This window comes from Nelumbo nucifera, chromosome 5 (genome assembly GCF_055504915.1).
Source record: "Nelumbo nucifera cultivar China Antique chromosome 5, China Antique-T2T, whole genome shotgun sequence".
In the NCBI taxonomy this organism is placed as follows: Eukaryota; Viridiplantae; Streptophyta; class Magnoliopsida; order Proteales; family Nelumbonaceae; genus Nelumbo; species Nelumbo nucifera.
Genome location: NC_142653.1, coordinates 51,342,405 through 51,486,583, shown reverse-complemented (window position 1 = coordinate 51,486,583; position 144,179 = coordinate 51,342,405). Strand labels below are relative to the sequence as shown.

General features: G+C 37.1%; 6 protein-coding genes and 1 non-coding gene across 20 annotated transcripts; 5 read left to right on the top strand and 2 right to left on the bottom strand.

The window, feature by feature from the left end:
* The first annotated feature begins 23,926 nt into the window (after window positions 1–23,926).
* TRNAD-GUC (transfer RNA aspartic acid (anticodon GUC)) lies at window positions 23,927–23,998 on the top strand. The gene has a single exon. It is a non-coding gene; the product is annotated as a tRNA-Asp (tRNA).
* Window positions 23,999–40,896: 16,898 nt separating this feature from the next.
* Window positions 40,897–57,949, top strand: LOC104596690 (NAD(P)-linked oxidoreductase superfamily protein). Of its 4 annotated transcripts, none has more exons than XM_010257943.3 (11): window positions 40,897–41,011; window positions 41,277–41,539; window positions 42,041–42,132; window positions 42,242–42,282; window positions 42,445–42,609; window positions 42,698–42,720; window positions 42,828–42,899; window positions 50,107–50,274; window positions 51,664–51,746; window positions 56,903–56,965; window positions 57,475–57,949. In XM_010257943.3, exons 2-11 carry the CDS (start codon window positions 41,329–41,331, stop codon window positions 57,658–57,660), a joined length of 1,104 nt encoding a protein of 367 aa, XP_010256245.1. In that variant the 5' UTR covers window positions 40,897–41,011; window positions 41,277–41,328; the 3' UTR covers window positions 57,661–57,949. The 4 variants fall into 4 exon arrangements, with proteins under 4 accessions (XP_010256245.1, XP_010256244.1, XP_010256246.1 ...); XM_010257942.3 differs by having other exon boundaries at window positions 40,898–41,054; XM_010257944.2 differs by lacking the exon at window positions 40,897–41,011 and adding an exon at window positions 41,020–41,173.
* A 15,353-nt stretch (window positions 57,950–73,302) lies between these two features.
* Window positions 73,303–78,945, bottom strand: LOC104596689 (ATP-citrate synthase alpha chain protein 1-like). 11 transcript variants are annotated; one of them, XR_016075904.1, is made up of 7 exons: window positions 77,457–78,941; window positions 77,211–77,292; window positions 76,829–76,927; window positions 75,888–76,244; window positions 75,712–75,798; window positions 75,402–75,496; window positions 74,422–74,804 (listed from the first exon to the last, which is right to left on the bottom strand). XR_016075904.1 is itself a non-coding variant. In XM_088887041.1 (6 exons), exons 3-6 carry the CDS (start codon window positions 76,899–76,901, stop codon window positions 73,887–73,889), a joined length of 345 nt encoding a protein of 114 aa, XP_088743167.1. In that variant the 5' UTR covers window positions 76,902–76,927; window positions 77,211–77,292; window positions 77,457–78,937; the 3' UTR covers window positions 73,303–73,886. The 11 variants fall into 11 exon arrangements, 3 of the variants coding, with proteins under 3 accessions (XP_088743167.1, XP_088743168.1, XP_088743169.1); XR_016075905.1 differs by having other exon boundaries at window positions 75,716–75,798; XR_016075903.1 differs by having other exon boundaries at window positions 75,402–75,490; window positions 75,716–75,798.
* Window positions 78,946–79,799: 854 nt separating this feature from the next.
* Window positions 79,800–94,755, top strand: LOC104596867 (solute carrier family 40 member 2-like). The gene is made up of 8 exons (XM_088888260.1): window positions 79,800–79,903; window positions 80,531–80,685; window positions 80,949–81,234; window positions 81,436–82,296; window positions 82,541–82,712; window positions 83,524–83,661; window positions 83,909–84,019; window positions 94,553–94,755. The coding sequence occupies exons 1-8, from the start codon at window positions 79,800–79,802 to the stop codon at window positions 94,667–94,669; spliced, it is 1,944 nt and encodes a 647-aa protein (XP_088744386.1). The 3' UTR covers window positions 94,670–94,755.
* A 3,750-nt stretch (window positions 94,756–98,505) lies between these two features.
* Window positions 98,506–110,752, top strand: LOC104596865 (putative acetyltransferase At3g50280). Its single transcript, XM_010258191.2, has 3 exons — window positions 98,506–99,173; window positions 109,363–110,068; window positions 110,699–110,752. The coding sequence occupies exons 1-3, from the start codon at window positions 98,506–98,508 to the stop codon at window positions 110,750–110,752; spliced, it is 1,428 nt and encodes a 475-aa protein (XP_010256493.2).
* Window positions 110,753–114,358: 3,606 nt separating this feature from the next.
* On the top strand, window positions 114,359–126,936 carry LOC104596864 (uncharacterized). Its single transcript, XM_010258190.3, has 7 exons — window positions 114,359–114,426; window positions 117,371–117,857; window positions 117,945–118,094; window positions 119,238–119,312; window positions 119,416–119,463; window positions 119,552–119,988; window positions 120,915–126,936. Exons 2-7 carry the CDS (start codon window positions 117,374–117,376, stop codon window positions 121,536–121,538), a joined length of 1,818 nt encoding a protein of 605 aa, XP_010256492.2. The 5' UTR covers window positions 114,359–114,426; window positions 117,371–117,373; the 3' UTR covers window positions 121,539–126,936.
* A 141-nt stretch (window positions 126,937–127,077) lies between these two features.
* On the bottom strand, window positions 127,078–138,496 carry LOC104596688 (Glutamyl/glutaminyl-tRNA synthetase, class Ic). Its single transcript, XM_010257939.3, has 6 exons — window positions 138,104–138,496; window positions 132,088–132,184; window positions 131,805–131,958; window positions 130,162–131,276; window positions 127,885–128,352; window positions 127,078–127,511 (listed from the first exon to the last, which is right to left on the bottom strand). Exons 1-6 carry the CDS (start codon window positions 138,241–138,243, stop codon window positions 127,293–127,295), a joined length of 2,193 nt encoding a protein of 730 aa, XP_010256241.1. The 5' UTR covers window positions 138,244–138,496; the 3' UTR covers window positions 127,078–127,292.
* Window positions 138,497–144,179: the final 5,683 nt, after the last annotated feature.

The following is a 144,179-nucleotide window of genomic DNA, read 5'->3' as shown; positions in this document are numbered from 1 at the left end:
TTACTGAAATTGCAACTATCAAATCTGATAGCAATAACAATGAAACTACAAAAGGTAAAAACTCTAAACACACATGTATTTTTAGCATCATATATTCAATAACTTCATAATTTTAAAACTACCTAAATTAATTTAATAATTATTTTATATTTCATCTTATTTAGGTACACAACTAATCAAAGATGAAGGGAAAAGCAATGAAGGGAAATTAGTAATCGAATAATCAGCAGATCTACAAGCTCAGCAAATAAAATTCAAACCGCTCTTATGTACCAAATTAAAATCTCTTTCTCTCTCTTGATCTACCTGGAATGATACATATGACAATATAAACCAAATACAATTAATATCTGTCAAAATCTCGTATATTAAATTAAATTGCTCAATTAATTGTAATTATATCAATTAACACTAAGCAAAACCAAACAACACACTTCCGAAAGATAAAATAAAAAAATACAAACACACAAGCCCGTGCTCAGCACGGGTAACTCCGCTAGTATCTCATCTACCTTGGTGGATCTCTTCTTGATTAGGATGGCTTGTCTTTCACATGGTGATGACATTATTTCTTATGATTATAGTCAATGATAAGTTATTGATTGATGTTCTGATTTTTCTATTGTCGAAGATTTGCTTTTCACATAAATAGAATTTTCGTATACGTTAAGAAATGAGGAAAGCTAACAAATATTGTCAAATTCAATTAATTGAATTATTCACCCTAAGACTATCTACTTGGTGGGCTCATAAAGTGATAAAATATTAGAGGCTGTTTGACAAGTCTTTCTAAATAGATTTTTCAATAGCTCATTAGATGAAAAGATGCATTGAATTTGTGGAAACTTGACTTCAAAGATTTTGTGTTTGGTAAGTCTTTCAGTGTGGGTTTCAGACTGTTTAGAAACTCGGAAGTCTAAATTTCGGGCTTTTCCTGTTTGGCAATAGAAAGATCTATTGGGAAAAAGCTCCAGCTCATAAAAGACACCAATAACCCGAATTTAGACTTTTCTAAGAAGGTTCAAATGAAGCTTTTATAATTTTTTAGCACCCCTCGACTTCTTCGAATGTGTGGCATAATACACACATTTGGGAGAAAATGGGTTATATTATCACAAAAAAAGTTATTTAAATGTGTAAGTGGGACCTACCAATGGTACATGGAGCCCACCTTGGAAAATGTATGTGGGGCCCACATTAGGTATTATGTGGGGCCCACATTGAAAATGTATGTAGACCCCACGTACATGTCCACACATGGACCTCACATGCATGTCCACCAATAGTATGTGGGCCCTACATACATGTCCACACATGGACCCCACATACATGTGCACCAATGGTATTTGGAGCCCACCTTGAAAAATATATGTAGGCCCCACATACATGTCCACTAATGGTATGTCAAGCCCACCTTGTAAAATGTATGTGGGTCCTACATACATGTCCACCAATGGTATGTGGGGTCCACCTTGAAAAATGTATGTAGGCCCCACATACATGTCCACACATGGACCCCACATGCATGTTCACCAATTGTATGTCGGTCCACCTTGTAAAATGTATGTAGGCCCCACATGCATGTCCACCAATGGTATGTGGGGTCTACCTTGTAAAATGTATGTGGGCCCTACATATATGTCCACACATGGACCCCACATGCATAACCACCAATGGTATGTGGGGCCCACCTTGAAAATGTATATGGGCCCCATATACATGTCCACACTCCACACATGAACACCACATGCATGTCTATCAATGGTATGTCAGTCCACCTTGTAAAATGTATGTGGGCTCCACATACATGTCCAATAATGGTATATGGGGTCCACCATGTAGGCCCCACATACATGTTCTTACACGGACTCCACATGCATGTCCAACAATGGTATGTGGGGCCCACCTTGTAAAATATATGTGGGCCCCACATATATGTCCACACATGGACCCCACATGGATGCCGACTAATGGTATATGGGGCCCACCTTAAAAAATGTATGTAGTCCCACATACATATCCACACATGGATCCCACATGCATGTCCACCAATGTTATGTAGAGCCCACCTTGATAAATGTATGTGAGCCCCATATACATGTCCACACATGGACCTCACATGCATGCCTACCAATAGTATATCGGGCCCTCCTTGTAAAATGCATGTGGGCCCCACATACATATCCACTAATGGTATATGGGGTCAACCTTAGAAAATGTATGTGGATCCCACGTATTAAATGAAAGGTTCATTGGCCCACACACAAGACATTCATATATACGTAACACATATTTTCATCACATTAACAAACGGCTTTCTAGCTTTTATGGTCTTTCATGAGATCTATAAAAAAACATTTCAACCAAATAGTCTTTAGTCTTCTAAGATTTATTTGCAAAAGGTTACCTGTCTTTTAACTATGAGATCTTGTAATAGATCTTTTGAAAAAAGCTTGCTAAACAGGCACCAAAACTGTTTAGTTTATATAATCTACCGCTATTAAAAGTAGCTGAAAAGGTTATTTTTCAGCAGACCAAAAACGCATGTTGATTTTCAACTTTTTTGGTCTTTCTCACGCGATTATCTTTGGATCTTTGAGACTACACAATACTAAAATAGAAAAAGAATTTTTTTTTTGGTCTTTTAAGCTTCACATAGATCAAAAGATATGCCAAAAAGGTGCACCATACACTATCTTAATCATACTCTATTGAGTATGGAAGCAAATATACTCTCGGCATGGCTTTCACATGTATTCATGTCGTTAAGTTGTAACTTATGATGCAGGTTTTTTTTTTCTTTTTGAATAGTTATGCCACTTACATTAACACATTAAAGTGATGGTGAGATAACCTCACTTGAAACAATATTAGTATTCCTCTTATTTTTTTAGTTATTGCAATATTAAATACTAGCGGACCTGTGCAATCGATGCATAGGAAAATTTGAATGATTGAATAATTTTATTTGCTATTTAATTAATTGATAAATTAATAATCAAAATTTTTTGTTAATTAATTAAAAGTATTTAAAGTTATTGTTAATAATTAAAATTTTAATAATTGTATTTTTCATTTAATGTTAATTTATTGAAAATAATTATTATTAATTTAATATGAACAAATATTTTTTAATAAATTTAATTTTATTAATCATTTGTAATAAGTTCAACAACTGCTATTATTTTCATTATTTTTAAATGAAATTTTGATAGACTTTAAGTAAATAAAAATAATTTTATTAATTTCACTAATAATTAACAATTATATAGGAATGCCAACGGGGCAGGGCACCCCATTCCCGCCTTGTCCCCCAATGTCAGGTGGGTTCAGGGCAAGACATCCATCCCCGTTAGGAACAAGGAATCATTGAATTTCCCTGCCTCGTCCTCAATGTCGTGTGAGTTCAGGGCAAGGAACATACTCCTCATCAATGATTTGAAATCCTTGAATTTTCCCCACCTTATTCCCAATGTCAAGTGTGCTCAAGGCAAGGCACCCACTCTCCGTCCAAGGTTTTTAAAATCAGATCGGATAAAGAACTGTTCTAGGTACAGTTCTTGTGTCCGAACAGTCTGACTATCCAATTTGAACGAACAACTTGCTCTAACAAAAAAAATAAAAAAATTAGAAATACAAAGAAATGGCCAAATACTGTTATTTGGTTTGATGGTTCGATTGCCCAGGTTAGCGATTCGCTAACCAAATAAACGGTTTGATGGTTTGATGGTTCGATTGCCCAGGTCAGCGATTCCCCATTGTGTTCTCTCTCCCAGATCTAAGTACGTAATTATTTTTCCCTTGTTTCCCTGTGAATATGACCCATTCTCATCACTTTACTGCGTTAATAGTTGTTTGAGAATCAGAATAAAATTATAAATGTTTAAACTGGTGTTCCGAAGTGTTAAACGATGTGCTTCTAGACACACCAAGTTTTTGGCGTCATTGCTAGGGAAGCACGAAGAAAATATTTTAATTACCTTTTTCAGATCTGTTTCATTATTTTTTCTTTTTCATTTTATTACTTGATCCGTTATCTTAGTTTAGTTCTTATTTCTCATTGATTCTATTGGACGGAATAGCGAAAGGTGGGTACTGGAGCGTTGCGGGACTTTAGGACGGAAGAGAAAAGAAGAGAAATTGGATTGTGTTTCAAGTGTAGTCATTCCATTTTATTTTTAATTTTCTTATTTTTATTTTCAAACTCTTGTTTTTATAGAATAGTTATTTTTGAATTTTTAATTATTTTTTTTTCTAGACCCAATTTATTTATTTATTTTTTTAGTATTATTTTTCTTCGGCTTTGTTTCTAGATCATTTTTTCATTATTTTAATTTCTTGTTTGATTTTTTTTGTTTTATTGGGTTTGTGTTTTTCTTTTATTTTAGATTAAGAAAAAAACCAAAAAAAATTTGTTTATTTTATTTTATTTATTTCTTGCAGCATATTTTCCTTTTGTTTATTTTAGTGCCTCTAAGTATCCAAACCTAGGGGAAGATAAGTGCAAGGTGGATATAGTGGATGATCTTTTAGATGGCCTGCCTACCCTGTGGTTAGTCCAATCTGAACCCTGTCTATCAAAAGATGAATGTGAGTCGGGGAGTATAGATGGGAATAGTGCGTGAATGTGTCCGGCTGAAGACGTTAAACTTAGCGTTGGCTGAGAGGCAACCCATTAATTAATAAATACTATAATTATTGAAATTACAGTCAACCATCCAAACTGTCAACAGGAAAACATCAACACGATCACTAGGTAAATTTTGAAAAACAAACTATCTTCTTAATATATCTAAATTATGTCACACTAACAACTATGTTTAATTGCAGGTACAAAATATCCATCACTTGTTAGGATCCAACAGCAACTCAAAACTTCATTGTATTTGACAAGCAAGCTGAAAATATCATGGGAATGGCTATATCGGAATTAAAACAAATACTCTCTAAGGTATGTCTAGTGAAATTCTTTGTTCGAAGAATAACAATATTTTTACATCAACAACATCATTATAATAATATCTTCATATATACAACCAAAAATTTATTACAAGAGGATGAATATGAAGAGTTGTCACGTTTAATACAGTCTTGCTTATAGAAGTATCACATCTTACTAATTGAACCTCCTCGACAAACCATGCCTACAATTATCTCAATTTTTTATGTGAATTGGGCTCAAGAATCAACAAGGCTACTTACAGAAATTGCAACTATCAAATCTGATAGCAATAACAATGAAGCTACAAAAGGTAAAAACTCTAAACAAACATGTATTTTTAGCATCATATATATTCAATAACTTCATAATTTGAAATACTACCTAAATTAATTTAATAATTATTTTATATTTCATCTTATTCAGGTACACAGCTAATCAAAGATGAAGGAAAAAGCAATAAAGGAAAATTAGTAATCGAATAATCAGCAGATCCAAATTAAAATCTCTTTCTCTCTCTCAATCTACTTGTAATGATACATATGACAATATAAAACAAATACAATTAATATCTCTCAAAATCCCGTATATTAAATTAAATTGCTCAATTAATTGTAATTATATCAATTAACACTAAGCAAAATCAAACAACACACTTCCAAAAAATAAAAATAAAAAATACAAACACACAAGCCTGTGGTCAGCACGGGTAACTCCGCTAGTATCTCATCTACCTTGGTGGATCTCTTCTTGATTAGGATGGCTTCTTCTCACAAATCCTATTTTTGTCTTCACATGGTGATGACCTGATTTCTTGTGATTATAGTCAATGATAAGTTATTGATTGATGTTCTGATTTTTCTATTGTCCAAGATTTGCTTTTCACATAAATAGAATTTTCGTTTACGTTAAAAAATGAGGAAAGCTAGTAAATATTGTCAAATTCAATTAATTGAATTATTCACCCTAAGTCTATCTACTTGGTGGGCTCATAAAGTGATAAAATACTAGAGGCTGTTTGACAAGTCTTTCTAAATAGATTTTTCAATAGCTCAGTAGATGAAAAGATGCATTGAATTTCTGGAAACTTGACTTTAAAGATTTTGTGCTTGGTAAGTCTTTCAGTGTGGGTTTCAAACTGTTTAGAAACTCGGAAGTCTAAATTTTGGGCTTTTCTTGTTTAGCAATAGAAAGATCTATTGGGAAAAAGCTCAAGCTCATAAAAGACACCAATTGCCCGAATTTAGGCTTTTTCAAAAAGGTTCAAATGAAGCTTTTATTATCTTTTAGTCTCCCTTGACTTCTTTGAATGTGTGGCACGATACACACGTTTGGGAGAAAATGGGTTATATTTTCACAAAAAAGCTGTTTGAATGTGTAAGTGGGACATACCAATGGTACATGGAGCCCACCTTGGAAAATGTATGTGGGGCCCACGTTAGGTATATATATATATTTCATATCTTAAATATATTTTTTAATAGGGAAAGTGGGAAAACTCACATATTCCTTAGTCTAAAATATTTTATATCATAAATTTAATTTTTTAAAATACCACTATAATTATTCAAATTTTATGTTTAATATTTAAGTTTAAATCTTTTGAACAACCAATCAGACTAAAAATTGGTCAAAACCATTACAACCCAAGTTGGCTAGTTTTCGTTAATGGTTAGTTAGTTTTGGGTGACCAACTCTCCAACCTGACCAGGTTGATTTATTTTGCCAAATAACTTGCAACCAAACAAATTCAACCAGTGAATAGTCCTAATTTCAGCTAAATTAATAGTTTAATATCTAATAAATAACAATAGTTTAATCTCCAATAATTATTGAAAATCTATAGTGAAAATACATAATTATCGAAAATAAATTTATAATGAAAACACAATATAGAACTAATAAAAATACAACAATTACAAAAATACACTAAATACTAAAAATATATTAATTTAGTCAATAAATAGAGTAATCTCAAATAATATTTTAATCTCTAATAAATGTTAATCAATAAATTATAACAAAAATAATAATTACTAAAAATAAATTTATAAAAAATCTACAATAAATTCAATAAGTACAATAAATTAAATTTAAAAATTTAAATACTAGTATTTTAATCTCCAACAATTATTGCCATTTTTTTTATTAAATAGCATAAACAAAATAGATATATACATAATTATTGAATATATGTGTATCACAAAGAAACAATAAATAATTAGTGAAAATAAAATAAATATTAATTTTGGTATATATAAATATAAAATAAATAAAAATTTAGATTTTCAAAATATTATTAATAAATATTAATTTTTTTAAAGTTATTTTCTAGAATTGTTAATTGATATAACTGAAATTAGTTTATAATATTATTTTGTTATTTAAATAATATCATTATTTAAAATTTTAAAATATTAACTATTTCTGAATTTAATAATCCATAAAATTATAATTCATACTTTTATTACATAATTTCTTTATTAATTTTGTAAAATATTAAATTAGTATTAATTTGAATGTTATGCAAATTATTATAATTATTTTTGTACTTTTAAGAAAAATTTTAAATTTGTTACATAATTTTGTTATGTAATCATTTAGCTATTCTTAATATGTTGTTATTTAAGTTATTTAGTTATTAAAATATTTAAATAATATTTTGTTTTTTATGTTAAATTTTTATCATTTGAATAACATTTAAATTGAATAGTCTGTAAAATTATAATTTATATTGCTAGTACATAATTTCATGATAAATTTTGTAAAAATGTAAAATTATTAATAATATGAATATTATTAAATCTATTATAATTATTTTTTGGTGTTTCTAATAAATATTTTAAAGTTATTTTATAATTTTATTATAATATTTAAATAAGTACATAATTTCATGATAAATTTTGTAAAAATATAAAATTATTAATAATATGAATAATATTAAATCTATTATAATTATTTTTAGTGTTTTTAATAAATATTTTAAAGTTATTTTATAATTTCATTATAATATTTAAATAATTTTGAAATTTGTTAATTCAAACTTTCTTTAGATAGATAAAAAGTGGGGGGAGAGGATAAATAGGAATTAGAGATAATTTAGAAGAAAGTGGGGGATAATGGTTCCACTTGCAAAGTAGGGGAGAAGATAAATAGGAATTAGAGATAATTTAAGAGAAAGTGGTGGATAGTGGTGCCACTTGGGTAGACATTAGAAAATCAAATCTCTCTTCTTGATCTATTGGTTAGAGATAATTTAGCCTGTGTTGTTTCCTTATTGATAATAGGAAATTATGTGAAATTAAAAAAGTAAAAAATTCAAAAAAAAGACAGAAAATTAGGAATGGGGTGCCTCAGGGAAGACACATTTTAAGATATACACCTCGCCTAGGACCAAATTACAGCACTTTCATAATGTGTGCACCCAATTAACTTTGCTCTCAGCTTTTGTACCATTTGTAAGGTTCTATTATTTCTGCATAATGAAACGTTGTAAGTGATTAATGTTCATGGGCACATTTAAATGGTGTTTTATGGAGCACGGATGCTAGTAGGCATCAGACCTGTTCATGGGCCGGGCCGGGCTTTGACTCTTTATTAACAGAAAACTGTTAGGCCCGAGCCCGAGCCCGAGCCCGGCCCGACCTAATAAAAGAAATTCAAAATTTTCTAACATTTTCTATTTTAATTTAAATGTTTTTTTCCCCTATTTAAATGAACAATGGGTCTACAAGTGAATCAATGACCTCAAATCAAAAAATTTATTCAAATAGACATCACATAGGGTTTTTATTTAGGTTTTACTATAGGTCGGGCCGGATTTACTTAAGTTTAACTATAAATCGGGTCGGGCCGGGCTTTTTGGCACGAGGTTAAGCCCGCGGGCCAAAAATCCTATTCAAACCCGTCCGGGAGTCGGGCCGGGCCGGGCCGGCCCATCGGGCCACCCAGCCCATGAACAGGTCTAGTAGGCATGATGAATTAGTACCCTCAAAATCACCCACTCTTTGGCAGATATTATCATAGTTCTTGGATTCGATAAATGAAACAAGCATCGAACAAATCAATTATTAGTGAGATCCTTGATTCTAGAACAAGAGACTTGGATTGTGTCCAGAATTAGTGTTTATGTTCTATCGAATGAGCTAGTAACTAGTATGGTATAGCTATGGTTGCCCAAGACAAACAAATTAATCGGGTTCATGAACTGTTTGCTGAAAAGATACTCAATCTACCCCCAACCCCAACCTGAAAAAATAAATAAATAAATTAAGCAGGGGTCATCTGATGCTAGCAACCCTGATTAATTTGCACTATATATATATTCTGCAAGAGTAGTTTAAACGGGGTCATATGATGCTATACATATTTTTGTATGCCGGTAAGCTTGTTTTGCCAGTTGGGTCAAACTTGTTTAGAAAAGAAGAGAAAGAAATTTTAATGGTGTAGGTGCAGGTCTTATCTTATTTTCCATTTCTTTCTTAATTTTTATCAAAGAGCCCACTAGTCATAATAATCTACTAGCGGAGGGCCCTGCTTCGCAGGGGCTGGAATGGAATCGTTGATTTGTTGACCCGTTGATCGGGTCCTTAGCCAAAAATTATTGAATCGGTCAATGATCCATTGATCTAAGTAGTTGAACCATTGACCCGTAATCTGTTCAATGGTTTTTGGCTGTTTTTTATTTTTTTAATCGGTCATCCAGGCATCTGATTCCATTTTATCCTAATCTTGGTTCATAGCCAAAAATCGTTGAATCGGTTAATGACCCATTGACCCAGGTGGTCGAACCGTTGACCCGTTCAATGGTTTTTTGTTGTTTTTTAATTTTTTTAACTTTTATTATCAGAATGGGCCATCCGTTCAAACTGAACAGTTAAACCGTTGACTCGAAAATCGGTGGCCAGAACAGTTCTATTTTCAGGTTGTATAAGTCACACTCTCTAATGACATAACACATACGGTAATGCTTAATGGACCTCACACACTCAATATTTTGCATGTAATTTTTGTTGTGAGAATGGGTCGCCCATTTTTTTATTTTTTTAATTGGAAACTATCTAGGCAACCAGTTCCATTTTACCCCAATCCTGGTCCCTAGCCAAAAACCATTGAATTGTTCAACGACCCATTGACATGAATGGTTGAATCGTCAACCCATTTACCCATTCAATGGTTTTTGGCTGTTTTTTATTTTTTTAATTTTTCTTGCCAGAACGGGTCGTTCGTTCGAACCGGACGGTTGAATCATCGACCCAAAAACTGGTGGCCTAAATGGTTCTATTTTAGGGTCATATAAGTCACACGCTCGAATTACATAGCATGTATGATACTGCTCAATGGACCTCACACACTCAATTTTTTGCCTGTAATCTTTGTTGTCAAATCAAACTACCCAACCGTTTTGTTGTTAGAACGGGTCATTCATTTGAACCAAACGATCCAACCGTCGATCCAAAAACCGGTGGCCAGAATGGTTCCGTTTCCAGGTCGTATGAGTCACACGCTCAAATGACATCACACATATGATACTACTTAATGAACCTCACAAACTCAAATTTTTGCCTATAATTTTTGTTGTTAAAACGGACTGTCCGTTCAAACCGGTTGGTCGAACCGTTAACCCGAAAACCGGTGGCCATAATGGTTTCGTAATTTTTTACTTGTAATTTTTGTTGTCAGAACAGGCCATATGTTCAAACTAAACGGCCGAACCGTTGGTTGTCAGAACGTATTTAACATTTATCAATAATAGTAAGTAATTATACTATTTAATTAAATAATCATTAATGATAGTTTTAATAATATTATTTAGTTATTTTTAATATAATAGTAATTATTAAATTTATAAATAGGATTTATTAACAATATTCATTAAACTAATAATTACCAAAGTTAAATTAAATTATCAGTATTTATAAGTAATAGTCAGTAATTATAATGTTTTATTAAATAATCAATAACAATACTTTTAATTATTTTGAATATAACAATAATTACTATATTTATTAACAGTATTTATAGTTTTAATTTAAAGTAAGGTTTAAGTAAATATCTATTTATTAATAATATTTATAATAACAATAATTATTAATTATAATCACTAATTATATATTTATTAAATTACTGTAATAATCAGTAATTAATTACTGTAATTAGTAACTAAAGTAAAATTTAAGTAAATACCTATTTATTAACAATCTTTATAATAACAGTAATTATTAATTATAATAACTAATTATATATTTATTAAGTTACTGTAATAATCAGTAATTAATTAATAATCATTGTTATTAATTAATAATTAATTAGTAATTAATTACTGAAAATGGGTGCATGTTATTACACTATTAATTACTGTAATTAATTGATAATTAATTAGTAATTAATTACTAGAAATGGGTGCTCGCACGTGGGATCTACTCGCACGAGTACATTTCATTTCCAGAGAGCACCCATATCCTTTTAATATATATATGTATATAAAAGAAAGATTGTTCTTTGCTAACAAACATAAATATATAAAAAAAAGGAAAACCAAAGGCGTATTGTTGATCAATTGGTTCAATAATTTCATGCTTTAGTTGAAACAGGAGCTACTTGGAAGTAATATTTTGTAAAAAATGACAAATGAGTCTAAGCTGGCGGTTCTGACTGTTGCCTAATGGTTGAAATCTTTGGGCCCAGGCTTAGACTATAACCCTTATCATAGATGCAAAGCCCGATTTAGACCATGATCACCCTTAGATTATATATCCTCTATCTACAATAAAACAAGTTGGCAAAAGATGCTACACAAGACAAGGGGTAGCACATTCAACAAAGTCTCCAAAACAAATAGAAGCTAATCACTAGAAAGGATACAAAGGTTGAGAGAAACGACACCACTACCTGCTTGGATCCCCTCCCAATACACATGTCTGTAGCAAACTCTACCTTCTAGCTTCTCCTTCATCTGCAAGCAGCCTGAGATAATGTTCCTTATATTCCAAGCAGGAGGAATCAGACCTTTGAGATAGCTTATAACGAGCTTTGAATCCCCTTCGGTAATGATTGTACAATCCTTGAAGTTCGTGGCCAAATTGTGTACTTCCCACGCCGCCCGAGCCTCTGCAGAATGAATTACCTAACATATATCCTTTATGTTGGATTTTAATCTCTTAAGAGATTAAATCCAATGGGTTTTGATTGGTCAATTACATGAGAAATTGCACCTGCACACTTGATTGAAAAATCAGTTTTTCTCTTACAAAACCCAGTTTTAAACTTGTCCCACATTGGAAAATTACAAGTTTTGTTTTCAGTATTTCAATAGGAGCTGATTTACACTCCTTAGAATTAGTAGAGGAGAGTATGGGGATTCATACCGCACAACGCGGGTGCACGTGTGTGCGCGGCGCAATGAGGCACACTTTGTGTGGCTCGCAATGGGTGGCTTTGGTTTTGGTGCGTTGCTGACCATTGATCACCGTTGATGAGATCAACAGTCACGATTCGATCGAGTGTGATCAAGAGGCACAATTCAAAGTTAACAGTCACTAACTGTTAACTACTTTTTAAAACAGTCACAATGTTTGAAATTGTGACTGTTCAAGGTGCCTTCTCTAAACTAGCACCTACCTTTTCTTCATACCTCTTCACAAATTATTCAAGGAGCATGAATCAAACTCCAAAACACACAATTTCAAAATTCACTCTCTCTCTCTCTGTCTAGTCTGCTACAATCTCACAGAAGGTTTCTTTGAAGACTCTTCAACTTTGCTGGTTGCAGATTCTCGCCCAAGGCTATGTTGTATCCTGGAAACAAATTTGCCTGTAACCCAACAGCAAACTCAGTAAAACTGAGTGGAGACAAATAACGTTCTAAAGACAGTGTTTTCAAACGCACCTCAAAGCTTCTCCTCCAAAGTTACAGTGACCCCATTTTCTCCAACACTTTATAGTCTAAAACCTTACCGAAATGGTTTCTTGCAATAGCAGCAACAGAACAAGTACCATTCCTAGTGCAAGAAAAGTTGAAGTTAATTTTAATTTCACCCAGACTCGGGGGAATCATATTCATTTTCTTCATATCTCTGCTACTATTTGGCTGCTCATTATGAATCCAATACTCATCGAATTACTTAAAAACCCTATCTAGAATAATTTGAGGGGGTCCTCTTTATTGCTAACATTTTTTGATTCCTATTCTTCCATATGTTCCAAAGGATAAGAACAAATTTTTCCTTCAGCTGAGTCCGCTCAATCAGATCTTTTTTATAGATTTTAGTCCACCACTCCGTTATATCCAGATTAGCCCCATTTAAGCTAGAAACGTTAAGACTTAACATTTCCCAAATTAGTTTTGAGGATAAACAATCAAAGAAAATATGTTGGATGTCTTCAGTGGATCCACAGACCTACTATAATCACCATCGATATTAAGTCCTCTCCTTGTTAGGAAGCCCATTAATGGAAGTTTATTATTTAAGAGGAGGTACATGAACACCTATAACTTTGGAGGACTTTTTGTATTCCATATTTCTGAACTCCAATTCAGAGGGTTCATCCAAAGGTAGCCAGCTCCACATTTTAATTTATAGCCTGATTTCAAGGTGAAGCCTGTGAATACAACATGAGGTCCAAGTTTGAAGTTGGTGAATCCGGCCAGTAAGGGAAGGAGATCCCTTGCTGGAGAGTTTCAGAAAGATAAGGAACTACAGAATAATGGGAAGGCCCAGAAATCTTCTGATAACTGTTGGGCTTTTTGTCTCTATTCGAAGGTCTTAGGAGAGGCAGAACCCATGTCAGCCATCATCGAAAAGGCAAGCGAATGGAAAGTTGAAACTAAGACAGACATTCAAACAATCGATCGGTAATGATTATTTTCTTATTTCATTCTCTTCTAGATCGGATTATGAGAAGATTATTAAGAATGGTCTCTGGATGATTAATGAGAAGTCTTAGTCCTAGTTCCATGGAAATCTGGCTTTAACCCTCTAAGGGAGAAACTTGAATTGGTAGATCTATGGATTATGATCCTGGACTCCCTATTGAATGCTGGAATCGGGATGACTTAGAACTAACTCTGAGGGATGTGGGGATGGTCTTAAAGCTTGACGATGACACTAAACCCTTTATTTTGGATATCCCTCTTACGTCAAGGGGTGTCCAATACCATATCAAGGTTTTCTATGAGATTATTTTCGACTTGTGCATAAATTGTGGATGGAGAGGGCACAAATATCAGGATTGCCCAGAGAACAGGAGAAACAACGCCAATGAGGGACGAACTTTAGTTCAAAATAGAAGGCTTTCTTTAGCCCAAGATCTCAAAGCACCAAAACATGTTGACAAATGTAAAGAAAGACACTGGGTTACTAAGAAGGACCAATGGTCCCAAGTTAAAAATTTCAGAGTCGGGGTGGTGAGAGAGATGTGCAGAACTAGGTTCGTTAATGTGGGACATGTTTCCATTGAACCTTCGAAACAAACCTTGGCTCAACCGAAATGGATACAAAGAAAATAATAAACAAGTAGAAGAAAACCAAGTGAGTGATATCTCGCCCAGTATTTGTACTGATATTGGCAAAGAAAGTTTACTCAATGTTTCTTCAGTTATTATGATATCAAACTCTTCCCGACGGCGAGAAGAGTTCGGTTTGCGTCCCCGAGCTATGGTGAACGTTCACCGCTCAAGAGGAAGAAGGACAATTTATATCCATAATGAGGTGAGCCAGGCCTTTAATAGTGCCCCGTTGACACTGGTCGTTACCACGGTCTCAGCTGTCATACAGCTCACGCATACAATGATAAGATGCAACCCAATCAGTGATGCTACTGCATGGACTTCACGTGCTGCTTCAAGCGTAGATCTCTGCATGGGGCTTGAATGTGGGCTGGGCTGATGGGCTGGCAGGTGTCCGTATCACTCCACCCCGCCTTAATTAAAGCCTTGTCCTCGAGGCTTACTCCCGGAAATTTCTTTTTGTAACTCTTCCCATGTGACATGCGAAATGGGGGTACCTTTCTAATGGATAAGCATTTCAACACCAGCTATGTTCCCCTTCTTTACCTTCCGCCTCTCAAGAATGGCTACTGGGAATGGTTGGAGGGTGCCGTCACTGTGAAGGGAGGGCAAGGTAGGACTAGCATGGTGATCATCCCCCAACTTCTTCTTAAGGTAAGAGACATGGATCACAGGGTGCAATCTGCAATTTTCTGGTAGCTCTAATTTGTAGGCTGCCGATCCTATCTTTTGTAGCACCTTGAATGGCCCATAATAACGGGCTGCCAGTTTTTGAGATTTGTGCAAAGCCAAGCTGCTCTGCCTATATGGCTGTAGCCATAAATAAACCCAGTCTCCTTCTTCAAACACCCTCTCCGAGCGCATTTTATCTGCCATTACCTTCATTCTGTTCTGAGCGTGGACTAGATTGTCTTTAAGTTGGGCCAAGATCTTATCTCATTCCAAAAGTTGATCCTCAATAGCTTGCACTCTAGCAGTTCCCGATATATAAGAAACTGGTGTGGGTAGGGGAATGCCGTTAACAATTTGGAAGGGGGTAAACCCGGCTGCCGAGTGATGGGTGGTGTTGTACCACCACTCAGCTAAGGTCAACCACTTGGCCCAGCTATGTGGATAGGACCTAGCAAAGCAATGTAAATAAGTTTCTAAGGTTCTGTTGAGTACCTCAGATTGGCCATCTGTTTGTGGGTGGTATGTTGAGCTCATGCAAAGTTGAGTACCTTGTAAGTCCCAGAGCTCCTTCCAAAACTGGCTGGTGAAAGCTACATCCTGATCACTTACTATAGAGGTTGGCATGCCATGAAGTTTAAAAACACCATCAAGAAACAACTTGGCAATGCCTAATGTTGTACATGGATGAGCTATGGAGAAGAAATGTCCATATTTGGACAATATGTCAACCACCACAAAAATAACAGATTTCCTGAGGGAGAGTGGTAGACCCTCAATGAAGTCCATGGCAATATCAGATCAGATCCGATTGGGTATTGGGAGTGGCTGCAACAACCCAGGAGTTTTCACATTCTCAGATTTATTCCGTTTGCAAGTGTCACACTGTTGCACCCACTTCTTGACATCCCTCCGATATAGCCCTTCCAATAGCAGAACCGTTTCAATCTGTGCATCGTGTTTTGAAATCCAGAATGACCCCCTGAAGGAGACGCGTGAACTTCTCCAAATATCTTTTGCTTGATAGGAGAGTTTGGGGTCAAAACTATTCTGCCAGCCATCCTTCCACAGATATAGCAAGTAGTACAAGTCAATCTCCGTCTCTTTCTTAATTTCCTCTATCCAATTTGGAACTGGAACAGATATAGCAAGTAGTTCTCCTTCATTTTGGCGTGATAAGGCATCAGCCACCACATTATCTTTCCCTTTTCTTGTGCAAATTTCATAATGATACCCCATTAGTTTAGCTATCAATCTTTGCTGAGTTGGTGTATGCAGTCTCTGTTGGAGAATGAAGCCCAAACTTCGATGGTCAGTTAGGATTCGAAATTTGTCTCCCATGAGGTAATGATGCCACTTGAGGACTGTAGATACAACTAGCAGTTCATCGTCATACATTGACAGAGCCAAATTCTTCCCATGCAATACCTTGATAAAATAGGCTATGGGCCTATTTTGTTGGGTAAGAACGGCACCAATAACCGAGGCACTCGCGTCACTTTCCACTGTAAACTTTTCTGAGAAATTTGGGAGAGCTAGTACCGGGGCTGTCACCATGGCATTCTTAAGTTGTTCAAATGCTTGGTGTGCTTCTTCATTCCACTTCCACTCCCCTTTCTTCAGGAGCCTGGTCAAAGGTTGGGCCCAAGAACCCTCGTAAAGCTTTAATGGACTTGGGTTGAGGTCAATCAGTAATGCTCTTTACCTTTCTAGGTCCATCTCCACTCCTGAAGCTGAAACTATGTGGCCTAAATACCCCACCTTGTCCACTAAAAACTGACATTTGCTCAATTTGGTGTATAGTTGATGTTGTTGGAGGGTATCCAATTCAACCTGTAGATGTTCCAAGTGGGCCTCAAAGGATTTGCTGTACACCAATCTATCGTCAAAAAATACTAGAACAAATTGTCATAAACATTCCTTGAAAATTTCATTCATTAAGGCTTAAAATGTTGACGGGGGGCGTTTGTGAGCCCAAAGGGCATTATGAGATATTCGTATTGGCCCTGATGTGTGCAGAATGTTGTCTTGGCAATGTCTCCTTCCTTGATCCTAATTTGGTGATACCCTGACCTAAGGTCCAATTTGGAAAAAAACCTTGGCCCCATATAACTGATCCAGTAATTCATCGATCACAGGCATGGGAAACCGATCCCGAACGATTACTGCATTTAATCCTCTGCAATCAAATGCAGAATCTCCACCCCCATCCTTCTTACGTACCAGCAGCACAAGGGCTGAAAAAGGACTATTACTGGGTCTGACGATGCCTGAGTTTAGCATCTCCTTAATCAATACCTCAATTTCTTTTTCCTGGTAATGGGGGTATTTGTATGGCCGCACATTAATGGGCTTTGCACCTTCTATCAATTTAATAGCATGATCATAGGCTCTTACAGGAGGTAGGCCCACAGGGTCCTTAAACACCTCTGAAAACTTCTGTAGCATTGATTGAATCAAGGGATGGGCATGTGATGTAGGTTCACCTTGCTCTGGAGAAACCCATTGCACCAGAAATACCTCATGGACCTTAACCATAGCCTTGGAAGCTGGGCCCACTTCAAGTAATTTGGGACTTGGAGACTTCAACCCCTTTAGTTCATGGGTGCCCTCACAGTCCGTAAATCGGAGCCATAATGCATTGAAGTCCCTTAAGACTGGGCACAAGGTTTTGAACCACTACATACCCAGTATGGCATCATACCCCGGTAGAGGTAGCAAAAAGAAACCGGCCAGTATTTTCACTCCTTGGACTTGAATGGGAACCCCAAGACATTTCCCAAATCCCTTAAGTTTTTCACCACTAGCCACCATCACCTCAAAAAATGGGCCTAAAGAGGGTGGGAGTCTAGCCTTCTCAGCCCATTTCGAGTCCAAAAAATTTTGGGATGACCCACTGTCCACTAAAATCACTTAGGGATGATGCAACAACGTACCCGATAGCCGCATGGATTGAGAAGAATTTCCCTCGGTGATGGCATGTAAGGAAATTACAGGAACAGCCACAGTATCCTCTGCGTTGGGGCTTTCCTATGAATCGACTTCCTTGGACTCTTGTTGTGCTTCCTCTGGTCCCATAATCCACAAAAGTTTTTGAGCTTTGCATTTGTGCTGAGAGTGCCACACCTCATCACAATTATAGCAAAGTCCTCGGGCTCTCCTATCTTTAACTTCCGATGGTGTAAGATTTTTTATTTCAGGTATTTTCTGATTACCGGTAATTACAGGAGACAAACTGTTAGAAGAAGGAAGCGGTGCCCTGGGTTTGGGTCCATCATACCTAACTGTTGCTCTCCTTCTAGCAGACCATTCATCCTCTTCGAGAACAGCTAGACGTATGGCTCGAGTGAGGGTTACGAATTCGAACTTCTCCACCCCAGCTCTTAGTTCGGGCTTAAGCCCTGCTACAAAACAACCCACCAAATATTCTTCCGGGAGACCTTTAACTCTGGTCGACAACCTCTAAAATTCTTCAATGTAGGCTTGAACTTATGAGGTCTGAGTTAGTTTCGATAGAAGACCAGAAAGGTTAGAACCCTAAGGTCCATTGAATCTGCAGTCGAGAGCCGCTATAAATTGCCTCCAAATTGTCTGGGGTTGGTAGTTACAGTACCAACAATACCATTCTACCACCTTGTCTTCGAAGCCCATACTAGCTACCTGCACCCACTACCCCTCCTGGACCCCTTGCAGCTCAAAATATTGGCGGACCAACAGAATCCACCCATCGAGGTTGCTCCCTGAGAAATGAGGGATATCCGCTTTGGTAGCTACCTTTTCCAATCCCTTGGGAGACCTCATCTACAGGCGGTGTGTTGGCGGGGACCTGTCGACTGGATCCCTCCTGAGAAGAAAGTCGTTGCAGCTGAACGAAATTAATAGTGTCTAACCGACGATCAGTGCCCACAACCCTTTGTTCCATTCCGTCGTCCAGAATCTGGCGCTCTGATACCAGATTGATATCAAACTCTTCCCGACGGCGAGAAGAGTTCGGTTTGCGTCCTGAGCTATGGTGAACGTTCACCGCTCAATAGGAAGAAGGACAATTGAAGAAGGGAATATTTTCTATTCATATCCATAACGTGGTGAGCCAGGCCTTTAATAGTGCCCGCTACACTGGTCGTTACAACGGTCTCAGTTGTCATACAGCTCACGCATACAATTATTTACTAGGATATATTTTATTGTATATTAATATGATAAGATGCAACCCAATCGGCTACTGTATGGACTTCACGTGCTGCTTCAAGCATAGATCTCTTCATGGGGCTTGAATGTGGGTTGGGCTGATGGGCTGGCAGGTGTCCATATCATGTTACTAGTTCTTTTGATCTGCAGGATAACAAATTGGAAGATGGAAATGATTACTCCATCAAGTTGATATGAGATGGTGTAGAAGAAAATTCAGAGGGAGATGATGGAGAAGATGATGATGTGATGAAGGATTGGAACAACCAACATCTGATTAATGGGGAGGAGCCCGCTAAGGAGAATGAAGGAAAGAATCTATTTTACATGGAGACGCTGAACTTAGAAATTGCCAAACTGGAAGGAGACAAATAAGGTCCAAGCAATTCAGCCATTAACAATGTAGATACTTAGTTGGAATGTTCGTGGGGTAGGGAGAGCTTGCCTCCAAAGACAAGTCATGGAGTTGGTCAAAGTTCATAAAGTTGATATTTGCTTTTTAATGGAAACAAGACTTAGGCCATATCGGGCTAGGTAGATTGTCAAATCTTTTTGTTTTGATAATTTTGAAATTGTGAATTTTGTAGGTTTTTTTGGGAGATTATGGGTTTTATGGAACAAAAATTCATGTAATCTCCATGTTATTTTTTATATTGATAGTGATGATGCGATTTTGGCAGCTCCCTCGCTAGCAGGTGACTCGGATGTCTGACTGAATAATTCCTATTTGGAATGTGGCTTGGATGTCTAGCTGAATGATTCCTACGTGGAAGGTGGCTCTGATACCTAACTGAGTGGTGACGAACTGGAGAGATGGCTTTGTTGCTTAGCTGAATGGTGATGAGTTGGAGAGGTGGCTCTGATGCGACCTGCAAGGACACAGTGTCAGAGTGCCCGGGTTGCTTTACCTGGGGTGGGCACTCCGATGATTAAGTTAGCGAATCAAAGATTTTAAGATAGCTAAATGTGAGAGAGCTGGAGAGCTGCGAGAATTAAATTGTGCATCTACCCCCCTGGGGTTGGAAGTAAGGCCTTTATATAGGCATTGTTTGACGTGAGCATCATGCAACACATCCGGGATCTCCGGGAGGACGTGCCTAACTGCTCCGAAGTCATCAGAGCTAGTCGTGCACGTAGGCGAATCTTTGTGCCTTACTCGGTTTCACCCAAAACATTCGGTGTGAGAGTTGACTTCCAAGAGACCCGGGAGTGATGGGATGCATGTAGAAATTGACGGCGAGCACGCCTCGTAGGTCACTAGGTTGGCGCTAGAGGCAGGTCGCCAAGTTGACGGTGGAGGCAAATCGCCAGGTCGGCAACAGGGGTAGGTCACCAGGTCGGCGCTAGAGGTAGGTCGCCAGGTCAGCAACAGGGGCAGGTTGCCAGGTCTGCGCTAGAGGCAGGATGCCAAGTCGGCACCAGAGGCAAATCGATAGGTCAGTGCCAGAGGCAAGTTGCTAGGTCGGCACTAGAGGCAAGTCGCCAGGTCGGCACCAGAGGCAGGTCAGCGACAATGCTAGGTCGCTAGCTAGGACTCCATCATTTTGGCTAAGGCAAGTTATCGCCTAGGTGGTTCTGGGTATTGTTCCGAGATGTCATGTGTCATGATGTTAGTGGAGGGCCAAATCTTCCCTCATCAGATAAAATCATTCATGTCAACATTAAAGATACTACTTCTAACTGCTCATGGAATTGCACCTTTATCTATGTGCTTCCTAACAAAACTGAACAAAAAATTGTGTGGAATTGGATTAGGAAAGTAGCTGGAAGCTCAGATGGCTCTTGGATGCTTATAGGAGACTTTAATTCCTTATGGGCTAGTGAAAATAGGAAACGAGGTAGAGAAATAAGACCCGATCAGTAAAGAGAATGTAATGAACTTCTTTTTGATTGTGAGCTAATGGAAATTGAAACGAAAGGAAATCCATTTACTTAGAAAAATAAATCAACGACGTGGGAGAGTTTGTATTGGGCCCTGGCTAAATGAGGATCGGAGAATCCTTTTTCCTAATGCCAAAAACCTCCCCTTTATGGCTTTGGATCACTCTCCCCTGTTGCTAATTACTAATTGTTAGCAAAATTATGGGTTGAAACCTTTTAGGTTTGAGGCAATGTGGTGCCTCGATCCAAAATTAAATGATCTGGTGGACTAGGCTTGGAGAATTGAGGCCAGTGGTTCGAGAGCTATGGAATTTATTAAAACAAGAAATAATTTAGTGACCAGTCTTAAGAATTGGAATAAAGTGCATTCTGGTAATATCTTCAAGAAAAACAAGAAATTCTAAGTGCTTTAGAAAAGTGCAAATGAGGTTGGTTAATGATGGAAATGACAACGCCTTGAATAATTTAGAAATGGCCCTACATAAACAATTGAATAGCATCCTTATGAGGGAAGAGGATTATTGGACTTAGAAGTCCAGATTCGATTGGATTAAACTTGAGGATTGAAATAATAAGTTCTTCCAAGTTACAAACTATGGTTTGGAAAGCGAGAAATAAAATTACTTGTATTATCAATAGAGATGGAGAGAGAATCAAAGATTAAATTACTTTTGTGAAGAATTTGAGGAAAGATTTAAAAGTGAAGGGACTAATGTGGTTTATAACTTCATCAAGGAAATTAACATGAGTATATCTGAAAAGCAAAATGAGAGAATCATTAGGGACATTACGGATAGAGAAATTTATGATGCCCTTCAGTCCATTAGATATCCAAAAGCACCAGGATGGTCTTAATGCTCTTTTCTTTAAGAAATTTTGGAATATTGTTAAAGAGGATTTTTGTGGGACAGCTACTATTTTCTTTCATGCCGGGAAATTGTGCTCCATTCTAAATAAAAATTTTATTACATTAGTCCTAAAAATTGAAAATCCAGAAATAGTGAATATAGATCAAATACATGAAAATATTATTTCTCCATTCTAAAATGCCTTTTGTTTCAAACAGACGAATAAATGATAATATATATTTTAATTGTTCATGAGATGTTTCATTTTATGACAAAAGAAATAAGGGAGAAAGAGAATCATGGTTTGTAAAATTGACATGGAGAAAGCCTATAATAGGCTGGAATGGAACTTCATTGAAGAAGTTTTAAGGAAATTTGGTTTTCACGAAAAGTGGATTGGGTGGGTTATGAAATGCATCAAAACAATTTCTTATCAGATTTTGATAAATGGGTCTCCTTCTAGAGAGTTCATCCCTACTAGTGCTATAAGATAAGGTGATCCTCTCTCTCCTTACATTTTTGTTTCGTGTGTTGAGGCCTTAACTAGAAAACTTAGGAAAGAAGTAGAGTTAATTGACAACCCAATTAGGTGTAGAGTTTCTAAAGATTGCCCTAAAATTCCCATTCTCAAATTTGCTGATAATTGTATTATTTTTACTGAGCCCACAATTAATTATCAAGGTTTTCAAATTGCCATTGACCCAAATGGTTGGACCATTCGGCCCGAAAATCGTCAAGGCAACTGGTTTTGTTTTACCCCAAACCTGATTTTTGGCCAAAAACCGTTGAAAAATTCAACAACCCATTGACCCAGGCAGTCAACCCGTTCAACGGTTTTGACAATTTTATATTTTTTTAATTTGTTTGTCAGAACAGATTGTTCGTTCGAACCGGACAGTCGGACCGTTGATGTAGAAACCGGTGGTCAGAAGGTTTCGTTTCTGGGTCATTTTTTAAAACGTTGTTAATTATTATAGGATTGGGGATTAAAGAAATTCTTTCTGAGTATGCTAGTGCATCCGGTCAAAGCCCAAATTTTAAGAAGTCAACCATTCAATTTTCTTAGAATATTGTTACTAGGTTTTACGAAATCTTAGCTCGGATCCTAAAGATCCCTATTCAATTTGAAGAAAAATACTCTGTCATTTGCAAGGAGATTAACTCTCTTGAACTCTGTGACCATGTTGCAGTTCATTATATGGGGAGCCTATCAAATTCTGGATGAATAATTATTGGGTTGGCAGGTTTTCCTTATTAGAAGAATCTCCTACCCGTTCTCAGGGTTGTTTAGAAAATGACCTCGTAAGTGAATTCATTGATAAAGAAAGTGGAGTTTGGAAGGAAAATAAGATTCGAGGTTTAGTCCCTCTTGATATTTGAAATAAAATCAAATCAATTTTAACTCCTATGGGCAATAAGAAAGACAAATTAATTTAGAGCTTGAATCCGGTTGGCAAACTTTAAATCCTATAAACATCGTAAAAAAATTATACATAAATTTGTAAATATGAACTTTAGAAATAAGGGTCTTTTACCGAGTTGGGTTGGATTTGTGTTGGAGTGAGGTGGGATGTAAACGGGCTGATGCCATACCGAACCAACTAATTGACAATACTGTTTTGAAATGAGAATCCTTTTACATACACGAGAGCAATGGATAGAGAAAGATATGGCTGTTTGGCTTCGCATTCCAATGTACAACAGAGAATTAGAGATAAATGGATCGGGTTAATGTGTAAACACCTACCCACACCAGGCCCGACAACTCGAAAAGGAGAGGGACAGACTTGAGACTTCCTGTAGCGCTAGCATTCACCTCATTATTAATGGTGATCCTACGATTAATAAGGAAGTTGTTTGATTTATAAGCCCACCCAAGTGTTGATCGTTCGAGTCGTTGTAGTATAGTGGTGAGTATTCCCGCCTGTCACGCGGGCGACCCGGGTTCGATCCCCGGCAACGGCGTTTGGTTTTTTCCAGATAACCCAGCCCCATATGTTTTGTTGTAAAAGTGAATGAAAATAGTGGAAAATCAACCCTAAAAAAATATTAATTAAGTGATTAGGAAATAAATTTTATTATAAATTAATTATTAATGAAGAATTAATATTCTAAAACTTATTTTATTAATATTGACTATGAATTTATTTATTTTATTTTTAATTATTTGAAATTTTTAACATTTATTTCTTTTATTTAATCATTCATTAGTGTAATAATAAAATCATTATTTATTTATTCTTTAATTATTTGGCTAATTAATTATCATCATTAATTAATATTTGAAATTTTATTAGTTTATATTTTATTTATATGTTTGAATACATTAATAATTTTAATATTTAATATTAATCATTAATAAATTATTATATTATTTTTCATTCTTTAATTACTTTTTAGTTTATTTATTAATTTATTTTAATAAATTGTTAATAATAGAATAATTATGTATGTATTCATTAGTTAGTTAGTTAATTAATGATTAACTATTTATTGTTAATTATTAGTTACTTAATGATATTTTTATGAAGCAAGTTGGTATGATGAGTATGGGTCTTTAGAGTTTGATCATGAAATTCAACATGCAACTAAGTTTTAGTTTCCTAAGTCTTGGGATCATGTTTGATTGAGGGTATTAAATCCATAATGTCAGATGTTAATCTCAATGCTCTTGTTAATCAATGGTTAAATTTATTAGTGTAGTTTAGTTGGGCATTTGACATGAGAATTGTGTCAAAAAGAAAAAAAAAAAAAAAGAGGGAATTTTGGATTTCGATAAGTCTCATTGATTTTCTTGTTATGTGCTTACAAGTTTTAAGGTTTCAAAAGATGGTATAAAAGAGGTAAGGTGAAAGAACCGAACAAAAATTGAGTGCTAACAATTAAGAAAGTTCCCAAAGCTAGGATGAAGAGAATGATTGCGAAGAGAAAGGCCCTAATTGCAACGAGACTTCAACGTGCATTAAGACTTCAAAACATGGTAGTAACCATGATCTCTGAAGAAGGAACCAAGAGTCATCACATAAAGCTTCGACATCACACACACCACGAATCTTGCCTAGGATGTGAATTGCATATACTCGGGGAATAGTCGCCAAGGCACCTGAAGCGACCCAACAGACATCACTGCTTGAGACCACATGCTCACCGACCAGATGTAAACACTTCGTAGTCAAGTCCTAGAGCACAATACCCAACAAATATCTTGCTAAGCCCTCTAGCTTCCAAATGACACTCCTGATGTCGTCAACCACAAATTTCCTTTTGTATCACAAGCCTACTTGATTGTGTTAGTGACCCCTTTGTTTAGCCATCTGGGTCTATTGTTTAGGCACTGTTAGTGACCCCTTTGTTTGCCTTTCTCTCTTGTGGGTCTCATTCTTAAGCCACAAAGCTTCAAAGCCTTAGTACCATCTACCTATGTAGAGGTTAAGGTTGATAGGCCTTGTTAGGTTGTAAAACTGGAGTTTTAGTGTCGTTACAGTTGGCTTTCTTTCTAAGCTTTCCTCCTTTTAGAGATTACAAGCTGCACCAAATTCCTTCATTTTGCCCTCCATATGCAAAACCTCCCTAACTTTCATAAAAGATAACTTGAATATTCTGCCCTCCATTTCACATATATGCCACAAAAGTTTGATCCTTGTTGAAGTTAAGTAGGATCATTACATTGAAGAAATGTGAGATACATCTACCAGTTACCCCTCATTGTAGTCCCATCTAAGTAGAATTGCTTATGAGTTTGATCCTAACTAAAGTTAAGATATTACAATGAATCCCAAGGAAAAAAATAGGGTATGATGACATATGAAAACCAAGCATTAACAAGAGAACTAAGATCATCTCCACAATGCTTGAAAAAAAAAAAAAAAAAAAAAAAAGATCATCTCCACAATGTCTACAGCATATCGGGACACCTTAATTAGATGCTTAAAGATTGCATTCCAACAACAAGGGTAGTTTGACATTTTGTTTCTTTTTGTTAGCATTTAATGACAATATCAATTGTTAGAAAAAGTAGGAGTACTTTAATACAATATATAAATAATAAGGATAGAATTAGTCAATTAGCTAAACCATAAAGGTAGTTTAAGAAATTTGTCCTATAAAATATGTATATGTACATTTCTGAATGAAATCTATATATGTTTTCAATCAGTCTACTCTAGGGTAGTTTAAGAAATTTGTCCTATAAAATATGTATATGTACATTTCTAAATGAAATTTATACATGTTTTCAATCAATTCTACTCTTATATTAGGCCATAAAGCCCAATAAAAAGACGCCTATATAAAAATATATAAACAAATTATTTCAAACCCAACCAACCCACCCAAACTCAACTAACCTAACCCAACTTAGCTTGAGCTCAAGTCCTCTCAAATTGTGTTTGGTTAAACCCAAGATTGGGCCCGAGTTGATACTCAAGTTGGGCCAGGCCTGAACCTAAGTTTTGTGCCTTTAAGGTTGGGCTAGGGTTGACCTTCAACCAGAGCCAACCCACCCAAGTTGCACCTCTAATATAGGAATGCCAACAAACAGGTTGGATTTGACTCAATCGAACCGGATCAATCAAGACTTGTTCAAATTTGTAACTACAAATTTATATTTTCTTGAGCCATCTTCTTGCTATAATGTTTGCCAAATTTCAAAATCAATACAAATAGTGACGAATGGGACCCAAAGTGTCACATGGAGAAAGAGATTTTATAATGACAATTTTAAATATTATTTATAATTATAATAAGATTTTTAATTAATTATAAAAAGTTTACTTTACTTTTATTATTTGTCTTTTTGTATCATCTATTTTTTCTATCTCTTATTAGTATTTTAGATATTTTTTGTTCATCTTATTTCAATATTTAGGTTTTTAGCTTAAATTGTTTTCAAAAAAATGTTTTAACTTAAAAAATAATATTTTAATACATTGATGAAAAATTAGATACATGTATTTTCAAGGTGGAGAGAGATAGAGATAGAATTGGATATAGAGATATGAAGAGAGGGGAAAATACATTAAAATTAGATGGTTTATTTGGCATGCGAGATAAATTAGCAGATGTTTTTGGAGGATGAGATATTTTAGGAGAAATTTTAGGAGAGGAAATGATTTAGGTGATTGGGAGTGGTATTTTGAGGATAATTGAGAAGGCTATATTAGGGTAAGGGAGCAAAGAGAAGACTGCTGATGTGGCATGTCTTGTTTTAGTATATATAATAGTAAGGACCCATGCAACCCACAAGCTTTGTTAAGTGGAGACAAAAGGAGTTTTATGACATTTCCAATTGGCCCCATGTAAGATGAATCTATCCAAGCATTGTTTTTGGGTGTATTGTCTATTAAGTTTGTATTAATGTTGAACTTAAATTGCATTAATGTTGTTTACAGTGCACCAGCTTTGCTATTGATTTTAACCAATTTTTTATTATTTTAAAACTAAATTTAAACAAATGTTATTAATTATTGCTTTCAATGCATGGCCTTTTAAGCGAAATTAAAGTTGAAGGTGCCTTGAGAGCTATCAATGGAAAGTCAGTCCAAGTCAATCCTAGAGCTATCAATGGATTTTGTCTAACTAGATAGAATCGAACTGATTATGTCAATTTTAGTTTTGTATGTGCCATAATTAATAATTTGGTCAAGACCAATTCTTGTTCTAAATTGATTAAGACCCAAAATGATTATATAGTTAATAATATATAAATTTCTTGTGATTTTTGTTATATTTTATGTCTAAAGGGCAAAGCACTAAGATAGTTTTGGTTAAAACACCTATTTTATCAACATATAAACAATTAGCTATTTATTGTCATTTTTATTTAGGATCAATCATAAAAAATGACGTTTCATTTTTTTATTATCATAGATAATCACTAGTGGGAACCTGTGTAATGCATGGGCTTTGTAAGAAGAATTTTAGGCAAAAGGAGACAAGAAGGTAGGGGTCTAGCTTGGGTGGGCCCAACTCAAGCCCAACCCACCTCAACCAAAGCTTTTGCACAAGTTGGGCTTATGCCAAAAAATTTAGGCCTAACTTAAACTTAGGTTGGGCTTATTGGGTTGAAGTTTTGGGTAGCCTGAACTTGAATCCAACCCAATTTGAGCTCACCCAACATTTTATGATATACATGTCTACATTTTCTCAATATATTCTACTTGGAAATTGGGCTACAAAGCTCAACATTCCCAAAGCCCAAGAATGATTGCGAGTATAAAAATTATCGAAAAATTAGAGGTGGGTAGGGATATCAATGGACCGAGTTCGGATTGGACCCCATCTGAACCATAACCATTTGGATCAATTTGGATGGTTTGAAGTGTTACATCAGACTGTACTGGTCCAAAATTTGATTGTTCGGTAAATTAATGGACCAAAACAGATTAGTCCAAATACTCAATGGTCTGTTCAATTGTCCACTATCTCCCTCTGTTTCTATCAAGCATATGAGAGAGGCTTGTCTCTAGAATGATTTTATTAGGTTGTGTTTGATTTGAAGAGAAAGGAAGGGAAATGTAGGAAAACCTTTATAAACCTTGTATAGCTTTCCCTAGGTTTCCCTTCCAATTTCTCTATCTTTTCCTTCAAACCAAACATAGCTTTAGTTTGAGGTGTCTTCTCTCTATCTCTCTCTCCAGCGATATATCAGAGTGTTCTCAGACTTCTTTAACCAATGGCATATTACAGACTCTCTCTCTCTCTGTCCGACAGTATTTCAAAGAGCATTTTCGAATGATTTTAGCTATGATCTCTCTCTTTCTATGTTACATAGGATTTATCTCCGACAATGATTCCAGTCTGAGGTGCTCTCTCTCTCTCTCCGGCAGTATATCAAAGAGTGTTTCTAGACGATCTCTTATTTAACCATGAATGGCATATTAGAGAGCAATCCAACAAGTTGGTAAGACTAATTGATTATTCCCTTTTTTCTCTTTTTTTTTTTAATTTTTTCAACTGAAACAATCATTGAATCCCAATTTCACCTCAATTCATCTTTCTTAATCTTTTAAGATTCAATTCATTTGGTTTTATGAGGAGGAACTTAGTGCAGAAGTTTTGGATTTCATTGAAAAATATTGTTTATTTTGATTTGTAGAAAGTTATTTTCTTTTAATCTTTTTATTTTCTATTTTGATAAATTTTTATATTTTTTGAAAAATTTAATCATTGTTTTAAAAACCCAACCTGAACCAAAATCACTTTGGCCACCGGTTTTTAGGTCAGTGGTTTGACCATTTGGTTTGAATGAACGACCCATTCCAATGTAAAAAAAAATAAAAAATAATGAAAATAAAAATGACCAAAAACCATTGTTCGGATTGACAGTTCAACCACTTGGATCAATGGGTTATTGACCAAGTCAACAGTTTTTCACTAAGATATGACGAATTAAGGGTGAAATAGTACATGGTTTTAATATATTTCTATATTTTTTTAAATTTTATATAATTTTTTTTATGTTGCATTCAATTTGGACTAAATTGGACCCAATCCATTCCATTTGCATTTAATTGGATTGGATTGAATTGCAATAGGTGCTGTAGTTTTTTATGTACTTATTGGATTTCTCATGTTATTTTGGTGTTTTATTCACTTTGCATTGGATTGGACCCAATCTGGTCCATTTGCATTTTAATTGGACTAGATTGAATTACAACATGTGTTGTAGTTTTTTTATATATATTTTTTGGATTTCTCATTTATTTTGGTGTTTGATTCAATTTGGACCAGCATTTGCATTTTAATTTGACTGGATTAGATTGCAGCACGTGTTGTGGTTTTTTTATACATTTTTTTCTGGATTTCTCATGTTACTTTGGTGTTTGATTCAATTTGGATTGGATTGGAACCAATCTGGTCTATTTGCATTTTAATTGGATTAGATTGAATTGAAACAGGTGTTGTAGTTTTTTATATATTTTTCTGAATTTCTCATGTTATTTTGGTGTTTGATTCAATTTGGATTGGGTTGGACCCAATTTGATCCATTTGCATTTTAATTAGAATGGATTGGATTGCAGTAGGTGCTGTAGTTTTTTTAATATATTTTTATGGATTTCTCATGTTATTTTGGTATTTGATTCAATTTGGATTGGATTGGACCCAATCTAGTCTATTTACATTTTATTTGGACCGGATTGGATTGCAACAAGTGTTATAGTTTTTTTATATATTTTTCTAGATTTCTCATGTTATTTTGGTATTTGATTCAACCCAATCTGGTCCAATTGCATTTTATTTGGACTAGATTGGACTTAGTTTATATGGATTTGGTTCAGCCCATTTGTAAATGAACCAATATTGGATTGGACTGGATTGGACCAAACCCATTGACAGCCCTAGAGGTGGGAAATGGAAAAAGGATCTACTGAGGTGACTTCTTTAATTAGAGTGCAATTAAGAAACAGTACTTTGACGAGAGAGAGAGAGAGAGAGAGAGAGAGAGAGAGAGAGAGAGAGAGAGAGAGGAAATGTGGGAGAAGTTGGTAAAGTTTCATGCTGGTTCTAGCAGAGACTTGGGACTGAATCCTGCTTGCACATTGGTGAGGAGGTTCAGAGATTTGTGGGATGGGCTACCCTTGTTGTGGAGTTCACATCTGCACCCCACAATGCCCCACAGCATATCCTGACCTTGTATTGGGGTCATCTCCCGATGATAATATAGGAGATGATAAGACATCATCGAAAGATGTTCTCGATACAAAGTCAGGATGTACAGTGGGGCATTGTGGGGCGCGCCCCACATGTGAAGTACTCCTTGTTGTGTAGCCCCTTGGAACAGAAAAAGGCCCAGACCCAATATCCAGTTAACAATCAATTCCCTTTTTGGGTCGATATTATAGAACTTAATAATAATCGATTAGGACTTCTTCACCTTATCCTCAACCACACTACCAGACCCGACTCATTGACAATCTCTACCCCTAGATTTGTGGAGTGGAAATCTAAGAACATCCAAAATCAAAATCGTAGCACCAAAACGATACAACAGTAATATTACACCAATTAAGGAAAAAACGGGCAAAGAAAAGGAACAAAGGAAAAAAACTACAAAAGGAGAATATGAAGACTCATTCCATATATAATAAAGAAGAGGTCCATGACTGACGACCATGTTGACGAGCATTGTCATCGCTTTTACCCTCTGAATGGTAGGTTAAAGTTCGCACAGAACCTAAGTGACATCTGCAGCAAAACTGACAAATGAACCAGTGCCAAAGATGATCAAATATGGGAAGAAAGAATCCGAAATAAAACATTTTCAATTACAGTGGAGTATTTCTTTTTATTGGTTGAGGGCAAAAGAACTTCAACAAGTCATTGAGCAATGAGTAGAACGATTGGATTGGTGATTGAAGTAAAATAAATGGAACTGATCAACATGATGGACTTACAAATAGAAGACAATTTCTTAAATTTGCCTAAGGCACTATGTAGTGTAGCACTATCTCCCATCAGATGAAATTTCTACACAGAAATTACGTTCGGTCACCAATTCTCATAAAAGCAAAAAGCTAATGAAATTGAAATTCAATAACTTTATAAAATTAATGATATTGACTACAAAGGAAAAGTTACGCAGTTTCAACCATGTCAAATGAAACACATTGATAGGAGAAGGCAAGACAATAAACAATTTCTGTTTTTTTTTTTTTTTTTTTGTTGAAACCACCATTTGAGTAGAATATAAATAACATGAAAAAACATCGTTCAAACTTGAACCAAAAATCAAATGTGAGAAGTTTGAACCTCAAAAAATAAAAAATAAAAAAAGGACAAACACCAAAAAGCAACAACAAAGAAACCCCGAACAACAAACAAAATTGAGACCAGAAAACAATAATTGCAACCAAGGATCACCTTGACCTCTTATGGTAATGCCTCAAAGCTCCAATTGGAGGATGATTCTGCCATGATCGCATCCTTAATTACAATGCAATTATAGTAGGGGATGAAGAGAATAAAGATGGGGGACAAATGGAATGAAAAGTGTTTTGATCGTTGGAAAGTATCCCATTTTGCCAAATTTCTTTAGAAACGTATAGGCACCGAAGACTTTCCAAATGGGATAAAAGAGGATTGGGAGGAGAGGGTTGTTAATGTAGCTTCATGAGATATTAGGGAATGGGAAAGTAGGGGTGCAAATGGATTAGATCATGATCCGATTCGATCCAAAGTCCGATTCTATATTCTTTGATTCGAATAGTCCCATTTTGGATATTCAGATAGGATCAGATAATAGGATCTGATTAGAAATTGGATCAAATTCTGATCACCCCCTATCCAATTTGAGAAGATTTAATCCGATATATAAATAGATATAACACACATATATAAATAGACATGTGTGTGTTTGTGTTATTTATTTATTTATAAATGAGATAAGATACAACTACCACATCAAATTCGAATTCAATCCATGTTTATGAGATATGATCGGATCTTTGGATCGAAGTGCCGGATCAGATTCAGATATACCCTGGTTCAAATTCAATCCGATCCATTTACACCCTATGGGAAAGGGAGTATATCTTTCCTAAAAAAATAGGTGTTCACTACTTGAGTTTCATTAACAAAAGGGAGAGGGGAAAGGGAGAGAGGGCAAGCTGGGTTGGCAACTTGTGAGACTTAGGAAAGTAAGGCATTCTAGAAACGTTGGATTAGCGTGATGGAGAGGAGAAAGGAGAGGCCATCTAGCATGGCTATCTTCCTTTTAAGGCTAAGTTTGGGAGTGTTTAAAAGTAAGTATTATTCGAATGAACATTTATTTTGGGTCAAGACCACACCAATAAGCACTTATTTATGTTTAGGAAATAAGTGCTTACTCTAAGAAGCCCAAATTTTGGACTTATTTTTAAGTGCTTATTTCCTTTCTAGCTTATCTTAACCTACCACATCATTTTAAAAATACCTATACTATCCTTATTTAAAATAAATTCTTTTCACCAAATGCTCATAAGTTCTTATTAGAATAAGCACTTGTTTTTAAGCACTTATTAAAATAAACACTTCCGAACTTGGCCTTGGTATATATTTAGTAGATATCGATAGATACATGCTATTGTTCAAAAAGCCAAATCTTTTGGAGTCGTTTGGACAAATTTCCCAGGCAGCCGTTTAGCGCATTAAAAATATTCCTCCCCGAGTTCACTATTTTTATGGCAGTGCCTTGCGAAGGCAATTCTAGTGGCTGCATCTATAGTTCCTTTCTCTAAGAAGGTTCAATCCACCTCCACTATTTGTGGTAAAGTGATGAGATGGTGTCACATTTTTTTTCACATGGTCAATGACCAAAGTGGTCAGTTTGCTTCCTGTCTCTCAATTCGAGTGAACACTCATCCCAATTGTTGGAGGCATGGTTTGGAAATTTTCACCATTCTTTGGATGAGAATCATGTTTGGGTTTGATCGATTTTAAGAATCATTTTGTTTTTAGAAAGAATTACATCCCAAAATGCACAATTGTGAGAAGTGGAGTTTTTTCACTTCTCAGGATGACAAATTCTCAACTATTCTTTCTACGAGCGCCCTTTATTTACAAACACGTGTGCCCATATTCCACATGCGAAACATGGGCATTCACATTATTTTGCTAATTAAACGATAACAAGTTAGAAAAACAACCCTAATTGAACATTTTGGATTCTTTTTCTCTAACAACTCTGGTATATATATTCCAAGTTCAAGCACACCACCAATCGATCGTTCTCTTCTCTTCAAGGTAATGCGTTTATTTCATTTTTTTAACAAATTTCTTCTATTTTCCACTTCTTTATCATTGTCCCTCTCTTTGCATATTCCATTTATAGTTTTCTTTTACAAGTTCAGGCTCTGGTATTCCATTTCTTTTACAAGAAGTCAACTAAACTCGATGCTAGCTTCCTTCTAGCTAAAATATATAATGCTTTGTTCCAGCCATCAATGCTTCCTTTTGGGCAAAATAGCTACAAGATTGATATTATTTTGGTTATTTTTTTTATATCTGTGGGTTCATTTCCTTATTATGTCCGCTTTCTTCTTCTACTCAAATTATGTTCCCCTCTTTTCAGACAAACAACTAACTGGAATGACATCTCCATTTTTGCAACATCCTACAAAAACTAGGTAAAGATCTGTTCTACACAAATTTCTTCTTTCAATTGTTATATTTTTGTCTAAAATGGTTTATTCTTGGTGCGTCCTAACAAGAATCAAATGACTCTTCTAAACACTAGTAAATGTGAACGTGCATTGTACATTGAAATTTTAAATTACAATGATAATTATTATCATCACCATTATTATTATTATTATTATTATTATTATTATTATTATTATTATTATTATTATTATTAATTACTTTTGTATTTCATTTCCGTGATAAATAAAAAATATGATGAAATATATAACATTAGAAATGTCCCCAAATGTTTTCGACAAAACTGTATACTTTTTATTTTTTGTGTTCTATCTTTTTTAAATATGTATTATTCATTGTTAATAAAAATATTTCTTACATTTCATACTTAATTTTATTTAGTATAATGAATATATAATATTAGAGATATGCTCAATTCTTTTTTTTTGTATTTTTATATATTATTATTTGATTATGGCAATATTGTTGGTTAACCCATTTGACCAAAATGGTTGAATTGCTTACCCACCACTGAGAGGGAAGAAAATGATTTTATTTTCATATTATTTTTCAAAATACTTATTTTTATATTATTAAAATCAATGTTGTGGATTTAATTAATAGAAATTAATGATGGGAAAAATATATCTTAAATATAGGATTTAATGAGAGAATATATCTTAGATATGAGACTTAATGAGAGAAAATAGGAAAATAATTTATTTCCAATTGGTTTTAAATTTTATATTCCATTTCTATCATTAATTAAGGTATTTCTTATTTATCATACTTATTCTTGTCTAATATGATAAATATATGATATTAAAGATGTTCCCAAAATTTTCTTTAATTTTTATATTTTTTGCATTTTATCAAGTTTTAATTCTTTTATTTAATCATGGCAACAATGCAACATGGGTTGGCCTATTTGAGCCAAAATTTTTTATTTTCTCATCATCACATAAAAATACTGCTTTTCCAAGTCAATTTAAAAAATATAAGTTTTTATGTTATTAGAATTATTTATGTATGGATTTAGTTAGTGGAATTTAGTAATTAAAAGAAACAAAAATGCCTTAATGTATGGTTAAATGAAGGTGAGTGAGAATCCTTTAAGTGGAATTTAATGAGAGAGAATTTAATGCAATTAATAATAGTATTCAAATTACTTTTTCTGCCCTCATAATAGATAGGGACCCTATTTCAACTAAGGGTATTTTAGTCCAAAATTTTTCAAAAAATCTTAGACCCTATTTGTACTTTAATTTCTATATTTCTTTTGCATTTTATCAAGTTTTAATTTTTTTATTATTTAATTGTGGCAACAATGCAACATGGGCTAGTTTATTTGACCCAAAATTGTTTAATTTCTTACCACCACATAAAAGTACTACTTTTCCAAGTCAATTTCGACAGTACAACTTTTTATGTTATTAGAATTATTTATGTATGGATTTAATTAGTGGAATTTAGTAATTAAAAGAAACAAAAATGCCTTAAAGTTATCATTAAATGAGGGTGAATGAGAGTTAATACCTTAAATGGAATTTAATGCAATGAGTAATGGTATTCAAATTACATTTTCTACCCTCATAATAGATAGGGACCTTATTTAAAAAACGGGGTATTTTAGACTAAAAAAATTCCAGAAATCTTAGACCCTATTCATACTTTTTATAGTAGTATAGATATATCTAGATTCTCTATATGAGAATTAGGAATGGCAACGAGGCAGGGTGGGGCCAGGTTTTGCTTGCCCTACCCTCAACCTCAAACACAAATGCCCCACCCTGAACCCCAACAAGGCTAGAAATCCTAACCCCATCCCCATCCCTATAGGGAATATGGATCCTTTAATTTGCCCCACCCTGTCCTAGTCAATCCTATTTGTATGCTTACAAATTTATTATTATCTTTTATTTTTTAGAAACCTACCTAGGACTATTTAATATTATATAGTACAACATATAGTATTTTAATATAATATAACATATATTAATAGTTATATCGGTGTTAGAGTCAGGGCGGGGTGGACAAATACCATCCCCGCCCTGTTCCTGATCCCTAGAATTATGGGTTTCCACAAACTTGCCCCAAACTCCAAACAATGGTAAAAAAACCAGCCCCAATTGGGTGGAGTGTTGGAAGGGTTAGAAATTAGATTAGACATAGCTACACTAGATCTAGTGACTAGCCAAATTTTTAATATTTTTCTAACCCAACCTGGGAATTGATTTCCTAGTAATTTTGAATCTAAAATTTCAAGATCAATCTTACATTGAACTGAACTGAATTTGAAACCCAAATTAGTAGTGATTGTACCTAATATGGAGACCACAATGTGCAACTCCTAGAGTGGTAATTCACACCCAATATCAAATCCAAAATTGGCTTCCAACTGAAGATGGTGTAGTTGTGTGTGCATAGCCAATTTGGAAAAATCGATTCCCAACTTGATTGGATTGATGTGTTGTGTGAACTTGATATCCTTAGATGTTTTTCTTCCAAAAACACCTTAGAGAACTGGTGGAAATTAGTACCTAAAACAGTTGGGTCAAATTAGAATTTGTGGGAAGCAAGGGAGAAGAAAGTAAAGCAAGAGAATGAAGCGAATTTAGTGTATCATACCTTCCCTTTTAATCCACTATATAGAGCACTCTCCTAATCCTATTAAGAGTTGTTTTAGATTAGGAATTTATACTCAAGTCTATACCCATTTTTGACCTAAATCACATGACAAGAAAGGATCTCTTAACTAATCATATGGGCCATAGGCCTATTTTCTTTAATGGTTCACATCCCAAGGTGTTGCATAGCCACTTTGTGCTTGAATATTATATGGCATGGAACCCATAAAAGTCTCACACAAGTCCACAAGAGTTCAATTTCACCTCTAGAAGATGTTAGGCCAAATTCACTACTCAAGGGCAATGAACCCTTGACTCAATCAACTTGGGCTCAGTTTGGTCCCAACATTTATATATAAATAACCCTTGGATTCAACCACCCTATGAAAACTCAAAGATAATAGACTTATGTAAAATAAAACCCATCAGGTAATCAACCCTGTAATGGTCACTTTCACCTAATCTCTCGGCCCATAATCATCAAAACACTACCTCGGGGAATGACCTATTTGTCTATAAAATGCAATATCATGCTCTTTGCTTGGATGGATCACGGGATTAAAACTTTTTGCAAACATTTTTCATAAAATAGTAATATTACATATAAATATATTTTGCAAATTAGATTTCAAATACAGTTAAGATTCATTGCCGATAGTTTAGGTTTAATTCTATCAAAGAGAGTGTAAACCTTGATATTCACTTTGTTTAACAAATGGGCCAATCCTATCATTATAGTCACCTACTTAAGTAATTTCATAAACTGTCCTAATATACCTAGATATTTAACCCTTGATGGATCTCATTGATTAGCATATCAAAGACAATTCAATCCAAAACCTAATGCAATATTATAATTAGGTTTGCGGTTAAGTGCAACTTTCCTAAGCATAACTAGAAATTGCTCTGAGTTTACTGTTTCTTTCAAACACCCACTATTTGTGCTTAAGGTCTAACTATAGCAATTGAGACAAATTGCTCCACAACACACTAATGCCATCATTGTTAGGATAAACTCCCCAAGCCTATGCAATGATTAAGAACATTTTAAATTAACATTAGTCTCATAAGTGTCTAATTTAAGGAGTCACAAAAGCACATCAATTTGAATATAAAACAATAATGTACTTTATTTCTTTACTAATAAATTTTTATGTACATCAATCTGCTTATAGCTAAAGGGCATATACTGTCTATTACAGGCCCTCATAGGGATGGGTCAAATTGCCATCTCTAATGAGAATTATCAAAATCCATCCTCTTTTTTTTTTTTATGGATTTTGAGAATCAAAGTCCTTAAAATTGACGCCAAATGAAGCCTTAAATTTCAAGATATGGAAACAAGACTACCCATGTGGTGGCCAAACATGCTCTTAGCCTCTTACTATTTCCCATGCTCATACTTGGACATGCTACTCTGTTATGTGATTGTATTCCTTAGCAATGAGCACATTAAGTTGACCTTTTGGTGCGCACTACACTTTAAGCTTTTTTTTTTTTTTGAAGGCAAGCTTTTTTTGAGGATAGATTATTTTGGTGGGGATCTACCCTGAGTCGTTAGAACCTCATGTATGTAATTCCTTTTGTTTTTAATATAGTTTCTACTAGCGGAAAGGGCCCCGTTCTAAGCATGGACCAGTAGACCTTAAAAAGGTATATTATCTATATATGAAAAAGGCATATTTTCTATTGGAAATGAACATAAGGTATAATTTTGTATATAGTTTTACAAAGGCTCAGATTGGAAAGAATACAAATACAAATATGTAGAGTGCAAAGCCTTATATTTTGTATGAATTTGTAATGTACATATTTGCATTTTGCATTTGTATTCCTTCCAAACTTGCCAAAGAATAAAAGGCAAAGATATAATGTTGTTTAAACAAAATATGTCCATAAGAAGAGAGTATGCCTATCAATTTTGTCTCTTAGACTGGTTGTTTTCTCCTTGGATGAACTTCTTCTTTTTACCTTCAATGGATACAAAAACATAATCAACAAATTGGTATTTATATTGGTGAACTAATGTAGAGGTCCAAAGTGAATATATTCTTACGATGGGAAGTTTCAGTTTGACATTCAACGTCCCTTGTTGGGGCGGTATTTGCAAAATGAAGCAAGTTAGTGGTGTCACATGAAGTGCAAGGAGGTTCCTGCAAGTTTTGGGTTTGACACTGCATGCAAGGTGATCATGTTTGTTAATTTTCACACCTTTAGTTCTAATATCAATTAATTTATCTCCTCCGATCCATGCAACTCTAGAAACCTGTCAGACCCAAGAACCCTTCGACCAGATCAAGTCACCGTCCTAATCAATGGCTATTCCGAATCACGACTCCATCAACTCCATTTGATCGCCACAATGTACTCTTCCAATTCCTCTGTCGCCGTCGTATTCATTCTTTGGGGCAGCCCTACCACCCAATAGAGGATCTTAACCCAACTAAATGAAAACTCCACTTCCTCCTATCTTGGCTGTGCACCGATCTCCATACACCGCCAATCCTCCAACAACCTCAATGCTTGATTCCTCCGAGATCGTCTTGGATCACAACATGCACTGTTGTGATTTGCGACAACGACGCGGAAATCAATTCCAAATGTGAACTGAGGGAGAGAAGAATGATGACTTGAGGAGAGAGATGGGCTTGGGGGAGAGACGAGGAGAGATGCAAAGAGATAGAGAGAGAAGTGAGAGAGAGGAATCAGAGCTTAAAAGACTGTTGCATGAGGATTATGTTAATCTTCCCATTCTGAGAATTGGTTAAATCTGATTGTATTTTTTAATTTCTTTGTTGGGGTGGGTTTTGAGAGGGTGGTGATGAGTGCTTTTTGTATTGGGCATGGGGCAAGGCGGGTTATGTCCTCCCCTGTATATTTGATTTTCCTTTTGATAATGGGAATCAGAGAAGAGAGAAATTGAGACGGAAAGAAACTCTTAGGGCCTGTTCATTTGCTCTAAGTCTGACATTGAAAGTGTAAAAATTACATTAAGAAATATATTGGTATTGGTGAACTTTTCTTTCCTTTGAACTCTGAATGTAGAGAATGTTGCTCTGAATTTTGAATTTTGAAAACTATCAAATATCTATTTTGACCCTATATATGAGAGTTTTTGTTTGTCTTTCTGGAGTATCATTGGAAAACAAAAAGTTGTATGATTGAACTTTAAGAGATAAGAGATAAGAGGAAACGAACAACCAATTTTCTCTTAAAGTTAAAAGATTTCTCTTAAGAGATAAGAATTAAGAGGAAACAAACAAACCCTTAGATCGCTTAGATATGTGAGTCACACTATATTCTTGCTGCACACTCTAAGCCATTGATTTTGCCATGTGGCGAGATTTCTGTGTGTAAGTAAATATAACAAAACATTAAGGGCAAACCATGAAAAATAATATAACTTTATTGTTAGATTCCAAATATTGAAACCTCGTACATTCCTATGTACAAATTCTTAAATGATATAGATTTCATTTGTAAAATATTTACCCAAAAAAATAGGATAAATTATAAATAGGTACCCTATACTTTGGGGAATATGGGGTAGTGACAGATACCTCGAACATTCAATTGCGTTACTTGAGTACCCTAAACTTTTAAAAATAGACACTTGGGGTCCATCTGTTTAGTTAAATATTACATAATATCAAAAATACCCTTCTCGTGTATTTTTTAGATCATTCTATGGAGTCAAATCATCACTAAAGAATGCCATCGTCAGAAATTTTGAATATATTATTTACTGTCCAACGGAATACTGACGGATGGACTTTAGGCTGTGTTTGGTTGTAGTGCAAATTTATTTTCATTAGTACAAATGTACAGGAGCGCAAATGTAAAAAATGCAAATTTTTGTTTAATTTTAGTTTGGTGCTTCGTATCTTGTCTTACAAAAATAGGTCAGAATTTTACCTTGCAACCAAACATGTCTAATTTTGAGATTTCTTACTTCTTAGTTTCTTACAATTAAAAGTAGAGAGGGTTTTAATTTACTAAAAAAAAATATTTCATCTTAAAAAAGAAGTTTCCGTATGAGCCAGTAGTTGGAGGACGAAATAAAATTCCGTGGCTTTTTGTCATGCACCGTGAAAAGCGGAAGTAGCTACGACATGGTAGGACCCAAATTTTTTCTTGTGGGGTTCACACCTTTGGCGCGAAGGCCAGACATATTCTTTCCATCTCAAATCTCAATCACATTTCATACGCTCCCAGAGTCCCACTCCATCTTTCAGTATGTCGTCTACTCACAACCTTTAAACATCCGAGAGGCTCAGGTTCACACAACTCATCGTTCCTGGGTTTTGAATTACATTTATTCAAAATCCCAATTTTAAATTCTTTGATTTTCTGAGTCCTTAAATGTAGGAACTGGAAAAGGCCAAGTCTTGGTTTTGTAATCATCAAATAATCCGACCTTCTGTCTCTCTTTTGATTTCTGTCGAATTTTGCATAATTCCTCAATTTCTCAAACCTCGAATCTCGTATTTGGTTTTCAGGGTTCAGTCATCAGTGTGATTAGTTTCATTCGGATTTTTTAAAAAAGGGTTCATGGCTTTGCAAGTGAGCACAGCGGGTTTTTCTCTGTTTCATCAAAGAAGGGTTCAGAGAATAAGAGCCGTTGCTTCTGAGGAGTTCGCTTCCTTGAAAACACAAGAAGATAAAGTAAAGTTGGGAGGTTCCGACTTGAAGGTCACAAAGCTGGGAATTGGAGCTTGGTCATGGGGCGACACCTCCTACTGGAATAATTTCGAATGGGATGGTACGGTTTGAAAACAAAAACTATATGTTTATTAGTTTATTCTTGAAATTTAGAATCAACTAATTCCTCGGAGTTTCGTATTGAAAATTACAGTGCTTTAAGGAAGTAGTCTTGTTTGAAAGAATGAACAATTCGAATCATTGATTGTTCTTCCAAATATTGATAAGGTTCAACCTTGTGTCAATGGTTGCATTGGTTAATCTGTTAATGGGTCATTGATTATCTAGTGAACTATCCCGGAAACATATAGAGTGGAAGTTTTTCCTTTTATTTGCTTTACTTGTTATTGATTATAAATTTATAATGGTTCATCTGCATATGTGTTACTAAGTTTGGATTTATATGAGGTTTCACATCTTTTATTGGGGGGGGGGGGGTTAATCAGTTTGCTGATTTATGTGATTTATTTCTAGGTTTATGTATTTATTTTTATTTGTAGACTTGTTACTAAAAGAATTCTGTAGATTTTTAATTGATTGTTTTATCTTTTGGTAATGGCAGATAGGAAGCTGAAGGCAGCAAATTCTGCTTTCAATGCCAGTATAGATTGTGGTATAACTCTATTTGATACAGCTGAAGTTTATGGCTCAAGGGTGAGAAGATAGATTTTCCTTTTTTTTTTTTTCTGTTTTCTCCTTTAATGTTCCATTGATTGGGGAAAAGTATTAACTGGGATCAAATGCACATCCTCTTTGCATGCAGTTGTCTTTTGGTGCAATAAATTCTGAAACTCTACTTGGAAGGTAATGATTCAATAGCAGAGCCAATTATTTTTCTATGGAGCTTGTTCCTGATTTTGTTTAAGTATATCATCCGAAACTTTTATGAATAGAGAATCCTAATGTGTTCCATATGTTAAAAATTGAGGATTCTAAATTGGTAAATTTATACCTGTTTCTGTTAAGGTTCATTAAGGAAAGGAAGGCAAAAGTTCCAGAATTAGAGGTAGCTGTTGCGACCAAGTTTGCTGCTCTGCCATGGAGGTTGGGTCGTGGTAGTGTTGTTGCAGCTCTTAAGGATTCTCTGTGTCGCCTTGGACTTTCTTCAGTGGACCTCTACCAGCTCCACTGGTCTGTTCTGCATGGGCATATAATTGCTAGCATTTCTAAATTTTTCTGTGAAAACTAGTGTCTGATTAAGATAATTGTGATAATCCAGGCCTGGAATCTGGGGAAATGAAGGTTGGAGCATTCAATAAATGAGCTAACATGGTTACAAACATTGACTTTTTAATTCCTTAATACCTTTTCAAGAAGCTCACATGCAGTTAATACGAATATCATTTCAGGTTATATTGATGGGCTTGGAGATGCTGTTGAGCAGGGACTTGTTAAGTCTGTGGGTGTTTCAAATTACAATGGTGATTTCCTATTTAGAGCCATAGGTCTTCTTTCTATATGTTCCTAATGTGTCAAAATCAATGTTTTCAACCCACGTAAAACTGGCCTGTCAGACTGGTTGATCCATCACCTGGCCAGATTTCTAGTCTGTTTCATCCCCTAACAGCTCACTTGCAAAACACTGTTGACTCATCAATGATCTCTGGTGACCTGTCCAGTTGAACTGCTGAGCCGTTTGACCTGGTAAGCAGGTCAAGGGTTAGGCATTTATTCTCTTATTCTTTTTTTATTGTAATTTTTAGCTATTTCCATCATTAATGACAGTAGTTCTTATTTATCACATTTATTTTGGTTTGATATGATGAACTATAATATGAGACATACCCAATTTTTTCTATAAAATTTCTTTTACTTTTTTATAGTTTTTTTTTTTATTTTATATATTTTTTAATATTTGTGTTTAATTTATGATATCATGGGTTGGCCCACCAAGATGGTTGAACTACTGAACCACCACCCAGATGGAAAAGCAGTTCTGTTTCTGGGTCCATTTTAAAAACATTGGTCAAAATGTTCCTTTGCTCCATAGCAAGGACAATCCAAGGATTTCTACACCCATTGTCACACTATCCTGTTAATATCACTTTTGGGCCTGGCCACCTACAAGATGCAACTTTAAGTATATATATAGATTCAGGATTCAGGACCAACTTTTCTGTCTATAGCAGCCATTTATCTAGAGTTTTTATTGTTGGGTTGTCTGAATTTTTATTGAGCATCCGATGGTATGACCCTATGACGTACTTAATCTTCAAATAACAGAAATACTTCCCTTCTTTTATTGCCTGTACATTATGCATAAGCTATTTTCTTTGGTCTGTGAGCAAATATCTTGTTATTTCATGTCAACCTGTAGGAATATGTAGAGTATATGTGTTAGAAACTATTTATTTTCTTAATTGTATTAGGCAGCAGGGTACCAGTGTCTTTTTGTCTTTCTTTTATTTCTGTTTTACTTGTTACTTAAGCAGGGGTATTTCAGACATTGCACACACGTTTAATATCATGATAAAAGTGGGGAGGCAGTGAAGTTAGTTTTCTCTTCCTGTCTGTTGCAGTCTTGGTTTCTTCCCTCTTCTTCTTCTTCTCTTATCTTCTCTTCTCATCTTTCGCCCAGATCAGTTCAGCCTCTTTTCCTTTTATTTTTGTTCAACTCTTCATTCTAGAGGAGGTTACATTATATCAGAGCTGATGTGATAAACTTGGACCCCTTTTGGTCACCATACGGCTTCTTGGACTGAGCATAACTTCACTATTTATTGGATGAAAAAGGGGAGACTTAAAAGCACTGGTCGTTTTTTCAGTCTAGGAGGTAATCATGCCTCCAGTTGTTGCTGTGTGTTTTGTTTCATTAGGTTGCTGAGAACCTCATTCCAGTGGTTCAGAGAGGGTAAATACAGTGGAACAGGTTAGTTGAATGCATCCCCCTCTTGTTTGTGATTATAGTGTGGTAGTGAGATTTTTATGTGCTTAAATGATTGGTTAGCATTTCAAGTGTGTGAAACCATTTTTGTGTTTTTCTTACTGCTAGAAATTGAAATTTGAAGTTTCCAGAAGCTGCAAACACTTGGTAGTCTTGCTGTAACACTACAGCAGACTTAACTTCCTTATTTGATGAAGCCATAAGGCTGAAACTTCCCTTAGTCTCAAACCAACAACTAATCAGTGCAAAAGATAATGCACTGATTATGGTATGGCTGTGTAATAGTATGGAAAATGATATTAGTGTTAATCTTAAGTTTCTAGGCACTACCAAAGAGATTTAAGACCATGAAAAGCAAGCTCTATTCAAGACAGAATGATGTAACAAGGATATATCAATTATATTATTTATTCACTCTTTAACAGGGTAACAAGAGTGTAGAAGAGTATTATGTAGCTTTGAAGAATCTCAGGAATGAGCTAAATTTGTATCACTCCTTGTTTGCAAACTTGAAGGTGCAACAGGAACAGAGAGAATATCTAGATGTGACTAGATTCTTGTCTGGGTTGAGAGTTGAATTTGAACTAGTGCATGCTTAGATTCTTAGTAGTATTGACATCCCGTCTCTCTTATAGGGGTAGAGGTGGTGGTGGACATGGTTCAATGTGTGACAGTGTGAGTGTAGTTACTGTGGACATGAAGGGAATACAATAAATTTTTTCTATGATTTGCGTGGCCCGCCATCTACATTGGTCAATCATGCATTGGCTAGAGAGGATCATTGTGTTATTAGTGGTGACCTTTTTGCTTCGGGTGCTGGGAAGGAAAAGAAGATGATATCTATCAGACATGATGAGTATGGAAAGCTTTGTTTATCTTTGTCTAATTCTGGTAACACTTCTTGCTAAAATAGGTATAACTTTCCTGGCTTCTTCTATATCTTGGGTTATAGACTTTGGAGCCTCAAACCACATCATTGGGTCTCTATACTAGTTTGTTTCCTTTTCCCTACCCTTTACCTCCCCACTCAGGTTTTTGTAATATAAAGCTTAGTTAATATTTGGTTTTGCCCTTAGTTTTATATTCCAAAGTTTCTCTATAGTTTGTTGTCTATGAGTAAATTAACAAGAACCATTTATTGCTCTGTCTTATTCTTTCCTTCCGATTGTATGTTCTGGGATCTCAAGACGGGGAAGATGATTAATGAAGGGCATGGAGTAGGAAGCTTGTATTATCTGGATTGTGGTGGTTTGCAAAAACCTCTACATGGTACACACAACACTTACACCTCTATAGTGGCATTGTTAATTGGGCCATCCATTTCTTCTCGTCCTCAAGAAGCTTGTTCCTAGTTTAGCATTTATTACAGAATTACAGTGCATGTTATGTCAGCTTAGTAAACATCATAGAGTGTTTTTTGTTCCTAGGGATAGTAATAGAGTTTGAAGTCCATTTATACTTGTTTATTTAGATGTTTGGGGTCTTAGCCGTGTCGATTCTTATAGTGGATTCAAATATTTTGTTACATTTATTGATGATTATCCAAGGATGACTTGGCTTTATTTAATGAAAAAGCATTTAGAGTTGTTTGATATTTTTATTCTTTCTATGTTGATATTCAAACTAAGTTTGGCTTTTCTATTAAAATGTTTTGTTCTGACAATGTAATGGAATATTTTTAAGGACCCTTTCAGTTGTTTTTTTGATTCTCACCTCACGGAATTATCCACTAGTCTTCTTGTTCACACACACCCCAACAAATAAACATTTACTTGATACAACTCGAACTCTTTTAATTCAGATGTCCACTCCTAAAGCTTATTGGAGTGATGCTATACTTGCATCTTGCTTTCTCATAAATCATATGCCTTTGCTTGTTCTTGGTGGCGAGTCTCCTTTCTCCCTTCTTTTCCCTCTTTACCTTCTTTTCCTCTTTACCCTTGTATTTTTGATCGTGTTTATTTTGTTCACTGGTTTAGTCCTTGTTTGGATAAGCTTGAATTTTATGCTCTTAAGTGTGTATTTTGGGATATTCTTGAACCTAGAAAGGTTATAAATGTTATAGTCCTTCACTTCATTGGTCCTTTTTCCTTCTTGATGTATCCTTTTTTGTGAATGTACCATTTTTCTTTGTAGTAGAGTTTTCTTTGTCTCCTCTTCCATTGCTTATTCCTCCTACTATAAAGGTTTCCTTACCAACTATTGACCCATTGACTCCCACTATCGAGGCTAGTAAGTAGGCACTCATTTACAGAGTGTATACTACAGGACCATGGGGAATTTTTTCTTCAACTCCAACTTTCGCCAAACCATAATCAGCTTTACCATCGTTAGATCTACCTAATATAGACTTGCCCATTGCCCTTTTGGAGGAGATCGGCTTAAGTGCTCACAAGACCGTGATCACACCGTTTGCACAACCTTTTACACTGTGCATTGGGAATATCCCCATACTTGTATAATTTTTTTATGGGGAGATATTCCCAATGCAAGTCTGCAAGGGACTGTGCGAACGGTGTGACCACGGTCTTGTGAGTACTGAAGCCGATTTCCTTTTGGAGTGATAAGTGTAGGGTTGTAATTGGATCGGATTCAGCAAAATCCAAATCCTATCCGATCATTGAAACCTTACACCCGAATCCAATCCAAAATCTAGTTAGATTTGAAGACCTTGGGTTTGAATTCAAATTTGAGCGGACTCGAATCAGATTTAGATTTAATCTGACTCCACTTTAATCTTTTAAAATACAAAAAACTTAAAACATTAATTACTTTTCAACTTTTCTATATAATAAGCTAATCTAAATATAACATACTGAATGTATTATATAAATTCACATATAATATAATATATAAAATATATATATTTTTATAATATTAAATATAATTTTATAAAATTTATATATTAAAATTAATAAATATTATAATATAATCGGATTTGGATTTTAATTGTATGCAGATTGCAAAATCCAAATCCGATCCGATTACATAAGTACATCATCTGAATCCAGGATAATTAGATCAGATGTCGGATTAGGCCTCGGATTTTTGGGTATCATTGACATGCCTAGATAAGTTTGCTTGTATTGATCACCCTATTTTTTGTTATGTTCATTTGCTCACTAATCTCCTTCCTATAGGCTGTTTGTGTCTCTTTTTTTCTTCTATGTCTATTCCTTGTTTTGTTCAGGGAGCCTTTGTCTCATTTGATTGGAAGAAGGCAATAGATGAAGAGTTTCATCCTCTTGGATCTAACCACGCTTGGGAGTTCACCTACTTGACTTAGCAAACAAGTAGTAGGGTGCAAATGGGTTTACACTGTTAAGCATCTCCTTGATAGTAGTGTTGATTGGTGTAAGCCATCAGCCATGGTTGGTAGCAAAGGGGTACACTTAGATGTATGGGGTTGACTATACTGAGACTTCCTCTCCTATTGCCAAAATGGGCTCTCTACAAGTAATTATTTCTCTAGTTATGCACTTCGATTAGTCTCTATTTCAGTTTAACATCAAAAATGTTTTCTTCATGGTGAGCTTCATGAAGAGGTTTATATGGAGCAATCTCCTGGATATGTTGCTTAGGGAGAGGTAGCAAAAGTGTGTAATTTAAAGAAAGCGATTTATGGTTTCGAACAATCGCCACATGCCTGGTTTAGGAGGTTTAATAGTGTGGTTCAAGAGTTTGGTTTATGTTAGTGTAGTGTTGATCATTCATTTGTCAGTAGAAATACTTCTTTTGGCATGACTATTCTTGCAATATATGCTGATGACATCATTATTATAGGGAGTGATACTTGTGGAATTAATGAATTAAAACAGTTATTGCAGCACAAGTTCCAAACGAAGGAATTGGGATAGCTAAAGTAATTCCTAGGGATTGAGGTGGCAAGGTCTAAGTGGGGAATCTCTCTCTCACATAGGAAGTATCTGGATTTTTTGGAAGAAACAGGGTTGCTAGGGGCTAAGACAATTGAAACCCTTATTTACCTGAACACTGGATCACTAATAGTGAGTGGGAACTTTTGGAAGATCCAGCCATCCTGGAAAGTATATGAAGTTGGTGGGAAAACTTAACTATCTTACTATTAGTAGACCAGAAGTTTCATTCAGTATAGGAGTATCAGCTAGTTTATGGCTTTATGCAAAACTTGAGAACCAGTTATTGGCAAGGTATTGTCAGAGCCCTACGTTATTTGAAAGGTGCTCTGGGCAAAGAGGTTTGCTGTATAAGAGAGGGGAGAGTTAGTATTAGAAGATTACTCAAATGTAGATTGGGCATGATTAGTAATAGATGGGTAGTCCATTACAAGCTATTGCACTTTTCTTGGTGGAAATTTAATTACCTGGAAGAGTAAGAAATAGAGTGTAGTTGCCTGAAGTAGTGTTGAAGAAAAATACAAAGTGATGGCTCACACCACTGGTGAGCTATTTTGGTTGAAGCATTTGTTACAAGAAATTGGAGTGGAGATTCTTAAACCTATAAAGCTGTTCTGTGATAACCAAGCTGCAATTCATATCTCTTCCAAACTAGTATTCCATGAAAGAACCAAGCATGTAGAAGTAGATTTTCGTTTGTGAGAAAGAAGGTTACTAGTGGAGATTGGAGAAGTGGTTACCCTGTATGTGAAGTCAGAAGATCAGTTGGCTAATGTCTTTACTAAATCTGTACTTGCATGAATCATATTTGTAGCAAGTTGGACATCTATGATATTTATGCTCCAGAATGAGGGGGAGCGTTAGAAATTATTTATTTTCTTAATTGTATTAGGTGACAGGATACAAATGTCTTTTTTTTCTTTCTTTTATTTCTTTTTTTGCTTGTTAATTAGGAACGTAAGGGGGTAGATTTATATAATACTGAAGTATTTCTGCGGACCAACTGTAGTAGCAGGACTACAGGCTCCACGGTCGTCTGGTTAATAACACTTGTCTAAGGAGGACTGCTCCGCAAAGGCCAGCCCTAGACACTCTTCACACTCAGACCTGAACCTCGGATACCCTTCATGGGACATAAGACAGTAAATAAAGCAAGCTGCGGTCTAGGGAGTAAATAACTGAAAAGGCTGTTTGTACGACAGATTTTGTCTCCCCTGAGACGACACTTGGTAGGAGTCTGCAGGTTTGGGAATTAGAGTGAATACACTCCCTGCATCGCATCCCGACGATTAGAGCTATAAATAGTAGGGTTCATGATGTGAAAGGGGGTTATTCGAGCCATTCAATACTTTCGAAGTCGTTCTGTCACTAGTGACCTAACCCTAGAGTTCCTTCAGCTCCAACTATTCTATCAGTCTGAGCAGTTGAGCTTTCTCACTCTAGCATCATTCCATCCTTTATTCCCTAATGTTCTATGCTCATCTTCCCAATTGAGCCTTGTTCTTGATGACTTTTTCTTCCCAACATCCTACACTCTACCTCCAGAACTTACAGTTGGACCATCTCCACAGTGCCATACTTACAAGGAATATATCAGACATTGTACACAAGTTTAATATTATAATAAAAGTTGGGTGGCAGTTAGGGGAAGTTAGTTTTCTCTTCCTGTCTGCTGCAACATTATTTTCTTCCTTCTTTTTCTCTTGTAACATTATTCCAGATTAGTTCAGCTTCTTTTCCTTTTATTTTTTCTTCAACTTTTCATTTGTTTTAGGGGAGACCACAAACTGGTTTGTTAGTTATGTATAGGCTATTCTTTCTCCTTGTATGGCATTAATTAATCTATGTTGCATACCTTATGTTTTACAGAGAAGCGTCTTCGAGATGCTTACAAGCAGCTTAAGATCAGAGGTATTCCACTTGCTTCAAATCAGGTAAATTACAGCCTTATATACAGGGCTCCAGAAGAGAATGGTGTAAAAGCTGCCTGTGATGAGTTGGGGATCACTCTAATTGCATATTCTCCTATTGCCCAAGGTGTTATTCCATAAACGATATATTTACTTTGTTATATTTGTCTTTCTGCATGGCAATGAACAGAACAGAATGGTGAACAGGATTTATGTAGATGACCCATATAGTTGGGACAAGGCTTAGCTGATGATGATACTTGCATTTGGTGAAAATACATGCATTTATTCAGTTGTAATTTCATATTGTGTCAACACATCATCAATTTAGAGCATGCTTCAAGAACACATTATGCAATACTATTGAGCTGTAAATCTTGTACATTTGGCTTTAAATATTGCACATAAAGAGAACTGTGCATGGGTTGCTACAGGTACAGCTTTGCTATTTGTGAATACAAGTTGCAAGATTCACAGCTTGGTTATGCAATGTTAACAGCCTATGCTGCTTCAAAGTAGCTGTACTGCAAAACATTCAGTACTATAGAATTTGTAAATATGAATTTGAGTTAAAACATTTTTAAACTCAAAATAGACAAAATAATTCATTCTTATTGCTCTAGAGTTTGATTGAGTACTTGGTGAAGTTTGAAATTCCAGCATAATATTGTGACCCAAAGGAGGATGCAAGCTATAAAAGCAAAACATCACGAGGAAGAAATAGGATCATCACAATCTTTGCTGTTTTTTTCTTTTTTTTTTCTATTTTTTATTTCTTACCTATGGCCAATAATGTAAGTTATCCTTGTTGATCAGTACACACAGTGGTATGTATCGTGGAATTTCATCCTCTTGTACATCACAAGCATGTTGTTGTGCATGCATAGTGTATCAATTTCAAAAGCAACAGGTATCTGATATGGCACTGTAGTATAAATACTGTACTTTTCTGAAGGATATATGCTGTTACAGCACCACTTCTAAAATGTGTAAATGGTATATATTTTAGTAAATTACTAAAAATAATTTATAGATGAGGAGGGCTTAGAGAAATATGGCAAAATGTAAGTATTGAAAAATAATACCTACTACCTAGCTTGAAAATGATAGAGATAACTGTACCATATAGGTATCTTATGATCATGATACTATTTCCATTGTGATTTACACTGATGCTGCAATGTTACACTACCTTTCTCTAAGGGATGGAATCCTGATCTCTCATCTCTGTTTTCCTTTTCTAATTTTCTTGAGGTTATTAAAGTAGGCTTACTACTTGTTTTACAAAATGTTGTACAAACTAATGGATGTTTGTTTGACTGTACTTCACAGTTTGTAGTTTCCATGAAATCTTCATTTGTCTGTGTAATGATTCTTTTTGTTAGCTAATATTCAGTTAAGGTTTTTTCTTTCCACAATGTGTCTGTAATAATTCCAAATAGTGTTAGTTATTAGTTGGGAATTCAGAAATACCAAATAAACATTGTTCTATGAATGTACCTTCTCAAACTTGTAGGTGTTCTTACTGGAAAATACACACCACAAAATCCACCTTCTGGACCTCGAGGTCGAATTTACACTCCTGATTTCCTCACCAAGGTAAGAAGTTTACTGTCTTTTTCTATTCTATAATAGCCCACTAGATATCTCAGTGATAAGGTGTTGGGTGGTTTTGGTGGCTATTCAATGTTATATATGGTACTATACCATAGCAGGGTAATTATACTGCATATGTTATATTTAATAAAAGAAGGGAGTAGGCTGTTAAGAGATTATTCTTCTTTCTTCCCCAAAACTATACTCTTCCTTTCTCATATTTTCACATCTTCTCATTTAATTCTTCTCTCAACTTGATCAAAAAGTCATTTGTTGTGTCTTCAGAGTAGGGAAGATTTTTAAATGGTTAGTCGAGAAGGTATCAGGTTAGGATCCAGTAGTTGAAAGAGTGGAGAAAAAGGTTGCAACATGGAAGGCTAAATGTTTATCGAAGAGTCACCCCTATTAAGAGTGCTCTTTCCCTATTCATTACTTTTTATTTTCCCTATTCCTTCCAATGTGGCAAGAAGATTAGAATACACAAAGAGAGTTTCTATGCAAGGGTTGGAGGGAGGAGAAGAAGATCCGATCAGCAATTTGTTAGAATTAGATAAGCAAGCCTATGTTTAGGTGGGCCAAGTAGTAGAAACTTTATAAATGTTAAAATAATGTAAAGAAATGTAAAACAGTATAAAATATTATAAATCTAATAAAACAGTAAAAATAAAAGAGATACATAAAATATCAATAATAAAAAAATTAAAAATATATAGAAAATATCATATAATATTATTAAGGAATAATAAAAGTAAATATAAATGAATAATAATAACAATAAGTAAAGATATTTAAAATATTTTTAGTAATATGATAAAAGTATTTAAAAAGCAAAAATGGTTTTAGATTTGGGCTTGGGATGATTTAAGATGCAGGGTATATTTGGGTTTTATGAATTCTTAAAAGGGTACCACTGGAATGAATATTTCATGTGCTACCTCCGAATGCACTCAGAGGTAGCTCACAATCTGAGAAATCCAGAGGAGGTTTTAGTGTTCAGTGGCTCCATACGGAGGTGTAGCTGAACGACCACTGAACACTAAAAAAGTATGTTTTCAGCATTCAGTGGTCGATTCAGCATTACCGGAGTGCTACCTTAGTGCAAGAGGACGGGCTTGTATATTACTACAATAGTATCGTGAGCTATGGTTCATAGGCTGACCATAGATACTCATCACGGAATGTGGATAAGAACCTAGCTATTGACCATGGCGCATCACTTACACAAATAAAGTTTGCAGGCACAAGATGTGCAATTCCCATACAGCACACATGATCCATTAGGGCTTTCTATGAATAACACATGGTGAGATCATTAAGGGGTGATAACGATAACCTATAAAGGTTGGTAGTTGGTCCCCACTTTAAGACCTGATGCGTGTCCCTGTCGAATCAGCATAGGGATCTGCCCTAACTGCCTTGGGAATGTTTTGGAATCTCTCCTTCCATGCATGCATATGCAGTCTCTCTATCTATAAATAAGGGAGCCCTTCCCTTTAGGGGAGACTTCTAACACCCTTTCTTCCCCAATCCTTAACATCTTCTTTGAGACCTTAATTTCTCTAGTTCTCCGTCTTCTCAACTTCAGAGATTAGACTGCTCACACCAGCTCCTTACATTAAGAATCTCTAGTTAAGTTTTTATCTTAAGGAGAAGGATGCCACCAAGGAGATCTATGATTTAGGAAGAACCACAACCTCTGTTGCTGGAGGAGCCATTGAAATCACCTACTCACTCACTTAATGAGCAACAAGATGGTAGAGGAAACCTTTAATGATCATTTGGCCAACTTGGTTAAGTCTATGGCATGGTGGAGCACCTCGACAAGATGGAGGAGGCGTAGAGCCTGAAGTTTGTAAAGCTGTAGGAGAAGCAGGGCCATCTCTTCAGCTGGTTAAAAGAACGATTTCAATCACCGTAGCTTAGATCCATAGCGTCGTTGTCCATAGCAAGAGTATCAGTACAACAATAATTTGATCTAGAGCCCACTGTCGCCCCACACACTCTCAGCGGAGCAACAACACCAGTACTGCCTTGCAGCCACCTTACACCCCATTTCTCCATGACCTCCCTGTCTGGCACACAATTCTCTGGTCCCAGGGTTGAAGTGGTTCAACTTGGCACCAAATAATATTTAGTGCTGGGAGGAGTTGTTGGAGAAGTTCTCAGAAAGTGGTTTGTCATGGAGAGGTGTCTAATGATGGTAGATCTAAGGAATGTCAAGCAGAGCAGAGTGGACTTGTTGGAGTATGTGTAGAGCTTTAGACACAATTCCCAATAGGTGCTATAGGGTGAATCTTGAGAATCTACAGTTACAGGACTTTATGGGGCTTTGAGAGTGCACAGAAAAGACTACCTAGTCCCTGAAGCAGCCAAGGGATGACTGTGGATAGAGCTTGTAGCAAGAGGAAGTGTATGTGGTTGAAGGCATGTGTTGCAGGCCACCAACCCTTGGCAAAGGAGGGTGCCATGGGAGATAAAATTCACCAAGGGCACCACCTCCTCCACCATTCTTGCAGGGAAAGGAAGGTGATCATGATTATGAATAAGCTACTATAGGACAACAAGAACAAGTTACTGCCTGTTTCGTGGCCTCCCACCGAGGAAGAGAAGAAGAATAAGTGTTTTTGTGAGTTCTACTAGGCAGTATCCCATGATGTCATGGACTACTACTGTCTAAAAGTATTTCAAGGAGTTTATATGAATTATGGACTTTATGAAGACCCACGAACAGTATCAATGTGGTGAGTGGGTGGTCTTCAACCTAGCCTTGCTAGCCTGCTGGCCATGAGGTTTCTTCAGAATGCGCATTTGAAGTTGTTTTTCCAGGAGTTTATTGTAGAGTATTTGGTAGAGGATGGTTAGAGCTATGAAAAGATTGGTAGGGATGGAGTAGGACAGCACTTAGGGGTTGTCACATTTGGCCTTAGGGATGGCAATTCTCCCTATAAAACCGGGGTCCCACCATGCCCCACCCTGAATGGGTTGGGTTTTCCTCTCCCTATAAACGGGGACGAGATTTGCATATAATTCCCCAAACCCGCCTTGAATCTGGTGGTAAATTATTTAAATATTTGTAGGTTTAATATTAATTTTTAAAATACCCTTGAATTTCCCTCAAATTCCAAAAAACCTAAGATCCCATAATCACATTTCTAAAATACCCCAAAATTTCCATAATCCTATATCTAAAATACCCCTAAAATTTAATGTCTTTTTAGGTAATTTCTTTGGGATGGAGAAAATTCGGGGATTCACCGCCTCCAACGAGGGAAGAGTGCCCCACCCCGAACCCGCCCCGCCACTAGGGACGGGGTAGGGGATTTTGGATATGGGTGGGGATGGGGGGGGGGTGCCCTGCCCCGAATCCGCTCTGTTGCCATTCCTATTTGTCCTCAAGGATATGGTGGCAGAGGATCCCAACCACAACGAGGGAAGAGTGCCCCACCCCGAACCTGCCCCGCCACTAGGGACGGGGTAGGGGATTTTGGATATGGGTGGGGATGGGGGGGGTGCCCTGCCCCGAATCTGCCCTGTTGCCATTCCTATTTGTCCTCAAGGATATGGTGGCAGAGGATCCCAACCACAACAGAACATTGTATGTCATTGGGTGGCTTAACGGCTATGAGGCGTGAAGAATGTTACTCGATTCCAGGAGCTTGGTCAACGTAGTATCAGTGCACACTCTATGGACCATGGGGATTGAGGACACAGGTGATAAGAGCATGACCATGGAGATTTTGGACTTCTAACACCCTGGCTGATACTGTCTCTTTGAAACTCTAATTTCTCTAGTTCTCCATCTTCTCAACTTTAGAGATTAGACTTCTCACACCACCACCTTACTCTTAGAGTGTGTCCTTTTGAGTTTGGTCGTGAGATCTGGTTGAATTGATTTTGGATTTGATATTTTTGGAGAATCTAGGTATACTTTTGTAAGATTTTTCTGCATTTTCAAGTTTGTATCTTACTATCTTTAAGGGTTTTTGGGTGATTTGGAAAGTTTGCCTAATCAGGCTGAGCAACTATTGAGTTGACAGCTTCACCAATTTGATATCAAGAGTGCCTTTCTACATAATGACTTTGAGGAAGAAGTTTCCATTTGGTCATTTACCTAGATTTCTACTCCTACATCAATGAGAGAAATTTGGCAGATTGAAGAAGGCAATTTATGGGATCAAATAAACAGGTGATCAATCTTACAGAAGATGAAGGGAAGTAACAACTAATTTCTGTCCCCAGCAATCTGGGCATGTGTGACACCACGAATCAGCTTGCGGGGAAATGTTGGATGTAATTGGGAGCTATCTTAATTTTCTATCTATCTATCTATCTACGCCCCTACAGGGGTTGTATCGGGGTCTGACCTGGTTTAGGGGTAGACTAGCCTTAAACCGACCCCTCTGAACCAGTTTCGAAGATAAAAAAAAGCAGAGCGAGCTTCGGTACAGGCCGATACGCCCCTACCGGCATATTGGCCTGTATCGATATTTTAAACCTTGAATAATATATATATATATTTATATATATATATATATAGATAGATAGATAGATATATTGTTATAGAGTTAATTACTTGTATACCCTGAGCTTTGAAGAAACTACTTATCCCTGTAGTTTTAAAAACTACTTAGATATACCTTGTTGAACTTTCAAATGTTAAGTGTAAGAGAAGGACAAAACTGTCATCTGTTCATTAAATTCTCAAAACATGCCAGTCATCTTCTTTTTCTTCTTCACTGCTGCATACAACATTGAATGAGAGCAGGGAGTGCCTGTCTTCTTTCCTATTTCTCCTTCTTTCTCTTTTTCCCTTCCTCCTTCCCTTCTCTCTAGAGAGAGGGAGAAGCGGTTCATTAACAGAGGGCCTGTTTATGTTTTGTGGAGCTAGATTAGAAGGCATATATAAGTAGTTTTCTAAAACTACAGGGTATATTAAAGTAGCTAATATAAGTAATTAACTCTTATATTATATTGAAAAAAAGGGGAAGGCTGTCAAGAGATTATCCCTGTTTTCTTTGCAAAAATTCTTACTTTTTTTTTCCTTTTTCTTCTCATTCCATCCTCTTAACTTAAGGTATTCTTGAAAAAGAGTTGGGTGAGATTTCTAGCATATTGTTTCCATGACCACCAGATCTGACATCAATGGTTGTGTTGTGCAGTTACAACCTGTGTTGAACAGAATCATGGAAATAGGACAAAGCTATGGCAGGACTCCCACTCAGGTTCTCCTTTGTCTTTACTGGATAGATAATTACTTATTTTGGATTTCTGAAGTTTCCAAAGTGGCTGCCTTAAAGTAGTAAAAGCTAAAACAACAAGAGAATAGGGCCATTATATATATTTCAAATAGTGATTAAAAAAAAACTAGCTTCAAAATTTTCCAAGAATGGGCATTTGTATGTGCGCCTCAATGCATAGATATAGGGGTAAGTATTTGCTCATGCACCTTGCCTATGGATATGCTTGTTATTGGTTACTACCTAATCCAAGGCCTTTGGATTGATTGGAATTGACATTGAGTTGTTATTTTGTTATTCGATCCTTTTGCATTAGAAAATCAATTCAGTTGAAGAACATCTAGTTGGACTCTAATAACCATTGGACCCATTAACATTGAACGTCCACCTTATAGTGTTGGATCCAATTAGATGGTATTTGTATTTTAGTCTCAGATCCTTTGGAGTTCATCAAAGATAAAGCAAGATTTCTAAGTAGCATGATTGGCCTACAGGTGGTTCTCAACTGGCTAATAGCCCAAGAGAATGTAATACCCATCCCTGGAGCCAAAACTGCGGAACAAGCAAAGGATTTTGCAGGTGCACTTGGGTGGCGACTTACCAACGAGGAGATTGTTGAGCTGCGATCGTTGGCATCCGAAGTAAAACCTGTCATTGGGTTTCCTGTTGAGAACTTGTAGTTCTTTTTTGGCATTGATGATGTGGATTTAGTCCCTAAAGGGGCAAGAGGTGCTGTACACTAGACCTAGTTAGTGGGTTAGTGTGGTTTGTGCCAGTGCTAGGGTGCACACAGGGCCCACTGGCACAACGTGGAGAGCCTGACTTTTTCAATCACAGGGATGCGTTATGACCAACTCGACATTAGTGAATTGGCACTTGTAATTTATAGACAATTTATTATTTTATTCAATCATTCAATGTAATGTGATCACAACTGTATCATTAATGAGCTTACAGTGATATTCTGCATGTAAAGGTTTCCAGCGAAAATATGTTTTCACTTTTCAGAGCTTAATGTGAGGTGAAGAAGTCAACTACACAGAAAATATGCAATGGGCATTTTAATAACTTGATAAATGACCAATTTTAATTGTTTTTACTTTTTTTAGTAAATGCTAGCTTATCAATATTTTTTTATGATTCTCTTAAAGGAACTGATCAAAGTGTATATTCAAAGGGAAAAAGGGAAAATTCTCTACTAGTATCCTGTAATTTGGGCCTAATGCAATTTGGTCTCCAAAGTCCAAACTTTAAATTCCGATAATTCAGTATCCAAACTTCTAAAATGTGCTAATCCGGTACCTACGGTTACTTAATCCGTTAATCAACCGTTAAGTGGCATTTGAAAAGACAAAAATTTCTTTCGAGTGTCATCTAATTTTTTTTATTAATCATCCAAATGCTAACAATAAATGAACAGGCCCAAATCTTTGTCTCTTCTATTCAAAAAGGTTGGGTCATTAGAATGACCACTGAGATGTGATCCCCAACTTTTTTGAATATAAAAGGCAAGGATTTGGGATTGTTCATTTTGTCAATGTTTAGATGGTTGATAAAGAGAATTAGATGACACTTGAAGGGTATGTGTTTTTTCAAATGCCACTTAATGGCTAGTTAATGACCTAGCTAATGGTAGGTATTGGATTGACACGTTTTCAAAGAGGATGTTTGCAACCGTGGCCGTTTTTCAAAAAAACAGTGCCATGTCGGATCCACATAGGCGTTTCAACAAATATTCATGTATCTCATTGTTTGGTTCAGCCGATTATTAAAAAGTTGGGCATGTCTTGAAAATCGAGACCCCACCGATGCATGAAACACCAAATTTGGCATTTCATGCATTGGTGAACCATTTCCCTCAACGGTTGAATGGTGTGTATCTTATGTGGTGCTTACCTGTCAGTACATACATGAAATACGGTAATGAAAAGCGGTGTTTACCAAACAGCATAGTGTTGCTCACTGCCTACGTGACAAAAGTGTTATTTTTTGTGAAAAATGGGTCTTGGAAGCATGGACGTTTTTTCTTGAAAACCGGTCCCAAAAGTACCCATGCTTCCAAACACCATGAAAGTTTTGAGTACTGAATTATTGTGTTTTAAGGTTGGCCAAAGTGGCACTAGGCCCAAAGTGTAAGGTACTAATTGGAAATTTTCCCATATTCAAAATATGAATTCACATCAATCCCCACAGGGCGTGCCCTAGAGTGCATCTCAACCATATATTAGAAACATCTCCCAATGCCAAATGTGAGATATTCCCAATGCACGCCGAGATGCACAAGTGGGGCGCTGTGGTTGCAAGACAAACCTGATCATGGTTTTCAAAACTGGGGCGGACCAGATGGTCAGACCAGAAAAACTAGGAATCGGTTAGTTGACCGGTTCCGTTATACTCCAAAATCGTTATTTTGCCAAAAAATGTTGATTTGGTCAGCAAATGCTGATTCAGACATTTGAATCGTGTGAACTGTTCAACAGTTTTGACCATTTTTTATTTTTTTTAATTATTTTATTAGAACAGGCCGTCCATTCAATTTGAACAATCAGATCATTCGACCCGGAAACTAAACCCCTAACCGGCTCATTGTCCGATTCAATTTTAAAAACATTGCACCCGATTGATGTAATATTTTGTCTTTTTCACTAGGCTCAAAAATCACCGGGGGTGTCGGGTTTATCCTACTTTATTTTTATCTTGGGCAAATTACTTGAACCTCCCTCTAGTTTCCAACAAGTGATTTAAACTTTCCGCTTTGATCTCTCCAAAAACCCCTCTTGAGCTTCAGATAAATTATACAGATTGACCCCTTCTGATAATTGACATTTTTTAATTTGTAAAACCTATAGTTGACCTTAAGGCTGTGTTGGGTTTGAAAAAAAGGGAAAGGAAAGAAAGAGAAATGGAGGAAAACCTATACAAGGTTTGTATAGGGCTGTTATCCGTGGACTCTAATGATGTTTGGCTCTAGAACATTTTACAAGCGTTCCGCTTCACAAGTTGGTCCTTATTCATAAGTGATTTGTTTTGCTTTTTCTTTTTTCTTTTTTTTTTCTTTTTTTTTTTTTTTAAGAAACACAAGTGAAAAGGGGATTGTTGGTCATGGTTGAACTGGTCCTGAGGGACACATGGCTGCCCAGCCGTTGCCTGATCATCCCAACCACGTTGGCATAATTCGGCCAGGTTCGTAGTATACGTTGGCTCCGCAACCTAGGTCGGGCTACGCTATTATTGTAGCCCCCCATCTTATCTTTTCAGCCACGTCAGCTACACGTCATGCGGATAAGTACGACCACGGATAAGAACAGGGAGGAGGACAACTTCGTTGGGGAATAGAACTCTATCCCAAAAACCTCGACGAATAATCTCATCCCAATAACTCTGAAAGCTTAACCCAACCATGACACGGGTTTTCAACTATGAAAAGGTATTCCATGGTCAAATGCCGTTTTTTACCAATTCTGTTTAATTGCTGATGTAGCGTGCATGGGACATCAACAGAAACGGAATACTTGTGAAACACTCCAGTGCCAAACACCTACTAAAAATTTATACCCGATTCAACACCAAATCTGATTATGTTGGGGTTTGGGTTTGGATGTTAGAACTTGCATCCGATTAATAGTATGATCAGATGCAGATTTAAGAATAATCCAATCCGATTAAAATTTTCTCTCTCTCTTTCTCAATATATATATATATATATCCAATTGTGCTTTATATTTTCTCAATTTTATTGTTTTTTCTTAAAAAAGTGTGAAAGATACACGTCCCATGTGTGAGTACATATATTCACTTTCCATCTTCAGTGCCAATTAAAAAATTTCTCATAATTTTGTCTTGGGTTCTTTTATTAAAATTTCACGTGTGAGAGATACAAGTTCCATAACCAAGAGATACTAAGGCTGTGGTTGTAACCGATAATCTTAGATGTCTCCCACCCCCAGGGGCGGGCTTCTGGGAGCACAAGATTTTAGGAAAGGTATTAGGAGTGAGCAAAAAAACTGAAAAATTAATCAATCTAAAAAATCGATCAAAATCGAATTGAAAAATCGGTTAATCAAACTGGTTCGGTTTTGTTTCGATGTTTTCAAAAAAATTAAAAGTTTAATTTCAGTTTCTGTTAATCATTTAAAAAATCCAACGGTTAATCGAACTGTCCGATATATATTTTTATATAATATTATATATATATATTAATATTATATTATATTATATTTTTTTAAATCAAATAAAAACGTTCCACAGTCTGAGACTGAGAGCTGAGAAGGTTCGCCAGTCTGGCACCCGCTGGCTGCCAGTCTCAGTCGTCTAACAGACTAACACCCTCCCTCTCTCGGATTCTCGTTCTCACATACTCCTCTCTCGCCTCAGTCTCTATGAACTCTCTCTTGCCTCTCAGTCTCTCTCAGAGTTCTCTCTCTCTCCTCTCTGTTTTTTTCTGAACTCTCTTTCTCTCTCTCTCTCGAATTCTCTGGTTCTGCCCTTTAGCGCTCTGCCCTCAGATTGATTCACCAACCACCTCTGAGGCTCCAACACCGGCGATCCGTAACACTGGAGGCTTGGCCTGCGGGTTAGAGGCTAATGCTTATGGGCTACATTTTTTTTTTAATTTTAAGGACATAAAAAAATCGAAAAACTGAACCGCAGTTAACTGATCCACCGGTTAACCAGTTGTATCAGTTCAGTTGAATGTAAAAACCAAACCTATCGGTTCAATCCAAAAAATTACCCCGCGGTTCGATTAATCGAACCGTGAGCACCCCTGGTGTTAGTTACCGTCCCTCCTCACATTGGGCCAATGGGCCTCCCATCTCGGAGGGGGACGAGCTTGTTCTTGTAGGCCCGTTAGGTTCACGGGCTTTACTGGGCTAAGCCCTCAGTGGCGACTGGCGACAGTGGAGGATTGCTCAGTTCAAGAGGAGAACTAATAGACGAATACTTCGGAAGTTGTGCCTTTAATGGTTGAAACCCGAGTGGAGAAGGACGTTCAAGTGGCAAAATCTAAATCCTTTAGTCTTTCAAAGATTTGAAGTAGAAGCTGAGAACAAGAGAGAGTAGGGTGTTGAGATGAGCGGCTGCTACTTTGGCGCTCCACACCTGCACAAAAAAGAGAAAAGAGCAGCTGCCATACAATATGGATCCGAAACATCTATCTCTCAAACAAGATGTAAGAGAGAACTGGTAAATCTGGATGGGGCTGAAAATTTGGAGGTTACTTGACCTTCCAAGATATCTGTTCTTTTTCACATTTTGCTATCTTTATAATAGCCACATATATAGGTCTCTGCCCAGAGCCCGGATCTCCTGCCCACAAGTACCTTACCCACGTTTATCTTAGCCACACATGGAGAACATCTCATTCTCTGCATAGTATTATGCAGGGGGAGATGTTCCCAATTCACGGGGATCTCCTACCCACAAGAACCCTGCCCACATTTATCTTAGCCACACATGGAGAACATCTCATTCTTTGCATAGTATTATGCAGGGGGAGATGTTCCTAGTTCATGGGGGGTGGTGTATTGTGGGTTCTCGTGAGCAAGAGATCCGGAGTCCTTTGGAGCCTGGATCTCTTGCCCACGAGAACCCTGTCCACGTTTATCTTACCCACACATGGAGAACATCTCATTCTCTGCATAGTATTATGCAGGGGGAGATGTTCCTAGTTCATGGGGGGTGGTGTATTGTGGGTAGGCGTGGGCAGGGTTCTTGTGGGGAAGACCAAAGTTAAGGCCTCTCTAGATTGAGACAACTAAGAATCTAACCTCTGGTCATCCAATCTAGATTGGGTTAAATGGATATCCATTGACCCGATAAGAGTTGGAACTTGGATCCAGAATAATTCAACAATATTGGTATCTCTATGCATAAAATCATTTTCAAATAAACAATCAAATATTTTTTTATAGAAAATAAAAAATAGGTAATAATTTAAAATGAATGATTGTGTGTGAGAGTGTTGCATAGAGATAACCACAAAAAAAAAAAAACATCTCCCATCAACATGTGGTTTATCACTTGGCCATTGGATATTCTAACATGTTGAAGATCAAATGAGGGCCTATGGCCATTCTACCATCATTTACATAGGTAGTGACAACGTTTTTGAACTGTTGTTGACCCAGACGGTCGGACCATTCAGCCCGGGAACCATCCAGGCAACCGGTTCCATTTTACCCCAAATCCGAAATCTAGTCAGAAACAGTTGAAAAAGTCAAACAAACCATTGACCTGGGCAGTCGAACCGTTGACTCATTGACCCATTCCGTGATTTTTGACCAATTTTTATTTCTTTAATTTTACTGTCAAAACAGGGCCGTCCATTCGAACCGAACGATCGGACTATTGACCCAGAAACCGGTGACCAAAACGGTTCCGTTTCTGGGTCACTTTTCAACCGTGCACCTCTCATTGGCACGCTACACTTACGAGTTGTTCGTTACTTAAAATCGTCACGGAGGACTGGCATTCTTCTCCCCTCCAACTCTGACTTGCGATTGAGAGCATATACAGATTCAGATTGGGCCTCCTGCCCCACCACTCGTTGCTCCATCTCTTGTTACTGCATTTATCTTGACTACAGTACTCCTATCTCTTGGAAAGCTAAGAAACAGAACAGTCCGCTGTACCATGCTCCTCCGCTGAAGCCGAGTATTGCGCCATGGCCTCCACAACATGCAAACTCACATGGTTACAATTCCTCTTGTTAGATTTGAATGTCTCCTCTCGTATTGCTGCAACAACAAGTCTACAATGCCAATCCCGTTTACCATGAAGAGACCAAACACATCGAGCTGGATTGCGACCACATTACAGAAAAGATCCAATCTGGAGTCCTCAAAACTGTCTACATACCTTAGGAGCTCCAACTTGCTGACGTGTTCACCAAACTGTTAGGCTATGACCTATTACCGCTTCCATTTCCAAGTTGATGTACTCAATTCACAGTACAATTTGATGGGGGTGTTAGAGAGAGCCATCTTGTGCATGGACTCTCATATATGCACGTCAGCTACCCAGGCACATCACTAGGTGCCGATCACAACTCCTCTCCTCTTATCTTTTATCCTGAACTCATCATGTATATCACAAAAACCTTCTCCTTTTCCTTATATATCTCTCTAACACTCTTATCTTCTTCCCACTCTTCGATACCATTCTACAGTAATTAATATGACTTAATAAAATTTTCTCAATAAAATTAATTTTATTGGCTTCAAAAAATTAATTTTATTAACAATATTTGTTTGCTGTAAATTAACAGAATTTTTTGGTTATTAAACTACCAATATATTAACATTAAACAAAACATTCAATTCACATATCTAATTTAAAATTGATGTTAACAGCTTGATATTCAGTTTTTCTTTCACAATATTTATTCAGTTATTAATTTAATACTATTTATTTATTTTTTTTGAAGCATGTCAAGGCGGATTCATTAATACGGAGTGCTCAGAATACAATCTTGATGGATAAAATCAAGCACAAAGGTAGGATTCTTAGACCATTTGTGCATGTGAGATAAAACAAAGAGCACAATGGGCTAGTTTGTGAGCAGATTAATTTGTTAGCTGATCTTGGAAAGAAACAACTGAGCATCAGAGAAGGGATTCCAGGTTAGCTCTGCATTCAGTAATTACCTTTCGAAATTGCCATGGAGGATTATCATTTTCCTCCAACATAACAATACTCAAAAGGCCCCATTCGCTTTTTGATAAGTTATTTACCCGGATAAATGCAATTATCTGGGTAAATTTTTCCTGGGAAATATTTATTCTGGTAAATGCATTTATCTATGTTCTTTTATTTCTCAGGTAAATAAGGCAATGACCATTTTAACCATAAAAATCCATTATCAAAAGGGGCATTTTTGTCCCATTCAAGTGTTGGCAACTTTCCCCCTATGTGGAAAAATTATTTACCCACCTAGGAGATGGGGTATCACTTTCTTAGGTAAGTGATACTCAGGAAAATAAACTTTTCCTGGTCCCCACATAAAGCTGAAAAAAGAACATATGATTCTTGGTCAATGGGAATCAGAATCCCATTGACTAACTTTCCCCCTCTCCAAATCCAAAAAAAGAATGCTCTCAAAGAATCTTACTCCACTACAGTAGAATTAACTAAAATTCAGCTACAAATTTTAAACTAAGAAGAAGAACATTATATTAGCCTTTGTTTCTAAGGCTGAACAAGTAGGGATGCAACATGTTCGGGCATCTCCAAGGACAACACCAGCGGAAGACTATTAGTTAGACATTTGTGGCTCCATCAATGTTTATTTTAACATGATTAGTAAAAGTGTATGCGCGTTGCACGTGACAATATCAAATGATGATGATGATAATAGTTACGAACCAAATGACCTTATTGGTTGAACCATTAACCTATTTTTAATTTATTTTTCTATAAAATTTATAAAAAAAATCTATATTTTTAATTTATTTTTCTATAAAATTTATAAAAAATCTATATTTTTTTTATTATTTAATTTATGAGATAATAAAAGTTACTTATTTACCAAGAGGAAAAACAATTCCAGTATATTGTTTGAATATTGGTTTTTAATATTGTGGTATAATCAATTATATATATATATATCATTTATATATGATATATATGTTATTTATTATTTATTTATAAATATGTTATTTATATTGCATTTTTGTAAACTTCATATTTGATGAAAATACATAGTTGAAAAATTTGTATCAAATTAAATCGGATCATATCAAATTCAGATATCCAACATCTTGATCGGATTTAGCTTCAAATCAATATTTATGAGATTTATTTTTCTTTATTTCAACTATTATATTTTCTTTTCCTTTTAATAATTTATTATCTTTTTTAAAATTAAATTAGATCATATCAAATTCAGATATCCAACATCTTGATCGGATTTAGATTCAAATCAATATTTATGAGATTCAATCAGATCTTCGTATTGAATTGAATTCGAATATATGACAATGGGGTGTGTTCAGGGCACGACACCCCATCCCTGTCCCTACCCCATAGTAAAGACACTCTACTCCATCTCCGCCTTGTCCCCAATGTCAGGCGGGTTTAGGGCAAGGCAATCACTCCCCAATGTCAAGTGAGTTTAGGGGCAAGGCACCCCACTCCTCATCATTCATCAAGGATGGGGAATCCATGAATTTTCCTGCCCCATCCCCAGTATTGAGCGGGTTCAAGTAGAGGGGTAAATTGGGTCGTGTTGGGCCGACACAGCACGATCCATATGTGATCTGCACAAAGTTCATGCCTCTCTCCCTTGGGATATTTTAAATTATTGTATTTAAAATACAATAATTTCTAGAAATGATCATATTTTCAAAAATATTGCTAATTTCTTGGATAAAGCTAATTAAATGTAATTTTCTAGTAATTAAATATAACTTATTGGTAATTAAATTTAATTTTCTACTATTTATAGCTTAAATTATAATTACTATTAATTACAATTTAAATATAATTATTGTTAATTATATTACTATTAATAATTATAGCTTAAATTAAAATACATTATTTTTTCATTATTATTCAGTATTTTAGCAATAAAATACAATTAATTTAATTTTTTTAATTGCTTTTAGTATTTTAATTAAGATTTAGGTTTTTCAGAATTTTCATATTTTTAATTAATGTCTTGGTGTTTTTTTATTATTATTCAATAATTTTTGCATATGACTATTTTCAATAATTTTCAATATTTCCATCATTTATTTTTGCATATTAGTCACTAACAAATTAATTTGCATTTGCTTTCAGTAAAAATAAATTAAATAACTAAATAAATACCATCGTTGATAAAAAACACAACTTCTTTTCAACATTTTTCAAAAATTTCTAGCTTGGGTGTTTTTTAGTAATTTTGTTATTTTTAATACTAAAATACTATGAATTATTTTTCAATATTTTTCAAAAATATTATTAATATGCAATACTTTTTTAATTATTTTTAGTATTTTAATTATGTTTAGTTTTTTTTCAAAATTTTTTGAAATTTTAATTAATTGTTGGTATTTTAAAACTATCAGCTAATATTTTTTATTAGCATTTATTGAGGTCTTAACTCATAAATTATCTAATAATATTATTAAAACTATCGATTAATATTTTAATATTTAAATTTCTTATTTTTATTAGCGTTTGTTAAATTGGAATTTAAGTTGAATTGAAACACATTTTTATTATTCACTAAGCTTTGTTAATATTTATTTTTAGTGAAACTTGTGTGGATTTCTAAATTAATATTTTTTGATTGTTTAACCTCAACCTATTTATATTATTTGATTTATATCATGATTTTCAAAACCGGACTGGACCAGAAAAACCGAGAACCGGTTAGGTGACCAGTTCCGTTTTACCCCAAAACCGTTATTTTGCCATAAACTGTTATTTAATTCTAGTCTAGTATAAAAAATGTATAACATATATATATATATTAATATAATTTTTTTTATTTAAATATTATATAATAATATTTACCATATATGCATATAACTTCCAAGTTGAGCTTATTAAGGATTGTTTAGCTTGGGCCCTATCCGATAAAACCATTATTGGAATCCAATAGTTTGATACCCAATTAGACTTTGGATATGATTATCCCTCATAATGTGTGGGCATGGTGCATATCTTATCTAGACCTAACTCAAAAGAAAATAATTGCTTGAGTTTGCAAGTTTATAGATCTAATGAGGTTAGGTTAAGTTATAAACAATTGTTACTTTTTATTATTAATTATTAAAATATTGTTAGCTGTTAAAATATTGTAATTATTAAATTATTGTATTTATTTAAAATACAATAATTTATGTAAATTATCATATTTTTAGAAATATTGCTAATTTATTGGCTAAAATGTATTAATTAACAATAATTTTCTAGTAATTAAATATAACTTTTTGGTAATTAAATGCAATTTTCTACTATTTATAGCTTAAATTATAATTACTGTTAATTATAGTTTTAAAATAATTATTGTTAATTATATTACTATTAATAATTAAAATACATTATTTTTCATTATTTTTGCAATAAAATACAAATAATTTAATTTTTTAATTATTTTAATTGAACTTTATGTTTTCAGAATTTTTGGATTTTTAATTAATTTTTGGTGTTTTTTCATTATTATTTAGTAATTTTTGCATATGAGTACTTTTCAATATTTTTTGTATTTTTATTTGCATTTGCTTTTAGTAAAAATAAATTAAATAACTAAACAAAATACCATAGTTAATAAAAATATAGTTAATTTTCAATATTTTTCAGTAATTTCTGGCTTGGGTGTTTTTTAATAATTTTTGATATTTTTAATAATAAAATAGTCTTAAATGTACTTTTTAAAACTGTCAATTAATACTTTTTATTAGCATGTATTAAGGTATCAACTCATAAGTTATCTAATAATATTTTTAAAACTATCAATTATTATTTTTATATTTAAATTTCTTATTTTTATAAGCATTTGTTAGGTTGGATTTTTAAGTAGAACTGAAACACATTTTTAATATTTACTAAGTTTTGTTAATATTTATTTTTAGTGAAACTTTAGTGGATTTTTAAATTAACAACTTTTTGATTGTTTAACCTAAATCTATTTATATTATTCGATTTATATCATGGTTTTCAAAATCAGATTGAATCGGAAAAATCAGAATAAAAAACAGTATTTTTTATTAGGCTATTATTTGATTTATATTACGCTATTAATGCTCTTTCATAATTAATAATTATGCTATTCATCATTAATATAAAACAATATTTTTTATTAATTACAGCTAACTCGTAATTAATTACAATATTTAAATACGACTAACCCATGGATTCTAAATGGTTAACCCATGAGATACACGGTCCAGGTCTATATGATCCGAACCGGGTTTCCGTAAACGGGTAGAATACGACCCGCTTACTTCATCTTCTCCGCCTACACAGTAAAATGGATCCTGTGACGACCCGGAACATTTTTTATGACTTTTTTTTTCGTTTTCTTTTTCGGATTTCTTTCACTTGTAATGGGTCGGTTTGATTTTATTTGTAATTTTTGATATATTTTTTACCAGAAAATATTAATGGTTGAAGAAATCGCACTTGTTTTTTTGTTGTCGTAACTTTAACTCTAGAGCCAACTAGAACCTTCTATTTTTCACCAGAGAACCAACTTGAACCAACTTCTGTTCTTCACCGGAAAACACACCTGAAGCAATACACTACAAAAAAAACAGGTTTTAGTTGGTAGTCTAGATTCGTCGACACAAATTTCATGACCGCCGGCATTGACTTAAGCTGGCGGTCTTTCTTTGCTGGTATAGCCACCGTCGGCAAAAATAAGGACCCCCGCAATATCTGCATAAAACCGTTGGCGTAGGTGGCACTAATTTAGGCCATTGAACTGAAGCATTGCCGGCGGTTTGTCAAAATTGCTGGCTTATCCCTCCCTATACCGGCAGTTATACACTGTCAGGCAAAAGTAAATAAAAAAATCTTTTTAAAAACCAGCATTGGAAACCGCCCGTACAAATAAAAATAGACCGTTGACTAAATTTGAAATTGCCATTTGTGTCGGAATTTCTGAACCGCCAGCTTAGGTTTTGCCCAAATTGGCCAATTACTTGACGGCAGTCTGAACCGTCGGCTTAGGTTTTGCCCAAATTAGCCAGTAACTTAAGGCGACATTCTGAACTGCCGATTTAAGTTTTGCCAAAAATGGGCAGTTACATAAGGTGGTGGTCTGAACCGCTGGCTTATATCATATCCGATTGCCACACATATCTTTAATTATGGCTAAGCCGACAATTAGTTGACTGCCGGCTTAGAGCTATGCTCTTTTTTATATGGAAGCTTCCATATAAAATTTGTATTCTCTTTCTTTTTTTATTTTTTAAATAAAAAATTAAAATTGATATTTAAGACTTTTTTTTTTGGAAAAAATTAATGGGGAAAGATGCATTCAACCCCTTGCACCACAACGATTGCAAAAATATCATCCAAAATCCCAACAGGGTTAATCTCATGAGTACAACCTAAACCTCTATCTCTATATACAATAAAATATCTCATTTCAATGTAAGAAATGATTAAGTAAAAACAATATGATAACAACATAATATACAATTAGAAGCCAAATTTCTTTGGTGGACGAAATCCTGACATCGACGCCCGTTGTTGTTGCCTCGCCCTCCTCTCCTTCTCCTTGGCTTTGGTTTAATTTCCTCAAGTTTTCCATTTCTTCTTCCATTACTGTCTTCTCTTCCTTTTTGCTGCTTCTTGTGTTCCAACATCGATGTCTCTAATTCTTTCATTGAGAACAACATGGGGCCTAAGTCAGCCAACCGTTGTTCCCTCATGAGGAGCATCTTAGCAAGTGGTGGATTAGTGGGAACTCAACCACCTTCCATCCAGGATCTGTCAAATTGCCAACATATTGTTCAAGGCACCCAAGACCCATAGCTGATGCATGGAATTTAGGATATTATCCTGTGGAGGTGTGTCCATGAAATCAAAATCCAGTAATTTTCTATCTTAAAGGATTTAGGCAACAAAACTATATTGCCAAGATTAGTCCTCTGGATCTCTGTTATGATCCCGCGCGTAGGATCCTGTCACGAGTCGGTCCACGGTGCGAAAGCCCTGCTTCCCCTTGCGCCTTCCCTTGCGTGCAGACCCTATTGTGGAAAACTAAATGGGTGATTTGTCCAAGAGACCATCCGAACTCTCATCACTCTTTTCTTGACTGCGAAAATTGAATGCTTTATTTCAATTCGTGGCTCCTTAAATAGGAGCTTACAGAAGGAAATTCATAATTAAACTCAAACTCCAACTTGAACTCACCAGAGTTTGCTTGACGTGTCCAGATAAGGGTGGGCCCACCCCTATGAACTGTCGTGTGGGCCCCGCTTTGCTACTGCTGCCAGGTGCGTGCACACGACTCATGGTGTCGTTGCCGCGCGATGCGTGCGCACAGTGCTGCTGCCACGCAGTGCATGCACGTGGCTCATGGTGCCGCTGCCGTGCGGTGCCGATTGTGTGCTGCCGTGCAGTGCGTGCGGTGCATGCTACTGCCTGGCGGGCGGTGCGTGCCTTCGTGCGGCGCTGCCGGGCGGTGCGTGCTGCGCGCTGTCGGACAGTGCATGCTGCGTGCTGCCAGGCGGTGCGTGCTACTGTGCGGCGCTGCCAGGCGGTGCCTGCTGCTGTGCAGCCAATTGTGCGCACTGCTGCCTATGATTGCGCCACAGTGCGCTGCCAGTTGGTGTGCCCTTGGAAGACAACTGCTCCATATCGCCCATGACGTTTGGCTTTGATACCAATTTGTTATGGTCCCGCGCGTAGGATCCCGTCACGGATCGGTCCACGGTGCGAAAGCCCTGCTTCCCCTTGCGCCTTCCCTTGCGTGCAGACCCTATTGCGGAAAACTAAATGGGTGATTTGTCCAAGAGACCACCCGAACTCTCCTCACTCTTTTCTTGACTACGAAAACTGAATGCTTTTTTTCAATTCGTGGCTCCTTAAATAGGAGCTTACAGAAGGAAATTCGTAATTAAACTCAAACTCCTAATTACCTACTCCTATTGGTAACACACTCTTACTTAAGATAAGATAACGATAAGGATAAGATAAGATGATGAATAAAGGATAAGATAAAGATAAGGTAAACTGGCGACGAGTTTGCTTGACGTGTCCAGATAAGGGTGGGCCCACCCCTATGAGCTGTCGTGTGGGCCCCGCTCTGCTGCTGCCGGGTGCGTGCGCACGGCTCATGGTGCCGTTGCCGCGCGATGCATGCATGCAGTGCTGCTGCCGCGCAGTGCGTGCGCATGGCTCATGGTGCCGTTGCCGTGCGGTGCCGATTGTGTGCTGCCGTGCAATGCGTGCGGTGCACGTTGCTGCCTGACGGGCGGTGCGTGCCTTCGTGCGGCGCTGCCGGGCGGTGCGTGCTGCGTGCTGCTGTGTGACGCTGCTAGGCGGTGCCTGCTGCTGTGCGGCCAGTTGTGCGTGCTGCTGCCTATGATTGTGCCGCAGTGCGCTGCCAGTTAGTGTGCCCATAACAATCTCTGGCACGGGATTTGGAAGCATCTCATTTTGGTAGGCAATCTCTGTACAAACAATAGTAGGTACCTGGCCCTGTTCTTCCTGCACGGCCAGCTCGTTGATCTGCAGCAGCACAGCTAACCGGAAATACTTGGAGGGAATCCATACCCATTCTTGGACTGTAAACTTTCATCGTACCATAACCTGTATCAATGACGTATAAGATACCATCCAAAGTTAATGATGTCTCTGTAATATTGGTAGCCACGAGGCATTTTTGAGCCCCGTCTTCGGCTTTTTGAAAGATTTTGGCTTGCAAATTAATCAGCTGGCAGTTGGGAGTAAATGGGTAGTATCGACAGTTTAGAGACACCCTTCTTGGTGCTAGAGGTAAGCTGCTCCATGCGTTGTGCAAGTGCATAACATGTTGCATCAATTTCATCTTGGTCAGTCAGAAAGATGAGAATATCACCAGGTGGGCTTGTGATATGGACAGCTATGGCCTGCTTCATCTGTCATGTACTGTACAAATTAAAATGCCAGGGTTTGGCTAACAAAAGAAAAGAAAAACGAATATATGATTGGACTACATAATTAATTGGTTAAGCTATTCTATGGAACAAGAAAAACATCATCGTGGAACAATTTTGTCCCACAACAGGAATCAAAACTCTGAATGATAAACAATATTATGAAAAAAAAAAAAAGAAATCAGATCAGCTGATTACGTTTATATTGGTATTTGGCCCAGTCACATCCTCAAACCGAATAGCATAACCAACTATATCACCTAGCTCAGTTTCCATCTCCTCATTCATAGCTGTAACATGTCTTGGTTGAGTGCAACCAACAATTCCAGTAAGAGCTCAAACCCAAAATGTTTGTGTACATGTTCCTTTTTCATAATTAATATAATTTTTATTAATGTAAATCAAACTGCCCCAAACAAGTAGCAACCCAATAATTACAATACCTTCTTGGCTTGCCCAATACTAGTTAGAATTCCATATATTACAGCAAAATTACAAAGCAATTCCTAACCCTGATTCTACCCATTCCAAGAAATGGTCATGGGGCAAGAATAAAAAAAAAAAAAAAAGAGCTAAACAAAAACAATTCAATCTTCTAATGCTTTTCTCATTTCTTTTTTTTTTGACCAATAACGAGAAATTTTCAATAACTCTCATTTCTTCTAGTAATTAATCCAAACGAATGAGATACATCAGACTGGTTGTATGACATCAATTAGATCATTCTGATTTTGTTCAAGTAGATGGAAGAATGAAATGATTGGATCCTAATTAGGAAATTTGTACATCCAAAGAGCAAACCAAACTTCGCATGTGCACCACATGCATTGGCATCTTAACATGTTACAATTTGATGTGAAACTAAATTGATTTCCACAAAGACTAAGTGCTAACCTGCAACAATTCATCACGTATAGAATAAATTGGCAAGTATTGCCTCTGTTGGGATATGGACTTTGACTTTACAAAATCACTAACTGCTTCTCCCTTCTCTTTCATGTGGTGTGCAAACTTCCCATCCTCCTCTTAAAGTCGACTTCACCCTCTTCCCCTATTAACGTTGTATCATCATCAATCTGGTTTGAAAAATTAAAAAGCGACAGCTAAAGCACTAATAAATATAGTTGCAAAATGGTAAATAAAAATTTATAGATGTTATTCAAATGTGAAAGAAGCATGCATGCCTGTTCAGCTGTCTTTTCAACACCAAGGATATTGCCAAGTTTTGATCTTGCAAGCTCCCAAAACCGTTGGCAGGACTTGTTCATACTCTGTTTTTTCATGAATTTCTCAAACCAAAGAAGATCCTACGTGATATGATATCCATATCAGAAGTAGGATCTTTCAATGTCATTATAGGCTCTGCTTGCTTTGTGAAAACAACCCACCCATCCAAGAATGGAGGTTTTGTGTCTGCAATAACATACCAGCACAGATAGAAATATTGTTTTAGGTTGGAAAGACTACCTATTCTATATTTAAACATACTAGTTTCTTGGCCAATTCTGACTCTTTCTTTTGGAATGAAGGCTCATCCCAAAAGAAAAATGAGGAACTATCACCATCAAATATTGTATTACGTTCTTCTCTATCGTAGTTAAATGAAAACCAAAAATAATAAAGGTTAGGACAATTGTGTAGATATTACGTTCTTCTCTATCACTACCTTTTACATGTATTCTGTTTTACCAAGAATCAGGAATGCCATCTCCTGATTATGCACCATTAAAAAATCTGAAAAGCTGTTAGCTTTTTTCAGATTCCATTATTTTTCTGACTAGACTAGTAAACAAAACTTTCATAAAATACATCAGTGTCAAGCATACATTAAATAAGTAAGTTAAATCTGCACAGTTAACCAAGTAGGGAATAGGAACCAATTATATTGGTCATGCTTGTAAATATGCAATTAAGGTGAAAGGGGAAGGGGATAGGTACAAGGATTAGCCCGCCTAAGGGTTATATTATTGTACATATATCCAAGTTTTGGATCATTAATAAATTCTGAAGTTAAGCAGATATGCCAACAGCAGCATTAGTATACTACAAATGTACAAGTAGGATAGGAAGTTGGGAGTCTGAGAAGTTGGTTGACATAGAAAGTCCAGGCTACCACCCTCTTCAATTCTATCAAATCCACAAACTGCATTGGATGGAATATATTAAAAAGGGATGGAAGTTCTTCAGGACAATCCTGATTCAGTGACCCTTGGTATTTGTGTCTTCCCATGTTAACTCAATTACAACTGCAAAAAGTAAACAACTTTGGTTACACACATATATTTATTAAGAAAGATGCGACAAAGAAGACTGCCTTATTTTTATTGAAATTAAGTAGTTACGTATCATATGAATATAACAAGTACTACTTCACATGATATTCTCAAGCATTACATAATGAAGGTATGAGCTTAAACCTTTATTCTAAACCAAGAACTCCCTAATTTATCAATGCAAGTGTTAGTACACTAACTACTAACTAGACTAGTTAATCTTTAAAAAGTCGGTAGCAGGATACCATAATTATTAATTTAAGAATTTTAATTTTTGTATACCAGATAAAGTTCATTAATTCACAGACTTCATGATTAGCTAAATCACTTGTTGTACTGAAGTATATCCCATAGATGTAGAAGCTACAAAAATATCCATAGATCCATTATATGATGCTGAACTCAAGCATGAAAAAGAGGAGGGGGTTCAAGAAGAAAAATACTGATCTTCTAAAAGAATACACATGAAAGGATATTGTCATTATATTGCAAATGCAAAATGTTATTTGTTAAATGAACATAAGAAGAAGCTATAGCTCCATCCTATACCCAAGTTTAGAGAGTTCTTACATCAATAACAACTCTGGCATACTGCAACACCTCCTCCTCATTTGGAGCTCCACTGTATTCTGCATAGTTTCCAAGCTCCGAAGCATAACCTAAATCTCCAATGTAATTGGACAAAAAATATTGAAGAATTTTAGCATGCAAGTGGGAGAAAAATTGAAATTGTGGGATTTCAGCCACATGAAATATGAAACATTCCAGCAATTGAAAGGTGGGAAATGGTAGATATATACCTACCATGCACTTTTCAACCGGGCATTGGTAGATATATACCTACCACGCACTTTTCAACCGGGCATTGGTAGATATATACCTACCATGCACTTTCAACCAGCAATATGAAACATTTCAGACCACTGCTTACCATGCACTTTTCAACCGGGCATTGGTAGATATATACCTAGGCAATCAAAGAAAATGAAGTAGCATTAGAAGGACAAGAAATGAGAAAACTTACAATATCAGCATATATAACACTTGCACCACCACCTGCTACCATTGTCCAGATTCGTCCTTTAGGGTTCAAAACAGTGAACTTCAAGGACGTGCTCTTGCCTGCAATGTAACCCATGCATCAGTTCACAAATCTGCCTCTTATAACTTTTGAGACAAATTCTTTACTCTAAAATACACCCCATAATGAACTAATAGAATGTTAAAGTTCATGGAAGAATAGCAATCAAGAATTAAAAAAAACATAAACATGAGAGAATTAACAAAGCTTTTTGTAGGACTCAGGACTCTGCCAAAAGGTAGTAGGAACTCAATGTTGCCCCACCTGCAAAGTATAGCACAACTTTATATGATCAATACACCTTTTATGAACTCTCCAATTTTGTCTCGAACCTAAGCCAAGTAAAATATGTAAGTATACCTTAAGTGTGGAAGACAGTAATATGCTCAAAAACAAAGCCAACTAGAATACATTGTACATGAAAACTGTTGAAGACTCAAACAGAGAAATAGCTTCTTCAGTGATCAAGGGCAGAATACTTTGTACATAAAAAACTATCTCACACTATGCAGTAAACTTGGACCACCCATTATCTATCCCAAAATCTTTCACCATCCATTGCATGGTTTGAATTAGAGGGGCACCAAAAATCACAAACTCCAGCAAATTTAAATTAATATTTAAAATCTTTAGATAGATATTTTCTTTTATTTCTTTCTAGATCCTAAAGTGTTGGTGTACTAAACTGACAATGATTATTCATCATGTACTGCAGGCATCACTGGCCCTTGGTTGAACAATGGCATACAAGCAGGCCACATATGCACAGGATGGCATAGTAGAAAGATAAACTTAATGCCCAAAAAAAGATCATAAATCTCATGATAAGAATAGGCAAAGAAATTCCAGGTAATGCAATATCCATGTTTAATGATGTATCATTTGAAAACAGTGAAAACAACATGATTGAAAGTACCTCCAAAGGTAGTGTAGCAATCAGTGGGGCACATGCCTCTGATGTCATAGGCTTCTCTAAAAGAAAAATTCATTGCCCAATGATGGTCCTGAAGATCTTCTGTAAGAGTACACATGAACAAATACTAATCAGTAGAAAAAATTAAGATATTTTAACCTTATTCTCAATTTTGATCAATAACTATGACCTAAAACCAAATTCTTATAAACATAATACAACTAATAGATATGATCCAATGATGGTCCTAAAGATCTTCTGTAAGAGTAAACATGAACAAATACTAATCAGTAGAAAAAAAAATTAAGATATTTTAACCTTATTCTCAATTTTGATCAATAGCTATGACCTAAAAACTAATTCTTATAAACATAATACAACTTACAGATATGATCCTCTCCTTCAACCTAGGTTGTTACATTGCAGTAATTGAAGTGATCCCATTGCTGAAACTTAGACACAATTTTCTATGACAACAACAATAAGCAACCTCAGCTTTAAATAAACTCATCTTCATAAAGCTTTAAATAAACTTTAAAAAAATCTAACAGTCCAAGTTCACATACAATCAAGTTTGATTTGAGTTCAGTGCAAAAAAATATACTATTAGTCAAACAAATGTATTACATACCTCCAGGAAAGAGATTCTTTGACTTCAATACCTTGCGTGGTTGGTGAGCTAACAGCCGAAAGAGCACCGTTACTATCAAAAGCAGGGTAATCTGATGCACTCTTTTCAAGGGTTCGAAGAATATCTGAAACTTCACCAGTTTTCAGGGGATAAAACAATTGTAGAGTTCCCTACTTTCCTTCCGGTTCGTAATTGGTTTAGGAGAAATTGTAGAGTTCCCTTCCACTGTGGCATCTTCGTCGTCCCTACTCGGATCTTGATGCTATTGCCCCTCTAAATTCTCTTCGGAATTAAGAAAAGAAATCTCAGCTAAATCATCAAATATAAACTTCAGTTTCTTTTTGTTGGCTTCTACAGACAAAAGTTCTTCGAGCCGCTAACCATTCCCATCTCTATCAAAATCAACCTGTCGAGTATTCAAATTGACCTCCTTGTTCGTGGCTTCATAGTTCTCTGAATTGGTGTTGGAAGAGAAATAATAAGCTCGGTGAAGAGATCTTTGAATCGGTGGAAAGTATTCAGAATGAAGGAGACACAGTAGTACTTTGAATCGGTGAAGAGAGAAGAATAGGCTCGAAGAAGATAATGGAGATTTAAGGATTTAGTTCTCTAAATCAGTGGAGGAAAAAAAGATGTATATACTCAAAGAAGGAAGAAGATATACCATCGAGGTTCATGGAAACCAAGATATTCTAGCAAGGGATTCGTCATTCGGTATTAACGAAAACGACTCCCTTTCTTGCGCAACTAAACTGTTTTGGCGGGACCCCTAAAATTTTATCATCTATTTATTTTTTTTATTTTATTTGCAAATAACAACCATCGGGACACATGGTGCGGTATGTGACCTGTTTTACTTAAAACTTGACCGCCAGCCCTTGAACGGGTAACAATTTTTCGATTTGCCGATCATTGCTGACACTTACATAAGGCCGCCGGCAGAAAACCGCTGGCCTATTCCGTTTTTCTTGTAGTGATATGAGAACCATTAAACAAAAACCAAAAATAAATTTGAAAAAAGAAACCAGCAAACAAAACACATCTGTAAATAAAAAACGAACTCCAAATTAACCTGAAGAAACCCTCTACAAATGACCGACTGTGCAATCAAAAAGTGAACTCCAAACTTGTTAGAAATGGCACGTTCAATATTGAAGAGAAAAAAACAAAAAATGATGAAAAAAAGTAGAAAATGCGAACCTGAAATGTCTCTACAATATTCTCAGTTACTTGTCAACTCTGAAACGTCTGGTGCAAATTTGAAGAGAAATTTGGAGGAAAACACTAAAATTAACGTCTGCGACCAAAACGTCTCTGCTACTGGGAAAACGTTTGGAATACCTACGTTTCAGATATCTCATGCAGAAATGCTTGGGAAATCTAAACGTTCAGATATATCTCTTGATATCAGGTGGAATAAAAAAATTAAGAAAAAAAAAAAAACAGAAAAATAGAATGGGGGCTTTCATGCAAGGAGAGGCCTGCTGAGTATAGGGCAGGGAAAGGGATAGGATGCCCTCCCTGGAATCCACCTCATTGTCATTGAATTAATCAAAATATTAGTTTTTATAATTAATTTTATTTATTTAAAGTTAATCAATTTTTTATTTAAAAATAATAAAAAGAATAAAAATTATTAAAATTAAAATAAATTATTACTAAAACTAAATTTATCAAAAAATATTTATTCATATTAAATTAACAATAATTGTTTTTTATAAATCAACATTAAATGAAAAATAAAATTATTAAAGCTTTCAGATTTTCCAGATGTAATATTTATTCACTTCTCTCCTCACACTCTTTCTTCCACCTCACTTCTCCTCGTCTTCGTATCTAGAAGGGCATAATAGGAATTTAAAAATTTTAAATGAATTCATATGTAGAAGGGCTTCAGTATTGACCTTAAATTAATCAAGTTTGTAATTATCCCGTATGCTTTGGACGAAGTCCTTCTGCATTAAACTTTCTATCGTTATCTGCAGCGTGCTGGGGTTTGATTAGAGGTTACAGCGAGTAACAGACGAGCACGCTAACTCAAAACCTGTGAGACGTCGATTGTGGCTTGGTTTAAGGCTTAAAGCAAGAGGATTGTTAGAGTAGCAAGTTGGAGTTGAGTCGGTTAACCTCTTGTTGTTACTAACCAAATCATGGATTATGTATGACGCATACATGCATAATCATACTAGCTAGAGACCTGCGGCATTGCATAGATTTGGCTCTACTCCGGTTTCAGGTTTGAAGTTGAACATCTACGCTTCATAACTCATGTCTCATCACTATCTTTTAATTTGTCGTTATAACCCAAAGTGTATGAGAAGGAATCAAAGCTGAATTCGGAAGATGGAAGAAAACATAATGAGGGAGAAACAACCATTTCCTGCTCTTAGTCGTTCTCTTATCGTATATTTGTACGTTGGGCACTTCTTAACAAGATGGGGAACAAGGTCCATTTCTACCCTCTTCATCAAGATGTCTTTCGATATTTTAATTCCTTGAATATTTGATCCCTCTGCTGCCTCTCGGTTTCCTTTCGTTGTCCTTTTCTATAATGTTTTTTTTTTTTTTTAATCTCAATCCATTTCTTTATGAACCCCTGCCGCTTCTAAGCGTGACAATGATAGAAATGCTGGCCTTCAGATTGCTTGAACTTGAACTTTGGCTCTTTTCCTTTTAATGCCGAAACACATATAACTAATATTTGTGATTTTTTACTTCCTTTTATCTAACATTTTTTTTTTCATATGGGCTTCATACAACACATGGATTGTCATTCTGATTGCACTAAAATTTCTGACCCTGTGCAATAAAATTGAAGTCCTTTAAGAATTCTTGTAATGGAAATGTAGTGACATATATTTAGATGGATGAGTGGTAAAACCAGAAAGAACAGGGTCAGAAGAAAGTTGATTGAAATGGTTCGGTCACATGCACAGAACTGATAGAAGATCATCTATTAAGAAAAGTGATGTGTTATTAAAGTTGAAGAGACTAAAAGAGCTAGGAGCAGGCTGGAAGAGATTTGGGTAGAAGTAATAAGAACTGATAGAAGATCTCTTTTTGCTTGTTTGCAGAATGTGGGAATTCTCCGTTGGGTTATACATGATCCACATTTGGCCAAAATCTTTACTCTTCGCTGCTATTTATGGGGTCGTGGAATCTGCCTCTGCTGCATTATTTGGTCCCATCATTGGACGATGGGTGGACAGATTGACATACGTACAGGCCGGTTAGCCTCCTGAATTGATATTAAATCATATGCATGTGCATGCATGCCCCTTCTATTTATCAATATAGACTTGTCAATTGGTATCGGTGTTTGGAAGATTAGACTCAGTGCTTTTAATTTTTAACAGTCTGGGGACAAACAGGAGTCCATGATTGATAGTTGATAATATTAAGCATTTCCATGCAGATGTGTAGTGACTGTTTTGCATAAGATCACTGTCTCTTAGCATTGGCTGTTCAATATGACGAAGCTGACTGGTTAAGTGCTTAATCAATTTGTGGATGGTTTCTGGGTGTGGTCCTCTGTACAGAATTTGAGAAACTGCTCTCATTTTAGAATTGCTCTCTGGCAGGTTCTCCGACTGTGGTTGTTGACCCAGAATCTGTCTTTCATTATTGCTGGTGGGGCAACAGTAGCTTTAATTTTTCACTCAAGCTTGAAATCAATATCTTTTGTGGCATTCATTTCACTTTTTGTATTAACGACCGTTTCTGGAGCAATTGGTGTGTTATCAACTCTGGCTGGAACCATCTTGATTGAAAGAGAATGGTAAAATAAACTGTAGATTTTAGAATTCTCCAACATATAAACATTTCAACTCTTGTATATGAAAGTATGAAAACCCTGGTGTTTTCATATTCCTAAAGTTTACCTGTAAGAAGCTTATACTAAATCACCCCTCTGTCATTTTTATAATACTAGAGAATATTTATGCACCTGATTATTAACCTCTAGTGGTTGAATTTTCAGGGTGGTGATTATTTCTGAAGGACAGCCTCCAGAAGTACGGACAAAAATGAATGCAGTTATCCGACGGATTGATTTAATCTGCAAACTATTTGCCCCCGTCATTTCTGGGTTCATTATCAGCTTTATATCACTCAAAGCATCGGCAGTGACTTTAGCACTTTGGAACACTGTATCTGTTTGGTTGCAGTTTTGGCTTCTAATGTCTGTATATAATGGAATTCCTTCTCTAAGTGAAAGAAGCCAAAAGAGGATCACAAGGCCCAGACCAAATGATCCATTAGAGGACCCATCTATTTCTCAGGTAATAGAGGCCTTGCCCTCTCATGTGGAAAGTGGTTCAGGAGCAGAACAGAAAGGGAATAGTAAAGTTGATGAAGAAAGTGATTCAGGAGCAGAACAGAAAGGGAATAGTAAAGTTGATGAAGAAAGTGGTTCAGGAGCAGAACAGAAAAGGAATAGCAAAGATGATGAAGAAAGTGGTTCAGGAGCAGAACAGAAAGGGAATAGTATAGTTGATGAAGAAAGTGGTTCAGGAGCAGAACAGAAAAGGAATAGCAAAGATGATGAAGAAAGTGGTTCAGGAGCAGAACAGAAAGGGAATAGTATAGTTGATGAAGAAAGTGGTTCAGGAGCAGAACAGAAAAGGAATAGCAAAGATGATGAAGAAAGTGGTTCAGGAGCAGAACAGAAAGGGAATAGCAAAGATGATGAAGAAAGTTCAGGAGCAGAACAAAAAGGGAATAGTAAACTTGTCAATCGCATCTTACCTATGCAATGCATTGAAGCATGGATTGTGTACTTGAAGCAAGATATTGTGCTCCCAGGAGTTGCTCTAGCTTTACTATATTTTACTGTACTCAGGTGTGATTTCTGTTTCACAGCATCATTTTGTTTTTCCCTTCCTGTTTCAATTTCAGAAAAAAAGGTTCTGATGATCATGAATTCATGATACATTGGGATGGTTAGGGTGGGATAATTAATTAAGGTCTTGGGCTAGAAGTCTCTGATGTCACACCATATTAATGTCATGGTTAGAGTGGGATGATCAGATAAGGTCTTGATGGTGCATAGTAGTTTTCTGATCAGATAAGGTCTCTTTCTGCAGCTTTGGAAGATTAATGACAGCTGCTTTGAAATGGATGGGTATGCCTGCTTATGTTATTGGTATTGCACGTGGAGTAAGTGCCACAATTGGAATAGCGGCAACAGTTGTGTATCCAGTCCTACAATCACACATTTCAACTCTTCAAACAGGACTATGGTCTATCTGGACTCAGGTATCCAATTTAAACTAATTCAACTCAATAAAGCTTTTTCCAAATATATGGGATATATCATCAGATATCCACATCCATAAGGTTTTGAAAAATGTTGGAATGCCAGTTGCCAACTTGACACAACACTGATCCATTGACAGGGCTTGAGACCAGCAGCGTAAGACAAGATCAACACTGGCAGAGTTGTTTGTTACCTATAATCTCAGAATAAACAATTGTTCTCCTTTTCTTATCACTTTTGTATGAAAAGAAACATATGCATGCAACATAAGAAGCTCATACTTGGTTGTGCTTTTATAATGAATTCTTGATTTGGTCTTCTAAATTTTCTTCTACCATTGAGAGTCCTAAACAATAGTGTAGATTCTTTCAGAAATTTTGGTATGGAAACTAGGTTAGCTTCAGGGACTGTTGCTTAATAAACATAATTCACACCAAGCTTCTCTCAATCTCTTGTTATTAATTGATTAGATTTATTTTTTATTATTTCTTGCCAACCCTTTTCTGTAAGTGATGGAACTTCATTTTTTTACAAGTATGACATGCTTACTAGACAAATAATTATGTATTCCCCTTTGGCCTCATTCTGACACAGCCATTCCAATTTAATTATGTATGTTAGAAGTTATAAGGAATTATAGTCATACTATAGGATATTAATAGAGCTTTTTTTTTGGGTAAGTCAATAGTAAAACAGAAATGTAAAACTCACTAGTTTAAATCCTCTCAAATATGTTTTTTCTTGCTCTACACCATTCTATGTATCTTTCTTATAGAATTTTAATGTTTGATACTTGTTGGCTTGTTGCAGTGGATCTTTCTGCTTGTATGTGTGGCATCAATATGGGTTCCAAATGCACGAATCTCAGCTTGGATGCTGATGGGTGGGGTTGCTGCATCTCGTCTTGGACTGTGGATGTTTGACTTATCTGTTATCCAACAAATGCAGGTTAAAAAAATAACACTAACTTTTGACTATAATGTGGTTCCTTTTCTCGTGATGGGTAAGGAAAAAATTGTTTTCTGGAAGTTCACTATATTTGAGTTAAGGGTTTGGGCTTCTAATCTCACTTAATTCATTTCTTATGGATCCGCTACACTTATGTAATCCAATTTCAACTTTATTGGTGGAATAAGGCCCATTCTTCATCCTTTGGTGTTTTCTTTCTTCTGATCTTTTTGGTGATTTTGAACAGGATCATGTTCCTGAATCTGATCGTTGTGTTGTTGGAGGTGTCCAAAACTCACTTCAGTCTATGTTGGATTTACTAAGTTATGTAATGGGAATAATCATCTCAAATCCACAGGTACTAATCTTCAGGCATGGTTCTTCTTACATGGTGTGATAGATAAGTAATTAAAGCATGAATTAGTATATTGCATATGTATATTATTGAAAATAGGGTCATTTACTAAAACACTTCCTATAGTTTAATGGATTTATGAAAACCTACCTTATAGTTTGTGTTTTACTAAAACACCCCCTGTAATTTGCAATCAATTTACTTGATTGACCTTCCATTAGATGATAGTGGAAAATGATACCTAATGTCCATTTGAATAAATTTAATCAAAAAAAATAAAAATGAAAGTACCATTTTTGCCTAAGGGTGTTTGTAGGTTAGGTTGATTCGGTTTGGCTCGGATGGGTTATAGGCTGCTTAGCCAACTGAACCGACCTAATCAGGTTGGGGAGTTGGTCACTTGAAACCGACCGACTATAAATGAATAGAATAAACTAAGTAAATTTTATTATAGAATTTTCCTCTGAAAACTTTGGTATTTATTCCCTCTTTGTTTGAGAGAAACCAGTGAATATAAGTAAATAAAGTTTTTAGGTATAACAAGGAAATAAAGATCATAAGTAGTCATATTTCATGAATAAGGATGTGAATGGCGTTTAAATAATGATTATAAGGAACCATAATCAACCAAGTTTTCTAAACTAAGCTATAGAGAATTTCTTCCCCTACGTAAAGTAATAATTTTCGGGGTCAAGATGAAGTAAATAACCGCAATTACTTAGTTGTAGATGACTGTCTCCTTAGATGTAAAATAGTAATTTTATGGTTTAAGATAGAGTAAGTAACCATAATCAACTATGTTTCATAGACAAGGCTATAAATGATTATCTCCTTACATGTATTTCAATATGAGATAAGCAGAAAAAGAAAGAAAAAAACACAAGAAAGAAAGGAGTGAGAGGAATAGAACGAATGTGGTCATCCATCTCAGATGAGAGGCACAAAGAATATCCTAGTGAAGGGATTTAGGAAGAAAATAAGATTCCCTACCTTCCTTTTTTATGCTCTTAATACCAATCTTCCTTTCTTTTCTCTTTCCTCTTGCTTCTTAGTGCTAAAAGTCTTCGAGATAAATCAGTATTAGCTAACAAAATGACATAGTTCACTCTCCTTATAGGAGAGGAGCTTATATAAAAGAGGGAGGTGGTTAAGTAGCTTTCTACCCCTCTCTTTCTAGGATGCCAAGTTGTTACGGTCTGATACAGGCTTAGCCTTGCCTATGCTTGGCAGGCTTACATTAAGGGACATCACCATCATTTTCTCCTGTAAGATTTTTGGGAGAATTGATGCCATTTTCAGGCAAACCTCTAAAAGCTTAACGTACTCTTTGAGGAGGGGTGGTTGACCTCCTTGGGTGCCTAACCTTGGCACTCCTAGACCAACTTCCCTTGCGGGGTGGCCCTAGTTAATGGCTAGCATGGCTACCAGGGTTCCTCATGGGCGCACACATGCTCATAGGGACAGTGCATGGACCGGCACTGCGCTACCGACACTCAAGGGAGGCTTGGCATGCGGGCCTGTCTCAAGCATGACCCTTCACCACGCCAGACCTTTGCCCAAGCTGGTCGAGCTATCCCGTTGCCCCTAGCTCACGGGTGTGTTCCGGCCCAAGTGGTTGCCTATCATCATTGGCACACAGGTGCCCACATCATCGACATATAGGAGACCCATCACATCGGTGCCCAGTCACCTCTTCGGCACACAATCGCCTCTCATTATGGTCGTCCCCCTTTAGCACATAAGTGGCGCCTCCCATGGATCGGCCAGAGCCAGCCGAGTGCCTCGACCATGCGACTTGAGGTCATGATCCAGTGCTACTGACCTTGGTTGAGCCATCTCATCGGGAAACTCCTAGCCTCGCATCACACAAAGGCTTGTCCTGGCCTACCTTGGCCTGGACACCGTACGGGTTTCTTCCGCTGTAGAACTAGCCTCGTGACAGTTGGTGTCAGAGTGAGCTAGCCAATTGCTTCTGCAATTGGTGTCAAGCAGATTAACCCAAAGCCAGTTGAAGCGGCCATCTCGACAAGTAGCACATCATGGGGTGCGGTCCCTAGGCACTTCCAATCGGGTTCAAGCAGAATTCAGATCAGGCCTGGCTAGAGGCCATTCATTGTTCGTGTCCCCATTCCAATGACCCCAAAAACAGCACCCATGCGGGGGCTGACGCATTGGTTGCTGTGCTCATGTGGGGGCAGGCGCGTGAGTCTTTTCATGGAAGGCATATTGTGGTGATTTGAGTGGGGGAGTGCCACACTTCCTCACGGACATCAGTTGTTCATTTTAGTGAGTTGTGGGCGGTGCGCCTACATCTTGGTTTCATGACGGATGAGCCATTGTTTCATAGCTTTGTCTGAGGCACTACTAAGGCGGGGACACCAGTCCGAAATTGGTTGGTGTCGACAGTTAGTCAGGGAATATCACTGAAGTGGAAGTTTTGCACGAAATGGGTCCTCGGTTGAAGCCACAATATTGGAATGATAGGAATGTGGGTACATTGGCCATTGGAGCATGGCGGCCCTGCACCGGCAATGCATCGGAGGACATGCTCAGTTCATCAACAAGGTAGAACATTCGCAGCAGCAACTCTCATCACAAGGCGAGTGCATGTTTGGCAACATCATGGGTAAGTTACCACACTCGCATTCATTGTGGTAAGATCTCCTTGAGGCAGCAGCACAGTGGGGCCCCCTCGAAGCGAAGATGTAGCCCGAACCGGCGAGTTGAAGTGTAGTTTCGAGGGCCAACAGAGCATAAGCCATGACTAGGTTTGAGTAACCCGCACGCGGCGAGGTGAAGACCGCAAGCCAGCATGGTGAAAGGGTACACCCAACATACATTGCCAACAACATGAGTAGACCTATCACAACGTGTTCGGTAGCACCACCGAAAAGCTACCAAGAAGACGGTCGAGCCTTGAGGTAAAGATGATACATGGGGCGGACCTCCGCAAGCACACATCCAATTTCTTCGAGGGCCCTTCTCACACAATTCAACGGCATAGCCATGCGCGATTTGAGTAACCTCAACACAGGGGGTGAAGTCCAGGCAGGCCAACATGGTGAAATGGTTCCGTCCCCATAAATGGACACCAATATAGGTGAGACCCGGGTTGGCCAGGCGAGCCCTGGAACTAGCACACAAGTGGATGGCGCGGGACACAGACGACCATTCACAGAAGGACCATTGTCAAGGACGACAATGGGTTGAGTGGGGGAGCCTGTTACGGTCTGACACAGGCTTAGCCTTGCCTACGCTTGGCAGGCTTATGTTAAGGGACATCACTGTCATTTTTGCCTGTAAGATTTTTGGGAGAATTGATGTCATCTTCAGGCAGACCTCTAAAAGCTTAACGTACTCTTTGAGGAGGGGTGGTCAACCTCCTTGGGTGCCTAACCTTGGCACTCCTAGACCAACTTCCCTTGCGAGGCGGCCCTGGTTAATGGCTAGCATGGCTACCAGGGTTCCTCATGGGTGTACACATGCTCATGGGGACAGTGCATGGGCCGGCACTGTGCTACCGACACTCAAGGGAGGCTTGGCATGCAGGCCTATCTCAAGCATGACCCTTCACCACGCCAGCCCCTTGCCCAAGCTGATCGAGCTATCTCATTGCCCCTAGCGCACGGGTGTGTTCCGGCCCAAGCGGTTGCCTATCATCATTAGCACACAGGTGCCCACATCATCGGTATACAAGAGACCCATCACATCGGTGCCCAATCACCTCTTCGGCGCACAGTTGCCTCTCATTATGGCCGTCCCCCTTTAGCACATAAGTGGTGCCTCATGGACCTACCAGAGCCAGCCGAGTGCCCCGGCCATTTGACTTGGGGTCATGATCCAATGCTACTGACCTTGGTTGAGCCATCTCATCGGGCAACTCCTAGCCTCGCATCACACAAAGGCTTGTCCTGGCCTACCCTGGCCTGGATGCCGCACGGGTTTCTTCCGTTGTAGAACTACCCCCGTGACAAAGTGTCACCACACTTAAAATGTATTGATGAGGGAAAAGAAAATTCTTTCTTCATAGTGCGACATTTGTCATCTCACTTAAAGTAGTTGAAAGAGGGAAAATAACTCTCTCTTCATAAGGTGACCTGTGTCACTCCACTTAAAATGGGTAGATGAGGGAAAAGAGTTTTTCTTCTTAGGGTAACATATGCCACCCCACTTAAAGTGGTTAGAGGAAGGACAATTGCTCTCTCCCCTATGGTGACATGTGTCATCTCACTTAAAGTGGTTAGAGGAAAAATAACTATCTCCCCTAATGTGGCATGCATCTCCCGACTTCAAGTGGATAAAGGAGGGAAAATAGTCATCCTATTAAGATAAGACAAGTGGCATCCCCTTTATAAATATGTGGGAATCCTCATAAGATTATTAATTAATATAAATTTATTTTTTTTAGGGCATGATGCTCCATTAAATGGGCTTTAGTACAAGATCATTAAATGTTTATTGCATTATAAATAAGGCACAATTAACTTATGTTATGTTGTTCACTAAACTGAACTACATGCCTCTTTCCTAAATTGTTTCACTCCACCCATGGAATTAACTAGGCTTAAAAGATCAAGTTGGGAAGAAAGTCCTTTTTCTCTTTCTTTTTTAGGTTGTGCTTGGGAGTACCTTAATAATTTGCTCTCAATCCAGCAATATTAAGGAATTAACAATCATGTTACTATTTTTATATAGAAAAACAAACACTTCTTAGCAAAAGGACAATTAAGTAAATAGGTTGCAAACTATCGGGGGTGTTTTAGTAAAATCAAAACTACATGGTAGATTTAAAAAAATCTATGAAACTATAGGGGGTGTTCTAGTAAATGACCATTGAAAATACAACTCAAATTGGATGAAAAAGAAAATAAGAAAAAAAAAAATTTTCTGAGGTTAACTGTAATGAATAAATAGTGAAGTTAATGAAATAGTCATGAAAAATACTTACTGAAGAAAATTGGAGCCTTTGAACTTAAAGTAATTTCCAGGCTATCCATGGATTTGACAAGAAAAGACCAGATCACGTTTCTTTGAATTTACTTGATCCAAGAGAATAAGCTTTACATCTGTAGAATGCCTAGCTAATTAAAACTAATTTATCTTTATTTTGGGTAAACCTTCTTTTCTTTTAGAGTGTCTATAACAAAATAACACAAACCTACTAAGTTTAGTAATGGTAACAGGGCAGGCTGGGGTTAGGTTTTGCATGCCTTATCCCAATATCAATTTCAAAAAACCTGCTCCATACCTCAACATGGTTAGAAATCCCAATCCCATCCTCATCTTTGGAGGGAATGGGGATTCCCAAGTTTGCCTAGCCCCACCACAATCCTACTTGAAAATTGATATTTTTTATTTTTTCTAAAATCTAGTGGAAGTACATTATATTATGTTACAATATAATGTAATATATATTAAAGTCACACTTCTAATTGGAAAGGGCTGGACAAATACCATTCCTGCCTCATCTCTAGTCACCAAAATTTCAAGTACCCAGAAACCCACCCAACCCAATCAGTGGTCAAAAAACCCACTACGATTGGAGAAAGGCAGGTCAAAGCCCCATGGGGACAAGTCAAATTGCCATCTCTATGTTATATTTGAATGAAGCATATTCTAATTAAAGAATTTTGTATCCAAGGTCTTGAGAAAGTTCAATAAAGCAATAACAAATGAAAGAGAAAAAGATGCCTCTTCCCCTTTGGTTTAGGTTTCTTGTTTGTATTAGTAAGCTACATGTTCTTTGATCCAAATCTTTTGGTTCTTGGCCTTTCATGTTTTGTATTCTGGGCATGAATGTTCTAGTTAACTTAATATTTATCGTCCATCTTTGCTTGTCTATTTCCTCTTAAATTTATCAATTTATGAAATTAATTACTTGAAAAAGGTTAAAGGTGGAGGCAAGGCAATTGGGTGCCCAAGAGGTGAGGTGTAAGTCTCTCTCTCTCTCTCTCTCTCTCTCTCTCTCTCTCTCTCTATATATATATATATATATATATATATGTACATATGTATATTTATAGTCACATAGTTTATGTCATTTTATAGTTAACTTACATTTTTCTTTTTATTATATAAAGGGCAGCCTAGTGCACAGGGTTCTTATTCGTGCAAATACAGAGAGGCTATTTTCAAGAATTGAATCTTGGTCACCCAGGTCACAATGGGGCAACCCAACCATTGTGCCAAGGCCCATGGTTTTCTTACATTGTTATTTATCTTTAATTTTTTGTGTTTGTATAATTTTGTTCTATTTTCTAGAAATTTCTGTTATTTTTCTATAATTTTAGTTTTTTTGTATGTTTTTTAATATTTTCTGTAATTTTTGTTGTTTTCTTTGCATCTTTATAATTTCTATACTTTATGTATTCTTTCTAAAATTTTCATTGTTTTTCCATTTTCTACATTTTTTAATAATTTTTGCTGTATTTTTTTGTCAATTTTCGTGCATTTTATTTATTTTTCAACAATTTCTGAATTTCTTGTGTTTTAATGACTTTAAAATTTATGGGTTGGGCCAAGGCAGGTTTGGGTTCGGGACAAGGCAAATTTGGGTTAACCCATTTATTTTTCTTCAAATGGGTCATTAACGAGCCAAGTAGGTCGAATGGGTTGGGTTGAAGCTCAATCCAAACCCAACCATTTTCCACCCCTATTTATGGCCATTAAAAATAGAAAATCCAGGTCTTGGGCTTTTGGATGAAAGAAACCAATACCAATTTCTTATATAGGTTCAGTTGGTTCATATGAAATAGAGCAAGGTTTTACTTTCGTCCAAACGTGATGGCAACAATATGGAGTTGGCTATATGAATCTGGTTTCATCATTCCATTCTATTTATTGTCATATCCATTGGTGTTCAAATCATTTCCTACTATTTCGACCCATGTCCTTTTCGGCATAGCTGCCAAGGTGATGCCTAAGCAGCAAGGCGCCCTTGGAGTTTTTACTTCCTACTATAAAATGCTTTTTCATTCATTTTTTTTTGAGATTATAATTATAAAATATATATTATTAAATTAAAATAATCATTTTGTGTGTTTATATACTAATTTCTTTTTATTATTTTCTTATTTGTTAGGGCTTAATCAACACAAACATTGCTAAATGCTGTATTGAACCCTCAAAGACTTAAAAACTTGAACCAATAATAAGTAAGGAAAGACTTAAAATTTTATCTAATCAGCCCCTTCCATATATAATATATTCTTCTTCTTCAACTACTATTACCAATACTTTTATTTTCTTCTTTTCCTATATCAAAAATAAGGGTTCAACCCCTATATTTTTTGAATTTTATTTTTCTTCTTCCTTTTCTTCTCATGAATATGTTGATTTTCTATACTTTAATATGAAATTTATACTTTTTTTATGAAAATCATGAATAATTATTAAAGAAATATGATTATGGTACCTAGGGAACTACCCTAGGATCTATGTTTTTAACACAAAATCTATCACCTAGGCACCCTGTTGGAAGGTTAAGATCCATCATATGGATAGCTGAAGCATGCTAGATGGTTAGGCGAAAATTCAAAAAATTTCTTTAACCTTCCGAGAATTGTATTATTAGATTTAGAAAAACTGCATTTTTCTATGGTCGATCTTGCACCAAAATTGGACCATATTTGAAACCAAACAAGAGGGAGATGTATACCTTATTCGGATTCACAAATATAGCTCCCAAAATGGTAGTTCATGCCCAAATTAAATCTTAAAACCAGCTTCTACTAAAAATGGTGCGGCTTGAAGTTGTAGCCCATTCAACAAAACTGCAACCCAACACCTTGGATTGAACTAGGGAGGTGAGCACGATTTTTCTCTATATTTTTCTTGCAAAATTAGAGAGAGAACTGTTCAAGATCAGTCTCCAATACTGAGGTCAAACTAGGGTTTCTTGGGCAGCAAGAAGAGAAGAGAGAGAGAGTTGAAAGCAGAGTTAGTTGGAGAAATTCAATATCCTCTTCTTTTATCCTTAAAGAGCACCTCTCCTAATCAAATTAGGAGGTTTTATCCAAATCTTTATTTGGATCTGGACTCTTATCCTCTTAAGAGAATGGGTGTTCCATACCCATATCCAAACCATATTCGCCCATGTCATATGACAACTTAAGCAGTCATGTGACATCTTAATTAATCATATTAATCATGGGCTTTAGGTTCATTAACTATATGACTCACGACCCAAGAGTGTTGCTAGCCTATTTAGGTTTGATTTGTATGGCGTGGGACTCCAACAATGACCTCACATAAACCCACATAGGTTCAGCCCAGCCTCTATGGAAAGGCTTGGCCTAATTCACTGTTGAATTCAATGAACCCTTGAGAACATCACCATGGGCTTTAAATGGCCAATATTTTATAGTTAAATGATCATTGAGTCCAGCCATCCTATGAAGACCCAAGGATAAGGGACTTAAGTAAGATATAGTTCACCAGGTAATCAACAATTAATGGTCTCTTACACTTAACCCCTCAGCCCTTTCGTTTCCATCAGAGAAAGTGTAATCTCGATCATTCACTTTGTCCGACAAAGGGGCCAATCCTATTACTATGACCACTCACTAAAGTGAATTCTCAAACTACCCCAACAAACCCAGGTTTTGGCCCATAATGAATCTCACTGATTGACATATCAAAGACAGCCTAATCCGACACCCAGTGCAGTATCATAATCAAGTCTAGAGGTTATGTGTAACTTTCCAATGTTGCCCATCAATCTTCAAGGTCTAGGGCATAACTGAAAAATGGTCCAGATTCAATGCTTCAACCAAAGACACCCTACATGTGGTTTGGGTCTAACCCTGGTAGCTGAGACAAGCTGCCCCAACTTCTTTGTTAGCACATTAGTGTCAGCCTTGGTAGGATAAACTCCCCAAGTCTATCCAACGGTTGAAAACATTCTAAAGTAACACGAGTCTCATAAGTGTCCAGTTTAAAGGGTAAGTTAACAAAAACATACCAATAACAATACGAAACAATAATGTACTTTTGTTCATTTACAATAAATGTATTTGTACATCAATCTGATTTGATCTAAGGGCATACACTGTCTAACATGCCCCCCAGTCACGTAACTTTACCTTGGCACATTGAAAACTATGCTTTTTGGCCGCCTAATCTTTTAGTCCCTTTCAACTTGCAACAGATAACTTCGTATGGGTGCGGTAGATGATTTTCCATGCACATGACTGAACTGTCATAATCTGGTTTCTCTTATATTATCACCTATTGGAGCCTCTTCTACGTTCCTTTGAATGGCTTCATTACTGACTATCCTTTCTCATTTTTCCAATCGTCCATTTAAATATATGCATTTTTTCCATACTTACTTTTTTGTGCATGTTTCTTGACTGCCCAACTCTTTGATCCATATAGCATAGCTCACCTTACAATTGTCTTATAAAACTTTCATTTTAAAGAAAGTTGAAAGAATTTTTTTTTTTAAATTAAAGCATATGCAATGACTATAAATGAGATCGTTTGAACCTTAGGGCTTAGTCTTTGTATAGAAATTAGAGCAACTTGAAAGACTTTGCTCTATAATATATGAAATCTGAGGTCATTGTCCATTTGGGGGAGGATGTAAGGTAGGATTATGCCTTCTCTTCCGACTCAGTTTGGAAGGAGTACAAATACAAATATGTATAATATAGATACATACAAAATAATACAAAATAAAAGGTTTTGCACTCTACAAATTGTATTTGTACTCCTTCCAAACTGAAAATTTTTGCATTCAAAGTTTGTCAATGTAAGAAAGGCAAATTACAGTATTGGAATTCATGTTTGTATTCATCACAACTAAATGCGTTGGGTAAGAATACAAAATTTATCAGTGGGAAATTAAAGGAAATTCGCATTTCCATTAACCATGCATATTGCATTTGCATTGAGCATATTTTCATTTGAATTTTTACCAAATTCAGCAGGCCGGGTTCCAATAAGATGCTATACCCTGAGGTAAAACCCTAGTTGTTTTTTTGTAGGCAACCTAAACAAGGTCCTTCCACAATATTGAGATCATTAATCTCTATTGTTTACCTTTTTCTCATAAATGATATCTACTTCTATCTTGAGTAAGGAAATGTAGTATTTCCGGTTGATGCTTATGGAGGATAGGTTAGTAGTTTTTGTTTTTATCTCTTTCATCCGTGTGATTCATTATCTCCTTTTCCTAACCTGTTTCTAGTGGAATGCATGTTTTGTGTGTATCATTGTTTTCATTCAACAAGAAAACCATTAGATAGATATTAGCCCTTGCAGTTATATCATGGTTGTGGGATGTTGCTATCATGTTTACTTAAATTACCTTGAAAAAAATAGGAATCTATGTCTAAAGATTATAGAGAAGAGAAGAAAAGATTCTACTTATCGTGATAAAGTAGAATATGTAGAATATCTGTGTCTAAAGATGATCTAAATTTTCTTGTTTTCGTTTTATACCATCTAGGGTAATTCAAAAAAAAAAAAAAGAAAGAAAAGATCTGTATGCGATAAACATATTTACTTGTGTTCTAATCGGATATTTTTCAGGACTTTTGGAAGTTGACAATTATGTCATTTTCGTCAGCAACACTGGCTGGATCACTCTACACATTACATGCTTATCGCAGAAGCACCTCTTGCACTATGAAAAACTGTTTTTGTTAATACATTGGTTGTTAAGGGCATCATAACTTATACACAAAGGTTGTGGTAAAATCTCCATTTTCCATGACATTACAGTACTGTTTACATACTTGTGGAGCAACCATTAGTTTTATAGTAAAAAGCAGGAAACAAAACAACTGGAATTTGTATTTCCGACCTGAGAATGTTATGGAAGTAGATAATTTAGGTTATTATTTATCCCATACGCCATAAACAACATTGCCATATAGGCTCAGTTTGGAAGGAGTACAAATACATACAAAATGATATAAAATATAAGGTTTTGCACTCTACATATTTGTATTTGTACTCCTTCCAAATTGAGCCATAACTACAACCATGATTTAGTGACCTAATTGTTGACTTTTTATCACTAAACCCAAAATACAAAATGAAGTGGCTCTACACTAATTGCTTACTGTTCCAGTATTTCTTCTGGTTATGAGGAACCACAGGGCTTGGACTTGAGGTCAAGGAGCAAGACTATGTCATTGAGATTGTTAATGGCAACTTAAGAGTCACTTCATATAATAATGGACCCAAAGTTCAATGCCTTGGTGAACTATACAGCCTGATGGATTGCCTTGATCTCCACTGAAATATTAGTGTCATGGCCCTAATAGCTTGAAAACCCAAAAATGAACTCCCCTTCTATCTCATCTAAACACTCCTCCTGCACTAGGGGTCGGCTTCTCTCTTGAAGCTCTGTCTACATTTACCTTAACAACTCCGGTTGGTATGGTGGTCTCCATACATGAATAGTTTGCATCTTCTCCTGTGGTGAAGAATAAAGTCTAGTCCGAGTAGAGTGGCTTCTAATAAGGGGGAACCTCTAAGATAGAGGAAAAGTATGCCCATACCTTCTCAGATAGATATTACACCACGTAACAAAATATGATATCAGTGTTCTCTTCTTGTTTAGAAAAACAACAATTGCAAGCACTGGCAAGATAGATTCCTAGGCTTTAAGCACATGTGTGACGGAATATCACCTTGCATGCAATAAGGAAATACTCTTTGGAATCTTAGGGTTCCATATGAAGGAGTGCCATGAAACATGGGCGTTGAGCATCCTAGTTGACTCCCAAGCCGAGCCACATGAGAAGCCCGACTGGCTAGGCTTCCAAATCCACCTATCCACAATAATGGATCTAGAGAGAAATATGGGACGCTTCAATCTGATTAATGATGTCAATTGTTGGTTAGGTTAGAAACCAGATTTAAAATGGTCGAACCAAATCTGGTGGTTGGTCAAATTATAGAAAAAAAAAAAAACAAAATTTTAACCCAACTCGGGAACTGATTTCTCAGTAATTTAAAATCTAATTTCCGAATTGATATTGCACTGAAACGGACAAGATTTGAAACCCTAATTAAATGTTGGTCATACCTGATATAGAGTCCAAAAAAGCAGTGCCCAAAATGGTAGTTCATGTCCAATACTAGACTTGGATCGGCCACTTGCTAAAGATGGTGCAACAGTACATGTAAAGTCAATTCAACAATACAATTTTAACAAAATTCAAACCCCAAACTCCTTGGATCAACGCAGCTTGTGAGCCTTGATGTGATTGTGTAAAAATTCAACTAGGAACTGAAGAGAATCAGCCCCTACAGTAACTGGTTCAGAATAAGGTTATGGGTGCAAGGGAAGAGAGAAATTAAGAGTGTAAGAGAGTGAAGAGAAATTGGATGGTTTTCCTGCTCCCTCTCATTCTTTATATAGAACACTCTCTTAATCTTATTAGGAGCTGATCCAAATTAGATTTGGATTAAGACTCGTCCATGTTTAGATAAGACTTATCTTCTTTAAAAGAAATGGGTGCTTCATACCAATATACATGCCCATAATCAACCTATGTCTCATAACATGGGTTGTCATGAGATCACTTAATTTCGTTATAGTGTAATCACTTAATTAATCATTTCCTTCAATGGTTCATGTCCCAAGGCATTGCATGGCCACTTTAGGCCTGAATATTATGTGGTGTGGAACCCATAAAGGTCTCACATGAGTCAACAATGATTTGACCCAACCTTTGGAAAGGAGCAAGTTGAATTCACTACCTAAGGACAGCAAACCCCTAACCCAATCAGTTTGGGCTGAATTTGCACCCAACATTTAAACATAAATAATCATTGGATTTAGCCACCCTATGAAGACCAAAGGTGGCTTCTCCCCAAAAGGATGTGGTTAAAGTGCATTTCTCATCATACTACACACCATATCCATTAGCATTCTATTTCTTCTTTCAAAAACACCATTTTGTGAAGTGTACGGGCTATGGGGGTTTTCCTTAAATAATCTCATACTCTTGGGGAAAAGCATCAAAAATCTCAAACTCACCACCTCTTTCAAACTTCACAATTTTGATTCTTCTATCAAATTGATTTTCCACCTCAGCCATGTACATCTTGAATGTTTGTAAGGCATTTGATTTATTCTCAATCAGATATAGATAACCAAATTTAGAATAATCATTAATAAATGTAATAAAGTATATATGTCCATTCGAGCAAGAACTTTAAGAGGGCCACAAATATCAGTGTGAATAATTTAGAGGAACTTAGTACACCTAGTACCCTTGGGAAATGGTTTTCTAGTCATTTTATCCTTACGGCAATCTATACAATCACTAAGATTGTCAAAATTTACGTCTAATGAATATGAGCAATTACTCAAAAGGTAGTGAAAGGAAAGCATAACAAACCCGGCAAATTAATGAGATGTTTGGAACCGTTTTTCAAAGAAAAAATGGTGCCACATTGGATCCATATAGGCGTTTCAACAAACGCCCATATATATGAAAATTTGGTTCAGGCGTTTATTGAAAAATCGGGACCCCACCGATGCATGAAACGCCTGTTTCCCCCAATGGTCGACTGATGTATATCCTATTTGGTGCTTACCTATCAGCACATACATGAAAAACAGTGATAAAAATCACCTTACAAATAGCATAGTGTTGCTCACTGCCTACGTGGCAGAAACATTTTTTTGTGAAAAACGGATCTTGGAAACATGGGCATTTTTTCTTGAAAATCAGTCCCAAAAAGCACCCACACTTCCAAATGCCATCTAAAAGTGTCTCACACTATTAACATGGATGAATGAAAGAAAACCAGGAAGTTTGATGGCAGATGGACCTTGTGCCTTTTCGCCAAATTTCTAGGGGATCCTAAGCCTATCAAAGCCAAAACTAAGAAAGCCAGTGACCGGAGGATTGGAAGTAAAACTAATGTGCAAACTATAGGGAACGGATTCTACCATCTTACTTTCACTGTTTCACATCGAAATCTGATTATAAGAAAGTGTTAAAGGATAGGCCATGGCTAATCAATGGAAAATACTTTGTGATTATTCCAAAGAAGATTGGGTTTAATGCAATTAAGGCAAAGCTTGATTTTGCCGATATCTAGATCAGACTCTCGAGCTTTCTGCTGGAGTTGTGGTCACAAGATGACCTGGAATTCATCCTACAAGATGTAGGATCTGTGTTAAACCTTGATGGCGATACATTAAACATGCATCGAACAAACTACCCCAGGGTTAGTGTCCACGTTAGTCTCAACAAGGATTGCTTACAATCCCAATTGCGTACAGACGCTACAGATTTATTTAAATGTTTTATTTTAAAAATTTAAAGAAAAATGATATGTAAAATAATTTTTCCACGTAGCATACCATGTGGTCACCCTCCTCGAAGTTGCGTCTAATTAATAAATGTAAATACGAATGTATCAATTATAAATCTTACCAACAAATTAACAGGCATTCATCATCCTTCATTCCCTGACAATCTCTTTTATAACTGTTTTAATCAGCAACCAACTCCATGGCAACCCTTGCGACTGTCCGTCACATCTCTAGGTGCGCCATCAAACCTCTATGCTTTCCAAACGAATCAATAAAGCACATTTACCACTTAAACCCATGGGATCTCTCTCTGCTATCCACTCACTACATCCAAACTGGTCTTCTTTTCTCTATACCTCCCTCTTCTATCAACCAAGAAGACAAGTATTGCATCCCCACTATTATTGACCAGCTCAAGGAATCCCTTTCTCGCACCCTTGTTCACTTCTTTCCCCTTACCGGCCGCTTCATCACACAGAAAAGCAACAACCCACATTCTTACTCAATTTCTGTAGACTGCAGAGACGCTCCAGGGGTTGAATTCATCCATGCTGTAGCAGATCTGAAGATAGTCGATGTCCTCTCTCCAATTGACGTGCCCCCTATCGTCCATTCCTTCTTTGCCCTCAATGGAGCTGTCAACCACGACGGCCACACCATTGGTGATGGCACGTCATTGGGCAAGACTCAACTGACGGAGTTACTAGATGGGATCTTCCTGGGTTGCTCCTTCAACCACGTCATTGGTGATGGGACTTCTTTCTGGCATTTCATCAATACTTGGTCTGAAGCGTGTAGAAAAGAAATAAAAGATAAAGGTATCTCACGCCCACCAATACTTCAGCGTTGGTTTCCCATTGTCGATGGTCCGATTGTAAACTGAGGGTGCGCAATCCGGCCGGTTTTAGTTATCAACGACCTTGTCTCTGAACTGAGCAGTAGGGAACCTAAAAAGGAGAAGATGAGGAAGCTCCGGGGGAACCCGGTGTAAAGGCTCCGAAGCTCAAGTTAGAATCCTTCAAAGGCGAGATAAAACCAGATAGCGCAAAGTTTGCATACCATGTTCTTGGGGGATAGAGAGCCTTTTATAACCACCTCGCACACTCACTCCTAGACTCCTGTCAGGTCGGGTATGATTATTTCTGTGCTTCTGCCAGTTCGGGTGTCATCACCTCTGCTGGGGCAGAACTGCCATTGCTCCTTTTTGTCGGAGCCGTCTCTGTAACTGGAGATAGCGGTGGCAGGTGACGGTGACAGGTAGCCATTGAAACGTGGCTATCAAGCATCAGATCCCAAGTCAGTCAGGTGCGCCGCCCGTGGAAACGGACTCCTTCGGTGTCAGGTACGGTGTGGTTTGTCTAGTTCGGCGTTCTGGAGGCGAAGTGCTGGAGCGACGTGCGAGGCGAAGTCTTGAGTTCGGATAGGGGAGTGTCCCGAACTGCCATGAGGTGGGCCAGTTCGGGTCACTGCTTTGTGTGGCTCGGGGCCAGAGGGAGAGTTCAGGCTCCTCGTAGGGAGTTCGAGCTCTTAGTAGAGAGGTCGGGCTCCTCTTAGGGAGTTCGGGGTCCTCGAAGGAAGTTCGGGCTCTTCGTAGGAAGTTTGGTCTCCTCGAGGGGAGTTCGGTCTGCTGGTTTCTTCCCTTTGGTGTTTGCACCCTGGGTACGTTGCTTCAAGTGTCGAGCTACTTGTTTTTAGCCACGTGGCATGATTGCGAGGTCGGGCCAAATCTTCCTTCATTAATTGCCCCCCACTCCTCGCGCTAAGGGTCTAGCCCTGACGCAGGGAGTTCGCAAGGTGTCAGGTAGATTTGCCATGCACTTTGAATCTTGGTTCCCACTGCGCGAGGTGTGTTGTTAGGGTTCCTTGGGTTTCTTCGAGCATCCAAGAGGCGGGAAGCGTGCCGGCCTGCCTAAACGCTGATAGATGTGGTGGCACGCGCTTTATTTCAAAATTTCAAAAAAGTGCGCCACTTGGGAGGCGCGATAACAGGCGTCTTTTCAAATTTGAAAAAACGTGCCGCTGTCGCTTTTACCGAGGAGACGTGCGCTGGCGTTCCGTCAGTTTCGAAAAGACGTGTGCCGGTGCTCTGTCAGTTTCAGAAAGACGTGCGCCAATCACGTCTCGGTCTCAGGGGACGTTCGGTCAGTGCGGCTGTGGACCGTCGGATTGGCTTTGATCTAAGCCGTCGCTTTTCGGTCACTGTGAGTATAAATAGCGGGGGGGGGACCCCAGTCGCTCACTTCTGTATCTCTCTCGAGCTCGCGTCCGAGTTTCAGCTCGCATCCAGTTCGCGTCCAGGTTTTTTCAGCTCGCGTTCAAGGTCTTATGCTCGTCTGAGCTCCTGTGGTCTATAGCCTTTTTCCGAGTGAGTACTTTCCTGGATCCCATCTCACTCCCCGATGTTTAGCTTGGATAGCTCAAATAGTCCCTCCAACCGGTCTGATGCAGGTTCTACGAACCGAGTTGCATCCCCTGATAGCCCTAGCGAGCCGGAGGTAGAGCTCGAGGAAGAGTTCAAACTCGTAGGCCGAGGCGCTTCGAGCAGTTTGGCGTTCACCTCTCGTCGGGGTCGGATGTTAGACAAGTTTGGTTCTTCGACCATGACTCCCGAGGGGCTTCAATCCCTCATTACCTACTATAACTTGCCTGGGAGTACGCCTATTTCATACCTTCGGGTAGCTTTCCATGGGAACACGGTCCTAATGAGATCGTGATATTCCGGGAGTAGCTCGCCGCGGGGCTGCGATTGCCTTTTCATCTTGAACCACTTCGGCGTGACGGTCGGCCAGCTTCACTCGAACTTCATTCGAAATTTGGTGGGGACAATTTCCTTATTTTGTGAAGAGAGCTTTCCCTTGGACTTGGAGATTTTTTCCTCAATCTTGATGCTTAAGAAGCAAGCAGGTCCCCTCCCCGGGCGTAGGCGGGCACACTACCTGTCTCCTCGCCCGGGCTTTAAGCATTTACATGAACTCCCCAACAAGGTCCCAGCATGGAAGCAGGACTATTTCAGGGTGCGAAGTGTGCTGGGGTGGCCGTTTTAGACCAGGTGGGGGATGGCCGCTTCTGACTCTAGGGTCATGCTTGACAAAGAGACGGCGAAGGGCCTCCGGCAATGGGCGCGGCTTGGGCTGAAGTGTCAACAGTATCTGACGGAGGCCAAGCTCATTGCAGCCGGCCTGAGCTCGGGTAGGTTCTTTACTTGGAGATTCTGTCTTGCTGTCTTTCTTGCTTTTTTACTGATGGCGAACTTCTTTTCGCAGGTGTGATGGATTCTCGAGGGACCAGGGGTGGGCACTTATTCCAAGGCATGAAGAGGAGAAAGCGGGTTGCCAAGCGAACTCGCACCGAGATGTCCCGGGATGCGGAGCCCGTGGTGCCGGACTATCCGCCAGAAGATCTGCATAGGGAGCCCGAGATGGTTCCTCCAATGCAGGAGCCTGCAGGGGGCACTTATGCTGAGACTACTTACACAGGGGCTCCTACATACTCCGGGTCTGCTCATACGCGAGCTGGGCCTTCGGGCTCGGGGGCCCCGGGGGATTTCAGGAGTGTGCTGCCGCCGACCCATGCTCTTCAAAAGAGTAAGGAGGCTATTTTCCCCGAGGAGGTCGCGGCGTGGACTGATCTCCCTCTGCATCAAGTGGCCTGTCGTGCCATTACCCATGCCATGGTGGTAAGTGTTCTCCCTTTTTTAGAGCTCTTTGGCTTTCGTTTTGTTGGTTTCTTTTGATCACTCAGTTCCTTTTAGTAGGTGAATTCTTCTATTCACGCCTTGGCGGCTCAGGTGGAGAGGAGCTCGAGGCAAGCGCGAGCTGCCGAAGAGGCTCGTCGTGCTGCCGAGGAGGCTGCTCGTGTTTCCCGGAACAGGCAGGCGAGGTCTCAGAGAGATGCCGAGGCCATGGGAGTGGTTGTGAAACACATGGCGGACTTGAGGCTGGATCTGCAGCATCAGGTCGAGTACCTTCAGGAGGACATCAGGGAGAGGACGTAGATCTTTTCTCAAGGTATCGAAGATGCCAAGAAGAAGGCTGTCGATGAGTACATTGCTTCGCCGGGCTTTGATGATCTGATGGTGGATTCATACAGGAGGGGTTTTAAACTAAGCCGGTGGATGATCCGAAATACGTACCCCGAGCTCGATATTAGCGCCATATCCACTTCGCGCATAACTCAAGAGATGGCCAATGCTGCTGATGGTGAGCCAGACTTCGAGGGCGAGGCGGGGCCTTCAGGTATTGTTGAAGTGCCTTCTGATAATGAGGAAATAGCTCTGGGCTTGTAAATTTTTTTTTTGTTTGTTTTTTTTTTGTACTACCTTACTTTTGAAATGGAATGACTTTTGGTTAAGTGTTGGTTGTTCTTTCTCCCAAACTGAGCATATTTTGCCGAACTAATCATACGTCCGATCTGTTTTCTATCCGGGCTATCGCACTCGCACGGCTTGTTTTGGTGGTGATTTTATCCACTTTGCTTGGTGGTCTATAGGTAGTATCGCCTTAGGTTGACGATGTTCCATGCTCAGGGTACTTGCTTACCCTCTAAGGTTTTGAGCTCGTATGCCCCCCCGAGTGCTTTCTTTACTCTGTAGGGTCCTTCCCAATTTGGTCCGAGTTTTCCCACACCGAGTTTGGGTACCACGATCTTACAGAGAACCAGGTCGCCGACGCGGAATCTCCTCTTCTTTACTCTAGCGTTATAGTACCGAGCTACCTTTTGCTAGTAGGCTGCAGTTTGGATGTGCGCGAGGTCTCTTACCTCATCCAATAGGTCAAGGTTGGTGCGTAACTCGTCTTCGTTTGTCTGCTTGTCGTATGCTTCTAGTCGCAGTGTAGGTACTTCGATTTCCGCCGGAATTACCGCTTTGGTGCCGTAGGTGAGGTTAAAGGGGGTCTCTCCCGTAGCGGTTTTTTTCGTGGTTCGGTGAGCCCACAAGACACTTGGTAGCTCGTCCGCCCACAACCCTTTAGCTCGGTCTAGTCGTGCTTTCAGTCCGCGGAGGATGGCTCTGTTCATTACTTCTGTTTGACCGTTTTCCTGCGGGTGTGCGACCGACGTGAAGTTCTGACGAATTCCCATACTTTGGCACCATTCTTGGAACTTGATATTCTCGAACTGTTTGCCGTTGTCAGAGATCAGTACCCGAGGTAGCCCGAAGCGACATACTATGTTCTTCCAAAAGAAGTTTTGTATGTTTCGGGTTGTAACTGTTGCCAGGGGTTCAGCTTCTATCCACTTTGTGAAGTAGTCTACTGCCACCACTAGGAACTTTCTCCCACCTGTTGCTGGCGGGAATGGCCCCAGAAGGTCGATGCCCCATTGTGCAAAAGGCCATGGACTTATGAGGTACTTGAGGGCAGCAGGCTGATGGTGGATATTGGCATGCTTCTAACACTTGTCGCATTTTCTAACGAGCTCGACGGCCTCTGCCTTCATCATTGGCCAGTAGTATCCTTGTCGAAGTGCCTTTTGAGCGAGGGCTCTGCCCCCCAGATGTCCGCCGCACAAGCCTTCATGAGTGTCGCGGAGTACGAGCTCGGCTTCGGCAGGTCGCAAGCAACGCAGGTAGGGGAGCATGTAGGATCGTCGGTACAACCGTTCGTTTATTATGACGTATTTGGCTGCCTAGCGCTGCACCCTCTTGGCTGCATTGCGGTCCGCAAGGAGGGTTCAATCTAGCAGGAAGCTCGCGAGTGGGTCGATCCATCTCGGCTCTACTTCAAGGACGGGAGCGACCTCTTCTGCCCCATTGAGAATGCTGGACCGAGGTAAGTCCTCTACGTACACAGTTCTCATGGCGTTGTGACTCATGCTGGCTAACCGGGACAGGGCGTCGGCCTTAGTGTTCTCTGACCTTGGGATTTGCCTGATGAAGTGTGACTGGAAGTTGAACAGAGTCTCCTTTACTTTTGCCAAGTATGCAATCATAGCGAGCTCGCGTGCTTCGTATTCGCCTATAACTTGGTTGACCACGAGCTGGGAATCACTACAGATAACTACGTGCTTTGCTCCGACCTTGTGCGCTAGGTTCAGCCCGTTTATCAGTGCCTCGTACTCCGCCTCATTGTTGGATGGTGCGAACTCAAAGCGTAGTGTGTATTCCAATTTTGTTCCGCTCGGGCCGCGTAGCACTATTCCAACCCCGCTGCCTTGCTGGTTCGAGGAGCCATCTACGTGAAGGATCCAGGGCTCCTCATCCCAGTTCGCGTTTGGCCTAACCAGGAGAGATGCTACACTACCTGCTACTTCACGGGGTTCGGACTCTATTGGCTTGGGAGCTCCGAACTCGCCCGAACTAGGGATCTCGGGCTCGACTAACTCGGGGGCTTCAAGTCTAAACATGCACTCGGTGATAAAATCTGCCAAGGCTTGGGCCTTAATAGTAGTTCTTGGCTTGTATTGGAGGCCATACTCGCTGAGTTCGATGGCCCATTTCGTCAGTCGACCAGAAACCTTGGGTTTGAGTAAAACTTGCCTCAGAGGTTTGTCAGTCAGGACGATGACGGTGTGAGCCTAGAAGTACGGGCGAAGTTTCCGATCTGCTATCACCAGTGCGTATGCTAGCTTTTCTATCTGCGGGTACCTTGTCTCTGCTCCCTGCAAAATTTTACTAACGTAATAGATGGGTCGCTGGACCTGGTCTGCTTCTTTTATTAGTACTGAACTGACCACCTCATCGCTTGCCGAGAGGTACAGTTCTAAGACTTCGCCCTCCTCGGGCTGGGCTAAGGTCGGCACACTAGCGAGGTAACTTTTTAGCTCGTCAAACGCGAGCTGGCAGTCTTGGGTCCATTTGAACCATTTGCCTTTGATTGCTTTGAAGAAGGGTAGGCAGCGGTCTGCTGATTTGGACATGAAGCGGCTTAGAGCGGCTATGCGGCCGTTTAGCCTCTGAACTTCTTTTACTTTCCGGGGTGGTCTCATATCTAGGATGGCTTTTATCTTGTCCGGGTTGGCCTCAATACCGCGTCAGTTGACAATGTACCCTAGGAATTTGCCCGAGGTGACACCGAAGACACATTTGTTAGGGTTCAGCTTCATGCTAAATTGACGCAGGATTTGGAAGACAGAATCTAAGTCTTGTATTAATTCTTGTAAAAACTGTGTCTTGACAACCATGTCGTCTACATAACATTCTATCTTCGTGCCAATTAAGGGCCGAAACAGCCTATTTACAAGTCTTTGAAAGGTCGCCCCAGCATTTTTTAATCCGAAGGGCATGACCTTATAGCAATATAGGCCGAACTCGGTTATGAAGCTGGTTTTTTCCTCATCGGACTGGTTCATCCTGATTTGGTTGTAGCCTGAATAGGCGTCTAGGAAGATTAGCAACTCATGTCCCGAGGTCGTGTCCACTAGGCGGTCAATCCTGGGGAGGGGGAAGCAATCTTTCGGGCAAGCTCGGTTCAGGTCAGTGTAGTCGACGCACATGCGCCACTTGCCGTTTGCCTTTTTCACCAGCACTGGGTTGGCTACCCAGCTCGGGTAATGGACTTCCCTTATGAAGTCTACTGCGAGGAGCTTTTCAACCTCCTCATCGACCGCCCTCCAGCGCTCTGGGACTAAGTTGCGTTTCTTCTGTCTAAACGGGTCTGACTACAGGGTCAGTATTAAGTTTGTGAGTTATCAGGTTGGGGCTAATACTAGGCATATCGGCCGCAGACCAGGCAAAAATATCTAAATTTTGAAGTAAAAAACTCGCCAGTTCGGTTCGTAGGGGTTTCTCGACGGAAGCACCGATCTGTAGTGTGCGAGCTGGGTCTGTAGCCGAAATCGAGACTGCGACTGTTTCCTCTATGGGCGAGGCTCGTTCCTCGCCTTGCTCCGCAGGCCGCTCCAGTTCGAGGTCGTCGGCCACCTTGGTTTTTCCCTTTAGGGCGGCAACATAACACTTGCAGGACTCGAGCTGGTCGCCCTGCGCTACCCCCACACCGAAGTCTATAGGGAACTTCATGGCCAAATAGTAGGTGGAGATCACCGCCCGCAGGATATGCGTGATTGGCCGCCCTATTATGGCATTGTATGGGGAGGAGGTCGTGACCACCAAGAAATCATGGTTGAGTCTGACCGCACAAGGCCATGTGCCGACTTCCACAGGTACTATTATTTTTCTGAGGGGACTGACTTCCTCTCCGCTGAAACCCACCAGAGGAGTGTTCGTGGGCTTCAACTCGCTCCTCTATAACTGTAGTTGGTCAAATGCTGATTTGAAGAGGATGTCCGCTGAGCTGCCCGAATCTACGAGTACGCGTCTAACCTCGAAGTCGCTGATCCTTAGTTTAATGAAGAGTGCGTCATCGTGGGGGTAGTGGACCCCTCGTGCGTCGTCTTCCATGAAGGAGATTGGTTCTTCGGTCTTCGGTCTTTTTGGGGGGTTCTGTTCCTCGAGAGCCGCTTCACGAACTGAAGTCTACGCTGCTGCTGAGGTGCACCCTGCTACCACCGAACCTCCCACAATTACATGGATGGTTCCCTAAACTGGCCTCTCTTCTGGAGGCTATCGCTGCAACGGTTCGGCAGGTCTGCTACTAGATTCGGGGGCATCCTTTTCGTGCTCCCCTTTGCGACCTGCCTTATTGTTATTATTGTTATGCTGTACAAAATTTCTTAAGTATCCGTGACGGATGAGCCTCTCTATCTCGTCCCGGAGATTATTACACTGTTCGGTACAATGACCGTGGTCTCTATGGAAACTACAATACAAATTCTTATTTCTCTCGTTTGGATTTCCCTTTAGGCAAGGTGGCCACTTAACGTATGGGGCGTCCTTGATTGTCATTAAGATCTCGGTCCGCCTTGCGTTTAACGGCGTGTAATCCGGTCGAACTACTAGGGGAGCTTGGAGCAACTGGTTCGGCTTCGGCTCTCGGGCCGGGTTTTTTCTGTCGACTGGATTGGAGGGCTCGCCTTCCCTCTTTCTTTTCTCATTCCCGCTTTCGGTTCGTTGGTTGATTTCTTCCTCTGTCCTCATGAACTTGTCCGCGAGCTTGAGGAATTTGGCCATGGTTACGGGCTGGTTAGCTACCATGTGCCACTTGAACTCTTTGTGCATTCTCTCTTGGCCGTCGCGAGCTGCACCGCGGGGTCTAACCGCAGTATCTGTAAGCATGCTTCATTGAATTGCTTGATGTAGCCCCGGATGGATTCTCCTTTCCTCTGGACTACTCCGAAGATGCTTTCCTTTGTTCCGGGGCACCGTTTGCTGGTGACAAAGTGTGCAGTGAAGACCTGCGCGATTCACTGGCCCTGGCGAGGTGCATTTGGGACTGGAAAGCGTCAACGTGGTCGTTGGGGTCGAAGGACCCATCATACTTGTCCAAAGGTGGGAGCTTGAAATCCCTGGGCAAGAGGACCGCCAGGAGTTCTGATGCGAGGGGGGAAGAAATTGAGAGAATCGGGGCAGCTCCTACCTCGTCCGAGCTTGTCTCTTCCTTGCCTCTGAGCTCTGACAGGACACGGGTGGCAGTTTGGCGACTTCCCCGGCGCCTTCATTGTTGAGTGGGCCTGGTACTGGCGTTGCTGGCCTCTGTGTTGTCGAGCTCGATGGGCCCGGAATGTTGGTAGTCTGCTGCCAGGGCACCGAATCGATTTTCCATGAGCGGGAACTCAGGCTTGGAGCGCCGAGGTGCCAATCTTGTGGGCGAGGTTCCTGACCCGCCTACGAGCTACGAGGCGGGGATGATTTTTCTCTCTTCGGCCTAGGGACGAGGCCTGGCTGTTAGGGGGGTTCTGGGGCCGGGAGACCTTTCCCTGGTGGGGGCATCCATCCTATGGGGAGGCCTTAACCGGCCTCGGAGTAGGGTGCCGAGGTGGAAGTGGTGGTTGGTTCAGCGGCAGTTGGGGGAACTGTTGTTGATAGTGATACTGGGAGATGTTGTGCAGTACTTGGTGCTAATGAAGCTGGTGTTGCTGGAACTGTTGCATTTGGGCTTGCATTGCCCGCATGCACTGCATCAGGTCGTCCAACCGATTTTGGCTTGCTGCCAAGGGGACGGCAGTTGGTTCAGTGAAGGTTGTCTCAATAGGGGGAGGAAAGGGGATGCTCATGGCAGGAAGGTTTGCGGGCGCCACTGCTTGTGGTGCATTCAAGCTGGGGATCCCATCCATTGAGAGGGGGATGGTGAACTGTCCAACGCATACCATGGGGACTTGAAGTTGTTCCCCAGTGGTGTTTGTCTCCGTGCCACGTCCGGCGTTGCTGGAAGAAGCCATGAGTGTTGGGTTTGAAGAAAAGGGGTTATGAGAGTTTGGAGGGAGGCTTTTTGAAGCGTCTTCCCACAGACGGTGCCAATTGATGGTGCGCAATCTGGCTGGTCTTAGCTGTCAATGAGCTTGCCTCTGAACTGAGCAGCAGGGAACCTAAAATGGAGAAGATGAGGAAGCTCCGGGGGGAACCTAGTGTAAAGGCTCCGAAGCTCAAGTTAGAATTCTTCAAAGGCAAGATAAAACTAGATAGCGCAAAGTTTGCATACTTCTGTGCTTCTACCAGTTTGGGTGTCATCACCTCTGCTGGGGCAGAACCGCCATTGCTCCTTTTGTCGGAGCCGTCTCTGTAACTGGAGATGGCGGTGGCAGGTGACGGTGGTAGTTAGCCGTTGAAGCGCGGCTGTCAAGCGTCAGATCCCAAGTCAGTCAGGTGTGCCGCCCCTGGATACGGACTCCTTCGGTGTCAGGTACGGTGCGGTTTGTCTAGTTCGGCGTTCGGGAGGCGAAGTACTGGAGCAACGTGCGAGGCGAAGTCTTGAGTTCGGATAGGGGAGTGTCCCGAACTGCCATGAGGCGGACCAGTTCGGGTCAATGCTTTGTGTGGCTTGGGGCCAAAGGGAGAGTTTGGGCTCCTCGTAGGGAGTTCGAGCTCTTAGTAGAGAGGTCAAGCTCCTCTTAGGGAGTTCGGGCTCCTCGAAGGAAGTTCGGGCTCTTCGTAGGAAGTTCGGTCTCCTCGAGGGGAGTTCAGTCTGCTGGTTTCTTCCCTTTGGTGTTTGCACCATGGGTACGTTGCTTCAAGTGTCGAGCTACTTGTTTTTAGCCACGTGACGTGATTGCGAGTTCGGGCCAAATCTTCCTTCATCATAAACCTACCCTTCTCTGGTCACCATAACAAGTTCATTGAGAGATACAATCCACCCATGTTCAGAGAGAGGTTCTTCCATTCCTCTGCACAAACCATGGCAAGACTCAAAGCGAAGGCCAATGCAGAGTGCAACACGACCACCATCTCCTCATTGCAAGCGTTGTCAGCCTTGCTCTGGAGGGCCACGACACAGGCGCGAGAGTTAAATGTCAGCCAGACAACGAGTTGCACGTTGGTCATCAACAACAGCCCAAGATTGAATCCCCCATTGTCTTCAAACTACTTTGGAACCGCAATTCAGACAGTGAGCGGGACGACAACAGTGGGAGAACTACTAAGCCATGGCCTTGGGTGGGCAGCACTGATGTTGCATCAAGCTGTGGCCGGCCACGCAGACAGTGTGGTGCGCAAGTATATGGAAGCAAAGATGATGGCCCCCTCCGTTTACCAACTAAGGGAGTTCTTCGATCCATGTGGTGTGATGATTGCGAGCTCGCCAAGATTCGACGTGTCTGGGAATGATTTTGGGTGGGGACAACCATTAGCTGTTCGTAAAGGCTCTGGTAACAAATTTGGTGGGGTGGTTTATGCATACCCTGGAAAAGAAGGCGGTGGGAGCGTGGATTTGGAGGTATGCCTTCCGCCTGAGGAAATGGATGCCCTTGAGTCAATTGAAGAGTTTATGGAGGCAGTCTACTCCACCGTTCCATTACCATAACATTCATCAGTCTGCTTTGCCTTGACCTGTATATATGGATGGAATGGAATCTCTTCATTTCCTACCACCAGATGCAATATATATATTTGCGTCGTCCAGGTTGTATCTTTAAAATAATAAAAAAAAAAAGTCTACGTCCTTTTGGGTATTGCAAATAATCTAGCTTTTGGTAGTTTGTTATAGATTTATGATTGTATCTTATTAATGCTTGGATGATGAAGAAGTTTTTCCTGTTGGTTAACATATTAGAGTGCTATTGTAACATTATAGTTTTGAAATAATGTAGTAGATAGTTAACTGGTTATTGATACTGAGTCTTGATTCTGGAATTAGGAGAATGCATAAATCTTAATACTTTCATTTTAATAGAAAAAAATAAAAAATAAATAAAAGATTTCACTACAAGGAAAACCCTTGTTACAATTGAGTCCAATATGATTCATGGATGTGCAGCTGTAGTGTACTGTGGGTACTGGGTGCCCCAGCTCCAATGTGGTTAAGCACATCGGAGGTTCAACCAATGTGGTTATCTATCTATTGGAGAGAGTACATTACCCCCTAGGCAATTACGGAGCTTAATTGTTGATGACAAGAATTCATAAGCTCAGCCCAAGTCAAGCATTTTTAGAAGATGAAATCAAATCACCCATTTACTAACTTAACATGCAACTTGTATTCATTTTACTTCTTTTTCCATGCAGGAGACCCCATAGTTTTTAGAGGATTAATCATTGATGATGGAGATCTATGACTGGTATATTCTTAATCAATGAGATTTATTGAAACGGAGTCATGGCTTGAAGAAGGATCAAACAAAAGGATTTTAGGATAAAATTTGGTGGGTATGCATTTTGGGACATCCTAAATATGATGGAAATAATGGATCTTTGATTAATGATGTGGAATGAGAGATTTGATTCAGATTAGGTCTTGGCTTATAGTTTATCAATTAACAAAAATGCTCAAAATGGAATCTCACTTTTTTAACGGGTAAACAAAGGAGTTTAATAATAAAATTTGACGTGTTGAAGTTTTTTGGGTTTTTGAACATGGTGGTGGGGTTCAATTGGTCGAGAGAGGCTGGAATGATGAAGATCCTTGGCTGGTAAGCTTTAATTAATGAGATTTATCAAAAAAGAATCTTGGATTGATGAAGGGCCGAACGGGGGGATTTTGAGTTGGAATTTGGTACAGTGGCATGGATTTGGATTATGAGGCTGTTGGGAGGTTTGGTTGCATTAGAGATGCATGGAACATGGGTTTTAGGCTCGAGAAGTCTCATAGTGTGTCAAACACATTGAAGAGGAATCTTTAACATATGAGTAGTGAAATCAAGGAGTTTAAAGCTAAAATTTGGTGAAATCAAGGAGTTTAAATAGTGAATTACCATATTTGATGAATTATTTAAATTATAATTATTGCTATTTTAATTACTAAGAAATTATTTTAAATTAATTAAAATAACATTAATTATAACTAAATTATTATTGACAATTACTTAAATCATTAAGTATATATAATTAATAATTATTCTAATTTATATTAAAAATTACCATAATTTATGTAACTTGTGTTACTTAATTAGTGACCAAATTGTTTGATAATTAATTTAATAGTAAAGCACCATATTTAATAAATTATTTAAGTAAGATATCAGTAATTAAAACATTTTACATTATTTATTTATTTAGAAAAAAATAATTTCATAGTAATTAAAATAACAGTAATTAAGCTCAAGTGAGGCCCAACCTTTAGAATTGGGCTTAAGGTCCCAGCTAATATCATGTTGGATTTATCCAACCTAGGCCCCTACACTAAAATTTGATGCATTTGGGTTGGGCATGGGTTAATCAATAAGTACACACTAAAATTTAATACACACACATATGTATCTATATGTACGACGGAAAAGCATTGCTCTGTGTTGAGCTCGGGAGCTGCTCCTTTGCCTTGATTCGACTCGGGAGCTGCGCCTTCATATATATATGTATATATGTATATATGTATATATATATACATATACATACATATATATGTATATATGTATGTATATGTATATATATATATATACATATACATACATATATACATATATATGTATGTATATGTATATATGCATATATGTATATGTATATGTATATATACATATACATATATATACCTATATATACATATATATATATACAGTTATTATTGTTTTTTATCAATTTCCTTTTTAACAGGTTTTTTATTGTTTTTTAGTAGAGTTTTAGTTGTATTTTAGGTTTTTACAGGGGTTTTATTGCATTTTTAGCAAGGGTATTATTAACATACATATCAAATTTGGGTCCATCGGTTCCGGGACCGGTTCCAGGGCCGACCCATAACCAGCCCGTTGACAGTCCTAACTATTTTTATCATATATATATACATGTTTTTTATAAAAAAATAATTAATATACAAAATTAACAAAAATACAATATAAATAATATATTTATAAACAAACAAATAGCATATATGTGTTATATGTCAATAAATAACACATATATATCAGATTGGATCTTCTTGAATTGAATAGGGGGGTGATCCAAATCCGATCCAATTTCTAATTGAATCCTATTTTTTATCCAATCCAATTTGAAGATCCAAACAGGGAAGATCAGAATCTAACAAAATATGATTGCTCGGATCAAAATCCGCTGCAAATCAGCCTTCCAAAAGAAGAAATATGATTGCTTGTTTTACATACTATTTTCTGGATTTTGATTAATTGCAAAGCCGCATATTTCAGATATGATGACATTTAATATATGTTCACTAGCTTTATGGGTGATCATAATACATATCACACGCCACAGATGTCTGTCCAAAGAAAAAGAAGTCAATAATTCAAAACTTTCAAGTTTAAATTGATGGAGAGAGAGAGAGTATAGAATCGCGCATCATGGGCCACAAAATCCAGCGCCCAGCTGAATAGTAGGATCTGCTCCCTCGTGAGTTTAGTGATTTTTTTTCATAGGACTAGCTGTAATCGAATAATAGACTCAAATTCAATTAGGCTTGTTGAGTTTGATGTTAATCTAATTTAAATTTCAGGGTAAGTTTAATAAGTTTTCAAACTTGAATTCGATTAATAAAATATTCAGCTCAAAAGCTCACAAGATAGAATATGAAAATATATTAATTTTTCAAACTTTTGATTTAAACTCGAAAAAAAAAATAAATTCTAATTGAACTTGAACTCGATTATATTATAAAATATAAAATTATATTAATTTTTCAAACTTCTGAGTCTGAATTTAAACAAAGAAATAGAATTCAAATTGAACTCAAACTTGGGTTTGAACATACGAGTATGTTATTCAAACCAAGCCAACACAAAGTTTGAATCGGCGATTGTACCCACTTATGGGGTAGCCCATACCCCACATACTTATAACCCACCAACCTTGGTGGTAGTGGTTAGAGGATTTGGAATCCAGATCACCTGCCAACAAAATAAACTCCAACACCCACCCAACATGATCTGACACTTTAATTCTCATACATGCAGGTCCCACTTTTGTGGTGAGTTCCAATCTCATGGTGAGATGTATTGTGTCAAAGCATGTTGAGAATGTGTTGAACATGTTTTGTTACAGGAGATCCCAACTGGAAGATTTAATCCCTAAGTCTCTGCTACAGTTAGTCAGATAGCTTACCAATTGAATCACTATTAAGATTATATTTGGTTTGAAGGAAAATAGAGGGAAAAGAAAGAAAAGGTAGGGAAACCTTTACAAAACGTATATAGGTTCCTCTGTCTTTCCCTTTCTTTCCCTACCTTTTCCTTCAAATCAAACATAGTTTTAAGAATTCCGATGGGCTCCCTCGATGGGCTCCCTATGGAATACGCCCCACAGCCCATCTCCCATGCATGGGCAACATCTACCTTTACAAAGTGGCTTTTGATTTTACAAGTACAGCCCCACCTAGACAGCCCATAAGTAAAGCCCAAAATTTTCCATCTTAAAACCAAAAACATGGCTTTCTGCTGAAGTTTCTCTCAGTGGCTTCTTCAAAGCATCTCAAAAAAAGATTCAGCGCTTCCAATCAGGCCCTAATTGCATTTCAGCTTAAAAAACGATTTTTCCATCTTCAAACGGGCCTGAACAAAAGTTAAAGCAAACCATGATCACGCATCTAATGTGACTGCACTTAATTGAACACCGTCAGGCAATTAATAATCACTTTCTCTCTTCCATCTCGTTCTTCCTCTAACTTTGTTTTTCCTATCTACTCTTCCTTCGCATTTTCGAGCAACATCCCAGACCATTACGGATTCTTATGATCACAATTCATCATTTTTTCAGGTTCTTTCTCTCTCTCTCTATTTTGGGCAATTCATGCGCACATTAGAGTGGTCCAGGTCTAATTTGGATTCTTTGTTAACAATTTTAGATAGAGTTGTATTGCCACTGGAACATTCCATTTTATTGGATGCAAAAGCTTGTGAAACTTCAATTTTGCAGAATCTGATGCTCGAATCAAATAGTTATATTGTCCAATAAAACTGGTTAAATTTTATATATATAGTGATTATAATGATCAGAGACAGTCCACTTTGCCATACACTAGTAGTTCCCCGGGCTACGGCTGCCCAGTTAAATTTGGCCATCTCACCCATGGAGGATGTTGAACTGCAACACTTGATGACGTGACTGAATTTGAGGTTGCAGCCTAATAGCAAAGAAGGAATTTCATTAGAGGATTCCTTGTTCGCAAATCCATCATATTAAAGAATAGCATGGTAAGCATCATTTGTATTAGAAAGTAGTTAAGCCCTCCCCATGCAAACCAAATGGAGGGGCTCATGATTTTTCATATAGAGAGATTCATAATCTTCTATCTTTTTGTGAATCATGGTTTTTGTTTGTGATTTTTCATATTGATGCATATCACTTTTTGAACCCATTGAAACATTGTTTACATTGGAGTTGGGGAGTGCCAGAGTAATGCCTCTATGTTTATAAATAACCCCCCCACCCACCCATAAATTAATACAAAATACAAGGTTTTGTGCTCTACATATTTGTCTTTACAATCCTTCCAAACGGAGTCTTAAAAACTCAATTTTGGAAGAATATAGATATAAATATGTATATTGCAAATATAAGACTTAAAAAATATTGTATACAAGATTTTGCACTGAACATATTTATATTTACATTGAGTACAAAATACAAATATGTAGAGTGTAAATACAGGTTTAGTAATATAAAACTTGAGCCTTAGAAACGGAAAACGCAATATTTTATGTTTCATTTTCTTTATGAATCTAAAGAAAATGAAATTTAAATATCATAAATAGAACTAAATCAGATGTTTCTTTGAGAATAAAATTGCAATAGTAACTATGTAATAATAAATAATTAAGATGATATTTAAATAATTCCTTTTTAAATTAAAAAGCAATATTATTGGAGAGAATAAATAATTTTAGTACTGATCTAACTTGATATGCAAAATTGTCCTTGGAGAAACAGAACATGAGAAGGAAAACAGGAAAATGGTCATTGAATTGGATTGCACTATTGAAATTGACTAAGGCTATGTTTGGAAATAGTACAAATGCAAATATGTACAGTGCAAATGCATATAAAATAATAAGGTTTTGCACTCTACATATTTATATTTGTACTCCTTCCAAACTCAGCCTAAAGGAATTATTCTTCCAGGTCATGAAGTCTATGCTAATCATTCAAAACGATTTTTCTCACATCGATTCAGTTTATCTGATGTTGCATTTAAACAACTAGCCACATCAATGCTTGTTCATAAACATGAAGAATCATGTATTTTAATGCCCATGTTTATGCAAAAAGCCAAAACACCCACACAGAAGTAGTGCATAGATATCTGTGTATTAAGGAATCACCGTGATTGGTTAATAGATTTGGATTCCTCTAAGTCAGGCTGAGTAGGATTGGTCAATCCTAATTCCTAACCCAGCCTTTCAACCTGATATGTGGAACCTACAACCCTAACAGGGTTGGCCTGATTTCTCTACCTTTATCAAAGTTCTTATTTAAGGGTTGAGGTAAATTCAGTTTTAGCATATTATATATGTAAAAGGACATAATTATCATGTTTTTTTAAATATTTTTCTTTAAATTTAAAATTATCCATGCATATATATATATATATATATAAATACACATATACATGTATATCACATACATACATATATACATATAGATAGATAAAGTAGTAAGTAGTAACATACATAAATAAATATTATTCATATAATATCTATACACTCAAATATGAATCTAAGTCAGGTTTGGGTTGGCCAAGGCTTCAACTCTAACCCAACTCAAAGTTTACAAGTTAGGTTCATGCTTTTCGACCCTAATTTTAATTCGAACTTTTAACCCTACCTAACCCTCAGGTTGGGTTCAGGCTAACCCAGCCCACATAGCCTTAATATTGACGCTGGAGAGGGGGCACCGGGGCAGTATAACACTTTTGCATGTCGTAATCAGGCAAAAAATTGGGGGTCTACGACAACTTTTCGAGTCCGAATCAGGTAGACACGTTAAATGAGCATTTTCAATTTTTTTTTGGCACTTATTCCTTGAAATACCCCTAACCTACCCTTGAAAAAAAGATTAAAAATAACTTTTATCAGAATATTTATAAAGTGGTTAATAAATGTGCTTCCTATATTATGCCTACTGGATCCTGTCCCCAATTTTTCAGGTTACACTGGATTGAGGGTAGCAGTTGCATGCTCAGAAAGGGATGCGAATAATTATGCTCAAACAAATTGACAAGGAAACACCACGATCCAAAACAGTATCCAAGTTGATGCCACATTTGGCAATTGGATGCCGATGCCCTGAGTATGGAGTAAGATAAGCGACTTGTCAAGAAATAGTGTCAGTCAACAGGCTGAAGATAGAATATTCTTGTCCATACAGAAATTACCTCTTCCGTGCAGCCTACATTGACAAACTACACTGGTAGTAGGATATCATCAATCAGACAACCATCAATATGATGATCCATGCAACCCTCCTCCTTTAAACAGGTTTGGGACTGGCAATGTAAGACAAAGTTAATAGTAGGATATATTAAATAAATTTTGTGGATACTAAACAGGTAATCAAGTAATGTATGACCTTAGACAGGAAGGCTATTTAGTTCCATTATAAGATGCCAAAGAATATATTCTTTCAAGATTGAAAAATTGAAATTCCTATAAATTGATCGATCATGGTTTTTAGAACCTTTGTAATGCTTAATCCATTATAGGAAATGGCAAGCCGGGAGTACGCCTGGTGTCTGCCCCTGTACAAAGCCATTGTCAGAGGTGACTGGAGCAGTGCCAAAGTTTTCCTTGACAACCATGAAGGTGCAGTGAGTGCCAAAATCACTGTGGCAGGGGACACTCTTCTTCACATTGCAGCTCAAACAGGTCAAGTTCAAGTAGTAAAAGAGCTAGTGAAGTTGATGCCGACAGAAGCTCTAGCAGAGAAGAACAATCTTGGCGTTCCAGTCCTCTCCGTTGTTGCTGTAGGTGGGATGGTTGAGATGGCAGAGATCATGGTGAGAAAGAACAAAGATTTGGTGGGAATAAGAAATCATTACCAACTAACACCAGTTGTGATGGCTGCTTTTCATGGCAACAAGGAAATGGTGCATTATCTTTACCCACTGACGAGAGATGAGGATCTATGTCCAGAAATAAGTAACAATGGAGCAACACTTCTCACTGCTCTAGTCTTCTTTGATTTCTATGGTAAGAAATGTTGTAGTCTATACTTTATAGCAAATCTCTCTCTCTCTCTCTCTTACAGTCTATCTGTAATTATTTCTCCAACTGCAGATGTAGCTTTGGATCTAGTCCGGCGCTACCCAAAGTTAGCCATCACCACAGATATCTATGGAGAGAGACCCCTGAATGCACTAGCTGGAAGGCCTTCTGCATTTGAAAGTGGAATTCAATTTGGAACTTTATCAAGATGCATCTACCCTTGTTTGTGTCTCTCTATCCCTAAACATTTTATATCCATCTTAACAATTTTGTAGACTACGCATACAATCTGCGGGAAACATGCTATCTACCATGTAGTCGGCAGATCTAATCTGAATGGACAAGTTAAATTGATGGTGCAGAAAAACAGAGAGCTCTACTTCAATGCCAATGTAGTTGTAGACAATAATCATGATAGAACTAGACCTGTTGATGGGCTAGGCTTTGCCTCTTTATTAACAGAATACGCTTAGGCCCGAGCCTGAGCCAGCATGACCATTGGGCCTAGATCTTGAGTCTGAGTCCGATCCTAAAGCCCGGGCCCAAGCCAAAGCCCACCCTGGAAACTGGACAAGAAGATCTTTTAACCAACAACAAAATTGATTTATTTATAGTAAACGATCTCAGAACCCAAAAATACAGAAAGACCTCACTATGACTTGAGAAAAGAGAATATGAATATAGAAAAAAATATTATATATTTTTTATTATATAAAATATTATCAGACCAAGATTGGGCAGGGCTTTTCTGTGCGCCTGAAATCATGTCCAAGTCCAACAAAGAACAGGCTGACGCCCATCAGGCTACCCGGCCCGGCCCATAAACAGGTCTAGACTGTATTATAAGACAAGTTTCAATAGTTAAACATCACAAATGAAATGAGATAAATTAACTGTCTTTAATTGCATCACTAATTCCTAGTCCAGTTGGTTTAGTAGTCTTTCATCGTGAAAGAATTGGATTTGGCTGACATTGTATATAAAATTTATAAGTCGGTGGTTGCTTCAGCTGGTTTTTAACTATTTCAACGGTGGAAAATTTTACTCATTTGTTCATTTCCATCTTTTCTATTGATTCTGAAATTAATCAAAACATCTATCATTTGACAATATGTTGAAGGAGCTTTTTAACAAAATTATGGACCTAATATCTCAAAATATAGATCATTCTCTCATCCACCCCTAAATCCCTAATTAGATAAAGGAAAGATTCCCATACTATCTTTTACCAAAACATTGTCTGTACTCTTTCACAAGAGTTGGGATTTCCTACCAACAAAATGCGTCCCAATTAATCCTTTAATGGGTACCATTTTGTTATAGTGGTTAATGGTTTGTAATTGATACTGTTATCATATTTTGAAGATATCCGTTTGGAACCAAGTAGTGGAGCTTGTTTCATCAAAGTTGACATTGAAAATCTTTCCATGGCATATAGAGGTTCTCTCTCTCTGAAACTAAAGTATAAAAACATGAAAGTAATAAAACTGTAAACTTCGAATTGATCACTCATGCTCATAACGTGTATAGTTTGCTTTTGCAGTGCTTGGAAAATCTCCTGGACTGATTGGAAATGCGTTCAAGAGATTAGGTATGAAGCTTGCAATTAGTACCTTGTCAGTTACATTCATCCTTAGAGATTGCAAAGTGTTGTCCTGATGACTTCGTTCCATCTACAGTCCCATTCATGAGGCATTTATACGATGGAAAATTGATCCATCTCCAAGCAGTTGAACTGCTGAAACACTTCTGTGATCAAGTCTCCACGCTTGACTACCCACCAATTGTAGAGAATGGGGTGATGGCTGCAATATTCCGAGCCACCCAATTCGGAATTGTTGAATTTATTATAGAGATTATTAGTATATGCCCTCATCTAATCTGGAGCACTGATGAACATGATCGAAACATATTTGAAGTAGCAATACTATACCGCCAAGAAAAGATTTTCAACCTCATCTATGAGCTAGGAGGACAGAGGAATGAGCTAGCAAGTTATGTGGATGAAGAAGGAAACAGCTTGCTGCATGTAGCTGGATTGTTGGCACCTCCTCATCGACTCAATGAAGTTTCTGGTCCAGCTCTACAAATGCAACGTGAACTACAGTGGTTCAAGGTGCTAATTCTTTCTCCATAGTAGAGATAAGTATCTTCTGCTGAAACACTATCCTATGACACATCCATTGTAGATTGGCTTAGCCTTGGCTTTTCACTTATTAGAATTTACAAGTTAAAAGGCATTAAAAAGTTAAAACCAGAAGTGTTTAATAAATGCATGACCTTTGGCATTGGGCACCTGTTAGGCTGCTTTACCATTTCCATCAAGACCTTGGTTGGAAGGGCTTAAGCTTTGGTTGAGGCATTCAGCTGCTTTAGCTCAACGTTTGGGAGGGCTTTCACGCAAAAGCTTCTAGCTTTGCAAGGTGGGCCCTACACGAAAAGCCTAGAAGCTATGTTTGGTAAAAAAAAACCAGTAAGCCCCAATATGATTCATTCAGTTATAAAATTGACTTTTCAATGAAGCTATTTTAGTAACTTCTTCAAATTTAAAGTGGCTCAGTCAACAAAGTTCAATCAAAGCTGAAGCCCTCCCAAATGTGTTCTAAATGCCACTGAGGAGGTTCCACTATATGTCATTTTGACCAGATTCTAAAGAATCATTTGAAAGGGAGCCTGCAAGCAAAAACTCTGTGCACATAGAATACAGCTGCACATTGGGAATACCTCCCCATGAATGGAGCGGCTGGATTCCATGTTTGCAAAGTGTGTGCAGAGTTTTTGCTTGAAGAGAATTAATCCCATAGTTTTGAAACTTGAAAGGAACGACATAGCAAAGACTGGGTGCTTTTGACAAGCAAAATCACTAAAATTTAGAAATAGACACTAAAAGCTTAAAACAAGGTCTTGATTGAGAACAATGTTGAGACAGAATTCATGTAACCGAGCTTAAATAGTTGGGATTAAGGCAGAATCAGGTTGTATGTTTTGATCCTTCTATTCACTGCATAATTGTTTCCTGATGCTTAGTTTTTCTCACCACAGGAAGTTGAAGCAATTGTACAGCCACGATGTACAGAGCTCAAGAACTTCCAAGGTAAAACACCCCGCGTATTATTCAGCGAGCAGCACAAGGAGCTGGTTAAAGAAGGGGAGAAATGGATGAAAGACACTGCAACATCATGTATGGTTGTGGCGACACTCATAGCCACTGTTATGTTTGCAGCAGCCTTCACTGTCCCAGGGGGAAATAACAGTAACACAGGGATTCCCATCTTCCTAGAAACCAATTCCTTCATGGTTTTCTCCATATCAGATGCATTAGCACTTTTCTCTTCCTCCACTTCAGTCCTCATGTTCTTAGCCATCTTAACTTCACGCTATGCAGAAGATGATTTTCTCAAGTTCTTGCCACAAAAGTTAATCATTGGACTATTCTTCCTCTTTGTCTCCATAGTGGCCATGATGGTAGCCTTTGGAGCAACCATCTTTATTATACTTTGCCACAGAATTGTATGGCTCACTATTCCCATTACTCTTTTGGCTAGTGTCCCTGTCACCTTGTTTGCCTTACTGCAGTTTCCACTGTTTATTGACATGATTGTTTCTACATATGGGTCAGGGATCTTCAACAAGCAAACCAGAAATCTATATAGGTGCATCACATAAAACAATGTATGAAACACTTGTAAACCAGAAATCTGTATTTATTTTGAATGTATGGAACACTTGTAACAGGAAAATTAAAATCTTGCTTTCCTTCAATTTCATACACAGAAGACAGAACATCTTCCTAATTTTATATTCTTGAGTTGTTTTGTTTGTTTGAATATGATTATAGCTGTTGAATAAATCTTTGATATTATAAAATGCTTTAATTATCAGCCCTATCAAAAGTCAATGAGCTCCCAAAGTGAGAGCGAAGGAAAAGGAACTCAAATGGAAAGGAAAAAGAACTGAGACTTCTATAAAACTCAATGTAAACTGAGAGGGTGAACAACATGAATGTTTTTGTTTTCATTTTGTTTTTAAAATTACCACATCAGCAAAGAATTGATTTGAAACAAGTTCCTGCACTATGATTCTAAATTTTACTTTGAGAAGAAAAAACAAGTTGGTTTTGTTTCAAATAACAATCCATGTTTTTGAAACTATTAAAACAATATTTTCTAAAATAAAAACAAATTTTGGAGTACAAATTTGAAATGATCTAACATGATATCAATCATCAGATTCAAACCAGAAATTCAAGAACAAATTTTTAGTTTTGATATTTAAAAAAAAAAAAAAAACACATACAACCAAGAACATATTTTCTGCATTTTTCTTTTAAGAACCAATTTGTGTTCAAACCACAAAGTTCTGATTTATTTCTGTAACTCACAACGGAGAAAACAATTCACAAAGGAGAACACCTCCTGAATAAAATTAGTGTAACATAAAAAAGATCCTGGGAGTCAGAATAGAATTCTTCTCCAATAGTTTGACTAAGATGGTGTTTGGTATCAATGGCGTTTTTCAGAGCAACGATGCCAACCTAACGCCAAGTAGGCATTTAACATAAAAATGTCCCATTTATCAAGAAAAAAAACACACACACAAAAAATGATGTTTTCATATTTATGGGTGAATTTTTACTCTTTGGCATTTAATGGCGCTGAGTTATAAGAAAGCGTTTTAAGGCAACTTTTCATTCATACATTCATTCATTCATTTCTTTCTTTCCTTCTTTCTTTCTTTATTTACAAGGCAATTGATTAAGAAAAAGCTCAAATACAATCTCTAACCTGATAAATAATTAAATATATAATATTAGAAGAATACTTTTTATGCAAATTTTATGTAATTTTCTTTATTTTTTTACATTATTATTTATTTTTTATATCTTTGTTCTATGATGCTACAGGATGGCCCATTTGACCCAGACAATTGAACCGCAACACATAATCCAGATGGAAAAGTAGTTTGACTTCTGTGTCATTTTTAAAACGTTCAAACGATAAGATCAGAATGACCAAGCCCAGCCGATTTTTGAATTGATGTTGCTGCACCCCCAAAGGACTCCTTAAACATCCCAGCATCCCAGTCTACTTAATCATGGTGTTTTTTTTATTTCTCAAGATAATTGAGCTGACTTAAAATAGCTTATTAGCGGTAGAAGTTTTCGATGATTGGATTGGGAAATTTTGGTTCTTTACTATCTTTTTCCAAACAAGGAATTATAATTACTTTAAGTATGAAATAAATCAGCTGGAAAGTCACCAGGAGATTGGTTTGCTATCAAAAGGATTGTGAACAAAGAACTAATCAGGGGTTGTAAAACTAACCTGAAATATTTGCAGACATTTCCTTGATTAAAAAATTAAAAAAAAAAAAAAAAAAAAAACCCACGTAAGTTGTTGCCTTGAGAAAACTACCTTCCAATTTATCCTCCATTTAAAAACAAGGCCCTCGCATCATTTTCTACCATTTCGTTTAAATTTTACTCCCCACTGACTACAAAAGCTCGGCAGAGGAGCAAAAGCTTTTTTCTCTAGAAAAGAACATCTGAAAGAGAAAGAACTCAAAAAGCAGCACAAGTGCACAACTCGTCCTCATTTTCCTTCAATTTCTTGTTTAACAAATTTCAATTACATGAAAAGCATTACTTAAATCAGGTCTTTCTGCCCTTCTTGACTTGGCTGTTATGGTACTGGCATCCAATGCCTAACGAGTAACATACAACTAGAAGGTTCAACGGTGTCATGTGAAGCTAAAGGCACAGCTGCATACTATTCTCAAATTCAGAATCCAAAAACTTAAAAATTCTTATCTGCATAGTTCATATGAAGTGGCAGGAATGTCTATGAGAAGGTTTGGAGTTCTATGGAAGGAAACAAAATTACATTTATCTGTGCAAAATTTTTGGAACCCTGAATCTTGATGTTAGCAATATGCTTTATGAAGTGTAATGGCTTCATGGAGATAAAGAGTAAAAGGAGTATCTTTAAATACGTTGTTGAAAAGATACATATACCTGAAACATCCAGCCATGTACTGGCAATAATAAATGGCTTACGCCATTGTAAACATATGTGCTGAATTAGGCATCTTTGAGGAATTGGTGGATAGCCTAAACTCCGCTGAGAAAAATTGGGAGATACATCAGGCAACAACAGCGTTTTGCAGGGGAAGAAGCAACAACAGAGAAAATCAGGAAATTTTTGTTTTGAATCCTTTTTCTTTGACATTTCCCCTTCCTATAATTTCATACTGCCAATGGGTTTTCACCCCATGTCTCTTTCTTGAGAGAGATGAGACACGTATCAAGGTAAGTGGAGGAGCAGACAAACACATTAATTTTGGCAAATTATAATTGTAATTATAATTATAATAACAATAATAATAACGATGATGATGGCTTAAAATTTTCTTCTTGACTTATCCACCCTGAGTTTATCCTCCCCTAATTAAACGAAAACAACATGATGATGATGATGATGTTTTTTGGGAGATTGTTTGACCAGGGGATAAGCTAAGGGTGGATAAGTCAAGAAGAATAATTCTACACAGTTGGGTTAAAATGTGGACCTAAAAATTAAAAAGTTTTCAGCCAAGGAAAATCCACAGAAACATCCCCCTCCCCCTCTCTTGGTTGCCAACCTAGTAGTAATTTTCCCAATTAACACATTCAATCCGGATTGCTTACCACTTTAAAGCTACAGGATGGTTTTTTGAAAAAAAAAAAGAAAAAAGAAAAACAGCCTGTAGTGACTGGTTGGTACAAGTTTTTCCAGTATCACATCTTTCCGGTATCATGGTCAAATCCTAGTTATAGCAACTCTTAAGTTTCACAATAACAAAAGAAACTTTTTTTTTTGGTGAAAAAGAAATTCATTCCGTTAAACCATACTCGGAAACAGAGTCAAAACGTAATACAAAGAAAGGAGAAAATTTAGGACTGGAGACATCAATAGACCTAACAAGAGGAACAAATCTGACTCAACCAAGCGGGGGCAATGGAAACCCAGCAGCCATTGGGAACACTGTTGCTTGCCAGTGTTCAAAAGTTGAGCTTGAAGTCAGTTCAATGGTTTCAACTCTAGAGAAAACAAAGAAAGGGGACTGAAACAATACATGCAGGTGACTCTCGAAATAGGAACTCAGATGTTTGGCATGACAATTTTAGGAATTGTTACTTCACCGATGAAAAAAAAAATAAACCAATTCAACTGAGATTTTCATTTCATCAAAGATACCAGCTTTTCTCACCTATAGAATTCCATGCCCTATAGGATAGATTTGGGAATAATTCTGTTTTCACTCTCTAACCCCTCAACATGTAATCAGAACCAAAAACTCAAAGAGTCTCTCTAGTGTCCTCTCTTTGAAGTGAAACCTGTGCCCAGTTTCTCTATCAGAAAATTACGTTCCTGGATTGATTCTATCATTATGTTCAAACCATGTCTACTGCTTTTCCGAAAACTATCTTTCTTTTGATTGGAAATGGTAACTTTCTTTAATTAATAAAGTATTAATATATACAAAGATTCCCTTGTAAAACCAACAGTGGATCTCCATGGACACCACCCACACATGTACATAGAGAAGTCCATTGATGCTGTGTATATTAGGGGTCCTCAACAAAATATGATGGATGGGTAATAAGACCCCTGAACCCTTTAAAGTAAGTCTATGAGTGAAACATGCCTACTGCTTTTCTCAAAGCAATCTCTGTATTGTCAGCCTTGGGTCAATTCATGCATTTCTTTCACTCCAAATCTACTGTGTTCTCCATTTTGGGTACAAGTCTAGCAGATCAATTCCACTGATATTAGAGGTCACGATGAGTTAACCTCTGAAGTTCAAGATAGAATCATTAAACATTTGATGACCCAAGACCATTTTGTATTGCATTGATGGTATTCACAACTAAATTAATCATTCAAAGTTACTAAAAAAGAGGGCTTATTTTAAACAGGTGGCAAGGTATCTAGGTCAAATTTTTCCATGAAGAGAGGATGGAGAGAGGAATTCAGGGACTTCAATTTCCATATGTAAGATCCCTAGGTCATTCAGGGAAGCAAACTAAACTCCATTTTATACACATATATAGGGTATTTATTGTTTGGTGCAATGGTAAAAATTCAGACAAGTGTGATGACATGGGCCTAAGACCAGCCACTTCATGCAAAATAAAATATGTAAATGTTGGTCTGTATCCAGTCCATCGTTCCCAAGACCTTGGATAACTGGAACCAACATTGTATAATGGCCCTTTTAGCTAGAGGAGAGATTTTGACAGGAGACAGACCTTGGATATCCAGAAAACAGTTTTAATAATTCTGGGTGGTCAGATGAGTGCTGAATGTGTCTGGAAGAAAGGAATGCCAACTCTGGGGTGTGCAAATGCCCAGAAAATAGTTTTTATAATTCTGGTTGGTCAGATGAGTGCCAAATATGTCTGGAAGAAAGGAATTGCAATGACTTGTCAGCCATTTCCCTATCCTAAAGCTATGCCATCTGAGAATGGTTCACAGATGTATCAAAGGCTTAGAGACAAAAGCCATTAAGAAACAAAAAGAATATAAAGCAAATAGAGATAAATTGTGGACCAGATAGAAATTGGAAAATCACAAAAGAAACACATGGAAATACATTTCTTGCAAGGGTGGGTAGCTTCAGAAACCGGGAAAATTTTCAATTGTAAACTTGCATACGTTTATAAGAATATCTACTAAGAGTTAAAGTAAGCACCAGTAAAGAATTCAAGAGTTCCAGAGAATGAAATTACTTAAAGCTGTCTTTTGCTGGGTTGGCCTCGTTGGACACTATCAATGGTTAACAAGGTATCAGATGAGAAATCATGCCGAGATGTCTGCATGGTTGCTAAATTGGCCAGTATTTGAAGCAAATCATAATTACCATCAGTGTTTAAGGCAAGGACTAAAGGCAACATACTAGGTCCTCTAGATGCACAAGGACCAGGGGTAAACCTTGAAGGATGAGGGCTAATCTTCATGAGACCTCATTTTCTTTGCATAGACCCTTATCTCAACAATCTACGATCGGCTACATGAATCCTGTTTCGCCAACCATATATGTTTCTTTGCATAGATAGAAACATAAATATAAATGAGAATATAAATGGTTTAAAAATATCTATAAATAGATTACATATTTAGATGACATAAGCATATTGATTTAACCAGAACAGATAAAGACCAAATTCAAGTAAATGTATTCTTTTGTTAATTTACAAATTAAAACATAATGAGTTCTAGTTATTAATTAGTACGAGAGGGTCAAAGCAACCACTGGCTTCAATTCAAATAAACAGTCACTAAGGAAACACAAAATTAACCATATTGCATTCCTAAACAATCTATCACCCATACTAGAGAAATTCCTAATGCAAAGTAAAAGCTCACTTTTACTATGGCTTCACCGCAATGTTGTCTGCTGTCTACCATCAGGGATTGCAATCAGAACTATGGGTTTTGAAGACCTCAAGAAAGGAACATCACATCTGAAATAGCCCTTCCTCTCCAACTGTATTATTTCTCCACACTTCAAATTTCGCATGTTGGAGTCCCCAAGAGCTGCAGTCTCCTTCTTTGTGCATGGATTAAGAACGTCTAGGAAATCTTCCCCTTCTTCCAGCTGCAGCATACATTAAAGAAAACAATCTCATTAAAGGAGAAAAAAGACGTTATGAGTTTCTTCATTGGAAACAAAGGAGGGGGGAAGAAAGAGCATAAAAGACTGGATTTTGCAACAATTTTACTAGTGGCATTCCCTGAAAGAAGAGTGGAGTTGTGGGTTTTTTGTCCTTGTTCTGATGTCAATTGGAAGATTATTTTGACTCTAAAATGGACAAGGATATGATATTCTTTTTTGACTGGTTAGACAAGAATATGATTTTCTCCAGAGACACACCACTCCCAAGATTTCATATTTGAGGAAAGCAACTAGGCAAATTTGCAAATGCTTGTATATGTGATTTTGTTCATGAGTTGTCAGTTAATTGGCATACCTTCTTCTTTGTAATCAGGTAGTCGTACTCGACCAGTGAGAGATTAACCAATTCATCAGTTTCAGGAAGCCATGTAAGCTTCAACTTTGTGGTCTTAACAGAACCTTCAAGGTGCAATACTCCCCTCAGCTCTACGACATTTCCATCCTGGTCCCTTATGATATCCTTTACTATTGCATTTCCCCAATCCATTAAAGTAATCTCTTCATTCACAGATACAGAGGCTGCATCAACATTATCTATCCATATCCTCTTTGTGTATGTAGTAGCTTTTAGTCCTGCACCTTCAAATTTTTTATGCTTTGGAATGATACGAACAAAAGGCTTCTCAGGACCATCAGTTAGGGTCAAAAGAACACGCCCTTCATCAAGAACCGCAGTGTGCCTAGGACATACAGGATCGATAATCTTTTTGTTAATGGTCCACAATTTGTCCCATTCCATAAGATTCAAATTTTTAGATGCCCCCTGGGAAACAAAGCAGATATTAATCTTCAGGCAGATAACAAAATCAAGTATATCAGATGATTTTTTTTTCTTTATCAAATAATTAAACTAAGCTTGATGAAATATATTATAAGCATCATCGTGCATGTATCCATGCAGAAAACATGCCAACAATTGAATAGCCAGCACCTATATGTAGTTGATACAGATAATAATATATACAAACCAGCAATCATAATCATTTATCACACTTTTTTTTGATAATTAATCACATAACAGACTCTTATGAATGGTCAAGAAATACAAGGGGCCCATTGTTACTCTTAAGAGTAAACTATGTATTTTCTTTAAACTTATTTCTGATATATTAATGGAACATTTCATGGATTAGTTAAGAATCAGAAAGTAATGCAAAAGAAAATCCAGAAAAAGTCAAATAAATATTAGATGACAAGGAATCAGGTAAACTCTGTAGCTGATGGCCTAGCGAAGGCTGGTGTTCACAGGGTTTACCTTTTTAGTGATAGTTCTCCTCCTGTATAACTCTTAGAATCTCTAGCCTCTTCTTGTACATCTTCTAATGTACTCTTTGTTTCTTTAGAATAAAGTTACCTTTTTCTCAAAAAAAAAGCAAAAAAAGGAATCAGGTTAATCTTGATCTTATAGCTTTGTGGGGCATCACCACTGCAAATGCATCCCAGATAATTGCATAGTGTGGCAATGGATTAATAACTTCCTCCAACATACAAAAAGGCCTCAAATAACTCCTTTGAGGGCATAGTTGTCAAGGCAATGCCTAGGCGGGCGCCTATTCGACAAGGCACCCTTGGAGGCTCGGCTCGCCTAATCGCCAAGTAGTTTTCTATAGCATGTTATAAAAAACTTTTATATTCTTAATTTTTTGAGGTTATAATTATAAAATAGACATTTTTAAACTAAAATATTCATTTTGTGTGTTTATATACTAATTTCCTTTTATTATTTTCTTATTTGTTAGGGTTCAATCAACACAAACATTGTTAAATGCTGTATTGAACCCTCAAAGACTTCAAAACCTGAACCAATAAGCAAGGAAGAACATAAAATGTTGTCCAATCAACACATTTTCTTATTTTTCTTTACTAATTTTGTGTGTTGTCCAATCAACACTTTAACATGAAGTTTATACTTTTCTTATGAAAATTATGGATATTTATTAAGGAAATATGATTATGGAACCTAGGGAACTACCATAGGATACATGTTTTTTACTTAAAAAATCCATCGCCTAGGTGCAACTAGGCGACAAGGTGCCCCCCTGTCGCCTAGCCTCGCCTTGGCGCCTTGAAAACTATGCTTGAGGGGTGTGAATTGGTTCCCATGTCAACATAATTACTATTATAATGTCCATGGCATATTTTCCCTAGGAATAACTCATTCAGGCACTCTTCTATGAGATTTTAACTCTTCTTAAGGGCAATATGTCTAAGCTTGGTTAATTAATAATTGGTAAATTATTTATTAAATATTTTTGTGAAGCTAAGACAACTAATTGGAGAAGGTAAGACAGGGCTCAACATGAGCTCCTCGTTCAGCTGGATCCCAAGGTAGGAAAATGAAGTTGCAGATTCCTTAGCTGACAGTTGGGGTTTTCTTTTACCTACCCAATAAAATTCCAATTACTGCTTCTTATTGGAAAAGCAAAATCATTAACTTCTATTCATTTTATGGCTATATATATGCACTCCCAAATTGTTGTATATACTCAACACAGAGTCTAGGTTGAAATTTTAATTTTTACACAGTATGAAAATATCACCAAATTGTAGGCATTTAACTAAAATAACTTACCTGTTCAAGAATGAATTGTATCAAGGCCTCAATCTTCAAACCCCTACGTACTATTCCTTGCACAGTGGGGAAACGAGGATCATCCCATCCATCAACTTTTCCATTCTGAACAAACCACAGAAGCTTACGTTTGCTAAGAAGTGTATATACCATATTCAGCCGGCTAAATTCATAAATTTGGACTTTGCGCAGTCCCATATCCTCAAGAATTCTGTAATACTGTGCATTCCGATCATGGTACTCACTAGACCTAAGAGCATGTGTAATACCTTCAATAGAATCAACAAATGGGCATGCAAAGTCATATGTTGGATATATCTTATACTTAGACCCAATGCGATGATGAGGAACTGGGTTGCAACGATAATAGACTGGATCTCGAAGTGACTTGTTAGGGTCCTGCATGTCCAACTTGCCACGGAGACAACATTGCAATCCCCTTTCAGACCCTGCAATCATTTCCTTCCATAATTCCGTGTTCTTCTCAGGACTATTGCTCCGGCATTTGGATTCAACTCCATCCATCCTTTCTTTCTGCATCTGCTCTCTTGGTGTATCATCAACATACGCCTTCCCTTTAAGTATCAACTTTTCAGCCATTTCCATCAACTGGGGAAAATAGTCTGAAGTATACGTTACCTTTTCATACTTGATACCGAGAGTCTCAATATCTTTTAGTAGGTTTTCCACAAACTCATTGCTCTCTTTAGCAGGATTTGTGTCATCAAAGCGAACAATAAACCGGCCTTGGTATTTTTGGGCAAAATACTGGTTCATGAGTGCAGCTTTTGAGTGCCCAATGTGAAGATATCCACTAGGCTCTGGTGCAAAGCGTAAGCACACCTCTCCAATTTTGGCATCAGGAAGGTCTACTTCAGGTCTGCTGCCACCTTTTCCCTTCTCAGTGACTTCCCCATTCATGCTTGATGATTGATTGACAATCTGTTCTCTTTCCTTTGTTTTGGATGCTGTTACCTTGCCTAACCCTCTTTTGCCAACATAGGTTGCTGTGACTTCGTTCAAAACATCATATTCTGTTACTATTGAATTGAACCAGCGGACTAGATTTTGATATTTCTTTGACTTCCTTAAACTTTCCCATCTTTGGCCACTGCCTGTGAACCACAAAGTAAGAAAGTGACACTAATAATAAAACACAACAAATATCTAAGCTCAGGTCCATGGGAAAGAACCTCCACCAAAAGAATGGCAGTGAAACATATTTGGAGGGGTCTAGGAGGGATTCCTCCAGGACAGGGAAATCCCTCTATGAACTGCTCTTTCTAGTTGCTTTTACCTACTTTATGACAATCAAAAGGACTTCCATATAGTGAATAGTTCTGATTATTTGACTGAATTTATCTTAGAATATGAGGAACGCAAATTCCATGCAGGTGTAGTATTGTGGTTCCAATTAGACAAGGATGCAAATGATGTCTGATTGAGAAAATCTAGATCTGATCTAGATTATTAGATAGATCAAATTCCAAGTTTTGAACTTCATAAAAAAGGTGGATGTGAATTGAGTTTCAGATGATGGATCAAGGATTTGACAAACTAGTTGGGGAGGGGAGGGTAGCTCGTTAATGCAGGAAATAGGACCAAGGTGATATTAAATAGATATACTAAGCACAAGCTTTTACCTGCAAGACCTGACCAGATCGCTATGTCTGCAATTGACAGGCCAGTACCAACTACAAAAGTCCTCAGTAAAAGATAGCCATCAACATAACTGCAGGCACTCTCAAATTCAGAGCCTGATGAGAAGATGGAAGCATATTCCAACCATTGATCAATCTGAGGACAATTGTTGAAAAAATAAAGAAACAAAAATTAGCAGCAGTTTTCATTGAGTGGGAAATAGAAGTTGAAGATAGTAGAAAACTCAAAATGTATGTCGTGTTTGGCACATATAGCAAAAAAAACCTGGCCTGATTCTAGTGGATCCTGCCCATAGAAGTGGGGAACTATTGCTACCCGACCAAGATAGCGTAAAAGCACATTGGTGCCATCCAACTTCACTCTGTAAAACAGGTTTTCACCAACAAATAGTTAAAATAGGAGTATCAGCATCCTTTCCGTACTACTTTGACTACTCTAAATGAATAAGCCAACATTCATGTGTCTAGAACATAGATGATTGTTGAGAACAAAAGCAAAACCCATAACTTCTGAGAATCCAAATAGTTTCTAACAGAAATACAATTGTTTATAGACTGTGAACAAGCCAATATTCATGTGTCTGGACTCTGGAACTTAGAGAATTCTTGAGAACCCATAAAAGTAAAATCCAGAACTTCCGGGAATCCATCAATCCAAGTGAGTTACACAAAGCATAGAAGTTGTAGTTGGTAAAAAGAAGTGCAAATTCCTTTGCTGATGCTTTAGCGAAACAAGGGGTGGGAACGGATCAAACTTTCTGGGCTGTGTTGTAGCTAGAATAATCAGTTTTCATCACAGAGGGAGTTGAGAGAGCTTATCCCTCTCTGTGGTATTCCTTTGTAACTAATATTTAATATTTTTTATCTTAATGAAAATTTTCTCTTATTTGGATGGCATACATGTACATATAAATTGAAAATATCATGTTGATCACACAATTAACAAAGTAGAATCTACTGAACACAATATAAGATTTTTTTTGTTGAAAAAGGTAAAGTATATTGACAGTATCTACTGAAAACAAGGGAATGTCAAGAAATATTCCAGTAATATTCAATGTTTTAAAAGCACAAGGTGCAGGGGCCAATTTGCACCCAAGGCACGAGGCACAAGGTGAGGTACACACCTTTCTTCTTCTCTTTTATAAAAGAAAAAGTAGTCATATTCCGTAACCCAAGTGGGTAGGATTTAAGGCAATCAAGATCAATGTTAAGCGCAGAGCAATCAACTCAAAACTGAACCAGACCAAGTGTAAGCTGTCCAGTTCAATTTTCACTAGTTGGATTCTACTAGGCCGAGCTAAAATAATACAAGAACCTTATCTAATATCTTAAATAGGATAAAGCATCAAAAACAGATTGCTGCTTTTAAACATGGTCAATGAAAAACAACCCCACTTCAAGTGATTCAAATGCTAAAAGACAAATGAAAACAGGATATAATGGAAAAAAAAAACTATATGAATTCTACAAAATCCACTTGTTAAGGTGATCATTCTACAAAAACAAAGATATGATTCAAATGCTAATAGTTTCTTGAAAAATCAGCACTATCAAGAAAATTTGGCATCAACACCAATGAAAAATAAGCTAAAACCAAAATTTTATTTCATTTCTCCTCTTCCTCTTTTACAGCAACAGTATGGACTTAATATAGACTTATTTCCTTAGACCCCTACTCCTAATTATACCCTAATTCATGCCTATAGCTGGACTGCCTTCAAAGCTGACTAGAACTCCTAGAAAACCTTCTAAAGATTGAATTTTTTAAACGTTACAAGTTTAATACAAATATCTAACAACGAAACCACTTTTGAAATCTACCAAGATAAATACCAAAGACTACTGGAACTCTAAGTCAAAACTTAAAACAACCAGAAAGAATAGCAATCCCGTCACGGAGTTGGATGCACCTAAACCAGTCATAACATGCTCAATTCATAGATAAATAATTGAATAAGCTTTTTAATGATACAAAAGTCAAGCGAAATAGTTGAGTGATGGGGATCGGTCCAGGCACTATAAGACCTATTCTCGTAAAAGAAGGCCAACAAATCTGATTTGGCATGGGGAAGATCTTGGGACTTGGACTGACCTGGTCAGGGGTATTTTCGTCATTTTGAACAGTCCCATGTGGGCTTGGACTATAGCATCTTGTTCCTCTAGCTTGGTAGTGCTTCTCTGTCGATTTTCAGTTTATGTGCATTAGTAGGTAGAAAATTATTATGTTTCTTGATGCACAAGACAAGGAATGGCTTTTTTTTGTAATTATGGTGAACAGTATTGGCCACACAAGTTACCCTATAAATAGATAGATGTATTCTCTTCCTTTTGAAGCAAATGAAGATATCTTTAGAACTCTCTTGCAAGTTTCCTGTATGGAGTGATTCCTACAAACCCTAGAGTGATTATAGGACCCTTGGAGTGATTCTCTCTCTCTCTCTTGTGATAGTTTGTTCCAGCCCTACTGCATCAGTTTGGTATTAGAGCATCAGGTTTCAAATGGCTCGTTACCATGGGAGAAACGTGGGAGGAAGATTAAGTGAACAAGCTAAAGAAGAGTTGCTTGCACTTATTGATCAAGTAGACACCCTAGAAGCTCAAGTCAAAGTGTTGATGGAAGACCAAGAAGAGAAAAACAGCACTGGTATTCCACATGGAGGAGCTGAAGCAGAGGGTTCTAACACCAATAGCCTTGCTGGTCAACATGTGAACCACCCACTAAGGACCGCCATCAAGGCCCTAAGGTCTCGAACTGGTTGGCAGAACTATCGGGATGATATTACTAGTAAAGTGAAGATAGAAGTTCCTAGTTTTATAGGTGATATCAATCCATGAGCTTTCTCCAATTGGTTGGCAGAACTAGAGGAATACTTTGATTGGTTTGATATGTCAGATAAGAGAAAAATTAGGTTTGCTAAACTTAAACTTGTAGACCATGCAAAAGTATGGTGGAGGAGTGTGGAGAAGAGATTACAGGATATGGGTAAGCATCCTATCACCTTTGCAAGGCTGAAGGTGAGACTGGTTGACATTTACTGATTTCCTGCTCTGTTACTAATCACATTTGGGAGTGGTGTTCGTCTTTGTTTGGATGCAAATGATCTCCTCCACCAGATGTACAGAGACTTTTTGCTCCATCCTTGTTCAGCTGATCGAAAAAAAGAATGAAGAGTCATGTGGAGATGTCTCAGGGCTGCTGTTTGCTGAACTATTTTGGGAAGAAAGAAACGGGAGAATTTTCTCAGATAGGGAAAGAAGACTGCCAGAAATTCTGGAGCCGATTCAGATCAGAGTGATATATTGGCTGAAGTCTTTGGCTCTTTTTAAAGACTTTTTAGCAAATTATATGCTCAGAAATTGGAAGGAAATTGCCAGTTCAGCTCCGATTAAAGATGCATCCCTACCCTCTTGGACTCCTCCTCCTCCTCCTCCTAGTGGTTTTATCAAACTTAATTTTGATGGAAGTAGCATAGGTAATCCGGGTCCATCAGGTACTAGGGGTGTCTTAAGAAATGAGGAGGGAGTGATAATTGCTCTGTTTTGGGAGCCAATTGGAATGGGTGATTCTCTTAGAACTGAGATTTCAGCTGTTATCGAAGGAACTCAAAGGGAAATTGAACTGAACATCACCAAATGGTCATAGAAGGTGATTCTAAACTGGTAGTGGATTGGCTGAGAATGATACTGCTAATTTTTGGAACTACAGCAATGAGAAGAGGAAATTTAATTGGTTAACCAAGAATATTGAGGTGAATATGAGTTGGGTTAAAAAAAGTGCTAACTCTTTTCCTGATGGGTTATCCAAACAAGGAGCATCTAGAGACTCTTTGTTCTGGGCTATCTTGTAATTTTTCTCTTGTCTTGTTATTATGGTTAGGTGAGATAAGAGAGTTTATCTCCCTCTTCCTGTACCTGTTTTTTTTCCTCTCTACTTCTAATGAAATCTGCGAGTTATTGATCAAAAAGAAAAAGATATGAAGCACTACTTGGAGGAGAAATATTTGCCAAATGACTTCCAAGATGCTCTTCATGATGAGATGATTGACATTGAGGCAAGGCAGTTTATTTGTGTCTGAGTACATGCAAAAGTTTGATAAGCTTACTATTAGATGTCAGTCTATAGAAAGTGAGAAGCAAAAATGATGACTGCACCAGTTTATAATGTACATGATGCTTTTCAGATGGCTTTTAAAATAGAAAAGAGCTTGCAGCAAGTGAGCAGTAGGAGGTGCCCCCCTGTCGCCTAGCCTCACCTTGGCGCCTTGAAAACTATGGTAGACAAGTTCTCAAAAATAGTCCACTTCATACCTTGCAGTAAGACATCAGATACCTCACATGTGGCAAACCTATTCTTTAGAGAAATTGTTCGTTTACATGGTGTTCCTGCTACTATTGTTTCTGGTCGTGATGCTAAGGTTATGAGTTATTTTTGGAAGACACTTTGGAAACTCCTCAATACAAAACTGAAGTTCTCATCTTCTTTCCATCCTCAAACCAATGGACAAATTGAGGTAGTTAATAGGAGCATCAATGATTTGCTACATTGCTTAGTTGGTGACCATACTTCTAGATGGGATCTCATCCTACCTATGGCGGAATTTGCTTATAATAGTTCAGTTAACAGGTCAACTGCATAGTTGCCTAGGCGACTAAGCACTTTTTACTGCTCGCCTTGCCCAAACGCCAACTAGTTTTTGTATTATACTTTACATTATTTTATAATATTTTTATATTTTTATACTGAGCTAAAAATATTAAAATAGATGGTGATACACCATAGCATTCTTTATTCTCACTTCATAAACCGATGTGAATTTGTTAGATTGTTGTATTGTAAGGGTTCGAATGATACAAAGTAGTTCGAAGAGTTCAAAGAGTTCGAAGACTTGAAGGAACACCTAGAGCAACCAGAATCGATGGGACAATGACTTCATCTTGTAAACAACAAATTGATCGCAGGTATGTTCCTCCGTCAGCACCTTCTCCTCCTCCTCCTTCTTGCCATCACTCATCAGAACCTTCTTTTTCTAAGATAGGAAATAGCCCTCACCGCTTCTTAAATTTTTTATTGTTTTCCTTCCTTTTCTAGAACAAAACCAGGGGTTACACCCCTTCTCCTTCTTCATTTGATGCTTTTGTTTTCTTATCTTTTCCCTGAAACAAGAACAGGGGCTCTGCCAGATCATCATCATCATTTTCAATGTTTTCTTTATTTTTCTGATTTTTTTCTTTATTCGCCACATGAAAGAAATCCATGATGAAGTTAGACACAAGATTTTTTTCCTCCCTCCCTCCCTCCCTCCCCCTAAAAGATTTTATTTAATTAGTCAGGTGGATCCTGAGAATGATCAATACTAACCAAAAAGAAGGTTCCTACACCATTGTATGTTCAAAAACCCATCCCCTAGCTTCTTCACAAATTTCTTTCTTAATTTTAACAATCCACCAAGAGATGACTTCACAGAAATTTGGAATTTGTTTGAAACAAAATCATCTCATTTGGTTCCTCTTAACATTTTAACGCATAAGTTCATCATCTAAGATGGATTCATATTCAAATTTTTTGTAAAAATTCAGAACTAAACCTATAAATCCATATCTTGAAATCTTAAATTGGCCTTATAAGCATTCCATTATAACTCCATTTTGAGGATGAACCCTTGCATTCCAGTATTTTGTTTAACATGTATCATTACATTCAAGTATTAAAAGAACCTAATGAAATAATTTCTTTTCATGGTTTTGACTCACAACTAACAGATCCAGCACGCCAGTCAAAATCCCAAGTTTTGAAAACTGCATGGCATAATAGCAACAAGAACAACAACCAACATTCAAATCTATAATCCATATTGGCAACAACAACGACCCAAAAAATGATAAATGCATTCCAACCCAAAGGTTTTTCTTTTCTAAGCCATGGAAATGGAAATACTACAAAAAACACTAATCCCTTTCATCCAACAAAATCCCTAAACAAGAATACCATTAAGGAAATGAATCCTTAAAGAGACGAACAAAATCTCCCAAATGCGAATATACAAATTTAGAAAGATCCAGCACTCCTCAAGCAGGGCAAGATAGAACACTAACCGCCAATATATCATGAAAAAATATCAACATTAAGATGTATACTCTATTTTACACAATTAACAAAGATCAATAATTACCGATCAAAAAAAATCACATGCAAATTGCACACATTTCAACTCAAAGTTGAAAAAAAAAATCTATGACAAAAGCATAAATCATAACCATTATAGGCAAAGAATTTGTACCCAGAAGGGAATTGGAAACTAGGTTTCGATCCAGTAGGAAGGCTCGAGTCGAGCTTTAGAGAGACCCCTCCAATCTTTGCCGCCGCAATGACCGAAAGCGGCGGAGCATCTGCCGGAAACGCTAGAATTATCTCCGTCATTTTCTGCAGACAAAGAAACCAGTACAGAAACGATGACAAGAGTTTAGTTCCTCGCCCTCAAATATGGATGTAAAATGGAGAGTTCCTCAGACGGATTTGATTTTTCCGGTGGGTGGTCTTGGAGACCGCTTGTTTTTGGTAAGAGGCTGCTTGTTGAGTCAAAAAGATAGTGCGGCTTAACCACGCAGAAATAATTCTTCGTTCTTCCCTTGTTCCCCTGTTTCCTGTGACTAGAAAATGGAAATTATTCAGTAGGGTTTTGGCTCCAGCGAAGAGAAACAAGTCTTGCTCCGATAGGATCCGTCCGGATGGAGCGACGTCCGGATCCGCAATGTTGTTCGACTCGACACAGACCGGATGGTCGGACCGAAACAACCGGAAACGCCAGTTGAAAACAGTTCTTTGATTGCCCACTCTTTAGACATGCTTTGTTAACATGTCTTTTTTCTTCCCTTTTGAGCTGATTTCGGTGTGAAAATGCTTTAAAAATCAATCTGCAGTCATTTTTAAATTTTTTTTTATTTTGCTATATAAATCACATGACCAAGGTTCAAAAGGGAAGATAAACTTTTCTTATTTTATTTTGTTATATAAATTTTTCATGTTATTTGCCCAAAGCCTCATGCATTGGGTTGTCCTTTTATAGGTAGAGCTTGCCAATGGGTTTGGATCGATACAACAGAACCTTATGTGGCTTTGTCCAAATTAATGAGTCCTAAGCTTACATTAAGGGCCCTTGCGCCATGTTGGTATATTGGTATTAGTGAACTTTTCTTTTCTCTAAACTCTGAATGCAAAGAATGTTGTTTTGAATTCTAAATTCTAGATTCTAAAATTTGTCAAATGTCTATTTTAATTCCATACATAAGATTTTTTGTTTGTCTATGTAATTCAATAAAAATATTAATTAATTAATTATAAATAATTAATTAATAAAAATATTAATCGTTAATAAATAATGTGTTAATCAATAATTAATTATATTCATTATTATTATTATTTCATAATTTATAATAATTATTAACTATTAATTAATATAATAGTTAATAACTAATTAACAACTAATATTTAATTAATATTTTAATATTTAATTAAAATATAATTTATAACTAATAATTATTATTATTATAATAGTTAACTAAAAGTTAATTAATAGTTAACTTTTAATTATTATTAATCAATAATTATTTTTATTGCATATGAGGTCCTTGAGTAAGGAGGGAAAAGTGTTTTGTGTTTTGGGGATATCATTGAAAAACAAAAAAAAATATAAAATTCCACTTCAAGAGAGAAGAGATAAGAGGAAATGAACAACAAATTTCCTCTTAAAGTTGCAAGATTCTTCTCAAGAAGTAAGAGTTAAGAGAAAACGAACAAGCTCTAAGGAATAAGAGTGTGGCAAAAAATGTGATTTGAATCACTACTTTTCACCTCATTCAATTCCTCTCATTAAGTCTCATAGTCTAAGGTATTGACTCTCATTATCTTTCATTGAATCCTATTCCTAATTAAAACACCCATATTTTTAAATTTGATCTATCTCTAACCGTAAGGCAGAAAATGTAACTTGAACTATTTTTTGGATTCATTCAATTTCCTCTCATTAATTGTAAATTTTTTGTTTGACTAAAATACCCTCATTTTTCTAATTTAGACACTTTAATTATGGGGGCAAAAATATATTTTGAATCGCCACTTTTTCACCTCATTTAATTCCCTCTCATTTTCATATCTAAGGTATTAACTTCCATTATCTTTCATTAAATCATTTTCCTTAACTAAAATACCCCTACTTTTAAGGGCATCACTAATATTCGAAAATCTAATTTCCAATTGAATTCAAATATGACCTGATTCAATTTGGTAGGTATCTAAATTTGATTAGTTATACAATTCTTGTTTAAAATATATAAAATATTGAAATATATTATATATTTTATATACATGGCATCTGAGTTATATAAATTATTTATAAATTTATATACTTTATATAAATAAAATATTTATTACATATAGTATTTATCTAAAATAATTATTAATCAATCTAATTCTAATTGAATTCAAATTCAAATGCTAATTTTCAATATTTGTTAGATATTGAATCGAATTTGGATAGTACTTGATTTGATTCAAATTCAATCTATATACACCACCTACCTACTTGTGAATATGGTCCCTCTCTAATTATGAGGGCAAAAAATGTAATTTTTACTTCATTTAATTCCCTATCATTAAGTCTTATTTGTAAGGCATTGACTTCAATTCTTCCTCATTGAATAAATCCTATATTTAGACTAATTTTCTCACCAATAAATTCTATTAATATATAGCAATATAAAATCCATGTTTTTTAAAATTGATTGAAAAAAAAAACCATTTTTCCATCCTAGTGGTGGGTAAACAATTCAATTGTCGAAATCAAATAGACCAACACATGATGCCATAGTTAAATAATAAAACATTTATAATAAAAATAATACAAAAATATTGTAGAAAAAAATAGGCATATCTTAATATTATATATTAATCATATTAAATAAAAATAAAGTGTGATAAAAACTAAAATTGACTTAAAGATGAAACTATTTTCCTATTTAGTGGCAAGTCAATAGTTCATAATTTTAGGGCAAATGTGTCAATCTTGAGATCAAAACTAAATAATAAAAATTAAAAATAAAATACAAAAATGAAAAAATACAGAAAGTAACTAATTAATAATTTATATTAATCATATTAAAGGAAAAAAAACTATGATAAGCAAGAATTGTTTTTATTTATGAGGGAATTGAAATACAAAATTTAAAACTGGCCCAAAAATGAAATTGTTTCCCTATTTGATGGCTAGTAAATAGCTCAATCTTTCAAGTCAAATGCGTCAACCCCAAATATCATAGTAATATAATAAATTTTTATAAAAGATAAAACACACAATAGTTCTATGAAAAATATAGAAATTCCATCTCTATGAATTCATATTAATCTTATTAAAGAAATATAAGTGTGAAGAAATTTTGTCTTTATTAAGGATGAAAATAAAATAGGAAATTTAAAACCAACCCAAAAAATGAAATTATTTTATTGTTTTGTGGCAAGTTAAAAATTCAACATTTTTGGGTCAAAAGGTGTTAACCCTTGATGTCATAATTAAATAATATAAATAAATATAAAAATTAAAAAATATAAATATAGAAAACATTTGAATGCATTATTAACATCATATATTCATCATATTAACCAAAAATAAGTGCGATAAAAAAGAATTATTTTTATACACATGAAATTATAAAAATTATAGAAAAATTTAGAAACATACTATTTATCTAGACAAAAATATATTTCTAGTTGTTATTCATGTTAAATGTTGAGAAAACCTTGGTTGTTTGTTTAGTTTAGTTGATTGTTTGATTGTTATTTAAGTGTTTATCTATTTTCCCAAAGTCTTTATATGAGGAAAATAGACTAAGATCGATGGTTTGATCATGTACATAGAAGACCATTAACAACATCTATAAGAAATAACATATTAATAAATGTAACATTAAATAGAATGGCAAAATAGGATTCGTATACCCAACCCCATATATTTGGGATAAGGCACTTCAATGATGATGTTGATGATAAATGCCTTTATTTACTAAAAAGGTTAATTTTATTTTGCATGTTATATTTAAAACTTCAAGTAAATGCTAAAATCCCAAAATTCTAAATCGAACTTTAAAATTTTTGCTAAAATATATATACTAAATGTTTTTCCACTTTCATGCTAGTGAAAAAAATGAAATTTGAAAAATTACCTCTAGATGCTTTTCCACAATTTCACACCATTTATGTAGAATGGCATTGCATTGGCAATTAATGGTTGATTAATTTTATCAATCAGTTAGGACATTTTGAGCAAGTATTACTATTACCAATGCCTCTAAACTAGTAGTTCATTAATAGAAATCAATTAATTGATATATTTCCATTGTAATTGCCTAATCTTTGTGGACCTTCAATGCCCTAGATTATTTTCCATTCTTTACAGACTATTGGATTTTATAGTAAAAAACTTAATCAAACTAAAGCTATGAATGTCAAATAAATCTAAAAATTAGGAAAAAGAAGGAACTTGTTCATTTTTATAATGTATGCTTATTCTTGGTCATCTAGGTCTTGGGAATGGTAGAAAGAATATGGACCTACTTTGCTTTTCTTTATTTCTTTTTCTTAATAGAATCAAGTAGGGAGCTTCCCACATGGAACATATTTGTCTCCTAGTCAATCAAAGGACCATCATCAAACCACTTTTTACATATTTATTTTAGGATTTAAGGTTAAGGTTTATGGGTATAATAATATTATATATTAATATTTATTATAATACTATTAATAGTATACTATAATATACTATATACTATAATAGTTTATATTATAATAGTATATTATACTATATTAATAATATATATACTATTATAGTATTAAATAGTATATATATACTATAGACCATGGCCATGACCAAAAATAGATGTGGTAGTAAAGTCTTTTAGAGTATTGTAGGTTGCATTCTTTTCTTTACATTAAAAAGAAAACCATTACCCAAGGTTGGTCTAGGCATCTAGGGTCTTAAGAGGGATGAATTGGATACAGACATAACATTTGGATGGCCTATAAGTACATCATGACCATCCAAACAACATTTTTTTTGCATGAAGCTTCATATTTTTGTATAGAACAGTTTGATTAAAGGAGTAAATAGTGCCTATTCTCTTAGTTTGGGCCTTTTTTTTCTCTCTTTGTGATTGTGAAGATGTTGTCGGTTGAGGGTGTCAGCGAGTTTGCTAGTAAGGTTTTTCATTGGTTGGAAAAGAGACTTGGGATCCTATCATTGCCTTCACCTCGGCTAATCTTCCTAATAGGCATTTCTTTCTAAATTTGTGCAATGGTTGACTATAAGTTCATCCTCTTCAACTACTGGTCATATATTAATACTACTTTTATTTTAATTCCAAATCAACTTTGTTGCTTATCTAAATAGTAGCATTCTAATGTCTAATTCTATTTCTTTGAATTTCAATTCTTACCAATTCAAGGATTTGGAATCATTGTTTTAAAAGGCTTAAGCCTTGAGGCATGAGGTATACGCCTTGAGGTGAGGCATACAGATTTTGCCTCAAGGCTTAAGCCTCACAAGTTTGATGGGTGATGCTTAAGCCTTTGTCAGAATAAGGCGTAAGCCTCAAGGCATAAGGCCCAGCTTGAGGCATAAGCCTCAAGTATCAATGATTAATTAGTGATTTAATGCAAAAAATGTATTTTTATAATTTAAAATATATAGAAAAAACACTTCCATAATTATGGGCCAAATAAAAAAGTAAAAATGAAAAACAATAAGGAAACTCAAATTCTATTAGTTTTTCTTAGTGTTTTAAGAGAGTTCAATGCAAAAACGACTAATCAAGTTCTTAGTTTCTTTTGGAATTTGGATATATGAGGTGAGGTTTTTCTTATTATTCTAAATGTAATGTCCTAAGTATGTTATTTTTCTCATTTTTTCTTCTAATTCATTTTTTTCTTAATAATAATAATAATAGTAATAATAATAATAATAATAATAATAATAATAGTAATAATAATAATAATAATAATAATAATTGTTAGTTGTTTCCTTTCTTCTAAATTGTTTCCCAAGTTTTTTCTTCTCCTAAGTTGTTTCCTTTCTTCTAAATTATTTTTTACAAGAAATATAAAATTTTTATAATTGTTAGTTGATTAGTTATTATTTTATTTAATGCTTAAATGCCAAAACTTATTACTTATAAACTTTTAGTTTATGGATATTTGTACCTTCTATCATTTTAATTTAGTATATTATATGTTATTTTCATCAATTTACAAATTTTAATTAATTTGTTTCTTAAACTTTGAGGCTTATGCCTTGCAACGCCTCACCTTTT

Coding starts and splice junctions, on each gene's coding strand:
- LOC104596690 (XM_010257943.3), top strand. CDS start 41,329: ATGGCTTTGCAAGTGAGCACAGCGGGTTTTTCTCTGTTTCATCAAAGA. Junction 42,610..42,697: donor GACCTCTACCAGCTCCACTG/GTCTGTTCTGCA, acceptor GTGATAATCCAG/GCCTGGAATCTGGGGAAATG. Junction 42,900..50,106: donor GGGTGTTTCAAATTACAATG/GTGATTTCCTAT, acceptor TATGTTTTACAG/AGAAGCGTCTTCGAGATGCT.
- LOC104596689 (XM_088887042.1), bottom strand. CDS start 76,901: ATGAATTTTTCTTTTAGAGAAGCCTATGACATCAGAGGCATGTGCCCC. Junction 75,491..75,855: donor GTGTTATATATGCTGATATT/GTAAGTTTTCTC, acceptor TTGGAGATTTAG/GTTATGCTTCGGAGCTTGGA. Junction 73,972..75,401: donor ATGCCAGAGTTGTTATTGAT/GTAAGAACTCTC, acceptor ATGTTATTGCAG/ACACAAAACCTCCATTCTTG.
- LOC104596867 (XM_088888260.1), top strand. CDS start 79,800: ATGGAAGAAAACATAATGAGGGAGAAACAACCATTTCCTGCTCTTAGT. Junction 83,662..83,908: donor CTGTTATCCAACAAATGCAG/GTTAAAAAAATA, acceptor GATTTTGAACAG/GATCATGTTCCTGAATCTGA. Junction 84,020..94,552: donor TAATCATCTCAAATCCACAG/GTACTAATCTTC, acceptor GATATTTTTCAG/GACTTTTGGAAGTTGACAAT.
- LOC104596865 (XM_010258191.2), top strand. CDS start 98,506: ATGGCAACCCTTGCGACTGTCCGTCACATCTCTAGGTGCGCCATCAAA. Junction 99,174..109,362: donor TGGTTTCCCATTGTCGATGG/TCCGATTGTAAA, acceptor AGTTCGGGCCAA/ATCTTCCTTCATCATAAACC. Junction 110,069..110,698: donor TTGAAGAGTTTATGGAGGCA/GTCTACTCCACC, acceptor AGAATTCATAAG/CTCAGCCCAAGTCAAGCATT.
- LOC104596864 (XM_010258190.3), top strand. CDS start 117,374: ATGGCAAGCCGGGAGTACGCCTGGTGTCTGCCCCTGTACAAAGCCATT. Junction 119,313..119,415: donor TCTTTCCATGGCATATAGAG/GTTCTCTCTCTC, acceptor TTGCTTTTGCAG/TGCTTGGAAAATCTCCTGGA. Junction 119,989..120,914: donor GTGAACTACAGTGGTTCAAG/GTGCTAATTCTT, acceptor TTCTCACCACAG/GAAGTTGAAGCAATTGTACA.
- LOC104596688 (XM_010257939.3), bottom strand. CDS start 138,243: ATGACGGAGATAATTCTAGCGTTTCCGGCAGATGCTCCGCCGCTTTCG. Junction 132,185..138,103: donor AGTTTCCAATTCCCTTCTGG/GTACAAATTCTT, acceptor CCTGTTTTACAG/AGTGAAGTTGGATGGCACCA. Junction 131,959..132,087: donor ATCCACTAGAATCAGGCCAG/GTTTTTTTTGCT, acceptor AATTGTCCTCAG/ATTGATCAATGGTTGGAATA.